Genomic DNA, 130,016 nt, shown 5'->3' with positions numbered 1-130,016 from the left:
TTTTTCAGCCTACACATTGCTTTGGCAGTCCAATGCCAACTGGAGCTTTAGGCTTTGTCCCGTTCCCAACCACTAATGTTACTGTAACCTGAATTTTAACTTTAACCCTATCCCTAATGGACTATTCAAGTGATAACTGGGTTATTCCAGTGCAGAGATGTTGACAATCTCTAGCCTTCCTTCTAGCTATAGTCACTCTCTTTTACTCTCTAAGGCCTGTGTTCCTTTTGACTCTTTTTTAGTGCCACAGCTAGGCACAGCACAATTGAAGGTTATTAACGGAACCATGTGTTGCTAGTGTGTTTGTGAGCACTATTTAGGGTTCTTCCTCTCTAATTAAAAAAAAATAAAATCCTCTGCCAGGCAGCACTGTTGTGTCTGTGATTAATTATGGGGAGGATGGAAGACCAGACGACATCCTCGTGAAATGGGTGCATTTGTCCACTAACCTGTGTGGACTCGTACGGCTGCGTGATGCAGTAGTGATAACATGGACTCCAGACACCAAGTATGTTCCTGCCTGTTCTGGTGCAGGCCAAGCACCATTTTCCCCCCCCTCAAAGGCTCTCCCCTGGCATCCAGCTGGGCAGAACAGAAGGATCCTGGTACAACATGTTCCAACATGCTCAAGTCACAGGAGTCCAACTGGGGGCCTCTAGATCTCCTCTATTGTGCTTCAATGCTGGGAAGATTGGGGCGTCCACCCCCAGGGCACGTACAGAAACCTCAGCACCCATCTGCCTGAGAACTATAGCCACCATGTCCACATGGGAGGGTTCATAGCACGTGACACTAGTGGGTCATTCTTAAACACATACCAAAATCACCCCTGTGCCTATAGGTAACTGGGCTATGGAGGAGTTTGGGCCTTTTTGAGGTGGAGCACGCTGGTAGGCAGGAGCTGTCAGCTGCAGCAGGTCTGCTTATGAGTTGTAATCCCTGCCAGCTCGTGAGGCTGCTGCTCTCCTCCACGCTGTCCCCCACAACCAGAGAGCTCGTCTCCTGTGCAAGCAAATGGTAAAATCTTATGCACCTCTGCAAGCAATGTCATATATTCCCAGCCTCAAACTCTGGGGCCGTGAGGGCATACCTATCATCCTGAATAAAGAGACCCAGAGAGATTGTGTTGGGTAGCCAGAAGGAGAAAGCAAGCAGTAAGAGAAATATTTTCCATCAGGAAAAAGAATGAGCCATGTGTCTGGAAAATGGAACAGTGAATGTTAACAGATCCCTCGCCCTGTGGTGTGCCCTCTGGTGATTAGTATTTCAGATGGTCCTGAATGAGGGTTTTCTCCTGTAGCTTCTCAGATCCTTAGCAAAACAAGGAAACCTGCTTCTTGAGCTCAGCCCAGCTGCATCTAAGGCTGTGAGTCCCTAATCTGAACCACAACTCAAAGCTTTAGGATCGAATTTAGACTGGTGTGATGGAAATCAAGGTAAACCTGCAGCACGTGCAATTGGTTTTTCAGAAAGCTTGAGGGTATGAGGCCAGGAAGGGAGGATGACTCTGAAAGTTGGAGGGAAAATGGAAAGAGTCACTGATTGATATGAAAGAAAATTGCTGTATTAAGGATTTCCATAGGCGAATACCAGGTCAAGTGCTGATGAATGTTAACTGCCCAAGCCTCACTCGTGGGTTATTTTGGGGTGGAAAGTAATAGACTACATTGAGCATTCTCATTCAGCAGGGAGAGCCCTGCTGTACTTTCACGTGATGCACAAGGGCTTACCTAAATGGTTTTGGTAGTGCTTTAGCTCCATCTATAACAATTAAATCAGGACAGCCCTCTGGCATGGATGCAGTTACACCGACGGGACCTGATTCCCACACATCTAGCAGAGAAGGCTGCATGGATGTGAACAACTCCAAGCTGATACAGCCACGACCTGCACAAAAGTTTGTACCGTTGTGATGACACTGGCGGTAAATCACAACTTTCTACCCAAAGGTAGAGTAAATCACTAAAAAAACCAAAACCAATCCATGTTTCGTAATTAAAAAAAGACAAGCTTTGTTTCACTGCATGTTCATCTTTCCAGCTCCTTGAAGCCAAGAGCCAGAGGGATATGTGGATCTGCAGGTAGCAGAAGAGGGGAAAGGCAGGATGAGCTAAGGGTGGAAGAGCTGCCCTTGGTACAGCACACCGAAGCCGTGCCATGCCCGCCGCGGGGCTGTTGTTGCACAGTTTAACTGGCAGTGCAAAAGGAGCAGGGTCCAAGGGAGGGTTTGATGAGGCTGGAGTTGCCACAGGGCTCTCCAGCTGTAGGAGACGGGGAAGGTGCCGAGGGGAAGAATGAATGGTGGAGCGGGCGCACGGGTAAAGCTGTTGGCAGGGTATTGGAAAGCCGTAAATCTTCAGCCCTGGCGCATAGCTGACCATTTCATTTGCTTGCTAGGTCAATGGCGGAAGGCTTATTCATCAAAATGTTGTATCCTGAAACGTGCTGCATTTTAGTAGAAATAACACTTTGGAGCAAGATATATTATTTATTCTCGATCCTTTCACCACAGCCAGAACACTTTCTCATGTGATTTAAGTGAATTAACAAGTAGGCCGTGATCTGATGAAGCAGTGAATTCTGCAGCCGTGCTACAGGACAGAGTTCCCCTGTCCCTGGGGATGGGGCTGTGCCACCAGATCAGAGCTTGAAAGAAGCAGCTAGGGGAAAAAATAAAAAATAAAAAGAGCTAAAAAGAGCATTTTTTTAAATGGGTGTTAAGGTGGAATGAATGGGCAGGCTGGGGTGAGGGCTTCAGCTGATCTTGCCACGATGTCGTCAAACCTGAGTCAGCGGTCATGCAGAGCAGAGAGAAATAGATGAGGAAGTAGCAGAAACAACAGTTTGCCAATAATTGTTGTGACGTATTTTGGTTAACAGCATTTGCAAAACCTTACGAAAGATCACAACCTGCTCACAGGACCAAAGTAAGCTGAGGAACGTTTTTTCTAGAATAGAAAAGTGGCTGAGTTTATTGGATTATGTATCCACAACAAGCAACATGCCCATTCTCAGTACAGAAATCAGGTGTATGTCCAGAGGTCCTGTTGTCCTGCTGCATTACATTTAATTGTTAGGAAGCTTCTGAAGTGCACTTTCAGCAGGAGGCATGAAGGACCTGTACGACCACCATTCACACAACAAGCTGAAAACATGCTTTTAAATGATGGTCCTCTCTGGCCCCAGCATTTGGGGTGACATTCAGAAGGCCCACAGAAAACTCATAAGCATGGGAAATGGCTGGCTCCGTAGAAGTATATTTTATTCTTCGAGAAGTAAGTGACCATTGCTTCCCATGGCTTCTCTGAGTGGTATTTACGCTCGGTGTATGGGCAGCACCTTTTTGTGCGCCCTGTTTCCCAGCAGGGCTGGGCACTGGGTGCTCAGGGTCCCTTTGTGATGCCTGAGGGGGATGCACTGGATGAAATGCATTTCCCAAGCCTTTCTCAGAAAGTACAGCCAGCGGAAGATGAGGGCCGCCTCCCCTCAGAAAGCACCAGCATTAATGCAGGATGTGGTAGATACGGGTTAGCTTCCTCCTCTCTCCCTCGGGCTCCCTGGGTACGTCTCTGACACCTTCCTGTTGAAGCTGCTGCACTTCACTTCAGTAGTCACTTGGCTAGAGAAAAAAAGAGCAAACATAAGGCAATTGCAATAATAACAATAATAATAGTAATAATAATAATAATAATGATGATTTACTGTCAACAGCTGCATGGATCACATTGGGATCTGACCACTTTTCTGATCAGTTTTTCTTCTTGCATCTCTGAGAGGGCAGGAGATTTGCTGGCCCTGCTCTCCACAGGTGAGGCAGAAGGACACTGAGGAAGCAAATCTGGATCACCGGAGTTGCAGCTTGCTGTCTCTGCAAGACCCTTCTTCTTCCTCTCCATCAGAATCAGGAATGAAGGGTTACAGCCTGTTCAGCTCTGCCTGGGAGAAGACGCGGCTGATGCTCAGAAATCAGGGTGAATAATTCCTTTTGCACAAAATCAATTTAAAATGTAGGGAAATGACCAGAAGGAAAGAATATGCAAAAGGTGCTGAAAATGATTAGTATTTGCAGATGCAGAATTTGCCTAATCAGGAAGGTAAATGGCTGGGGCAATGCAGAGGCTGAGCTGGGAAAGTGAATGTTTTTCCAGCTTTGCACTTTGCCACTCTGGATTTAAGGAGGCAGCAGATGGGGAAGAACTGGCAGTAGTGACTGTCATGTCCAAAAGCAAAACCAAAAGAAACCTCTTTCTTACAAAAGCTAAATCTTGATCCCCATCTCCCCTTCGCCCCTGCTGTCAGATCACTAACCATCGGTCGCAGCTACTCCAGGCTCAAAGGGCAAAACGCTGAACTAGGGCAACTCTTCTTCCTCCACGAGATTTATTAAACTAACGCCTTTATTATTCAAAATATTTGAACAAGTGGTAGTGCGGTTACCTCCCTCTTTCAGAGGTCTGCTGACGCCGGCCGTAACACAGAAGAACAAAGCAGAGACTTTTGCTCAGCACACCATTTCTCCTCTCTCCTGTTCCCCCCATGCAAAGTGACCCCTGATGAAGGGCAGGCGGAGGCCTAAGCTTTAGAACAGATTATTTTGTTCAGCCTTGGAATTGAAAGCAAACACTCCTGAGTCTCCTTTGATGCCAGCTGACCTGAATCAAAGCTCGCAGACCCCTAGCTGATAATGTTTACCAGATGCGGCAGTGAAGAAGGGTTTCCAATCTAGCTTCTTGCTTGCTAGGCATCCATACCGAAAATTAAGTGCACGGGTAGGTGTTTGGCATCTGACTGCTGTGACAGAAAGCTTGCAGAAGAGAAAAAGCAAATAGAAAACCAAGCGATGATCTTTCTGCATAGCCCAATACGTTCAGGTACTTGACTAATAGCTTGTAATAATCCGGGTAAGTGCAAAAGGCCCCGTTACAGGTTCTGCAGCGCTGCAGTTTGCTTGCAGCTGGATCTGTACTAACATAGTTTGCCATTTGGGGGAGCGGGGGGAGTCCTGTGCGGCAAATACACATTGGCAGAAAGGCAGAGCTGAATGAAGGGAAGGAGCAGCAAAAGAAACGTTAATGTTTTTGCTGACAGAAGCAGAAGAGAATGGAAAGTGTCACCTGAGGGACTCTCAGTGGCGGATACAGGCACTGGCAGGGCCTGACGGCGCTGGGGACGCCGATACCTCTGTCATCTGCCGCAGGGAGAGCGAGAGAGATGGTGACAGCTACCCGATCACCACATGTCGAATGAAACAATGATGCGATGCAGATATTACTTCATAACCTGCAATCATTGTCTCAGAGAGTCCAATTTTGCCTGCAGCTCTGGGACGACAAAGCAGAGGCGCCTCAGTACGGGGAGGCGGGGAGGAATGAAGTTGACTTAGGAGAAAAGCAAAGAAAGGCGCACAAACGCCCGACTTCCAGAGGCGCAATCTGTTACGCCGAGCACTTCAGCTGAGCCTATTGAGAAGGGGAGAAGGAGAAGGAAGGGGGGAAAATACATGCATTCATATTTCAGAGGCCCAGCTGCCCCAAGCAAACCCAGACAAAAGGCACTGTTGTCCCGTTGCTGGAAATAGTGGCAAGATCAGGCTTTTGGGGCAGCAGGAGAGAGCTAAGCATCGCATGACGGGACATGTCCACCCTTGCGAGGGCTGTAGTGCTGTATGCACAGCTTCATATAAGATACGGAAAAATACTAAACAAAAGAAAAAAATCCAGGCCCCACAACTCGCCATGTGTCCTTGCGCCGTGGGGTTGTGCCCATACCCCCAGGACATGGCAGCTCGCCAGCCAAGCAGTCACATCAGTTCTCCCGGGCTCCTGGGAATGAGCCGGCCATCCTCGGTGACGGACCCTCCTTTCAGAAACTGCCTTAAAAAGCAGCAGCGTGCTGGGGGCAGGGAAAGCAGCCAAAAGATGGAAGGCTGCGCCAAAATCCTCCGGGCTCCTGCAGCGAGCAGGGGAGCAGGGGGGAGCTGCTCCCGTGAAACAAAGGCTGGCGAGTGCGGCCGGTGCAGGGGAGCGCAGCCCCCAGCTTGTCCAGGGCTCAGGGCAGCGGCAGGAGATCTGGCACGGCTGCAAGTCCTGCATCTGGGGAAGGGAAACATGAAACAGGGCTAGATCTGAGTCTGCAGGGATGCTCTCCCATCCCCCTCCTCCTCTGGCCTTTTTTTTGTGTCTGTGTGCCAATTACTGATTAATTGCCATCCCCAAGAGACCGCGTTAGGATAGTTTGACCCGGGCTAAGACCTCTCATCTATCTTTGCTTTTTAAAGAATTGGGGCATAACCACATCGTGTGGCCAGAGGGCTTCATGCTGCTCTCCTTCACCCCAGGCTTCGCTGTCTTTTGAAAAATCATTAGCTTGCTCTCAGCTCTCTGAGCCTCTCTAGGCGTGACAGCCAGAAGGCCAAAGAGCACTTCGACCTTGCAGAGGTTGAAGCAGCTACTGCACGGTAGCTGGTCTCTCCATCAACTGCCAGACCTGCATCGGCTGCATTACAGCTGCTGGGGTGCTCCTGCACCCCTCCCTGTGTATCACTGACATACAGGGGCCATAGCCTCTTCCCCAGCACTGGTCCCAGGTAAGTCCTCCAGCCTTCTCCCAAAGGTGTTTTTCCCTCTATTATTCTACAGTCCCTTTGCCTGAGCAGGACCCTGACACTTCAGGATTCAAGCAATAAAGGGCACATAATTAAAAAGCATATGTGACCTTGTCTGTTGCATGCTGTTAACCTGATCTTTGCAAGGAGTGAGTGGCAGAACCCATCTCTCCTCAGCAGGTCTCATCCCTTGTCTCCCAGGAGCCTGCCTTCTCCGCTCCCCACCTCATCGCGGAGCTGATAAAGCATGAGTGTGGTCTGGGCCAAAACCCCATACAGCTCCGAGTTGTTGTTCCTCCCAGCTCCCTTGGTGCGTCCTGCTGCAGCCCTCCACATCCAAGATGCAAGCCAAAGGATGGAGTAAAAGGGACCCTCTGCACTCAGTCTACTGCCTGATCCCCAATGTGCAGGTGAGAGAGAAGGTCGAGGCTCTCCCTGTCTGATCATGAATCCTGGGATGGAGCCTGCCTGGCCTGCCTGTGTTTTACCGTAAGAATTTCAGTCTCAAGCTCACTACAATCCTGGCCCAAATCCCCCCACCCCTTCTCAGTCTGCCCAGTGCCTTTGGTTCGGTCTCGGACTGGAGTCCGAAGTGAGGCAGCGGCTCTCCCAGCCAGGAAACTCGGGCTCGGGGCTGGCGCAGGTTTTAGGTTTGGGCAGCGCCGGCTGCACCCGCCTGGCCCTCCCTCCGTGCCCGAGTGGTGCCGGCGGTGCGGTGCCCGCAGCCTTTCTTTCCCTCTTTCCTCCCAAAGCACCTCGGGGAGGTCACCCTGGCACAGAGCTGCCTCCCGACAACAGGGGTGCTAAAGAGGACACGCCTTTAAATATTATTTGGCACGTGGTTTGCATGCTGTCCCGTCTTTGCTTGAAAGAGAGGGAGAGAACCAACGAGTCACGTTTTTTTCAAGTCCTTGAAGAGCTATAAACCCGACTGCTCAAAAGTAAACCAAATCGCTGATGAAAGGAAGAGCCATGTGTCGTTGCCACAGGTAAGCAGCCAGGCATCTGCTTTAACAAGGAGTGTTTAAAGGCCCCCAGTGAGCACACCCTTGCTCAAGTTCCCATCAAAAGGAAATTCAGTCTCAGGAGGATTTTTTTTTTTTCCCTGAGAAGTTTTCCAGCCATATGGTGCAAGTCTCAAAAATTCATGTCTGAATCATTTATTTTTAATAGGTAAATATCTTCCTTCTGTCTCTCCCTTATTCAGGCTTCCTTAGTGGGACCAGAACAAAATGATAATGATTTTTTTTTTTTTAAATAGAGAACGGGCCTCCCTGTCTTGCTCCCTTGGATTTGTGGAATTTTTTCCTTGAGAAGTCTCCCCAGAAGGGGAAGGCGGCCGCTCTTGTCCCATCCCATGGGGCGGCTTGAGGAAGCACTGCTCTTCACTGCCTCGTATGCAGCACAGGGCTGCTGGCAAACTTCCCTGCTGAAGTGGGGGGAAGTCCCTCAGAAATTTCATTCATGCAATAATATACTTATGTTACAATATAGGTGTCTAGCTCCTCTTACAAAGCTCAGTGTGGTTTTCTTTCTGCTGGCTGTATTGCAGCATCTTTGGAAAATACGCTTCATCACTTCAGCGGTCCTGTTGTTCTCCGAGTTGTCTGCAATCATCTCTTGCAAGCTGGAAATTAAACCATGCTTTTTCCTCTCTCCTTTTATCTCATGGAAGCCAATAACACAGACGTGTGTGTGCCTGGATGGGTGTGGTTGCTTTAAATGTGTCGCCTGTTTGGTTGCTATATACTCGGCAGCTGAGCAAGAAAACCAGCACTGTGGCTGTCCTCCCCTTGCTCCTCTAACTGGGCTCTGCCATTTTAGTGCCAAAATGTCCTTCCAGCAGGGGACTGAAAGCAACAGTGGAAAAGTGCTTCGCGTTCAACCTGATGTACTCAATCTGGGCTGCAAAAGTGTCTGAATTACGTACTGCCATTGGGTTGTTATCTGCAGCGATTAGGTGTGAGCTAGCATATGTAAGCAGGTGGATGCATCCAACCTTGGGAAAGATTTTAAACAGGCAGCTTAGGCAATCCTCTCGATTTCTCTCAGCATGAGGATTTTCTGCTTTACTGGTTTATTTTTGGACACGCAGACTGCAGAAAAAGGAATTTTGTTAATAGAGGCATGCAGTCTCATTTGTGAAAGTAACTTTTCAGAAGTACAAGAGAACATTGTGCTGTTATACTTAAATCTATACATGTTTTGCTGACTTGGAAGTTGGTACTGCATTTCAAAGACTAACTCGCTAAGCCTGATTCGTGTCCTTTATCTTTTGATATTTAAGAAGCTTTTCTTTCCAAAGTCTCCTTTTCTTTCAAGGCACTTCAGTGAAAGTCTTCTCTTGCCCACCTTCAGAACTGCACGTAGCATCCTTCTATTCTCCCTGATTTATCTTATGTATTCTCTTGACTAGAGGCAGATCATAAATTTGCCCTAATTTATGATCTGATGTTTTTCTTTTTCCTTTTCTTTCAATTCTGCCATTTTCTGAGACATTTATTTCACCCTGATGAAATGATGTATCTACTGGGGTATGCTAATCCCTCTGAAAGTAAACTATGGTGGTCTGCCACTGCAGTAAGGACATTAAATGCATTAACTGGAAGCAGAATCAACTGATTCCTTGCTGACATTTCATCAAGCATCTGGACCTTTTTTTTTTTCTTAAACTACTACTATTTTCATATTCAAATGCAAAAAAGTGTGTTTAAAAATAAAGCGAAGGGTCAAACTCTGACCTTGTCTTCTGTGGGAACTGCACTGATGTGGTGCTTAAGACCATGTTCTGGTCAGAACTCCACAGTAGAAAGACGAGCATTTTTATTTTGTTTTGGCTTTTTTGGGGGCAGCAATAGCTACAGGGTAAAAGACCCACTTATGTCTTGTTTGGAGGCTTTAAAACAAACCATAGTCTTCAGTGACAGTTCTGGGACTTGTATACATCACTTCATTTTTGTATTTCTCTCTTCTAGCTTTTTGTCACCAAAGGTGTTTGCAGGAAAAGAGGATTATTATTGTTAATTTTAAAGAGGTCTTCTGCTCCTGCTTCATATCTCTCTCCTGGAATCATTATTTTCTGTTTGTGACATCAAAATTGTTGCTGTGGAAGTGTTTATCATCTCAAAAATAGAAGAACATGACATCATGCACGAAAATAACAGCGGAAGCTGAGGAACTTTTAAAGGTGCCCTGATTTTTATTTTTTATTTTCTTAAACTCTGATTTGAACTGTGTTTTCCTGAATAAGTTAATTTGGCAGGCAATAGGCCTCTTACCTACTGTGTCCCTTGCTGTCATGTGTGACTTCCCAGAGCTTTCATGTTTCAATATGAGATGATCAGCAATGGCTCAAGATTTAAACTTCCAAATCAGGGTTAATCACAAAAATGCAACTAGATCCTCAGCCACAGATTCCCTGGCAAAATGCTCCGTTTATTGTGACTCCTGCCAAGTAGAGATAAAGATTAATTAATTCCATGCTCCTGATGGTCCTTTGTAGGACCCAGGGCACATCGTGTCTTCCCCTGATGCTCAGTTTAGCTGTGGGGAATAGGGAAGGTTTGGACAAGATGCTATGCTTGATGTTCCTCCTCCTTCTGGAGGTCAGAGACTGGCTACAGCAGGAGGGAAGAAGGTGGGCAAGAGGCAAAGCTTCTCTGTGTAGGACCGAGCAACGTCGTGAGTGGCGGGGTCATCTTTCTGGTCCTCAGACTCAGAACTGAGATGATGACCAGGTTAGAAATAAGAATCAAATCAAGAACCAATGGGGATTTTGCCTCCCGAGGTAACACTGGGTGCAGTCCACCTTGGAAGATCATCTGGGCTTTTTCCCCTGACAGACTTCTTACTCTGGCATGGTCCTAGGACCTTAGGACCCTTTTTGCTACCTTTCTGTGGTCCTTTGAGGTAGCTGTTGTGTGCTTCATTTCTGCACCAAAGATATTAAGTTTGTCATGGATTAATGAAGTGTTTTGTGGCAAAGCAAAGAAGGAGTGTGGATCCTTCCATTATATGGTTGCCTGTAACTGCCAAAGACTGGATTTAATGACTCAACAGGCTTCTTCCAGTTGCATTACTGATACTAGTTGTTCAGGCTGAGCTCATAGGAGAATCTGGACTATTGCCCTGACATCGCTTTACTTGCATTCAGGCCTGGGTTGCGAGTAGGACTCTTGTAATGAGCTCTGAAAGTCGCGAGTTACCCAGCGGAGGGGAGCAGTCTACTGCCTGAAGTCCTCAGCCTTCATTGATTTGAAGCCTTTTGATTTCGAATCCCGTACTCTTCTTCTGAATTTGCTTTTTTAGAGAAAGGCTTTCTCATTCTCCATGCAGCAATGGAGTCTTTTTGCATATCACAGTCCTAAACTTGCCTGAGGCCTCTGGATGCTTTAATCATGAAACAATAGTTCAAGAACCAACAGGAAAGACTTTTGACAGCCACTGCAATTGTGCAGACCCACTCCCCTCCTTATTCAGTGTACCGGTTTGCTGCAGAATTTGGCTGAACTTGTTGTGGGACGACTCCTTCATGCCTTCTTCTGGGGTTTTGGAGGCCTCTGCACAGTTCTTCTTATCTCCACCTCCTTGCTCCTGCTCATCTGTTTGTCATGTCTCTTTCATCGGGTGGGATCATGCAGTCTCTCAGACAGTGGACGTGTAGAGGGTATGGGAGTAGCATCCTCACCCCACAGACGTTTAATGAGTTTGCATGGCTGCATTACCATCCTGGCCAGGAGGCATTACCCTGGCACGGGAACTGGAGAGCAAACGATCAGGGTACACGCAGGGGCTGAGGCGGAGGTACCCAAGTGGCTCTTCAAGGCTTTGTCATGGATTCACATGGCCAAACGGTCTGAATGCAGCATTAACTGTGACAGACCAGACGTACCTCCCGCACTGCACCCCCAGTGCCTCTGAGTATCTTGGTGGCTTTTCTGAAATGGGGACTGTGGTGCGGGCTTCTCAAGGTAGCTCCATGGAGGGTCTGGGGGAGACGGAAAGATCCACACTGGTCCCATGGTAATGAGCCCTGCTTGGCTTCTGGAATGAGTTATAAGCAAGGAAGCCACCCCTGTCTACCAAACAAGAGAAGAAAATATGAGGTAAAATGTTGCCACAGCAATTTTAGAAGCCTCCCTTAGAGAGATCTTGATAGAAAAAGCAGCAACTAAATGCACATAAGATAATGGGGAATAGAAGATTTAGAAAATAACAATAGTTATGTGGAGATAAGGAGATGCCAGTAGACGTGATTTAACAACGAGAACTTTATCCCCATCTTTTTATTTAATAGAAAAGCTGATTACATTCTCTTTCATATGAAAAATAAACAACTGAAAAGGAGGGAATGGTAAATTGTTAGCTGCCTATTTAAAAACACAGGAGCTGCAAAGAGTTATTCCAAAGGCATTTTCTTTGTCTTGCTCACTAAGTCATAACTCAAGTGGAATAGCTAATGAATTTGAGACATTCTGAAACATGCATGTGCGTTTCCCAGCATCTCCTGTAATCGATCACTCTACAGGGAGACGATTAATTTATCAAAATTAGAAATTCTTGATAGGGCTGTTTCACAGTTCCTCTACCTTTAGAGAGGAAAACAAAACAATGAATTAAACAAAAAGGAGAATTTCTCCAAAACAATGACTCCCCATCCAAATAAGATTGAACCTATTGTCATAATGGATTTATTGTGGGCTTGGTGAGGAAGTTAGTGAGCTCAGAAGGTAAGCAGCATACAGAGACAGCAGTGCCCAGAAACTACATGAGCTGTCAATCTGGAGCATTGCTAAATTATCGGTGCCAGGTCTCAGCACTTCCTCCTAAGCCAGTCAGCAACACTTTGAAGCACCAGCTTAATTTTAAACTTGTTGGCTCACTGATTAACTGCCGAGGTGCAGTTTCACCGAACACGTGGCCGCAGGTATTGGACATCTGACCAGCTGCCCCCTCTGCAGGTTGGTGTCACCCTCAGGAGGTGCTGGTGGTCATGGTCCCCGCAGCAGCCCCTGGCAGGAGACGTGACTGTTCTCCTCGGCCCCCAGCCCCTGGCAGAGTAGAAGCCACCAGGCCTGAGGCCACTGAGGATGGCTGCAGGGCTCTGCCATTTCACAAGCTTGAGCAGCCATTAGGTGCACATTCACTTACAAAACCGCATGTCTTCATAGATGCTTATCTGGAGCTTGGGGCTTTTGAGTGCTCGTACAATGCAAATATTAGATAGTAATTCATAAAAGTAAGAACAGGAAAATAAACTAAACAAAAGCTTGGTTCAAACTGTTGAAATCAGTGAGGCCTTCCTTTTGAGCCTATTAGGACTTAACGTTTGTTGTTCCTGTGTTCAAGTAGGGGACTCTTCCATGTTTTCTCTGCATAATGAAGAATTATAGACTTATTCCTAATCAGTTAACAGCAAGGAGTGAAGAACAGATCCTACACACTAGGCGTTATCAGAGAGATAATGAAACTCAGATGACATTTCAGGAAGAACTTTGAAATCCTTTTTCCTTAGATGATAAGCTATCATCTGCTCTGTAAGCAAAATTGTTGTGACTTTCTTTTTTTCCCCTTGGTTTTCATCAACACAATCATTTGCATAAAAAACAAGATTCTTGTTTCTGAAAAGTTCATATTCTCCTGCTGCTTGTTCCCCCCTCCAAGTTTTCGTTCTCTGTTAGCAACCTGATAAATCACTTCCACTAAACTCAATTATGGTATCACCAACATGGCTTTATCGCTTCGGGTGATAAGGAATAAGCAGCAAGCACAGCCACAAAACCTGCAGGAATACAGATTATGTTTCCATGTCATTTGCTCCATTAACAGCTTGTATGGCGTGTTTGAAAAAAAGGAACAAAAAGAAGACATGATAGAAAGAGATTATATTCTTTACGTACCTCAGATGCTTACAGCCAAGGTAATGCATGGATTATGAGCCTCAGGTTGGGGCTTCTTCTGAGGCTCCTTCTGAGACCAATGGAAGGACTTTCATCAGCTTCAGTGAGTTTCAGATAGAACTAAGGATTTGGAGTGAAGCAGAGTACCACTATGTAATCAAAACTGACAAAAACTGGAGAGGAAAAAAAAAAAAGCAGCAAGTGAGAAGAGAAAAAAGGTTGCAGGCATTTTTGCTGACTTGGATGTGAAGGTTCACAGCAGACTCCATTGAAGCCGAAACAGATCCATATCTAAATGGAAATAAGGAAACCACTACATGTGAATGAGATTTTGCTGATCCTGTCTAATTAACCTGGTAAATGTTCAGGTACTTTAGTAATTAAACTTTAACTTTAGAAGCTAAATTGCTTCTAAATAAGCTTCTGGGATTTGCCTTTGGCATGGAGATCAACAGTCGTCTTGTTCTGCACTACAAGAGCCTGGAGCATCATTATGACAGCCGCATTGTAGTCCAAGCCACCACCAGAAACAGATTTGAAGAGGAAGAGACCCATATTTAACTATAGTCAAGAAGACCTGTGGGGAAAAAAAAAAAAAAAGTCAAATATTTTAACCAGCAAAATTTCATCTAATATTTAAATCATTAAGTGTTATGATCAACCTGTGCTGTAAAATAAAATGCACTGTGGGAAAGTTAGTGGACGAAACTACGGTGATAATGACAGGTTACCGAGAAAGGATAATGTCTGATTAATAATCACCATCCAAAACATGTTTAAATATTCCTAAAATAGAGGCAAATTGCAGCTTGGAAAATATAAGGAGTACCTGTAAGACGGGAAAGTCTGTCTCAGGAAGGCTGTGAGAGTGGTTATGAATAACCTCCTCGACACGACTTCCCAGGGCAATGCTGCACAAGAAGAGGGGCATCAAACAGAAGCAGGCACATTGCTGTGCCTCTGTGCAGCACGCGCGAGACCGCTTCTGGAATGAGATGCCCAGTTATGGGGTCCACGCTGCAGGCCAGATGAAGAAATACTGGGGAGAGTCCACAGGAGGACAGTCAGGGTGACCCTCAGCCCGGAGACCAAGCCTTCCCAAGGTATGACTTCAGGTAGACAGGCTGGCTTTCTTACCGAGGAGGAAGCTGAGTGGTGACTTATGTTCTTACACACAGAAAAATCTGTCTGATAAGGGAATAGTGGGGTGGTTCAAAGTTGCAGACAAGGGGATAACAAGATCCGGTGGGTAGAAATTGAAGTCAGATGAATTCAACCTTGGCACAAGATGTAATTTCCCACTGCTGAAGTTAATGGGACGTCGGAGTGCCTGAACAGGGGAGGACATGGGCTCCATTCACGACTACACTAGGCACCTCTGTCAGTTTATGATAACATGTGCCCTTTACAAAATGCTGCTCTCTTAAAATCAACTGCACATAATCTGTACAAAGTAAGTCATGGAGGGGCAAGTTGGCGAGAAGGAGCAAGCTACAGGGGATCAGGTGCAGAGGGGAAACTGGGGCAGAGGAGATTCTGGCACAGACACGTGCATATTATTTGCACTGCTGCGGATGGCTGTACAGATGAAAATACGATGATTCTCCTGTTTGTCGTCTCCTTGCTCCACGGAGAGGCTGGGGAGCGCTCTGTGGCTGGGTAGCACTAGCATGTGCTGCTAAGGCCATTAGTGCAACAAAGCTCCCTGCATTCAGGCTTCATGCCGTTGCCCAAGGGATATTTTTGTCCTGTCAATGTATGACTACTAGATATGTATTTCAGACGAAGGCAGAAAGAAGAAATTTAACTCCAGCTGGGCACAATAAATCCGAACAGGACAGATCACAGCACACCAAGGCAATCATTTGGCGCTGGGAGATAGCATCGAGACCTCTTTTACATTTTATTTAGCCCATTACCAGATACGGAATTAGGCCAGAAGAAACCTTTGGGTAACATCTGCTGGCGTCCACCACGCCGAGCACAGACCACCTGCTAGCACGGTGTCCCGCAGGCCCCGGGACGTGCTGCCTGCTGCTGCCCACCCCTGCCTGGCACCAGCACAGCCTCCTCAGCTGCTGGAACCCAGGCTTTGCTCGTGTCTCCAAAGAGGAGAGGGCCAACACGATGTGGTGCCACGGAGGGGGTCAATGTGGGCTTCCTGGCCTTCGGCTGCCTGAACGCTAAGCAGAAATGAAAAGCTGTTGGTTGAAGACTGAGCTCCTCCAGCTTCCTGCTGAGCCTGGCTGCAGCCCTTTAATTAGGGGAAGCTAATTACATTTGACAGAGGAAAAGAAGCTGTCGAGTAGTATGGGAGAAATTCTTTTTGATTCAGCAGAAAACATTTTAACCTGAGGTGTCCTGTAGGCAGTAGGCGCAGATAGGAAGCCGGCGTGTCTGAGAGAGGGATGCGTTGTCTTTTCAGCAACATTTCCCCTTCGCTGGGGACATGTCCTATTTGGACAGTGGCCGAAAGACAGGAGATGAAAGGCTGCTGAGGCTGAGGTTTCACACCAGCCAGCAGCACTCCACCTTCCTGCTCCATCGGAGGGGCGGCAGCAGCCAGTGGGGTGAGGGCTGCTGGGGCACGTTTAGGCTGGCGTTGGACCTGAAGAAGGCCTAGGACGTGCAAAACCTCTTGACTTATTTGCTTATCAAAGGATTTAGGCTGAGCTTTCTAGAAGAAGCTGGCACGGGCTGAGCACAGCTCAGCCCCACTGACATCCAGGAGGAGCTGGGCTCCTTAGTTCCCAGACCTCTTTGAAAATCCCAAACTTCCTCTCCCCTCCTGCCCCTGGGGGGCCAGCATCGGCTCGGGGTGCTTGCTTGTGACTTATTTCATAAGGTAGTTAAATAATCGCGATATCGCAGAACTTAAACTCGCTAAACTCCAACAACTAGCGTAATGTGGAGTTTGAAGAGCTGGCGATCGCAAATGGTTAACTAACAAGTGTTTACAGCACCTCATGATAGTTGCTGGCACTAAGACAAGGGCAGTAAAAAGTGGATTAGATGAAGATAAATGTGAGACACAGGCAGAAACAAGTACTCCAGCAGATGTGTGTGGAAATTAATGGGGTGGTGATAATAACAAATTCTGATTCGCCGCACAGTAAATGTGTCTCTTGATAATTGGTTTCCAGTAGGATACCAACCGGGCATGCATGAGACAGAAACATAAATGGGGTGACATCTCCGCATTGGCAATGCATTGGATAGACACTGAATAGCTCAAAAAAGATAGCTGGAAAAGTTGAGTTTGTTTTGTCCCCTGCAGTCTCCCCCCCTCAAAATTTTATTTTCTGGATCTGTCACCCAGTCTCTTGACAAATGAATCTGCAGGGCTACCAGTGAAAGATATCTCCCAACTCGAGCATAAGGCTGGTGGTCAGGAGATCTTGGTCACGTTCCAACTGCTGCCGCAGATATCCTGTCTGACGTGGGGCGGGGGGTCACTACCAACCCCACATGTCTGCTCATCTACTGAACTGGGATGTGAAAGCTCCCACACAGCACAATACTTCGCCAGATGTGTTGTTGAACTTCATGTGTTTATGTTTGTGAAGAGAACATAGGATGAAAGGCATTACAGAAATGCAGGATATGATTTGTTATGATTTAAAAGCCATTCTGGTTTAGCAGTGCTACTTTCAAATATTTGCACCCTGCAGGCATTTCCAGATAAGGACTCAAGCCCAGCTTTTCTTTTCCGGTCCCATTTTTTAAAGAAGCAGAGTGGTTTCCAAACCCTTTGGAAACGGGTCTTTGAGCTTGCCCGCTGCGGCCTGTGTGACCGCAGGGGCCAGGCTGTGGCTCCACAGACATGGAGGCATGAAAAGCAGTCCCTGCGCTCGCCTCTCTCCCCCGTACCTACGGACGCGCTTCCTCCCCCGGCTTCATCCTGCACATCCATCCTTGCGGATGCGTGCAATGAAGGAAGCGCAAACCCGGCCAGGGCTTCAGCTGCGTCCATTCCCTGGTGCTTGGGAAGAACCAAGACAGAAGGGATGAGTGGCAGGGGAAGTCGAGGGGAGGGGGCTGTTTTGCGTTGCCCGTGCTAGAAGCATAAGCTGTGTGCCTGGAGTGCAGTGTCAGGGTGTAGGTCTGCAATGCAATTTTCTTGGCAGGGAAATCGTTCAGAAGAGCCCCATTTCTCCATCCTCTGCATCACAGTTTGCTGCTGCCTGAATTGTGCAGATAGAACTGGGAGACAGCTCTGTCCACCGAGGCCTTGGGAAGCTCCAGCTTAACAATAGCAAATGGAGGTTTTTCTTTGCTTGCTTTGCTTTGAGGAAGGGTTGTTTTTTTTTAGTTGGGGTCATTTTGGTGAAGCTGTTCACAGAGCAGTGCTGTAAACACATTTCCCAGCACAGTGGAGGTTGGGGAGATGAAATTCAGCTTGCAAAGGACGTGACCGGCCAAGCCAGCACTGCCCTGATGCCAATTTTGCCAATGTGCGTGGAGCTCAGGCTGTAGCAGGGGAGGGAGGGGAGGAGGACGGGAAGCCCTGAGGCTGGCGTCACCACGGGGGTAGCTGTAAGAAGGACCCACCTCATCACTGGTACTTGATATTTCTGCCCAGGTGCCTGGAGTGATGGTGAGAATAAATCCCGTGGGACCTCTCTGAGCACCTGTTAAAATCCAGTAATTTGAAGAAGCAGACTAAAGACAAAGAAAATGGAATTTATAGATTTCTGTCTTACACCCTAAAATAAATATGACATTTTCCACTCCAGGAGAAGGCAGCAAGTGCCTCCCTGCTTGAAGGATGGTTTTCCCTGCTGAACGCTCCGGCCGCGTGTGACGGCACTGCTCAGATACTCTGCCCCCTGGCCCCTCTTTCCCGGCCTCCCCATGTTCAGCCACATCAGTCCTGGGCTCCCTTGCCTCGAGCTCGGGCAGCGAGGGGTCAGCAGCTGAGCACAGCAGCGGAAGCCCCCGAAAGCAGCGAGCGGGGACCTGCCAGCTCCAGACTACCGACGATGTAGACCAACCGAACGCGTCTAATTTCCCAGTCACTGCTTCTTGCGCGCATGACCTGTTAAAAGGATTAAATTAAAAGAATTCCCAGAGCTAATCTAGTGATGATATGATGAGAGACAGGAGCTCAAGCATATCCCAGAGGTGGCTGATCGGGTTTCCTAGGTTGCATTATTTATGGGGCCATCTGCTTTAGACAAGTATTGAAGTCTGAAGGAGAAGAGGATTTTGATGGAATTCACTCATTTAACTGGGATGGGGGGTGCTGTGGGTTCCCCCCCCCCCAAAAAAAAATGCTGCTGTAGTTATTTATGGAATAAAGCTGGCGGCAGGATACCTGTGTGCCGATGCCTTCAACAAAATGCTGCTCAGCTCTGAGAGCTCGCGCGTGTCCTCACAGAAGGGGCCATTCATAGCGTGGTCCATTAGCATAAGGGAGAGAGGTACAAATGTGTTCCAGTCTGAGTTACTGGTACTGTGAAATACAGGCATATAAACAGAGCCGTGGCTGGAATGTGAGGAGGCAGGGGGAGCAGCCAAAAGAGGCAGAGTCCACAGAACAGGAAAAATTTCCCCAAAATAGCTGATTTAGTTACTGTATAGCTCAGTAACTGCAGGATTTGTTTACTGTTATTATAGGCAACACGAAGCAAAATTGCAAATGTAAAAAAAGAAACTGTCTCTCATTCTGATTTGGGCTGACATGCTATTTAAATAATATGGGTCAAGAAATCTGAAATAAAATATCTTCGTGAACAGGATTTGTGTTCCTTCCCTTCTTGTCTGTCTCCCGTGGTGCTAAAAGCAGCCACCTTCTGCTGACATTTCCCCATCACAGTTGCATCATCACATTTCTAAATATCAAAGCTTCCTCAGGCTAATGTCTAAGCCTTTCTTAGTGATCAGGAATGAAATTCCTCTCAAAGGTTTGGTTGGGAAGGTTCTACTAAACCTTTATGTAGAAATTTGCTGGAAGCTACCTGTCAGTTTGCTGCCTGTTCTCCAGTAATTCAGACTAATGACTCGTCAACCCCCTTTTTTTTTTTTTCTTCCTTTTGCATCTGTCTAGAAGTAGCTTTCTGCTCCAGTTACTAGCTTAATAACACAGGGCTATCTACCGAGGTGAAATTCTCACCCAGTCTTACTTGATTTGTCTCATGATTGGTTTTATAATCCTTATTTTGTTAGTTATTAAAAAAAAAAAAAAATCTGAGCAACTGGTTGTAGCATTCAAAGATTTGTACCTCTGAATTGGGGTATTGCTTAAGAGCTGTTCTCCTGGACACTGGACCTATGCAGGAAACTTCTGATTACAAAAAACACAGACTTATAGTCACAGACTATAAGAAAGCGGCTGTGTACAAAATCAGAAATCCTTTTATGCAGAGTTTTCGCTTAGCTGAAATTTCAGTTTCTGTATTACGGAAGGTTTCTCCCAGAGTTGCTACTTATGAGCGTTTTATCCGGACAGGCAGGGAATTAGATTTCTTGTCTGATAGGCGACTTGTTGTAGCATCCACGAGCCAAATGTTCAGGCTGGGAAACGCAGCCCACAGAAGGAGCCTGGATCAGGCCATACGCCGGGATTGTTCTCGCTTGCGAGCTTCGCTGCGGTGTCTTTCCGATGTAGCTGCCCCCTCCCCGCAAGCCGTCCCACCGCCCCCCTGGCCGTGGCACGCCGAGGCGCCGTCGGGCTCTTGTGGCTGGGGGACAGTGCCGTGGGACGCGGCAGCCGGGAGGAGGGAGCAGCGAAGCTCCCCCACGAGTGGCCTTCAGCCACATCAGCGTAACCAGCTATCCGTGAGGGCCTATGGCAAAGGGCTGGGTGCCCTCAGCACCCCCTGCTCTGTGGTATCTGGACGATAAGGGTCAGGGCGCTACGAGCGGGATACATACAGCAGAGGAGAGTCACATGAAGCCCCAGCTGTGGGGCCACACAGGCGGGCGTCTCTTGCGTGCTGCCGTAAGGTACCACGGGGGCAACCCCTTGGCACATGCTTCAGTCTCTAAATACCCAGCAAAGTGCGTGCAGACAGAGACCGCATGAAGATTAGTGCTTGGGGACACGGAGGGACATGCACTATCTTCTTGCTGCAAAAGTCGGAGTTAGCAAGATAATAAAAAGCAACCAAGCCACTGGAGTCCCTTTTTGTTCCCGTTGCTGTTAAGACTGATACCTGTGGCAGATTTGTCTCTCCTCCTCCCAGCCCAAAAGCCTCCCGAGGACTGGATTTCTCTCCCGAAACCGCTCTGGTTGGCAGCCCATCACCTACTGCAGGGAAATGACTCACAAGGGACAAGACCTTTCAGCAGGACAGAGGGCCAGGGATTTTAAAGCCCTTGCAGGACAAAACACTGGAGGAGCTGACATCAAGTGGCTTTTAAGCAGGTATCTCTGCAGAGGCTTCTTCATTTTCCAGCAAACCAGGCAGAAGAGTCATGAGCCCTTCTTAAGGAATAACTATGAGCAAGAGGCATCGTGCCTCCCTCTGTGTTTGTACGGCCCTTATCATGAAGCGTCTGGCTGCTGCCACCGCACAATTAAATCAGGGATGAATCCAGTCTGCCTGATTTTGCCATTGTTAGCTGCCGCCGTGGCTACACCGCCACGCTGGGTGGCAATGCTTCCTTGGTCGCCTCTTTTGCTCAGGATAATGTTCTGCCAGGCAGCTGGAACAATCTCACCTCTCGCTGCTGTTCAAAGGAGAGCCCCGTCGCTTGAGTTCAGCTGCCCATTTCCACGTCCTCCCTGGTCTCGTGTCACACGCTTGTTGGTCACGCCACTGCGCTTGGCTCACGAAGCCAGCTAGGAGAGCAGCCCGCCTCTGTTGCTGCTGGGTTAGTCTTCTGCTGGATTATTCTTCTGCCAGCTTAGTGAGCTAAACTGGCTGGGTGAAGAGACGCACTGTTGGAGCCAAGGTGGCGTAAGCCGTGAGAGCAGCTCCTGGAAGGGAGAAGAGGTGTTCGTGGTGGTGAGACATCAGGATGGCTCAGTCTCATCTAACTTGGTCCTCATCCCTGTCTGGTGCCCTCCTGTCCGCTGTGCTGTGGCTCATTCAGTCAGTGACAGGGTGGATCAGGAGACCAGGTGAAGTGATGGGCCGGTTGTTTCTCTTTTTTCCCTTGGGGTACTTGGAGCCAGAGCCATTTCCCTGACCTGGATCACTGCGTGGCTGTATGAAGAGCTGTGTGGGCAGACACAACAGTGTGGAAAAAGGCAGGGCAGTGTTTGCTTAACCCATCTCTGCTGTTAAAAAAATGTTCACTGCATCGGAGCCTCAGGGACCAGATCTGAACCTAAAGTTTCGTTTTCTAAGAGGGCATCTCTTCGAGTAAGCGCTGATGTTTCCTGTGGAGTCAGCAAAGAAAAAAAAAGATTTTGGAGGCTTCCAGGTCCTGTTCCTTTAGGTTTAAATGCCTACACTAGGTGGACTGGGTTTTGCACAGTAAATAGCAAGCCTCAGTAGCGGTATTTTTGAGGTCTGCATGATCATGTTACTTCCAAGTGACGGCAGTAAATACAGCCTCACTTCTCAGTACTCCTACGTGAATGTGGATGTGTAGCTGGTTGCCTGTAGGTGAGCCACGTGTGGAGTATCTGGGCCCTTATGGACATCATACATACGACCACTGTATGTCCAGATAAATGCCATGGCCATGAATATTCACCCTCATGTGGCCAGACATCCTGAGGTATGATCCAAAGGGTGCATCCATTTCCACTGAATGCCTGGATATGTATCTTGTCTTAGCTGTTCTGGTGCTAAAAATACATAATGTGCCTCCAAAATACAGCTGTAACTCCATCAAAAGTTTCTTTAAACTGATTGTGATTTCCTTGGGCCATTTGCAACATTACTGGGATGTCCCACTGAAAACCAGAGCTTTTTAATACACAGATGCCACGCTCGTTGTCTGTCCCTGACTAGTTACAGATTCAGAGAAATTACTTTGATATTACTGATGTCCATCCTGCTTATTCCTCCTGGATTATCCATAACAACAGGTAAAAAACACTGCGCCTGGAGTAAAACATAGTTTTGCTGCTGCTGCAGCCTTGCAAGGTTTTGAGCTCAGCTGGCATTTCCCAGGAGCGTGGGTCTTTACAAAAAGGAGCCTTGTTTCCTGCGGTAAGGTGAGTCTGCCGGTCATGCCTTCTCCCTCTGGCCCTCCTGCTGACCCTAGGTGTGCCATCCCTCCACGCACCTCCTGGATGCCGGGTCTCAGCTCTGCTGCACCGGCGCATACTGGCTCCCAGCACCTGTAAGAAATTAAAGAGCACTAAAATACTCCCCGGAGCCGGTCGCTCATCGTGCAGCTGACACAAAAGCCCAAATTCCTTTCACATGAGAACATGGGTACATCTGCTTGCAATCATCTTTCTCCGGGCAGCCGGCCTCATTAAGCAGAAATGTGATTCTCCACACTTGGTCCAAGGAGCGCTGGGCAGATGCCTGCAGCTGAGGGGCTGGGATTCGGGAGAGGCAGAATAAACACGCCTTTCACGCCCGGCAACCCCGGCAGTCCTGTGGCTCCCGCGCTCGCAGCCTTGGTCGCTTCTTGCCCTGCTTGCAGGAGGCAAGACGTGCTGAAATAAAGAGAAACTTGTTCTGTGGCAGGAAAGGTCATTTCTGCTGGCCAGGCATTTGGGAAGGAGACAGGAAGCGTATTATTTTAAAGGTAAACTGATAAAATATTTGTTTGCTGGAGGAAGGGGAGGAATGTCAAAAGCATGTCAGCGTTCTTTCAGCAAAAATTATTGTGGTGTCTTACTCCTGCCCTGACAACAACTGCGGGCTGTTGTAAAGAAATGTTTTAGCCTTCAGCGGTCTGTAGGCTCATGCAGGGTATTTTCCTTGCTGGAAAGGATGCTCTTTGTCCATCTATGCACGCGTGTGTGTGTGCACACGGGGGTGTGAATGCACACTCCGTAGCAGAGGAAATGGCTGAAAATATTAGAAGTGAGTGGACATACAGGGATATTAGCAGAGTCTCTGGTAACGCTATTGTTTGTTTCTTAGTATTTTCTTTATTGCAGCTGACCAATGAGGAAACAACTAAAAATCACTACTTTAATGAAAGCTGCAGTTTGTAGCACAGATGCGTTATGGTTTACATACTTTTGTAGATTTGTCAGATTCCATTTCAAAACTTGCCTTTCATGCTGCTACACAAGAGGACTGAAGAAGTAATTTATAGGTGCAATCAAGAATGCCATGTTTGGGAAATAAAGGGAAAGTATTTTTAACAAAAGCAAGCTTGACAATTGAGTAGCTCAGCTTCACCATGATTCCTGAAAGCAAGCTGAAGGCAGCAGCCACAGTATACTTTTAATCCTCAGATCTGATCATCAGATAATATGTTTGTAAAGGCTGGGTTGCCTCCCCTCCCAAGACTAGGTTTTTTACCGGCTTGTAGTCCAGATACCCTGAGGACTTAAGCCAGGCCCGCAGAAGGCGTACTGTGCCGGCACAGCAATGCGGTTGTAGCTGCAGTGCCCCCAGGGCACGCGTGCCCCAGCCCAGCCGCAGCATCCCGCCGGCTGGACTGATTAAACTGGTCAGAAGTGACAATTCACCACATCCCTGACTAACAACACAGCCGCGCAGGAAAATGCTGTGCTGGCAGGCTGGGCAGGGGGACCTGGGGCAAGGCAGCCTGCTTTGTGTTTGCTGTTTGGAGGCACACGGTTAAATCAGGCACGGACTTCTCCTAAACTCTTTGAACTGAGATCTTGCCAGGACCTACCAAGGTCTTGTTTTAGGCCAAGCTATATTCTTGGCCTCAAACAAATGCCTAATAGAGAGGAGAGCTCTCCTGAATAAGTCTGACTCTGGGCATTTTTAGGAATCTAGCTGGTTTAGGGAAGTTCTTAATATAATAGTAGGGCAGAAGAACATTGTCCCTTAACAAGTGCAGGGACAAGCGAGGGACAGAGAGTATTTTAAAAAAATTTGGCATGGAGGGGTCTATTCACTTGTCTGTGTGTCTGACCATTGCAGTTTATTCACCTGCATTCATGTACACATGCAGAATTCTAAGGTGACAGCAGAATGACCTATGCTAGTGCATGAAGATTCAAAGGGAAACATCTGTCATTAAAAACAATAGGAAAAAACATTTATTTAGCACAGGCTGAAATACAGAAATGTTTGCATGCTGTGTTTGGCTTGACTTACTATAGGCAAGACTTAATGATGTACAGAAGGATTGTCTGAAAGAAACTGCGGGGTCTGATATTTTCTGGGACTTCTCTCCTGAATGTTCATTTGGATGTTGCAACACACTGACACTCTGTAATAACACAAATAATAAAAGACTCAAAGTCTTTTTTTAATACGGCTTCATTCCCTGTGAATGCTAATGTGGATACAGGGAGATGAGAAGCTCCCCGATGATAGACACTGATGGGATGCCTTTAAGGCTGTGTCAACAGCTTCTGAAAATATTGATTGCCAAGTGTGGTTGCTGAGAAAAGATGCTGAAGCCTTTGGAACCGAACAGTTAACAGAGCGTGGATCAAACCTGGATTTTCATTTATAGGAAGGATAAGCCCTTATGTCAGTCCGTCCCTATGGCAGTCAGCCAGTCTGATGGTTGGGTCTCAACGTAGCGATGGGAAAATGCACATCTTTCTTTGTTACTCTGCTTTGTGAAGGCTGTGCTTGCAGAGAATATTCTTACCACTTGCCACGCAGCTTTCATCCTCAGCAGGAGGCACAAGCACAAGTCTTTAACTTCTGGGAGTAAATGTAACTTGTCAAGGCCTTGCAGAATCGGGTCCCGCTCTTACCCCTTGGTCTTTCCGATCTGTTACGCTACCACCCTTTGCCCGCTCTGCTGCTTGCCTGCAGCCTCTCTGCTCCTCATAGCACTGTCATCAGCTGTCATCCTTTTTCAGATATTGCCTGAAGCCACTGCCCTGCAATTGATGGGAAAATGGTAATGGTTAGGTTGAAGGAAAGTTGGCTTTGGCTGACATTTTTGTATAAATTTGGAGCAATCAATTTCATAGGTGATTTGTAAATGTACAAACTCTACACTACCACCTGTCTTTTCCTTCCTTTCACATCTGAGAGAGATGCATTCATTTTAAGGCTAGAAGACATCACTCTGGGCTGACCACCTGCATAATTCAGATCCTCTGACATCCCTGTATAAACTCATGTTTCAGGATCAAGAAGAGTACTTGTGACAGAGACTGTCTTTTAGCAAGAAAAAACCCCCTCCCCTTGATTAAGAAAGATCCACATATAGTCCAAGACAGTCCTTCTGAAGTTGTTCCAGCATTGTCCAAGAAAAATGTCTTATGCCTTCCACATGCTTGTTAACATCCATCTGATATTTTCCCTCAGAAGTTAGACTCTAAGCCCATTATACATCCAATTAGGTTATAAGCGCTCCAGAAGGGAGGCTGCTCCGCTACCTGCACATGCATCGCCTGTGCATGGAATTCAAATATTAGTAAACAAAATATACATGTTTCATAACTGTAATTAATTGTTCTTGTCACAAACTCGGCCTCAGATCATTTTGGATAATTTATTCCTGAAGCTGCTCACATAGTCTGGGAAGGGAAGAGGCAGATGATACATTTTCCAATATATTGCTATGCAGAGAATGTGCTTAGATCTTTGAATAATATTCCTGGTTTGTATTGTTTATTTACATATAAGCGTTTAGTTCTCTGTGTGTGAGAGCTTATTTTTAAATGAAAATACGTGATGTTTAAGGGGAAACCAGAGATGAATATGGGAGAGAAACCTCTGATGAAATAAGAAGAGGTGGAATTTGTCCATAATGAAACCAAAACGAAGGCATTCTGTCAGCCTTTGTTTTACTTTGTTTCTTTTTTTAGCCTAGCCTGGAGTTGTCTGTGCACTTGCAGGGAAATCAATCTATGCCTTGGGCAGCGGGATCTCTCCATGGCTAGGGGAGACTGATTGATTGTTTCACATATTGAGACTGTAGGTTTGATAGGAACTGTATAGGACTGGTGACAGTAGTGGAGATTTGAGGGTTTGGCTTCTTTACTAAAATATATACCTTACAACATATGCTCCTTTTTTTCAGATAAAAAGCCCTCTCTCTGCTAGGTATTTCTCTCTTCTTTCTGCTGTGTATTTCTCTCCTTCCTCTCTAAACATTTCAGTAGGGCTTGTTTTAAATAAATACAAAATAAATTAGTAAGTCATGTAAGATTAGTACGATGGAAAAGCTTTTCCATAGGCATATTTAGTGGCTTTGTAATGATTCAGTGATTTGGTTATATTGGGCTTTTTTTTTTCCCCCCCGGTGTAAAACTATTTCTTATGAAATGGCCAACCAAACCCCATGACAAAAATTTCATATGAAAAGATCAAGGGTAAAGTGTTGACTTTACTAAACCCAAGGACAAGTGTTGCATCTGAATCAACAGGACCGGGATTCTTCTTGTCCAGGTGCCTAAAATTTGCTTAGCAGCAGAGCAGGCTAGGTCTCTGAAAAATGTGCTCCCACGTCGGGTACTGCATGCTTCAAAGTATGACTGATCTGTGCTCCTCCAGTTTTCTCTTCATTGGAAAAAAAAAGGCAGCAAGCCTCCTATCTGCTCCTATCTTCTCCCTGCTGCCCAGGGAAGCGGCTGAGTCACCATCCCTGGAGGTATTTAAAAGACGTGTAGATGTGGGGCTTAGGGACACGGTTTAGTGGTGGACTTGGCAGTGTTAGGTTAACGGTTGGACTCAATGATCTTAAAGGTCTTTTCCAACTTAAATGATTCTATGATCTTACTGTCTCTGATTGATTAACAAGTGATTACCAACAGCAAAGTTATATTGCATGTTGCATGCTGTCCCTGCATCTACATTAATCAACATGAAAAATAAAAGTTTAAATGACCATCTTTAAGAAGATGTTCCTAACCCAGTTTTAGTACTTGAGTGAAAATAATATCTAATACCACTGCGCAGCCTCTCCTGATCTATCGTATAGTCATTACCGTGCTCATGCCATTTCTGTAAGGTACAAGAAGCCCTCAAAGGTTTGCCTGTGTGTTTACTCTCTCCTGTATGGCTAAACACTAACCTGGACACAGATGGGAGAGAAAGAGATCAGTGTCACCAGAGCATCGCTGTGCAATTACCCTGCTCAGCTCCTCCCCAGCTCCAAATAATATTCAGCTAATATGTATTAGACTTACAGCCACTGCATCGTTACTAATAATTACCAGGTGAAGGCATCTTTCCATTGTGGCCATTAGGTGGTAACATGACCTAATAGAAAGGCAGTCACCGTCCTTTGCTTAGGAAGAATACTACAGATCTGCAGTGCAGGGTGTGAAGAGAAGTTGAACCAGGAAAATGTTCTTTAAAGCAAAAATCACTGTAGTCTTCTTTAAAAAAACAGGAGTTGGACACAAAGGTTTATAACGGCAGAGCTTGAGAAAGGGGGAGGCGAAAGACTTTTGCGTTGGTTTCGGTAGAAGCAAGCGATTAAATTGCTCACCCCACTTTGAAGAATTACAGCCTCAGAATTCCTATTTCTGAAGCAGATTAGCTTTCTGGTTAATGTGTATATCTGGTCTGGCCCAAAACTGAGTGATCTGACCCAAAACGGGGCTGTCTTGCCCATCAGGACATTTTTGATGGAGAGGAGACAACATGCTGCAGATGGATGGCAGTGTATATTAGCTCCTCTGTGCCACAGCCATTCCCCATGGCAAGAGCTCCAGGGCGTAAAAGCAATTATGCCAATGCCTAGAGGAGCTAGGAGGGACTTCAGAGGCCTGTCTACAGCAGCAAAGGCGGGCAGGTTCTTCTGCTTGGGTGAAGGAGAGCCAGCCTGAGTTCAGAAGTTGTGCAGCCCTATTAGCACAGACAGAGCCAATGGGCCCTTCTGTGAGCTGGGTCAGGCCCCATGCCGGGCTTCGGGATCAGAGCCCGGTGGCGTTCCCCTCCGCCACCCACCGAACACAACCCCAGGAGAGCAAAGAGCCAGGGATGAAACGCCTGCCTTTCCAGGAGAGCCACGTTTCTGTATGACGGCATTTTGCGAGATCCAGGCATAGCAGCAGCAGACTGGGATTTAATATTTCTGAGATAAATGGGATTCCCTAGGGGTCTTATGATTAAAAATACGTGTGCGCATGAATACTTGCAGGACGGACACCTAAATGATCACAACAGGCAAAAAAATCTCCCCTCAAATTTCCATACCCCGCGGCCGTTGTACTGCCAGGTTGGCACAGATGCCCTTTGAAGTTGCTGGCATCCAAGCACAGCCGGGTGCAGTGAGGCTTCACACGGCAAGATTAAAGATGTCACGATCTCTTACTCGGCAGCAGCACGGAGAGACTACAGAAAGTGCATTCGCCTGGAAACAAACCGAACCGTAAATCCAAAAGGTAATCCAACATCAGATGAACACGGGCTTGTTCACAGGCAGGGCTTAGGCAGGGCATTGGTGAAACTGGAAGGCACAAGGTATAAAGCAGAGCCAGCGAGAGCGGCCACAAAGCAGATCAAGAGAGGTGTGAGGTCACACGTGATAACGTCAGGAAGACAAGTGAGGTTTCTGCTCTGATAACCTGAGAATCATGCTCTGAGCTGGGACATGCGGCCTGTTGTTAAGGCTCCCAATGGCTCGTGTTCGACCCGAGGAGAGAGCAATCACCTGCCCGCCGTTGCAGATGACTTTGCCGTATTTCGACTGTTTGGGCAGACATTTTGTGTGCCGGGGGCCTGCCTCAGGCAGGCTGGCGGTGCTGCTGAAAATTTCAGCCCATGTGACTCCTACCTGCCTCAGAAGGCAGGCAGGAGAAAGCAGGTTGTTTTGTTTATGCTAAAAATTCCTGGCAGGCTTCAGGCGATGTTCCAGCTCCCGTGCTTTGAAACAGGGGCTTCAAACTGAGCAAGGGGTGGCAGCAGCTGTCTGGGATGCGCCCCTTTTCCTTCCCCAGGAAAATGCACCCACTTTTTCCCATTCCAAATTAAAAAAAAACAGTTTTAAAGCATATGCTCAGTAGGCGTGCGCTGTGTCCCTGCAGGTCTCTGAGGCTTATGTCCATGCTGGTGAGGTTGCAGTGGAGATGCGTAGGGCTTGCCCTGCCACCCAGGCTGTCGTGCATCGCTGCAGGCTGCTGGGGCTGAGGGGACTGAGGCACAGGGAAGAAAACCTTGAGTAGAGCTAACCCATCACTGTCTCAAGCCCTTTGCTCCTCAGCGAGCAAACTTGTTCTGCTAGCAAACTTCCCTGCACAGGCAGAAATCCACTCTGGAGCACACCCAAATTTAACAGGCATCTGAGTCATTGCTAAGGGGTCATGAAGACACCGATTTGGCCTGCAGGGACCAGTTTTAGGCATTGCTAAAGCCTCAAACGCAAGACAGGAGGAGGAAGTGATCCGACCAGGGCGCTCAGGCAGGATGGGATCAGTGTGGATTCAGATCGTCCCTCTCTCCGCAGTGATCTGCTCCGGCGACAGCGCTTACCGAGCATCGAGTGAGCCTGATCCCCAGCTATTCCTCAGGGTGTGGTAGACATAATACCCTCCTCCAGCAAAAAGGAGAAGTTCTGTTTCACCCGTTTCACCCCATTCCCACTTCTGGCCATACTCTCCCACCGCCTTCTTACTTGGCCCCAGCTCTTGCAAACCACCTACCTGAGCCATCACAACTCACTAGTCCTGAAGATAACTAGCCCAGCAAAAGTAAACTGGGTCTGCTTTTTTAGCAAACTGAATTGGCTCCAAAAAGTACAGGCAGTGCTGGTAAGAGAGGGGAGGGTGAAGCAGCAGGGGGCAGAAAGTCTTCCCCATCTTGGTGGTAGCAAGCCACCACATTGACTTAAGCTCTTACAGGTAAAAGGCAGCTGCCTCGGGAAGAACAACCTGGTTTCCAGCCATCCTCCAGTTTGTGCTGGATTCATCATAAGGTACTGAACTGTGTGTTGGAAAGGCTGGCTCCTCTGGTGATGCTCTTTACAAAGGAAGAGACTCATGTGCGCTGTTCTGCAAAGAGGTTTAGGTCTGCAGGTGCGAGGGGAGGCATATTCCTCCAGCCGTGATGAAGGTGCCCAAGTGTTTGAAGGTGGCTGGGCTTGCAAGAAACTCCTCTTCTCGCAGCTTGCCCTGGTCTTGCAGTTGATGACGTGATGGTGCTGTGTCCCCAAACCAGCTTTCTGGTGAAGAACGAGGGAGGAAATAACGCTCTCATGATGAGGATTTGGTTGGGGGCCTGGGAAGATGGGAAAACCGTGGCAGCCGGGACAGGGCAGCTGGCAGTGGTATGGGACACTCTTCAGGGAAGGGCTTGATCACCATGAATAGTGCGTGGTCACTGATGACACGATGTAGCACAAGGTCAGATAGATAGCTTTTTTTTATTATATCAATAACACCCCCCCCCATGAGTAAGCCGGAGTTTTGGGGAAAGAACAGAAATGTGTACAAACCATTAAGACTGCAATGATGTGTAGGAAGAGGGATGCTAAAACCAAATTGCTAAATTTAAGATTTTTAAGACTTTGCATTTACTAATCTTTGAGTAGTTGCAGCCTGTTTGTTGGGTGGGGGTTTTGTGGGTTTTTGGGTTTTTTTTTTTAAAGAGTGTGCATGCATTCTGGATGTGAATAATAAAATAAGGGAATGAAAACAAGTAGAAAATAGCTCAGAAATAAGAGTTCAGAAAAAATGTTTTGAAGCACAAACAGAAGAGTCCCGAGAGACAGCAGTAAAAGAATGATTCGAATGAAATCAGGCTGTGGTAAAAAGACATGTTGTAATGTACTGCAGTCCCTCTCCATCTCCCTTCCTGTTAGATCTGGCTTGCAGACTTCCTATATACTTCCAGATTTATCCTAAAAATATACTGGAGGCAGTGGAAGAGAAAAAGGAGAAGGATTTCTTAGAGAGAGAATTTTTTGTATCCCTCTGCAGAAAGGAAGCAGCCGTGATCAGATCACGTTGCCAAACTAATGTGCTTCTCACTGTGCTTATCACGAGAGCAGTAAGGTTAATTCTGTAGTGAGGGCAGCAAAGTACTGTCAGTTAGTGAAAGGAGGAGGATGGACAGACCAACAGACACCATTTCTTATCTGACAGGCTGTCGTGGTTTAACCCCAGCCAGCAGCTAAGCACCACGCAGCCGCTTCCCCCTCCCCCCTCCCAGTGGGGTGGGGAGGAGGGAAAAAAGTAAAACTCGTGGGTTGAGATAAGAACAGTTTAATAACTAAAGCAAAATAAAATACACTACTAACTAAGAATAATAATAATATAATAATAATTGTAATGAAAAGGAATATAACAAAAAAAAAAAAAAAAATAACACCCAAGAAAAGACAAGTGATGCACAATGCAATTGCTCACCACCCGCTGACTGATGCCCAAGCAGCGATCCGCCCCTCCTGACCAACTCTCCCCAGTTTATATACTGGCATGATGTTCCGTAGTATGGAATACCCCTTTGGCTAGTTCAGCTCAGCTGCCCCGGCTCTGCTCCTTCCCAGCTTCTTGCACACCTGCTTGCTGGCAGAGCATGGGAAACTGAAAAGTCCTTGGCTTAAGATAAGCGCTACTTAGCAACAACTAAAACATCAGCGTGTTATCAACATCATTCTCACACTAAATCCAAAACACAGCACTGTACCAGCTACTAAGAAGAAAATTAACTTTATCCCAGCCGAAACCAGAACACAGGATCAGCTAGAAGCTGCAAAAAATATCAGCAGTAGCCAAGCACAGGGGGAAAAAAAGAAAGACTGTATTTTAAGCTATTTTCTGTGGCAAATCTAAACACTAATATTTATTAATAACATGGACCAAAGTAATAGTGCAACCAGTTGAGACACAATGGATGAAATGTGTCCCAAACCATGCGTCGAGGCCAATGAGACTCACAGCCAGCAACAAATAAGCTTTCCCTAAAGCAAAGGCGTTTATCCTGGGACTTGGGGCTGGTCCTGTCACTATCAGGAGGACTCTGCAGCAGTGGAAGAAATAGCGTGAAACTCAAAATGTTTTGGAAAGAACTGACTGATGACTTACATGTTCTTCCTTCTGTTTGGAAGGAAAACAGGACTCCTGTGGTTTTCTTGGAACAGGCTGCAGAAAACAATCTGGAGTGCCAAGTGCCTCTGTCCTAAGGCTAGCAACCAGGCCAATATGGCTGGGAGATTTTGTAAAAACCTCATTAACAGAATATAATCATTTTCCGGGTGTTGGGAACACTGTTCAATGCTGTCATGTTCTTGATCAAATGGGTCATTTTAGTGGATCCTTAAAATCTTCATGGTGCTTCTTTGCAAAGGATGAAGTGTCATCTCATGCAATCCCTGGCCAATTTCCAACTTATCTAGTTGCCTACTAAATAAGCTGATGCCAGGTCTCAGCATTTTATCATAAGTCTTGTTATATTTGGTGGGTTTTTTCCTTGAAAATCCAGCTTTGGGAGTCCTGTGATTATATAAGCATTTAATCTACACTATATTTAAAAACATTATTGTGCTGAAATGCTTGAAAACATGAAGCTTAATAAAGGAAGAAGGAAAGAAACCAAGACCAATCTTTTTAACATGATTTTTTGTGCTTTGAATTTCTGAATATCCTTGAATGGCCATTACTGATGCTATCTCTTACAGTTTAATGAATACCAAACAGTTCGCTCAACAGCTACTGTGATGAGATGCAAAAGCAGAGATGTCTCTCTGCTATTCAGGAATCTCTCTGTACTTAATTTTAGGCAAAATGTACAATAATAATAAAGGAATTCAGACACTTAAAAATTCAGTGATGCTTTGGGGCCGAGATTTTTCCCTGGTTTAGTTCAGATCAGTTAAACAGCCACACATGCCCACACCACTTTAGGTAGTTTTAGAAGCCACTGGGCTTAAAACCACTACGCATAAACTTGGAGATCATACAGGGGAAGCGGGGTCGCCCGAGCAGTCGCCAAACCTGCAGCGAGTTGCAGAAGTGTTTAAAAAAATCAGCTAGAATCTTATCTGCTTACCCCCAAAAACATATACACAAAGTCCTGCAGGCTCCGAAGACAACGCTGGCCGGCAGCAGGCTCAGCGATCGGGATTTCTCCGGCTCCAGCGAGCTCCTTGCCTGGCTCCTGCCCGTTGTTTCTCAAGGTCGGGCTCAGAGCGGCTTTCTGTTGGATTGCTCCCAATTTTCTGCCTCAACGCGCAGGCTTGCAAGACCACAGCCCAGCCCCATGCTGGCGAAACGGCGAAACCCGCCAGCCCCTTTGCCATCCTGCCGCAGGCATCCCTCCCATTGGCGGTCCCCAGTACGCGAAGGGCCTTGATGGAGTTTTACACCGTGCGTGAAAGGGGCTCACCGCTCCTCATCCCGGAGCTGTCTGGGGAACAGTCCTGCTGACAACATTAATTAACATCTTTCAACAAAGTTTTGACACTGAGAGTCTACCATTGTCACCAGTGGTGATGAAAGACATTTAACCAAATGACATCACTAGTGCAGACTTGCTTACTTAGAGCCTTTGGGGATGCTGCGCAGCCGTGCTGGCAGAGAGCTCCCAGCACTGGCGTGCCAGCAGAGGCAAACCAAGCCCTAAGACAAGCCTTAAACTCCTCCGTGCTGAAGAAAGGGATGTTTTAAAGAGGGTGATGTCACTGCTGATGGAGAGAACACAGGAAAACACCGCAGTACCAGTTGCACACACAGCAGCTGTGTTTTTACATGGCAAATAGCAGAAAGGGGTACCGCAGGCATGTCAATAAACACAGATACTCATTTGAAGGTAAATACTTCTAGTAGTGATGCAGTAGTCACAAGCTCAGCAGAAAAAAAAATGTGTCTTCTTACTACAACACCAGGGCAACACTGCCTTAGTCTTTAAAACAACCTGGAACAGAAATAAAGATTGCTACTGGGAAAATAACAGTCACCTTTCACCACTGTTTTGAAAAGAATTGGTGTTATATTTTTACACAACTTTTTTACTTTATGTCAAAAACTTCTGTCCCTTGAACTGAGAAAGTGACCTCTTCTGGGAAGATACTGCACTCAGTTTAACCCTGAGCATTATATTCTTCTGTCAATCACTTCTTCCACCACTAGAGCAATTATTTTCTACAATAACCTTGTACTCGAGTCGATCCATTCTCTGGGTTTCACCAGATGATAGCATTTTATCTCAGCAGTTTCTTGAGTCATCGTGATATATTTGGTATCCGGAGGAGGTTTTGTGCTTTGTATTGCCTTGGTCCAGAGGCACCAAGTACCTGAAGTTCTGCAGAGCCCCAGCTCCCATGCAAGGCTTGTTATAAACTGACCAGCTGAACAAAACACCCTTTGCCATTACCGATATAGCAGTAGACCATAAATATTCATGAGTTATCGCCCTGGTTTTATAAATTATCTACATGGTTGTTTCATGTAGCCTTACATGTGTGCTCTTCACTGCTGTCCCTTCTAGCTATATTCTGCAACTAGCTATCCAAAAACCTCAGGTGGTTTTAGTAAAGAGGCTGTCAACGTTAAGCTGATGAAAGAGTGCCTTGATTCAGAAGAAGGGGCGTTTGCTCCAACACACGGTGTTAAGTCTGCTGACACTTGAAACGTGGGGCTATAGGGAAAAACCACTCAAAAGCAGTGACAGAAAGGACAAACTAATTTTGGTTCCCAGTTGCATGGGAGTTGAGCTGGGACACCAGCCTCCTATGGGCGTGCTTCCATCACAGGGGTCTGGAAGGTGCTGCTCCGTCCCGCTGTGCCCCCCCGAAGCCGTGGCTCCTGCAAAGAGCCAGGGGCACTTTGGCTGGAGCGACCACATATTGCTTTTTCAAGCTGTTGCCGCTGCCGCTTCAACTGGGATGAGCAGAGAGGCCTGAGCGTTAGCTTGAGGGTGCTGGGGGGGCGGAGGGAGGCAGGGGAAAAGCTTTGGGTGCAGCTCCAAGTACTTTTTCACAAGGGGATAGATGCGTGGGGCAATCAGGGTCGGTCACCTGAAGTGACAATTCAGACTGGGGCTGGGGAACCGCTGAAGGACCAGCCCGTGCTGGTGCTGCTTCTGCGTTTTACAGTGAGTGGTAGAGCCAGCCATAGAGTCTTGTCCAACCCTCACAATTAGCTGTGCCTGAAACAGCATTGATGGGCTCCACATCTCGTCACAGGGAGTCGCCACACCACTGCACTGCTCCCTCGCCATACACACGCATCTATGTATATATACACATATGTATTCAATATACATATTTATATACAATTACAATATATACAGTATATACAGTGTGTGTGTATATATTCATCTGCAACCAATGTGGAAACAATCCTTGGATCAGGGAGCCGAGGCCCTGGCGCTTGCCAGATTTCTCACAAGTAGGTTACAGAGAGAGCCCGGCTCTCCCTCGCTCACCCTCGCCTCCCCCGAAATCCCTCCCGCGCTCCTCGCTGTACCCTGGCACAGCTTCAGCAGGAGGCGAGACGCCCGTAACCGTCTCCTGAGTGTTGTGGATCTCTGCTGCGAGGGAAGAGAGAGGTTTGTGTCCGGGGACGGGCAAGGATTTCACTAGGCTTCATCTGGGGTGTTTGCAGGGGAAGGAGCTGAGAGAAGCCGAACTCGCTGAGGGAAGCTTAAGTCCGAATTAGGAAAAGGCAGCGCAAGTTTAGGCACCATTACAGTTACGATCCTGCTGAGCAAGGGCTTTTAGTTTGTGAGCTTGGCTTTTGGTCCCTGAGTTCTTACTATAAGCTAAACCTGTCTATATGTAAAAAAAGAAATCGGAATTACTTTTTAAAGCTGATCAGTTAAAATGCATTGCGGTTTTCTGTGGACTTGGGGGGTGGAAGGGAGGGAGAGGGAGAAAAAAAACCCTGAACTAAGCCACCTTTGGTTGATTCTGATTTCATTTTCCCACCAAGACAAGCTCTCAATTTTCATCTGCTGTTACAGGCAACTGACAAACCGCCTTTATATGCAGAGAAACGTTAAATGACATGCTGCAGCTATTTCTTTTTTTGAATTCAAGTGGCTGAAATTTTTTTGAATTTGAGTGGCTGAAAGGTCTTTGCCTGTTGCCCTTATTATTAAGTAATAATATGCGTAACCCCCCAAAAACCCCGCGCTGCTGGGAACTGGCAAACCGTGCCGTGCCAAACAAAAGGGTGGATGCCTCGTCCTACCGAAACGCAGCTCGCTCCACGTTCGAGCGCAAAGGGCACAAGCCCACGGAAGCCCACGGAAGCCCACGGCTGCCGATGCCGGGGCGGCACAGGGGCTGCCGGGGTCGGGAGCGCTCCCCGCTCATGCCGCTGCCTGCGGGGGTGCTCCCAGACCCGCACCGCACCGCGGCTGCCCTCGCCCCCCCCCCCCCGCCACCCGGGCGCCTCCCCGCCCCTCCCCGTGGCGTCGGGCCGGGCCGAGCCGGGCGGGCTGGGGCGCCCCTTCCCTTCCCTTCCCTTCCCTTCCCTTCGTCGCCATCTCCGTCTCCATCCTCTCCGTCTCCTCCCGCCCAGGTGGGTCGCCGCGCCGCGCCGCACCGCCCGCCGCCCCTTGCCGCCATGCCGCCGCCGTGGCCCCGCGGGGCCCTGCCCGGGGCCGCTCTCCTCCTCCTCCTCTTCCTCCTCCTCCTCCTCCCGCTGCTCTGCGCGGCCCCCGGTGAGTGAGCAACCGGGCCGGCGTGCGGGGTGCGGGGTGCGGGGAGGGAAAACATAGCCCGGCACGTCCTGGGGAGTGGGAAGAAGCCTTCCCCTGGCGTCCCGCGTGGACGCGTGGGTGGACGCTTTCGGGCACTCCAAAACTTGTGCAAGTTGAGCATCTTTTTTAAAGAGCTTGTTGTTGAGTAAAGCATTTCGGAGCAGCCGAGCCCTTGCGGGTCTCCCGCTGCACTGCCCGGCCGTGGGCTAAAGCCTCGGATCCCTTCTGGGAAAGGGTGTCAGCAGGACGACAGCTCTGATGGGCTTTGGGACAGGCGGCGAGGGAAAATTTTGAAGCAGTCCGGTTGTTAGCATGCCCCTTGCTCAGTGACAAGGGTTTTCCAGGGTTATCGTGCCGCCCTGGATGCTGGGTCACGCTACTGGTACCGGCTGCGGTCTTCTGCTGAAAAACACAATAATTTAATTGGCAAAGGTGGCCAGTATCAGGGTTCCCTTGCCAAGAAGAGCTGGAGTGTCAGAAGCTTCCCTGCAGCGTATGTTGCGCTCGAGCGTGGAAACGGGAGCAAAGGGAGGCACTGGGAGAAACTTGCTGCGGAGTTTTGCCTGTTGGGCTGGAGCTATGACAAAAATGCTTTCAGTATTTTTTGAGATATGATCTTTTTTTTTGTTGTTACGTCCTTCTCAGTAAATGTATGTGTTTTATTTTTACTTGTCTAGATGTTTCAAGGGGAAATAAGCTTAAACTGTTGCTTCAGAAACGAGAAGGTAAGTAAAGAGACAGCAAAGTGCTTTCCCTTATTTTTCCTTTGAGTCAGTTGCTATCGGTCAAAGCTGCCGATGTGTTGTCACTCTATCTATCTCCAGCTGAAAGAGGGCAGTCAGAGGAGCAGTGTACAAGCACCCAGTTCAAAGCTGGTAGCGTGCAGCCGCTCTCGCTACATACCGTACCAAAACCTCCTGCGCATACGGAGCCTGTGCCTGCATGTCTGTTTGGAACTTGGTACTGGCAAGGCTGGAGGCTCTGCTTATCGCAGCCCCCTCTGAAAACCGGGGTTCCCAGCCTCAGGCAGTACGCCTGCGTTTTGCTCTGCGCAGTGTCTAGCACCTACCTTTTCCAGTGCATGGCAGACGTGGCGTTTATCTATCTGGTTTATTCTGGGAAGTCACAAGCTTTTCCAAAGAATTATAAGGCATGGAAATACTGCTGGCTCAGGTGCAGAGAAGAAAAGGTGCAAACTGGGCTTGCTTGCAATGCCTTGACTTGTTCCCTTTGTCCTCTTAGCCCCACGTGTGCGTCCTTCTTGGAAGACTGCTCTCTCTATGGGAGAGATGATGGCCAAGGGCTCAGCGGGCAGATGCACGGAATGGCTCACTGGTTGAGGGAAGGGGATGGAAACAGAGCTCGCTGGGGACAAGCAGCACTGCAGCAGATGGGGGGGCAGGCCGAAACACCCCAGAAGTTTTGGTTGCCGCCCCTCAGCCTGCTGTACGGCTGAGGCAAAGAATTTACACCTCCGCAGAGGGCACTCCCGCTTTCTGCAAGCCTGCCTAACTTCTCCCTGGGTTTTTCCTGGCATTGCCCACCACCTCTTGCCAGCCCTAAAATGCACGCCCCACCCACGGCTGTTTTCCTTGTGTGTGGGTTCCCTGCCTCACCATTCTGCAGTGCTTGCATGCGGATAGGAGTGACCGCTTGCAACAGGCGCCCTCCCTGCGCCCCAGCAGCATCCACTTGTTTGTTCAGGTCCCCTGGTGAGAGGGACCGCCCCAGGGGAGGCTTTTGGAGTGTGCAGGCAACACGGCCCAGACCAGGAAGAACTGCAAAGCCTTGACTTGATGATGGAGGGAATATGCAGCCCCTTAATTCCAGCCTCACTCCCCTTTTCCAGTTGTGCGCTAAAGCGAGCAGGCTAAGTACACAGTACTGGTTCCCTTGCTGGCAGTGTCCCTTGTGCGAGGCTCATTCACATGGCGTTTGTTCAGCTGTCCCGCTTCCCAGTAATAATACCCAGCTCAAGTGCACGGCGAGTTATCAGTTTACAGCTCATCACCACAGGGCAGCCTGCTGTTTCCCACTCTTCCTGTGACAACTCATCTATCAATCGCTTTTACCTCTTGAATCTCCTTCCCGCTGCAGTCCTTTGCCTCCCCCGTGAGTCTGCCTGGGTCCTGCTTCAATGGTTTTCACATCTCCACCTGACTTCCCTGTCTGCCCCAGCCTCTTGCCTCCCATCCTCCGAAAATCCCCATCCACACCCGTGTTCCTGGTCTCTCCCTCATTGCAATGAACTGTCTGAAGCCAAGACATTCCTCCTACTCCTACGCATGCTTCTTGTTTCATGGGAAGACCAAACATCATACCACGTCTTATCATTTCCATGCGTGGCAGGGGGCTAGCCAGTCCTCGCATCCATACCTTTTGGAGGTACATAAATTCCTCTAGCAGCCACAGCAAACTGCCTGCCTCTTAGGCATGGGGCAAGCCAGATGGCACGTCTGGGTCTGGCAGGTTGAGGGCATTCCCATGCATCCACCAAGCGCTGTGCTATGAAAGCCTGATGGGCTTTTATTATCAGGCATACAGGGCATTTAGTAGCACTCATTATTTAAAAACTACATTTTTACACAACAGATTCAAAAATTACAGCCTAATCAGTTAGCAGTGTTTCTCCAGTTTCTTCATACCTTTTAACTTCACCTCTCATCTTCATTCCCATTTCTGCAACAGCAGCACGCAGAGGCTAGTCTCCTGCTCTCTCCTCAAAGCACAAACACATTGTGTATATGCTCTTTGAGTTTGGGTTTATTTATTTACATTCCTCACTTAGCTTCTGTCCTTGAGCTCAGAACAGCTTTTCGAAAATCCAAGAGAATGAAGGTAGCTGAGAAATCCTATTACATCGATGATTCCTGGATTTATTACTGTTACTGCTGCTACGCCCATGTGCGCTGCCAGCACAAAGGTGATGGCACGATGCGAGAAGCATTTTCTTACTTGCTGCAAGCGGTACGCTGCAGGCTGACTAAAAATTTCCTGGCATGCCTTTTGGGGGGGAATTAATTTCAGCCCCTGTTGCCACGAAGCCCGAGGTGTCAGTGAAAGAAGCGGCGGCCAAGGAGTTCCTAAGCAGCCTGAGACGCCAGAGGCGTCAGCTGTGGGACAGAAGCCAGCCCGACGTCCAGCAGTGGTACCAGCAGTTCCTGTACCTGGGATTCGATGAGGCGGTGAGTAGAAGGCTTTCAAGGGTCGGTAGGGCTTCAAGAGCGAGCGGCTGCGAGCGCGGATGCAAAGCCACGGGGGCACCCAGGGAGAAGCTGCCCTGCTTCTGTTCACAGATACTGCGGTTTCTTTTTTTAAAGTAGCAAACGTTGCACAGAAATATAAGCTCCGTTATTTGTTGGAGATTTCTGCGTTACTTTGTTAATAGAAAAAAATTACATTAAAATCTTGCGTGGAGCTCTTGCCTGCTACTGAACTTGAGCTTAATAAATTGCAACCAGGCAAAGTTTGCTTTGAGAAATAGGCGGCCAGACCCAAAGCAATCAATCGTATTTCAGGAAATTAATTTGGCAGCCTCAACCTAATCAATTTGCTTTTTAACATGCTGAGAAATCCACACCAAGCTGGCTGTGATTGGCATTCCTCAATGAAATTGCGCTAACATTACGTACCTAACGCACGCGTGTGCCTCCATGGTGCGGGCAGCCCCTGACCGTCGCGAGCACCGGCAGCTGTGCCTCGACTCTAAATGTGAAAGGAAAACCATCTGATCATGTGCAGCCAACCTCCCTTCAAATGAGAAGGACACATTTTTTAAAAACAGTTAATCAGTAAAAACACTGGAGTGGAATCAAGAGTTCCCAGCTCTGCACAAAGCTCTACTAAACAGATGCTGAAATAGGGCGAAAAATGTGCATTTAGTTGCAGTCCCACATGTAGAATAATTTCTACGTTAATAAGAGGTAAAAATAGTTATAGATGTTGAATTCTTGGCTTCTGTCAGCTGCGTGAATACGTTTAATGAGATTGCATTGGCACAGGCAAGCTGGAGTACGTTTTGGACCTTCATGCTATGTGGATTGCTTAGAAGATGAATGCACTCATTTTCAAAGCTGGAACAATTAGAAAAATAATCCTTTGCTTGGACTGAAATAATGAAGGATACATTTTTTTGTATCCTCCTGGACATTATGCAGACAAAAGTGACTTTTTAACAGCATGACTATATCCCCCTCCCCCAATAGGAATAGGAAAAATAGGAAAAGTGGTTTTATGCATCAGAAACTGAAGACTGGGGGCAAATACCAAGAAGTAAGTAATAAGGACAAACCATGCACATAAGATGAATTCTCCTCTGAGTTACTGCATGCATTTAAAAAACTGAAATGAGGCCTGTTGTGGGATACAATGAATCCACTTAGTAGGTTTTCTTGAGTATTAAGACAGTTTTAACAATGAAATAACTGTTTGTTCCAGCAAAGGACTTGGGCCGTACTTACCCATTGTGTATTTTGCAAAACTTTTTTTTCAAATCTCAGCCAAAAATATTTCCAAAGAGTCATTCAGAGGGAAGGCTTTGGCTTGGCAAGTATTTGATATCCTTGCACACTGTTTTTCCTCTGCTGTTGTGAGCAGAATTGACCTGCTTATTGCATTTCCATAGCTAGAAGGCTGCACTGTACCTTCGTTTTTACCCATGCAAAATGGGAGTGAAAGATCACAGGCATAAAGCAAAAGCCTGTTGCACCCACTTTGCAGTCAGGGACATCGTGACTAAAGGCATGGGGCAACGGAGGACCAAACCTTTAGATTTTTAAGTGCAAAAGATTGAAATATTTTTATAGTCCACCACTGAAAAGGTAATAGAAATATTAAAGGCGCTCAGTGCACGTTTCAGTTGCAGGCGCTCTCAGTTTAAGCCCTTTGCAGTGGGCAGAGGGTGTGGGGGTCCCAGGTGGGGCTGGGCAGGACAATTCCTGCACTCGGGACCCTGATAATCCCACAGAGAAGGTAGGTACAAGTCACAAACCCTCTTAGATCTAAAGATTTCGTTTTGACAAATACGCAAAGGATCTGAATTTCTGAAAGAGACAAAAGGAACCTCTTGCCCCACTTCTGTTTCACTCTCTTCGTTGTAAAGTTTCAGGCTTGGAAAGCAAGTATTTTCTTCTTTCGGCAGAAATTTGAAGATGACATCTCCTACTGGACAAGCTTAGGGCGTGCTCGTAATGAATACTATGGTGGATACTACCAACACCACTATGATGAAGATTCACCAATTGGCCCACGAAATCCACACACCTTCAGGCACGGAGCCGGTGTCAACTATGATGATTACTAATGCCATTTATCCTACTATAGCTGGTGCCTATAGGGCTGCGTTAGGCGAGGCCAAGTCCTGCCTCAGTCAGAATGACCCTGCTTTCCTTCTATTCGTGTAGAACAGCAAGAGTAAAGGAACTGCCAGACTTTGAAGAAAGCAATATGACTTTTTTTTAATTATCGTTACTTAGTAGTACACTATATATAAAGTGTTATAGAAATAAAGCTTTTTTTGATAAAATAAACAGGTTGCCATTATTTAGTAGAGTTTGTAACAGCAAGTTTCATTCCAACTGTATTACTACAGATTCCTTTTTAAAGGGCTTTTTCATTTGCTTTCCTACAATCAATTGCAAAATTGCATTATATCATCTAGTTTGGCATATCGAATACGAAATATAAGCCAATACATTTCAGATGTGCCTGCTCATTCAGATTTGTGTCAACAAATAAATCCAATTATTCTTGGGGGGAAAGAAAAAAAATCCAACCACGTTGCTCTCAATTGAAGCGCTGCCTTGTTGCCTTCTCTGCTGTTTCCATACCTACTGCACACAGCCCTCCAAACTCGTGTGACATGGCGCTTCTACAGTTCCTGTTGGGGCAAGGACACAGATGTTCACAAAAGCTAAATTCACTGCAGAGTGACTCGCCTACCTGCAAAGCCTGTGAAAGGAAAGGATTCTCTGGGGAAAGGGCTCAATGCAGGAACCTGACTTCAGAAGTAATTGCTGAGACACAGAGCATCTAACCTGAGTGGCCCCAACCCCTCCCAGGCACGATAACCCAAAGGTTATCTTTGATGAATACTCCCCTTTGTGTCCTTTCCACTTAGCTGCAAGCTTTCAGTCTAGCTTGAAACAGGGAATTAAATAACAAACTAAGCTACTTAAAAGGAAGTTAGTATCAGATAGCAACCAACACAGTCCCCAGATGTAATTTCCTACCGTGAAGTTCCCTCTATCCCCAGTTCAAACTGGAATCTATACACATTAGGCTGAGCACCAAAATATATCGGAGACCGGGTGTTTGTTAATGAAGTACAGTGGATTAAAGGGGGGTTGGTTGGTGGGGTTGTGTGTGTTAAGAACCCTGAAATACGACCAACTTTTCTACCACAGCAACATCAGCCACGTTGCTGCTTCTCTCTCGTTACTGTAGAGAAAGTCCTCACACAGACCTAAGCCTCGGAGGGAGATGTCAGCTGTCAGGGGCTTCAGGGGGAGCTTGGTGGGGGAAAGTACTGCTGGAGCTTGACAAGCGTAGAGGACCAGGCAGGGGCAGGTGAGGAAGGCTGGCTGCTCCATGACTTCTGGAGCTGAAGAATCAGGATAAAGAGAGATGAAATGTCTACTGCAAACTATAGCAGTCAGAGAAGACAGCATGGATGCTTTAGCTGTCTGTCATCTAAAGCTTACAAGAAATTTCCAAAGCATGGATCATGGTAACACCATTCTTCACACTTCACTTACTTCTTTCTTAACTGTATTTCCTAATCTTTCACTTAAAGCCCCCGTTGTGTGATGGACTGGTGTCCAGGAGAGGCAGCCCAGCACTATCCCGCTCCCTGCAGGAACGCTTCCAGGGAGACAGCTTTTTGCCGAGGGAGCCAAATTGAACAAACATGTTAGTCACTTCTCCTCTGCACGCACAAATACGCGCTAGCCTAACATGCTCCAAAAACTCAGCTTTCCCCTAGGTTTTGGAGCGCTTGCTCTTAGCAGAATCCTTGCCAGTTTAATCGGTTGAAACTGGCGTATTTCCTCAGTAGAAGACCCTTTATTCCAAACACGGAATAATCATATTCTGAGTCAAGCACACTCTTTTGCATAGTTGGAAAACACCTATTCCTAGAAGAATACTTCCATTTTTGTGTCCTATCAAAAAAGTGCACCAAATTTGGCAACATTTGAACCATGCTGATAATTTCCATCATTTCCCAGAATTTACAACTGGGAATTCAGAGCTGCTGATAAGGAAGAATAAAAAAAAAAGTGCTGTAAATAAATACCATCCCTCCCTAGGCCACAGTAAACTCCATCCATTCCTGCAGGCTGACTCAGTCCAGCAGCTTTCTGTGCCTTGCAGGCTCACAACAAAGCCTACGATCTCTCTCTTCTGGATTGTCTTAAGAGGAAAAAAGAGAAAGAAATTTTTCCATTACTTTGTGCTGCATGCTGAAATTTCCCACCACATACTGGGTCTGGCTGGGATAGAGTTAACTTTCTTCATAACAACACATAGGGTGCCGTGTTTTAGATTTGTGACTAAACCAGTGTTGATAACACAACACTGTTTTAGTTATTGCTGAGCAGCGCCTGCACAGCGTCCATGCCTTCTCCGTTTCCCACCCCGTCCCCCAGCAGGTAGGCTAGGGGTGGGTGAGAGGCTGGGAGGGGACACAGGTGGGACAGCTGACCCAAACTGACCGATTCCATGCCGTGTATGCTCAGCAATAAAAGCTGGGAAGAGGAAAAAGGGGGTGAGGGTTTTGTCTTCCAGGGTAGCCATCGCTCAGAGAGTGGCGGGGCATCAGTCTGCCGGTCAGTGGCCTTTGCATCACTTTTTTTTTTCCCCTTCTTTCCTCCACTTATTAAACTGCTCTTATCTCCAACCCTCAAGTTTGCTCACTTTTGCTCTTCCTGTTTTCTCCCCTGTCCCACTGGGGTGGGGGGGAGTGAGCGGCTGTGCGGGTACTTAGCTGCTGGCTGGGGTCAACCCACCACAAAGCAATAGCTCTGAGGGGAGGGCACCTTCCTTCTTGCAGAGGGGTCCGCCTGATTTGAAGTGCAGCAGTGGCAATGATGCAAAAGTACAAGCTGCAAAGAATGCAAGCAGGTATGAGCCATCGCCGGTTTGGGCAAAAGGAGGGAAACTATTAAAAAAAAAAAATTGTTTGTCAAATATGCACAGAGTGCTTCAAACTTAACTACATTAACAAAAGTTAATTTCCTTTGACTATTTCTGTCCCAAAACACAGACAAAACTGCGCGCCCCCTCCCAGCCTTTCTATTCTGCTGTGCAGACAGCCCAGGGCGCTTCACATCATCATCATCCCCAGCCATCCCGGCATTGACATCACGTAACCTCTCCACCAAGACAGAAGAGCAGCCATTGTTCATTGTGACTCCCTACGGAACAGGAACGGTTTGGCCGTGGTCCAGCGCTTCATGTTTCAAGACCCGATGCTGCCACATCCCCCAGTTTGCGGGCATCAGCCAGGCAAGTCCGTCAGTCGGACTGGTAGGGCAGTCCTGCCTCCTTTGCTGATAATGCCTGCCAGGTAACCCTTCTGTCAAAGCATGGAAGTACTACTGCCGTGCCCCCACAGCCGCTCTCATATACTCCCCCCAAGTCTAGACAGAGGTCTTTCTCTCCAAATCCAGTGTCTTCATCAGCAGCCTTAAGTATGTATTTTCTTTTTTTTTTTGGAGGGGCCTTCATTCCCTTTACGTTCTTACTTGTAACACAAACACGTTGGGGATGGGGGATTGGGCGCTTTTATCCCAGGACTGTTTCCCAGGTGGAAGATGCAGGTTTCCTTGCTCAAAACAGCTTTCTCTGCAGTGGGGTGGACAGAGCCCAGACTGCTGTGCTTGGCTTTGATAGCACTTAAGGCCACCCCACACTTCCCTGTGGCTTCATGTTTTGGACTTTCCAGCTGCTTCAGCCATGGCATGGACCAAGGTATTCGGAGGATCCCCCTCCTTGCTGAAGAGCATGTCAGAAACTAGGGAAAACACAGCAAGAATGAACCAGCTGTTGCTTGTTCCAGGCTGTAAAGGGCAACAGAACAAGGTGGACAAAAAGTTGTTGCCACGTTTGCTATTATGGAATAGGCAAGCGAGAGAAGGAAAGGGACTGGGAAAAGGAATAGAGAACCAGAGTCTGTGTTTTGCAAGAAATATGAATTGTTATTTCAGCAAAACCTCCCTGTTGATATGGAATCGCATTCAGACACCTCCTGCCATACAAAAGGAGCCCTGCTTTTCTCCAGAGCTATTGCTGCTGTTCCTGGGAGCTCTGAGTCAGAGCCGCAAATAAGGCATTCCCTTTCTCCTGCCACTTGTGATCAAAGCACAGGGAAATGTTCACAACAGAGCAACTACGGATTTGTGGTGGCTACGTTCCCACTGATTTCAGGGAGGGGATGTATGGATGTCAGGGCTAGCAATGTGAAGTACATACTTCCCTTGCAATTAACAAAGCATCTTCTTCCTGTGGACAAGTCTTCTCTGATCAGCTTCTAACAACCTTCAAGGACTTCTTGGCCTCAAGTAGCATTAAACTCAATACTAATAAGACTGGGGACTAGCTCAATCCATCACACTAATCAAAGCCCTGTTTTGCCCTCTGTAGCCTGTTCTCTAAGGCTAACAAATTTATGCAATCGTGTTTTGTGTCTCCCCCCTCCTCCCTTGCCTCTCTCTCTCAACTTTGAAACTCAATTCCAACCCTATCTGACAAAAGTGAAAGTTTTTTCAAATATATTACATTTCTAAAAATGTATTGAAAAAAATAGATGACCGAGAGACACTGATAAATGCCCAGAGGGCGGTAAGCTCACTGGCTACTAAACCCGCCAGAGTCTATATACATTAAGAGAAGCTGCAAACACCCTAGACACAGGAAGACTGTTAGATCATGATTTCCCCACATAGCAAAAACTCTAACCTAAAGATAGACATGAGGCTTCTCTAGACTATGCATTCATGGAACTACTTAAAATAAATGAGGTCTGCAAGCCCCCACCGTAGCTTGTCTGTAGACCAGCAGTGTGGTTTACAGTGCTTCTGAGCAGCCTATATATAGAAATAAAGCAAAAGTACATTATGATTAAAAAAAAAAAAAAAATCCAACTGCGGATCTCGCACTGCAATAGCTTCCAGCAGCAAGAGTGGTCCTCCTTGTGAGGTTCAAGGAATCCACAGCAGTGGATGCCTTGCACACCTCTGCTTCTAGAAGGCTGATCTCGCTCGCCAGCACCAAGCTGGCCAGTTCACCACAGACCTCTGCTACATTGCATACTCCCTACTGAGAGAGGAGGACTTGCATCCAACACCGGCTGAGCTGCCCGTTCGTGCAGATCACTGTGATAGGCACCGCAAATCTGGTCATGTAGTTTTACCTTGCCTGCCTGACCAGGTAACAGCAGAAAATGCCAACTCTCAAATCTCCTGGGAAAAAAAAAAAAAGAGAATTACAATACATTGTGTTCAGGCATGGAAATGAGAACACGTCTCGGCTTCGTTTACTCCTCCCAAGTCCTATGTTTCCAAGCTTTCAGCGCTGTATTCCACTGCCCTCCATCAAAAGTGGCTCTTCTGGAGAGGCAGCAGCTGTTTCTTACCTGCGGTTCCCTGCAAACTTGATGCCTCTTTCTCCTACCAGGATGTTTAACCCCAGATGGGAGCAGACATGCAAACCCTCATCTGCCTTCTCGAAGACCCAGTTCAGACCAGACCAAACTTGAAATTACCCCAGACTTTCAATCTTAAGCACCAGCAGACACTGTTTTAACACCCACGATTCATGGCCTTTGAATCAGGTAGAAGGCCAGTCACCAGCTTCAAACACAAAGGGCAACAGCTGCCTCAGCTGCTGTTTCCGGAAGACACTATTTAGAAAGAATACGGGAACTGAACCAGGAACCTCTGAAGCAAAAGCCAGAAACAGTACAAGGAAAGCAGCAAATCAATACAGTCTGTCACTCAGGCCCAGTGGGAGGCATGCCACACACTCACAGATGGGTTGTATTGGTACCAGCCATTTGCCCTCTCTTCCATTTGCTCCTTTTATGAAGGAGGTCAGGCTGTGAAGTAACCTAAAAAGCTTTTAAATTCGTATCTGTAGTATCCGAACGTTCAGACCTCCTGAGGGATTTTTTTTTTTTTTGGGGGGGTGGGGGGGAAACACACATTTTGTGCTAGTCTCCAGAAGCACGCTTGTTCCAGTACAGTTCACGTATTTTGCACTGAAGTCACTGGATTAAATGAAAACCAGCCCTGGAAGTAACAGCTGGCACCCACAGCTCCCATTTATTCTCAATGGCTGCTCTAAACGCTGGACTAGGGTTGCACCCTTGCGCACCACCTCTTCACAGGTGCTTTGGCATCCAGTGGCACAATTTGCATGAGGAGTAAAATACAAAGGAGAAAGAGCACCTTCCCCCAAACATAATCCTGAGCTCAAGGGTTAAAAACACCGTGCTGGGAGCTGATTAATAGTTCTCACCACAGAACTATTAAAGCAGTGGGCACTACTTTCACGTACATCCAGCTGTGGTTTTGAGTATAGAGAGAGGCTGTGCTTTGTGAGTGTATCAGTAATGACAGGTTACAGGCACATTTGGAGCACGTACACCATGGTGTACTTTTCAGGCAATTTAATATGGAATAAATGCCCAGCCCGAGCACCTAGAAAAAGGCTTCAAACAAAAAGCAGACCTCAAGCTGCTCAGCTGTGAAAAGATGGAGGCAATGTGTAATACCTAAATTCTACCTCTGAGTCCAGACAGGAAAATGCTCCCTGGCTCCCCATCTTAGTTGCATGGCAGATTTCCACCAGAAGAAAACCTGCGCACGTGAGCAGGGAAGAAACCGTTTTGTCTTAAAAGGATCACTGCAGACCCGGTCCAGACAGGGCACGCAAACAAACACAGCAGCCCCATCATTGCTGGAGTCCTAGGGAACTTTTACCAGACAGAATGGATGGGACTCCAAGACTTGCAAGCACTGGGAGGCTCCGGCGGACGGCATGCTCAGACAAGGGGGCCTAAATACCACACTGCTCCCAGAGTCTTCCCCGGGTCCCGGGCATTGAGTCATCACTACAGGTAACTCCCGCTTCGACCATCAACCGAAAGATATGCGAAAGCTAATAAAACATCAAACTTTAATGAGATAAAGTCAAGTCACTTTGCTTGATGAGATTTAGGATTTTCAATTTTGAGTGGCACTAAGCCAAAATACCTTTTAAAAACCCACTGCCCATCTCCCCTCCTAGGTATCCAGTCTTAGGTATTAAAAATAAAGGGGAACTATTAAAAATAAGGGGAATTGGATTTTTTGTGGTTTTTTTTTTTTTTTTTTTTTGTTAAGATGACAGGCATAGTTATCAAAGTTGAAAGCATTTACTGACAATTCAATAACTGCTTAAAATAGAAACATTTCCTCAGTTAGGGAGGGTGAAGTTAGACTCTATGGTTTAAAGAAAATCTTACACTCCTGCATCACTATCAACTACCTGAATTGGAATAAATCATGATGTTTTTATCCGATCTATTTCAACAGACATCCTGCAGCCCTTCCTATACATCTATTAAGAGACAAGCAATGAAAGACCAAAGTTATTAACTTTGAGCCGATTATTTACAGACTGTTACTTTCTAATTAATATACAATAAATGCACAGATGGGTAATGCCAGAGAAGTGCCCACAGTGAAACCCTGCAACTAGCAAATAGAAGTTTCAATATTTTATTAAAATAGCATATTCAACCACTGTAACCAATAATACATTAACTTTATTCCCAGAGTACGCACAACACAGTAGTGATTCAAAATATCCTTATCCATGGTAATCAATGAAAATATCTCAAATTCAAGTGTACAACTAAAACTAAACCTTTGAAAAAATCTCTCCTTTAAAGAATACATAAAGCTCTCATACAGAATTCTTTTAAACTCCTTTATACTTAGATGTCAGTATCTCTCACCTGACAATACCACTAGCTTTTTTCTTATGCATAGTAGAACATCTCCTATTTTATAGTACCCATTTTATAAATAAATTGGCATTTTCCATCCCGTTTGTGTTTATCTTCAGCTTCACAAAGAAACCAGTAAATAAAACTGTCAAGGACAGTCACAACAAAATGATCTCACAGCAAGATATAAAACTTGAAGATACTAAAAGATGCTTCTACTCTATTTTACATAAAAAGACAGATTTAAAAAGTGCAAGGCAAGATTTGCAGGGGAAGGGGAATATTTGTTTGTTATTTTTAGGCACATCCACTTCTTTAAAGCAAGCTTCAGAATGAAATTCCAGTTTGTTCTTCATGATACCTGTTTCAAAGTCTCTCTCAAAAAAAAACAAGAAGAAAAAAAAATTACATCCGTCAAATGTCAAGCAGGGAGTTTCCTGTCCAACTAACAGTCTTCAGTTATGTCTTGTTCTTCCTTTTTTCATCCTTGCAGGTTTTGGTTTGGGAATATACTGATTGTTCGCCTGATACTCAAGTTCTTTACGGAAGTAATGAATTGCTTTATTCAAGCCTTCTTCCAATGGGACCTGTTCCCAAAAGCGAGGAGAGAATCATATCACTCTAAGTTCACATCAGCTCTTTTCACAACAGTATCTTTTTTAATACAGCTATCAAAAGACTGCTAGGAAGTCTCATTCTTAGCCAATATAAGTATTAACAGCACCACATACTGGTTACATCTCTGCACTGCTAATGCATGTTAGCTTTTAAACATCAGATATATTTTCTGACATAGTAAGTCAAAAACCCCAACAAATTTAACTCTCATCAGATGGTTATGATTGGTCTGTTTAGTGTCAAAACAGACTTACATAATTCTACTTTCAATTCCTAATATATTGAAAGAGATAAGCACACAGAAATTTAAGCCCCTTCTGTTTTTAATGATTAAAGATCCTCTTTCGCAGAATCTCACAGAATGGTATATACCACAGAAAGGTATAAAGGTGGTGGGTTTTTCTTTTAAGTTTTTATTTCTTCAGTGCTCCGTTGATATACAGAAAAAGGGATACAAATTATCATCCAGTATCTCATTTGATATTCTTAAATCACATACAAATAATTGCCATCGTCCTTGTGCTTTCAGGCATATTCTATTAATATCCGGTGCCTCTGTGAATCCTTTCAGAAGGGTCTGGAGCTACCTTTTGCTATTAATAGGCTTACAATTACTAGATAGGTTCACAGTTTCCTGGAAAGATTTTTGTCTGCAAATCTAAAAAAGCCTACAAACCACTGTGCTAGCTAGAACGGGGAGCTGGCTAAGAAAGTCACACCCTTTCTGGGGATTAAAGTAGACCTTACCTCCCCAAACAAACCAGCTCTTATCATCAGCTATGCCTAGTTATACACAGTTAACTTCACCAAAAAGGTTGAGAAAGGAAAAAACAACAACCATGGGCATTTTGCATTTCTCGCATATTAGCTGTGCAGAACAACCACAATCTCGACATCACCTCAGATGGCTGGTAACTAAGCTTTAGAGGTGGACAGACATTAGTGTGGGTGGTGAGATGTTAGACTAACCCTGAGCATGTTTCAAGCTTATCACCACACAGAACAAGCCCTGAACACCTCTACATATGATACCTGTAGTCCAAAATAAGGGCTTCCTATTCTGGTTTACTCCAGTCCACCAGAATAAAAAAAATAGAAGTGTGTCATCTCTCTCTGGCTAGCTTCTGTTTTGCCTGAGTTTCACATATTTCCCTTTAAACAAACTCTAAAAACCAGAACTTCTTTCTGGTGCTCATATTTCTCCCTATTAAACCAAACAAACTTTTTGTTTACAATGATGTTACAGATAATCTTAAAAATAGTCTTGCTCCAAAGATTTTCTAAAAATATTTTAATTAAATAAAAGCAATTTTTTCCTTCCATAATGCATGTTACCACAGCAAAACAGGAATGAGGACTGCAGCAACAACAGCAAACTCATTAGCTCCCATAACTATGTATCATGTATTTCAAAAGATTCATCGGGCTTACAGAAAGGCAGACACTTCATAATACACATGTGAAAAAGTTAAAATGTCTATCCTATATTTTTTTTCTACTTAAGTCTGTTACAAATGCTAACGCTAATCTGCTCTTCTGCATGGCACAGGCCATACAATCTTACCCAGCAGTTCTTGAATTGTGAGCTAGGGCAACACACAAGAGACGGCCTTTTAAACAACTGTCCTGGAGATTGTGTTAAGCAGATACTATGGTAACTGAAATGTATTGTTATCATGTATGTAGTCCTCCCCCATCCCCCTCTGCCTCCCTGTGTTTTTGCACACAACAGTAATACAGCTGTACATACCACAGGTTCCCAGCCAAGCAATAACTTGGCTTTTCTGATGTCAGGTTTTCGTTTCTGAGGGTCATCCTGTGCTTCTGAGAGAAACTGGATTTCACTCCCACTGCCTATTAAACAAGAGACTGTGCGTTATCATCCATAATTCACTATGCTTTGCATTTACATCTTTCCTACCTATTGGAGCATCAGGTCTTTCTGCAGCTTTCTGCTTCATAATTCTACCACTGAAATGCTTTCCACAGACAGAGCTGCACTGCATGCAACAGCTGGGTGAACCAGCTGTCCCACAGCAACATGGATTCACAAAGCATTTCACAAAGATTTCAGCATGGATTCACAAAAAGGAAGTTATGCTTGACCAGTCTAATAACCTTCTACGATGAAATGACTGCTTCAGTAGCCAAGGGCAGAGCAGTGGATATCATCTACCCTGACTTCAGTGAGGCTTTTGACACTGTCTCCCATAACATCCTTATTGTGGGCTGGACGATCAGACAGTGAGGTGGATTGAAAACAGGCTGCACAGCCGGGCCCAGAGGGTGGTGATCAGTGGCACGAAGTCTAGCTGGAGGCCGGTAACTACTGGTGTACTCCAGGGGTCAATACTGGGTCAATACTGAGTTGTTGATACACCAGAGGGTTGTGCTGCCATCCAGAGGGACCTCGAGAAAGGAGGCTGGAGAAAAGGGCTGACAGGAACCTCATGAAGTTCGACAAGAAGTGCAAAGTCCTGCACCTGGGGAGGAACAACCCCAGGCAGCAGTACAGGCTGGGGGGCCAACCAGCTGGAAAGAGGCTTGGCAGGAAAGGACCTGGGGGTCTGGGGGGATGCCAAGTTGAATATGAGCCAGCAATGTGCCCTTGCCACAAAGAAAGCAAATGGTATCCTGGGCTGCAGCAGGAGGATGCTGCCAGCACATCGAGGGAGATGATCTTTCGCCTCTACTCAGCACTGGTGAGATACATCTGGAGAGCTGGGTCCAGTTCTGGGCTCCCCAGTACAAGGGAGACGTGGGCATACTGGAGAGAGTAATGGTTACTGAGATGATGAAGGGACTGGAGCACCTCTCCTATGAGGAGACACTGAGAGAACTGGGACTGTTCAGCCTAGAGAAGAGAAGGCTCAGGGGGAATTTATCCATCTGTACAAATACCTGATGGGGGAGTAAAGAGGATGGAGCCAGGCTCTTTTCAGTGGTGCCCAGTGGCAGGACCAGAGGCAGTGGGCACAAACTGAAACACAGGAGGTTCCCTCTGAACATCAGGAAACACTTTCTCCCTGTGAGCGTGACCCAGCACTGGCACAGGTTGCCTGGAGAGGTTGTGGAGTCTCCATCCTTGGAGATACTCAAAAGCTGTCCGATATGGTCCTGGGCCACTGTCGGCTGTAGGTAGCTCTGCTTGAGCAGAAGGCTTGGACCAGATGACCTCCAGAGGTCCCTTCCAACCTCAACCATTCTGTGATTCTCTTAGCACTTTTGCATTGTAGAAGGACTTCACTTCCTCTTTGCCCATACTCTCCAGTCTGATTTAAATAGCCAACATAGTACTTGCCTTTCCTCATGACAATACACAGAAACAGGACAATTTCTCTAACCAAATCTAGCAAATAGTTTACATGCCATGTTACTGCGGGATTTTATGGATGTAGAGCTAAACCGCCTTTCCGGGCAGACTGAAACAGATCAAGTTGTTTGTGAACAGACAGACACACGGAGGTAACAATTATTCTATGTGCCTGATGGGTTTGGTGCTGTGATTTTCAATTTCCTTCCGATATGTGCATTCACAGAAGTTTTCCAGAGGTGATAGTCCTGTATTAGAAACATCACATGCATCAGCTTCTGTACTGTATGTTTGAACTTGTCTTTTTCAGATCCCTCAGAAGCACTTCTGGAATCTACAGACTAAAAAGCCTTGGCTAATGGCATCAGTGTATTTCACCTCATTAGGAAGCCGCACCAGAAGACTAAGCACAGCCCTTCGCTTCCATTCTTGAGAGCTCTGATTTGCTACAGGTATCAGAGCAAGAACGAAGAGAAAGCCACAGTGTCTTCTTCCCAGCCACATACAAGGGAGGTGCTGACAGCCCTTGCGAGAGTCACTGGTAGGTAGTGAAAAGCACAGAAAGACTGTCACCACAGCATGAGATTTTTAATGGCAGCTGAAGGAGAACAGCCTGCATAACTGTGAAGAACCACCTTGCTGAAGTATCCATATTTCAGCTAAGATGTTATGCAAGATGTTTTTATTCATGTGTTTTACATTTATGTATCGTCCTTGTGCCAAAACAAAGCTAAAAAAATGCACAAATGTTATACAAAATAATGGGTATAGATTGCACAGATACACAGAATGTATTCGTTCTACTGTTCATGCAGTATTTTACATACAATTGAGAGGATTTGGATTATCTTATTAATATTTAATTATATGATCAGGATACAATTAAATGCCTTTGATAAAGTTATTAAGAAATCCAAAGACAAATTATCCATATATTACACACACTAATCAAGTAATAATCATCTAATGACAATACGTACTTCCTAAGCTTTACTAAGAACTACTTATCATACTCACCAACAAGTTTTTTAATTAACTGGGCAAATTCTAGGATAGTGTGCTCTTCTGGGTTTCCCTAGAAATAGAAGGGATATTCATTACAATAACAATTAAACACCTTATGACATGCTAGCTTTCTGACATGAGACGATTCTAACAGCGTCATGTTAAACTCTGAAAAAGCTACACATTATGCCTTATTCCTACTTTGATGAAAAAAATGTAACTTTGACAAGCTCCATACTCATTACAAAAGTTGCCCTCCATTACATTTGCCTTGGTAATTCAATGTATGTAGGGGGGTGCCCAAAAAAAATCAGTCTGTAAAGAATGGACAAATGCACGTCAATCACAGTAAAGGCATATGCCACTCAGCAGCCCACGCAACCACATCATCAGTTTGAAATCTGGATTCAAGGACTTTGCTGAGTTGAGGACAGACAATGTGATGAAGTATGCTAAATTCTCAGTTCATCCAAGGTTAGGAAACCAAACTAATTTAGCTGCAAACAACTGCTTCCGTATTTACTACAGCTTACATATCAATATGTATAAGGGCTACTTGCTTTCCTATACAATATTCCTTTTCTTAACTCTTTTTTTTTTAAACCAACTTGCACGTGAACTCCGATCAACATTTCAGGACAAAATGCTGAAAGCTTCCTGTTAGCATTAGCTCATCTTCATCAGACTCAATTCCCTCCATCCCTAGCTTTCCTGGTTGCAAAACTCTTTTTTATTACATCCTGTTTGAGCTAGAGCTGAACATTTAGGTACATATAGATTCAAACATTGAGTTTTCTGGAAACAAAACATGTGATGGGGTTTAAAAATACCAGCATTTGGACAGAAACATAGAAATGAATTCATGGCCACAGTAAAAAAGGACAATCTAGTGAACAACTGCCCTGCAGAGTTGAATATCTGATTTGGTAAAAGTTGGCATACACAGAAATGACCTGGCATATGCATCCTTTTTCTATTCTTATATCCACTGCTGAGAATAAGGTGACAACAAATGGGACAGAACAAAAATCTTATTAGAAAAGTTAAGTTCTAAGCAGCCTTAATCAATATTAGAAAATTATACCATCAAATACTATCCCATTTTCCTCTAATCAAGGCTAGTATGAAGTTATTTCTAATTATTTTAGAGCTAAGTATTCCTTCAGTGTTTCTTTTCATTAAAACCAGACTTCAGTTATTTCCTTGGTGTATTTTGTGTGTCCCCCCTGCTCATATTTTGTTCAGTTTTTTTAATATTCTGATTACATAAATCTTTTTGCTAAAACAAATGAAAAACTCTAGAAAATTTATCCTGTTCTTGGAACTACAAGATCTCAACATCTAGGGGCTTAATCATCTTATTGATAAAGAAAAAACATGGAAGAATGCATTATTCATAATGGAAAGAGCTTTTTTCCTCCATTTATTTCTTCTACAAATCAGCACCAGTGACGACAAGGAAAACAGGGGTGATGTTGGCCCCTGCAAAGTAAACACAACAGAGTGGAGCTCTCATACTCACCAAGTTGACAGGACTGCTGACATTGCTGTTCATTAACGCCACCAACCCATTCACAAGATCACTATAAAAAGGGAAGAACAGATTGAGGCAATTTCCACTTCCCTATAAATAAAATTCTTGTCTAAAAAGAAAGCTGCCTCCTCAGAGCTCCAGTAAAGCAGATCAGGCAGCTGAGGAATGCTGAAATCAGATTTACAGTGTACACTTCAATGGGTGCATGTTTTCCTTGGCTGTTTGTTCCACAGTCCCTATTCTAAGATATACTGAACCGGAGGTTAGTTTGAAAGGGCGATTATCTTTGGGATACACTGGCTACAGTTCATCTGAGCATATGAAAGAATATAAAAAACATATCAAGTTACTAAAAAACAATTAATACTTCCTCTTCCCTCTAGTACCCAAGCATATTTAAAGGTCCATTTCCAACACATTTCAAACGGAATAGAGTAAGTTGTAATACAGAGGCACGTGACACCACCACTTGCTTTGCAGTTTGTTGTTTGAGAGTTGCTTTCAGAAATTCTTAAACCAAGTTTGTTAAAAAACAATATTTTGGTGCTACCTCCCCCCAGCAAAATAATCCAACGTTATTTTGGATTATCAGCAACAAACTTAGCAGCTTGCCCCTGGACATACAAATCCAGATCCCTTTCATTATGACTTATAATCAGGAAAGGAGTGGCTACTTTGAACTGATGGGGTTTCCGTAACGTTTGTCACCGCTGTTATTACTTTGAGCAGAGGGAAAGAAAATTTCCAAGCTGAGAATGCTTAAAACAACCCAGAAGCCTGGCACGGAAGTTTAGCTAGCACGACAGAACAAAAGATTCTGACAACTGATTCACTTTTTCGTAGTGAAAGTACATTTTGGCCTTGCTTACACTGCAAATATTAGCTACAGCAATACCCCCTCAACCGGTTCCTTCCCCCGGCAGGGGACACGTGCATGTACGGCACACGCACTGACCACAGCAGCCCCAACGACACAAGATGGCAGTATTGCATTAAAATGCAAGGAGCGACAAACTGTTCAGCGTTAAAAACTTACCTACCCATTACTTGCTGTCCCTTGGAGGGAAGAACATGTTAATATTTCAATTCAAAGTTCTAAACCAACTAACGTTTTGTTTCTTGGTACTTTTAAAAACTTCAGTGTCTCCCTGTCCTGGTTTCATCTGGGACAGAGTTAACTCTCTTCTTAGTAGCTGGTACAGTGCTGGGTTTTGGATTTAGTGTGAGAATGATGTTGATAACACTCTGATGTTTTAGTTGTTGCTAAGTAGCGCTTATCTTAAGCCAAGGACTTTTCAGTTTCCCATGCTCTGTCAGCAAGCAGGTGTGCAAGAAGCTGGGAGGGAGCAGAGCCGGGGCAGCTGACCAGACCTAGCCAAAGGGGTATTCCATACCATAGAGCGTCATGCCCAGTATATAAACAGGAGGGGTTGGCCGGGAGGGGGGATCGTGGCTCTGGCATCGGTCAGCGGGTGGTGAGCAATTGCATTGTGCATCACTGGTCTTTTCTTCTTTTTTTTTTTTTTTTTTTGGTTGTTGTTGTATTCTTTTTCATCACAATTATTATTATTCTTAGTTAGTAGTGTATTTTTATTTTTACTTTAGTTATTAAACTGTTCTTATCTCACGAGTTTTACTTTTTTTCCTTTCCTCCTCCCCACCCCACTGGGAGGGGGAAGGGGGAAGCGGCTGCGTGGTGCTTAGTTGCTGGCTGGGGTTAAACCACGACACTCCCTTCTGAACGTAAAGCTGGCCTAAGAATGAACATAATTTCTTTGACTAAAATGCACATGCATACAAAGTTGGCCAAGCATAAAGAACCATCAAGTGAAGTAAATATTGGACAGTACGAACAAGGCTTACCTGACATACTGGAAAGCTCTCGTCTGAGTTCCAGGTCCATAGACCTAAAACCAGATGAAAATTAGAAAAGTTACATACATATAAAAGTCCTCTCTAGCCCAATTATCTTTTCCTCACCATTCTAGAAAAACGTCCCAAGGAGAAACACCTGAGACACAAGCTCAATGTTACAGGAATGGAAAAAGACGTGCTTGCAGAGCCTCTGGCAAAGTATCAGTTCTTTGAAGGTCGCCTTCCTCTTGGACGTGTCTCCAGTAAACATATCCTTAGGCATTTTGTTAACCAGACTCTACATGTAGGAAACATTCTCAGGGATGTAGGACAGAGTGATGCTTTGTCCTCTCCTGGAACACTGAAAGATGCTGCAGCATGCACTCAGCCAGAAAAGAGTGCCAAATATTTAAAGCAAACCTCAGACTACTAAGATGTGGTTATGACAAGCAATTTTTATTCACCCATTAACAACAGTCAACTTCAAAGAGACCACCAAATGTTAGTGGTCTCTCAAAAAATTGTCAAGAAAAATAGCACTGTAAGCATTTAAAGCAATGAGGACAAAAAAAAAAAATCATATGGCTCTAAATATTACTATCTGGGGAAATGGGAGGTAGAATAATTTCTAGAGGATATGACTCCCAAAGTCACCTCTAGTCACAGATTTGTATCAAAATCTTAAGGAGGGAAAAATAAAAAGTTTTCTCAGGTTATGCTGGCACTTTGGAGCAAGCAAGTTGTTTAAGTTCAAACAGACATTAAAGTATACTTAAAGTGTACATAATGGTATCAGATAACATTATTTTTTTCACAGTTTAATTGCATGCAGTACTGAAGTCCCTAGAACATGAATACTTAAATTCTGAAAGCTATCAGTAGGCCTATTTAAGTGGTGAAAACACTCAAGTTTAACTGTGGACGCACAAATCTTACCATCAACCTGCTACAACAGAAAAGCTTTTTGGAAGGACAGAATAGAAAGCGTGTTTGTTTTCCTAGGGGACAGGAAAGACAATACAATTGGTATACATGCCATTGTCTGTCACTTGGTAGGCCTGCTGCTCTCTGAGGCCGATTCAGAACCAAGAGAGTTCACATTTCAGTAGGCATTGGGTAAGACCAGGGGTTTAAGAGTTTACCCAATAACTAACTGATTCTGAGAGGAACGCACCAGGAGAGCACTCTGACAGCCTGATGGACTCCCAAAGCAAACAGGAAGCAGATTTTATGTATGTATATAGAGCTTTCTGCTTGTTTTCTTTTAGCTTGTGGGATAAGCTTTACAGAACTAAGTCATTTGTGCGTGATTTCTGCAAAGTCATCCGTTTGGCTACCTTTCCTACATGCAGGCAGTGGCTGGAAAATACAATGTAGTTTCCTCCTCCCAATTTCTCCCAATACGTCCCAATTTCTCTTAATAAAACCTTCCTTTATGATAACACAAAACAACAATGGTCACGTCTGCATAGGCTATAATTTCTTCAAATTAAAGATTGTTTTCTCAAGACTATTTACTCCATTTGAACAACTACTTTGAACAAAGAGACTGAATACATTCAGTTTCTAAAAAGGTCAACACTTGGTATTCCTGTCAGCCAAATTCTGTGATGATACAAGGCTGAAATTTTTTTTGGTCTCAACTACTGCTTATTGCTGATAATTCATTTTATTTGACCTGGTCAGCTAAACAACTCTCCCCTTAGTTCTTTTCTCATATTCAGTAATTTTCAGTGTCAGACAGTTGCTTCCTGCAGAACAGTGTTGTTGGGCAAAATGTTCTATTTTATCCTCTATTACATTCTTGATAAAGTCTAGACAGCATGGCAGTTACAAAAAAATTAAAAAAAGCTTTCAATATTCTCTCCCACAGAACAGCACTGACTCCAGACTTCTCTTACTGATGCTCTGAAATATCCCATGGATTGTATGTTTTAAAACAAGATAACTGCTTCATGTTCAGTAAGGCTTCACAAAACTTCCAGTTAGTGTATTTCAATAAAACCTGAGAAACTAAGCATGAATGAAAAAAACGTTTCAGAGGCCAAATATGGTAAAAGCTCACTTCATGCACTGGGGAACAAACTCGAAAAATGGAAGTACCTTCTGACGCTCTGTAGGCTAGCTAAGCTTTCTAAACAGCATTTAGAGGCTCAGACTTTATGCCCCCGGATGCCATCCTGGGAACATACAATACTGACAAACCAGTATATGGTTACAGTCATATTTTGATACAAGCAAGTTCTACAAGGATCAAAAGTGTCAAAGCAAGAAGCTCCATCTTCTTGTCTCCTTCTACTTGCTTAGTGTCTTGCAACAAACACAACCAGCCTCAATCTGCAGCTTTGGGAAGATGCCTGGGTAAGAAAATGAAACTCCTTCTGCAGGAATTTGAATGCTTTTTTTTTTTTTTTGATATTTTGAAAGGAAGAAGTACTGAACCCACGTGGTTGTGCAATTAGCCTATTCAGTGCGAAGAGACTCCTATCAGTAGAGACTAGGCAAGCTGGGTTCACTGGTTTTGTCAGCTACCCAAGACTAAGCCCTGACATTTGCAGTCTTCATGCTGACTTATATGACACATTAAATGTCGTATGTCCTAGTAAACGCTGGCCATTAAGTCACAGTCAGCATCATATAATTGCTACCATACTCTGAGCACTGACAGTAATTTGTAGGAAAAAAGTAAATCCCCGGGGAAAAAGCAAACCTTTAGGAGATGCAGTGAACACAGCACTGAAATTACTACAGGCTTGTTACTCTGAAATAACCACAAGCGTAAATCAGAAATTTAGCAATGGTTAGGAACAACAGAGTAGCCAAGATGCATCACTGATGACATTAAAAAATAATAATAAATTGCCTAAGTTAACAATTACTGATAAACAGCAAGCAAGTAAGCAAATGCTGACCTCCAGAGAAGACCGATCTGTCAAAAATTATCAGTGTACTTAAGTCAGGTGATGTGTACTGCTTTGCAGAATATACACAATTTGAGCTTTTTTAATTTTATTTTTTATAAAGAGTTCTAGATTTCACCTTGTCAGTAGGCTAGTGCCTACTACCCAAGTTTCGCAGAGGGTAGCCATATTTTGGCATATTATTTGAAAAAGATTAAAGTTATGGGAGATCTATCACAGGACACCAAGCTTCATCTTGCCTGGGCATGACTTATTCCCTGATCTATACTCATCAATGCTCTGTCCAGTTTCAGATTTTACTCTACAAGAATCACGGTAGTGGAAGCTGCCACAAAACTTTCAACCTTTTTCTCCTTGGATTGTCTGCTCCTTCCTAGAGGAATTCCTGGCTGAACTCCAGATTTTACAGTCTCCAATATTAGGAAGGCTGTCTCAATCTCAAGATAGCTGCCCCATGGAGGTACTTAGCAACGTTTTTAGTTATTTAGCAGAACCCATTGAGTGATTTCCTGGCACTTCACTCCTCTAATCTAGGCAATATTAACAAATATTTGTATGAAATTTCTGTTTTATGTCACATAAACTGTAAACGTTTCCATGAGCTCACAACTGATCTCAGATTCCAAACTACTTCTCCCCGTTTCAGGATGTCTCCTCATGTATTTTACATATCCTCATTTATAACAGTAAACTAAACAGGATCAGGGCATAGGTCAGGCACTGTCTGTATTGCTAAATTAACAGCAGCATCTTTGGCAGAGTATTGGCCTTTGCCAGCTCTTGCTCTCCCAGAAAATGTTGTGACATTGCTTAAGCATTATCAAGAGCCAAACACCATTCACAGCAAACAGTTCGGATGTGGCAACTTGTTTCAGCAGGAAAATTTAGCTGTATAGATGTGGGTCATGCCACACCAGTTTGTCAATGGTAACAAAAACCAGTCCTGGCCGGCTTTATTTACTAATACATAATGTAGCCTGAAGCCCTTTAACATTATGTTATACATGGAAAATTTAGGCTGATCTCCAAGCTTGCAAAAAGACATTTAGATGCCTAACTTCCAAAAAGGGTTCAGAGAAAGTTCCTCAACAGGAATAAGTACCAAAACATGATTCTGTAAGCCTTGTCATGCCGTGTCCCCATAGAAGAGTTGTGACAGACAGAGATTCAAGCTCAGGATGACTAAAACACTTTCTCAGCTTGCAACTAGCAGCCTTGTTTTTCTCTGGGAAAGGAACACCAATACCATCACCAGAGCACATCTTTGCATATGTAATTCTAAACATTTGAGCTTGATATACTGAAAGACTAGATTTTTAGAGGGGGGAGAAACCTCAGTGTTTTCTAAAATCCATCCTCTTTCATAGCACTTGAGGATAGGATATAAAGGCGAACGGTTCTTCACGTCACTGAGAGGTCATTACTTACTGTTAGTGGTTCTCCCTGGAGAGCTTGTAGGATAAAATTACTGACAACTCTACCATCGTTCATATGCATTCGAGGACCAAAGGTATTGAATATTCTGGCAACCCTCACTTCAACTCCTTCCTGTAGGCAAAGAAAAGAGAATTGTTACTACCTTAATAAGAGTGTCTTTCTTCCTAAAAGTGCGAATTAACTCTCCCCTGTCCCCTTTCTTAAGAATCCCTCTCACAGCTTTAACAAGCATTGTTTTCTCACCATGCTATACTTCCAACCTCTTCTCAACACTACTGGAAATTGTAGTGCATACAGCAATGTAATTTATACTAGTTCTCAGTATTTGTAATGCAAATTCTAAATCAGTGCTAGAACAGCTGATGATTTCAGCACATGCATTTTCTTCCAACAAGAACTAGGATTTTTCAATAGTACCCTTCCAACAACTTACTTCACCTGGGACTTACCTACATTTTTTGCATATCAGTGAAGTCTCACAATCACCAGACATAGTACCAAGGTAGTATTTCCACAGATTAGAAAAGCTGAACACTTCAGATAAGTATCTTGCTGAATGCTATAAAGTAAGTGGCGTAACCACAGCCACAATGTTTCTTAGTGCCCTGCTACTTATTAGGCTGTGTAAATGCATGCACTACAATCCAGGTCTCTTCAATGGCTTAGCTTTTTCCAAGAAACATTTCTATCATTCCCAGAAGTCCTTTCTGCAGGATATTTTGCAAATCTTCAAAGCAAAATGCAACAAATATGTGAAATGGAAACTGTCTGGACAAAACATTTTAACACTGGGAGACTGCAGACTGAAGTAATCTCTCCCTAGGTATTTTCTGTTTATTGACACTTACTCATTTGGACAAGCCACAGTTGGATAAAGCCTACAAGAAGGATGTTTGACCTTTGTGAGCTGAAGCATGCACTTGGCTCCTGATGAGTTCAGAGCAGCGTGGTATGCTGCAAATAGATAGATGCTACCATGTGAGAGTGATAGCCACCATGCAGGGAGGAAGGTGTCAACTTCAGCCCAGGGCTATGCATCCTCCTCATGCTCCCTGGTCCTACGTCCTCCCAGAAAAAGCCATCCTTGTATCAGTCACAGGGAACACTCTTTGTCTGAAGCAAATCTTGTGCTGCTGATTCAACTAAAGCAACTGAAGTCACAAGCATAATGTTCTGGAGTTGCAAACATTCAGTTATTCCTTCAGAGGATACACAGAACATCTTGTATTTTCAATGCCTTTTACTAAGGCTTAGACCAATGCTTGCCATTTTCTTGGAAGACACGAGTGTGTGTGGAAGAAATGTACTGTTGGTACATCTGTGGCTGAAGGCTGCAGCTCACACACACTTCACTCAAGAGAGACCTGGAAACACGTTTTTCTTAGAAATAAATGAATCCTCAAAGAAGTTTTGTGAAACCAATAGCATTAGATTTTTACAGATGAGAGAGTGAAAGAGGCAAAAGGCACATTTAACACTTCAGCTATTACTTGGTGCTGAGAAATAGGAAACACCAAGTAATACAGGTAAAGCTCAACACTTCCTAGTATGGAGATGGCCAAACAACATTCAGTTCTGTTCAACTGCAGGTAAGGTTTCAGTTGCCATGATCAAACGTTGTTTATATTTGCAACTAAATTGTAAGCTAACAGTAACCAGGGAGGTAACTATTGTGCCATAGGAAAAGCTACAGTCTCGAGTCTTTGTCACACAACAAGCTAGCATCCGCAACAGAGCCAAAAAAATAACCTCACAACATCCAGTTGGCCCTGCTGAGAGACCCTGGAAAAAGCAGAAGTCCCTTCCATGCAAAATGCATGTGTTGGGAACATATTCTTTATTTCCTGTTAGCTAAAAAAGCACATCAGTGTAACATGTCAAACATATACTTCCAGCAGCGTATCACAGAGCCATTCCCAATGCCTTCACTGTATCTGGAAATATATACTCTGATACAGTTGCTTGTTCTTTCGTTTTGCCCAGCACTCTATCTTAAAAAGGACTCTGACTCCTTCAGGGAGGGATTGTATTTCATGTGGGCTTTCCAGATACTGCCATTAATAACAAGTACAGAAAATGAGGCACTTGGAAGCTAGTACTCAAGATAAAAATAACTCATTAAACAATGCTGACCAAAAAGCCTCTCTTGTACTGCACAAGCTACAGCAGCAGCCTTGTTTTCCAGTATTGTCTGGAAACTAGCAAGGGATCTAGAAAAGAAAAACAACACTTTCTTTATAGGCACTTACTCATAGCCACAGTGAATCCAGTATTTCTTCTCCCTTCTATTTATTCCCCTCCCCCCACTGTAATGTTGTCTTTTAAAATGAGTAACTTTTTATTTATAGTGTCATCTAGCAAAGCATTTCCCTGCAGCCTACTGCTTTGAAAAATCTATTTTCTATGCAGCTGAATTTTCATTTGTGCCTGTAAAACTGCGATCTATCTTCTCAGAAGAAACTCTTCCACAGATAAAGAGATTTTGGAGCCAGTAACTTAAAAATTGTCCTAAGTTTCCTTTCGTCATTTCATGAACATCTCCTTTGAAGTTATCCTTTTTGCATGTTGAGTAACTCTACTCCTTTTTGTATTAACTGCCTATGAATACTTATGGTACACTCTTACCTGTGTCCTGTTACTCTGAATATCAACAACAACATGTTAATTATGACTAACTACCTCCACCATATTCCCACTAACAAAGCCAATTACTTCCCCAGATTTGTGGCAGTAAGTCATGTACAATGTTCTATTATATCCTAGAGAAAGGAGAAACATTTTTTTGGCCCACATTTATACTGCTAAACAAAAGAGAGCTTGAGACTAATCCCTGACGCTGAGATCAAATGTGATCAACTGGCTTCTGTCCTCATGGTTTAAGACTATGCCTTCCTATAGCAGATTAATCGGAGAGAAAGTTCCCTGAGCAATCCAAAAAAGAGCCCGGAAGCAAGCTAATAAAATGCAGCATTGTGGGCTATCAAAACACTTCAGCTCACTCTATTATTTACCAGTATAGACACGTTCACAGAGACCATGTCTGTACAGATGGAGAGGGAAGACAGAAAAGATGCAAGAAAGATTGTTATGGCTTACAGAGATACCTCCTCTGAATAAATACTCAGACTATTCTATAGCTGTCAGTCAAAAAGTAGCATTAGTTATCCAGTTTCCCCTGCAAAACAAACTTGTCCATGGTCTTCAGCATGAGTCTTTGCCACTTAGTTCTAGAGGTCCCTGCTCCAGAAAGTATCAAGGTATCAAGGATGCTATGACAACATCTTAATTTAAAAAGACATACTTTAATTTTATAAGCCTTTTAAGAAAAGATATCTCCTTGTGTTGACTGTCTTAGAAAATAGATCAATACGCAATACAACTCAAACATGAAGAGGTTCTTTTAACTGAAACAGCTTGAACATATGCTGTGGCTGTAATTCATAAGGATATCAGGCAAGCTTCTCTCACTAATTAACAGTGCTTCCTTCTTTGTAAAGTCTGTGGATCTATCTGAACAGCGAGCATGAATTAGACCTCCCTGCATACAAAAACAAGAAAGGGAAAGCTGCAATTGTCTGTTCTCCAGCAGAAAACTGGATTCAAAAAATCTATCAGGCAAAGCCCAGATAGTTGCATGGATATCACTGTGACCTGATACAAGTCTTTATCAATGTTTCAGCTAAAATTACTAAGATTGTTGCCTGCATCCCTTGCTTTATTAGTCACTAACTGATTCATATTTGTTCCCGTGTGTTTCAGAGATCATTAACTAACTCTCAAAATTGTTCCCCAAACCCTGAATTGTAATCACAGCAGAATTACTAGCACAGTGTTCACCAGGATCCATCTGTGACGCATTTAAGCTACAATACTCTACACTGAGGCTTGGTCCAAGGTATTTTATATATATGTACTGCCTATTGTGTAAGCAAAATGAGATTAATTCCTGGTTACTAACAGCTTTTTAAAACTGTTATGCAAAAATAGTGACACTGAGATCTGAATTTCATAAACAGTAAAGCTCCTAAACAAGCTAGGAAGGACAATCACAGTCATCTTACTCTACTTTCGGCATAATGCAGGTCCCTGAACACAACCAAGGCACACCTCCAGTACTCTTATCTTATGGTTGAAATATTACCATGCTTACAGTTCAACACCTCCCAGACTAGAGAAGCTACAACTTCTCTTCAAGGTCTCTTTGTACCATTATTTATATCTCCCTGCTAAAAGTATGTCCTATTTCTAGCACTTGCCTCAGCTTGTATACCTCTTGTACGTACTGTACACGGCCAATGCAAACAGCCACAGGCCTGTTCCACCAACACTTTGACAGGAGACATTGCCATTGGGAAGGGATGTGTACCCACTTAAGTGCATCTATGCCTGAATTACTAGGATATTCCCTTCAGACAGGTCTTTTAACTTCAGTATTTTACTGCACAACATGGCTTCTGAACATGAGGCGGCAGATAACATAACCAGTGCAATAATACCCAGTAAGTGAGAGCTGTATCACAGCTTCCAGTAAGTTTCCAGTAAGGGAATACATGCAAACAAACAACAATATATACTCCAAACAATTTTAGTCATCTGCATAATGGAGAACTCTGCAGAGTTATAGTCATGAATTAGTGTAACAATGACAGTTGCAGGTGAAAGAAAATGCCTTACCAATGCTTTTAGAGCAATGGTGGCTCTATGAAGAGGACGCATCTTATAGCCAAAAATAAGAGGTGTACCAAATTGAAAAGAACATTAGAAACAACACACACTTTGCATCAAAAGACGAATGCTGCTATGGATATATTCTTATTCAAACACTGACTGAACTTACTGAAGTGAATCAACCTCCAAAAAAAGTTTAAAGTCTTCATGACTTCAAAATTCAATTTGCACAACAGTGCAGCAATATCAAAACCAAAGAACTAAGTTCTCAAATTACCTGAGGGAAATCAGAAGATGGGCTTTCTTACAGCACAGCAACGCAAGAAAAAAACCACACTAGAGCACAGAGACTATGGAAAGTATTCAGACTTTTCTTGGGAAACTGCCTGTATTTGTTTAGTCCACGGCTTTGATAATCGTTGCAATACAGTCTTCTAACCTTGTCTATGGTACAAGGTTATTTTGCAATTGTGAACAGCACAGAGCATGTAGAAACAGTAAAGATACTAGAGCATTAGCAAAACCATTGTGTCTGAATATGGGCCAGAAGACCTAACAGTTTTTTCCTGCTTTATTTTCATATAATTTGGAAAAAGTGTTGCTCCACTGACAGAAAAAAACCTCCTATTATATCCACGCTATGTTTGTATCAGGAAGTGCTGACAACTCAGATAAAACAATACAATTTAGAAACAGACTTAAATAATGAAACTCTCCACTTAACAGAGGCAATCCTATTAGTAATGACCCAGTGAAACAACAGGTTACATTTTTATAATACTGCCTCAGTTACTGCAGTGTTCTCCTCCCCTTTCACCTCACTTCCTCCAACTGAATGTTAGAAACAGATCGCTTTGGAAAACTATATGCCACTTCTGCATTTGTACAGGACCAAACACAATGTTTTGGTTCACGTGCAGAGCTCCCACACAGCAAAAAAAATTATTACAGACAGCTCTAACAACTCATTAGAAAAGGTGCAGATCCATTAATCCAATAGCGCAGAGAATACATACCAGCAGGTTTTCAAAAATGGCAGGACTACCAGAAGGACTGTACGAGGATAACTGGGACAAATCAGTTTCAAAAGCTTAGCATTATTTAATCTCTAAATGATTACAGTTTGCAGGACTTAACTTTATTGAACTATGGGACACGATTTTTATCTGTGGTTTCTTTTTTCCAAAGTATAAAACCCTATTTGAGAACCATGCAGTTACAATGGTTGAAAGCAGCACTGTTTCCTTTTTCGAAGTGGAGCCAGTTAATCACGAAGATAAAAGTGACTAACAACAAACAGTACTTGAAATTTTCAATGGAACTGCCACATTTATTGAGAATGTTAATATAACTGTGAGTGTGTAACCTCTCAGACTTCGCAGAGGAAAGGCATTGTGGACAATTTTTTTCTTTTCTTTCTGAATTTCACTGACTTGGTGTATAATAACTCAGATGGGACTAGTTGCGGTGCTGACACCTGCCCTTCAGGGGTGTCAACGCCCCCTTCAGTCAGCAGTGAGAGGGGCTGTAGCATCTCAACCCTACCTTACAGGTAGTGCCCAAGGTGGCTGACTGCCTGTAGCACCTTACAGACTCCCCTCTCCAACCTTCGCCTCACTAATACTCCTGGATGTGAAACTCCTCTGCATGGCTTCTAAAAAGCTAAAGGGATCCATGATAGCTCTTATCACTACGATTTATCTTTGGCCTGGTATACGTCCAACAGTAACCCCCATCTGTGTCATTAAATGACTGTCGTCTGGGCTTTTGACTACCGCCCTGAGGAAATGCCATGCTTCCTCTTCTCCCCCTGTGCTGTCAGAACCACAAACAATTCAATTCCATTCTTCCATAAAAAACATCAATTCTGCATCTTTTTCTTAAGCAAACTGCTAGCAAACTTCATGTGACAACACCAAAAAAGAATGCTGCATGCTTAAAAATAACCTATATTGAATATCAAGGAAAGAAAACAACAAGAAAAAATTAGAGAATACAGGATAAACTCCCAAAAGACATTAAAGCAAACTGCTTTAATTCAACATAGCTATTTGTTTTCTATCTAATTACTCAATAACTACCTGGTTATTCACTATTCAATGCCTTTTCAGTTGCAATTCAATCAACGGTTTTCATTACCCCTACATTTTACATGAAGGCTTTTTATGATTACTGAAACCAACTCAATTTGTGAATTAAAGATTAGGGGGAAAGTACAACTCAATATAAAACAGAAAATCACCCTTGTGTTGCAATTGCAATGCACTTCTATATTTAACAAATTTCAACATCAGTTTGCATGTGTTATTCTCTCACATTAATATAATAAAGTTCACCTCTAACATGTCTTTCCTTTCTTCTGTTACCTATTAAGATTTTTTGGCACCTTGAGTCTTCACAGTCCTGATTATAGAATATTCTATAATGCAGAGCATAACACTGGTCCGAAGGTTATACTTAGTATTCGATTATGATAACTCAGTTCACTCCTATATGCTTAGAAATGCATCCAGTGGAATTCTTAACTAGAAGATCTAAGCTATTCTAAGGCAATTTGAAAACTATCACATCACGTCATGTATAACTAAGCCCATTTGCTACCACTGAAGCTTGCAGAGTCACACAGTTGATATGAAAAAAAAGGATGAAGAAAGTGGACGGAGATGAAAAATTTCCCTGCAACATTCCATGGTGACCTGAAGTGTTGCTTCAGCTCTGGAGAATTTCCTTACAGAAATGGTGTAAGAAGAGAAATTAAATCTAGTTCACAAAACACCCTTAATATGCTAAGCATTTAAAATGCTGTGTATTTGTATTTATGACATGCCTATGCAAACATACCAGATCCCTGCCATGAAGGTAGTGTCAGATTCTGACTAGTATTTAAATTAAGCCAGAGTTGGAGCGTACATGAATATTTGGATTTCTAGGTAGCTTCATAATTCCAACTGCAATTTTTTAAAAAGTCAAATGCGTACTGAATGGCAACTCCTGAACAAAGCACAAAATTCACATTGCAGTACTATGTGCTGAAACTCCCCTCCCACCTCTTTATCCCCCCCGCACCTGTATGTTTTCTCCACCTATATATGTCCAGGAAGACCTTACTTGCATTTGGAAAATGCTGTCCATTTTGGAAGATGGTGGTATTACCTTATCTAGTAAAACAGAAGGTCTGTGGAGGAGAAAAATTACTAGCTGTGCAATCATATCACTTCTATAGCAAGTCACACACCTGTATACGAAGTTTATGCAAAAAAGCACTTCAGAAGGACAGGGAAGGATGGGCAGAATAGTAACAAAGATAAGAGTACAGAATGGAGAAAGCAAACAGATCGACAAGCTGCTATTATAAGAGAGTTTCAAAACTATGCCTTGCATCTTCTTAAGGCAATTGAGTGAACTGAAAAAGGCTTTCCAGCAGGGAGTGCTAGCAAGCACTGAAAAAGAGATGAAGAGAAGGGAATTCCAAAGAAGTCTGAATCAGAGGATGCAACTTAGTTCCCAGATGAACAGGGCAAGGAACTAAAGCTTCCTGTGGCTTGAGAAAAGTTCCAGAAGCAGGTACTTCCACTCACACTAAGGAGCATGGCTGACCTACACTTCCACATGAATTTATGGAGGGAGAGCTGCTCCCAGAAGCCTACAGCAAATATCCTCTCAAACCACACACTCAGGTGCCTCACATGGGATGAGATGGACTTGTGTACGTGCTTTGAATTTGTGAGCCCTGCATTTCTCCAGCAAATACTTCACTCCCCACCTCTCCTTTCAAGCAGATGCTTATATATTACTGAATGCTACTACTGCCCTTGGACTCTTTGATAAGGAAGTACTGCTGGGCTTGTTTAAAGACAGCAGCTGTAAAAAGGAGATAAAGTCAAGAAACGCTTAATTCATAGGGTCAAAATAAGTGAACAAAACAATGTTGCTAGCAGAAAAGAGTGCACCAAAAGGGTCTTGGTCTGGACAGGCTGAGGAACTCTGACAAATGTGAATAAAGAGTCGTCTTTGACTACATTCAAGAACTGTTCTGATTCAAACAGCCTGTCTGGAAGTATAATGTAGAAGTTAATTTTTATTTTATATTTTTTGGAAACACAATTAGGTATTTAAGGTACCTAACAATGTGCATGATGACAGAAATCTTTGGAAGAAATGACAAAAAAATGCAGAAATAAGTTTGCTTGTTTCTTCTTTTTATTGAAGCTGAGAAGATTCTGGAAATATTTTAGCCTGAAATCCTGTAAATCCAATTGTTTTGGGCTAGGTTACTCCTATCTGAAAACCCTCCTAAAAGCACAATACTTATTTTCATAGTAGAAGTCAGACCTTTCCACTAGCAAAAGATAATGTTTCCTCCACTAATAACAGCGTATCATCTAACCTCTGAAAAAACCCAGCTCAACAGTGTTTCAGAATATACCTGAATGCGGGACAAGCTTGGGCAGACTTCACTAACCCATAATAAAGTACAAGAAATATCTCATAGAGCTGTCCCTAGGACAGAGAGCTCATTTCCATCATGAGTTTTCACTTAATGTATGTGTGCACTGCAGTTCCACCTTACAAACCTTTACTATCCTTTGTAAATCCTGCATAAAATTTATGGGATAGTATCATGACTCACCCTGTGGCTTTAAGATACAGCCCATGACTTTCAAAATGACCTACAGTCTTGCCCTTCTAAAAGAATACTGCAGTGTGTACCACAAACTTGCAAAAAATTCAATACCCTACAGCACAAGAATTTCTTATAAGAACTACAATATTCAACTGCGAATGGATTTCCAGACCCACGAGGAATATTTTGCTACAGTGAAGTACAGAAGACATCATCCTGAACAAGAGCAGTACCACCATGTTGGACCTTAAATGATTTAAAAGAGAACAAAGGAGACATGAACCTCTGCCTTCTCTCTCTGGCAGAAGAGATAAGAGAAAATTACTACAATTTTGTATGTATGGTACTAAAATACCATCCCCAAAGTCTTACCGCTTAAGTTTAACTCTGTTGTCAAGGTTTTAAGAGCACTTAGTATTTTATCATTTAAAGGTTTAAAATTTTACAGAATATACTACATTTGATTTATACTTTTGTATATTAAGGCTGCAAACACCAAGAAACAGTGATATGATTTTCTTTAGTGTGCCACATTTTCTAATTGAATAGTCTCCCTGAGACTAGCTGAACAGCAATTAAATAAGACTCACATACAGGTAAAGAGTTGATGCTGGGTTAGTTAATGATGAGTTTCTACTTGTTGATTATGAAACCCAGGGAAACTGGCACATATCATTTCACAAACATGTTTTAAATTGCATTTTTATCCTCATGTTACTGTATTTGTCTGAAAAAGTGCATTACATAGCTAAGTATTCATATGTTCCGTTAAGGTCTGTATTTATACCTATATAGTTTTAAGACATTTCTAAAGTGATTTAAAATACATTGCTCCTATATAGTTACTCATTATAGAACTTCCTCATTTTTACCTGTTTATTCACATTTCAGTTATGCTCATCAAACATTCCACATTTATCAGTAATGGCCCTATTCAGCAAAGCACTTCGCAGCACAGGACCAACCTAAACCAACTCTTATCTAGCCCTCAAATCAGTAAGGTCACCTCAGTTTAATCTGTCTAAAAACAATTTACGATACTGGAAGACATATTATGTCTATTAAGAAGATTAAAGCACATTTTCTTGAAGAACACTGCTCATCTGAAAAAACACAACAGATGGGACCAATAAAACTTTTGCATTAAAGAAAACAGATTTTGCAGCTACAGTATGAGCGCTCCTACTCAAGACATTCTCTTTTGCCCTCCTACCCCAAAATATACATATTCCAGTTTTGCCACCCATTTGGCCTTCATTAAATACAGAAAATCCATTGAATCTGATACAAGTTTAATACCTGCTTCATGTATGCATAGCACATGGTCTCTGCAACCCGCTTTCCTTCATCATAGCAGGCTCTTGGACCTATTGGATTCACATGGCCCCAGTAATCCTCATTTTGAGGGTGAACTTCAGGATCTATGGGGGGAAAAAAAAAAAAACCTTAAATGATCTTCTATCAAAAAGGTGACTATATATAATGAATCTTTCAGTAGATCATTGGTGTTATACAATTCAACAGCTTCTCTCTGAAGTATGCATTGAAAACATACTAAGTTCCAACACCATTCCTTAAAAGTGTGTTCACTGGAACCATGAAAATGACAGTTACGGAAGATGTGAGACTAGTAAGATAACTGAGTACAAGCAAACAACAGCCATCATCTGCTTTCCCCTAAAAGAGTGTGCAAACAGAGGGTTAAATTCAGCTTTTCTCTGCAAAGACAGACTATCTTAAGGGCACAAATACGACTCTTATCTAATGTAATTCAGACGAAGTATTATAGGCAGCACTTTTTACTGAAAGAAAAAAAGAAAGTAAAGCATCTTCAAGTTTTATAAAATAAGAAACAAGGAAAGAAAAATGGACAAAATGGAGAACTGCATTTTTTAAAGAAAAAAGAGTAGAGCAATGTACCACAATGTACTTGCTATGTTTCTTCTCTTTTATCCTAAGTATTTTTACTAGCTATCACTGGGCACAGACAATCAGGTTAGACAGTCCTTTCGTTTGATCCAGTACAGAAGTTCTTGATCACAAAAAAACCCCGACAAACCAAAAATCTCCTAGGAATCTCTGTGTGTGCATGTGCTCTATAGGCTTGAAACAATACAATCACTTTGCTACATTTCCCCACTTTTCTATCTGTGCTGCCCTATCCTTCTTACTGGGTTTGAAGTTTGCACACGTTACTGCAAACCTTTCAAGTCTTACCGGCTAATTTTTGAAACAACTTTGACAGTCAGTTCTGATTAACCCTTCCAGTTTTTATGCTGCTCACAGACATAATTACAGATGAATTCCTGCCATATGAGAGCCACAGAGCAATGGTAAATGCAGAGAGGTTTTACATGATTATAAAAAGCCTGTAGCATTCTTAAAAGGGCCCCAGAAGGTGCTGTGATCTGGAAGGCTGCTTCAGTTTCTGTTTCCTTTCTGACAGAGGCAGCCCTACGAAGCACTTCAAAATTCTATACAACACTGCTTTGAGAACTCCTGTGGAAACAGCTAACAGATATTTTCTGACTTTATTTTCCAGCAAAATTACTTTGCCTGTTTTGTCAGAGTATAATGTGAGTAGACTCTCCCTGCTACATTGGATTTACTGACACAACAAAGCCTGATAATGGGAGTTTCAAGTTTTCCACTTCAGCAGGCAGATTGCAGCAGAGCAGTGAGGCCCCAAAACTTGGGGTCTTTTTTGCCTGTTGGTCCCCTGTTCCAGAAGGGAGTTTGCTCAATTACAGAAGAATCCTTGGGGCTACCATTTTTCTCTGTGGAGCCTGACGATGGACAATCAAAGGCAAGGGAGGCAGTAGGAATGCTGCACATGCTCAAGCTGCTTATTTGCTTGGCTGGTCATCTTAGTGATCTCTTGCTTGGGTATTTGCTTTGAATCTTCTTGACTGAAGTTATTCCACCAAAAGTGTACTCCTTGATGTATGTTCTTTGTCCTTCCTCACAAAGCTTTGTATCCTGTTACACAGATGAGTATTTTTTGTTTGCTTGTTTGTTCTTTAAAGCCTAGACTCTCACAACTACTGATGTTGAGCAGATGACTCTGCCTGCATATCGCCGTTAATCTTGCAACACTGTTATTATCAATTAGGCAAGAGTTCACAACAGGAGGAAGTTTCTCTAGCAGGCACACGGTCTGTTACACACCCCAGGGAAGTACTAAAGCTTCTCGCTGCATCCAGCTAGCAGTTCTATCAGTCATTCTCTCACAACTTCACTTCTTAGTAACAGTAAAAGGAAGATGGAGAGATATGGCACTATTGCTGAATATTACATTTTAAGAGACACCACAAGAGCCTGCATGCACAATCACTATTTTCTTAGCTTGGAGGTTATGTCCTTGTCTCCTACACACCAGGGTGATTGCTAAATCGTAACAATACAATTCATAAGTGACTGGGAAAAGAGATGCAGATTTACTACTGAAATTATCTTTCTTCACAGGTTTTCATTATGGCATCTGGATTTTAATTAAGAGTTCAACACTCAAAATTCCCCCACAAGCCCTTTGGAAAAAAAGACATAAACTAAGACATAGGAAAGTTACAGACAACAGTCCGAGCCTCCTTCCACCTCTCTGACTAGAGATTTAAAGCAAGTACTAATGCTCACATTTTAAACTGTGAGAAGTACATCTGATAAAGAAATCAAGCTAAGACAGTGATGAAAATCTATCATTCTATCATCTGACAACAGGTTTGTAAATACCCTTTTACATAGTCACATCTCAAGAGCTCTGAACACTGTTTTATCCTTCTTACCTCCATATACCTCTGACGTAGAGGCCAGCAGCAGCCGTGCTCCAACACGTTTTGCTAACCCTAAATTTTGGGCAACAGGGAAAGAACATAATTAGAGCAAGTGCAAGAATCTTTCAGTCACGTTAACTGCTTTAGTGTGATCCTGTTCTACATTTTAAAGAGAATTTGATTTCTCTCACTAGACAAATCTAGCCGTAAATCACATCCATAGCTCCCACTCCCAAGCTAGAAAACTTGAGAAACAGCAGAGCAGCACCCACATGTGATGTGTTTGCTTCTGAGACTAAAAGTTACACTGAACCAAGATCCAAGGACTTAACATATTACACTCTATATAAAGGCCAAGGAAGCATAAACCATTCCAGTTATGAAATCAGGATCTTAAAACAACACACTATATTATGATTACCAAAACTTAAAGATAAGCTACATAAAGAAACTGATACAGAATAACATGTTATAGGACAAAATCAATCATTTTCCCTTTATTATGCCCCTTTAAACTGCCTGGATGATCCCACTCATCAGTCAAGACTATTCTGCACTCCATTTCAATGACTTTCTGGCCTTCAAGTTTGTATGGCCAATCAAAGAAATCTCTCACCTATGCCGTACAACTGTCTGGTACCTCAATAGCTTCTAAATCACTTAATTCTCTGAATTGTACTCACTAGCGTATCACTCAAATGAGAAACTCAGCTGAGCTAATGCCCAGGAGTTTTTTTGCCTCATAATAACTCTTAGGATCACTGACACCCAGTTCAAGCTGCAGAATATGCCAAATGGATCAAAGATGGGAGGAAAAAGTAGTGAAGGCTTGAGGCCTTCTTTTCATAGGCCCATTCCCAGAATCAAAACCAATACACAAAGCTGAAAATGTTGCCTTGTAATTACCTAGCATGAAGCTAGACATTAAACATTCTTGCAGAATTTGCTAGCCAAGGCATGCACAAGAAGCTGCAGGACTCTTGATGTTCGGGGTTTACAGAGCCAATGCAGTTCCACCTAGTTCAACATTTGCTGTGCTGGAAAGGAACAGTCACTCATGGCAAACGTGGGAATGTTCCATGGTCACCAAAGTGAGAAGTGCACTTTCCTATAAAAATCCCATGCTCTTAATTGTTCCTATGACTTCTATAGTTACTGCACACTCCATAGCCAAGTTACAGGCATGAAGTTCTTGTGCTTTGACAGCCGAGCTTGCATGTTGTAGGAGTTCATCTGCAGACATATTTAAAGGAAAAGTACAAAAATCTTCAAAGAGGGAAAAAAATACCCCTTATTTTTCTTAAAGAAACAACTTTTAAAAATGTACAACTCATCTGCTCCATCCTCCCCTCTCCCCAATAACTCTGTCCAGGTTACATTATGTCTAACCAAGTACGAAAAAAGATTTCCACTTACCCAGCATGTTTAATGTCCCAATAGTGTTGGTCTTTAATGTTTTTATAGGATTATACATGTAATTTGGAGGAGAAGCAGGAGACGCTAGATGATAGATCTGGTCCACTACAGAAAACCGGAGCGAGGGGAAAAAAGTATTATTATTTTCCCATGTAACATATTAAATGAGAAAGCATTAGAGTCAAGAAACAAGTACTTCTTTCTGCATTTCCTAGCATTGGAACTCAGCACTTCCTATATTGCTACCTACAGACGATATGTACACAAACCTGTTGTAACCCAAAGAAAGACTTAATTTTTAGTAAAACAAAAACCAAAGCATAATATATATCAACACTGTTGACACAGATACAGAAGTCTGTGTGTCCACTTGTAAAAATTTTAGTTATGAGTACTTCAGAGATGTTTAGAAGCTGCAAAAGTATATGCAACATTCTATTACCCTCAAGTTTTTAAATGACTACCAGCTTCAGAGTATTTTTCTCAAATAGAATCCCAAGCAAAGATGGTAGAAACATTTTTTAATACGAGGAGGAACCTTTTGGGAAAAATAAATACTGTATTTTTATTTGTAAGCCACTTGTCAATGAAATATTAATGGGATTAGTATCATATTTATATTTTAAATATATATGCCAAGGTATGAGCATGCAACTTGCTTCCTTCTTCCCCTATCTATTGCCTTTGTTCAATGCTATACTTTGGATAACACAGCATTGTAGCTTTAAAAAAAAAAAAATCCCAAATACAGAGATTCCAGCCCCCCCCCCGGCCCCCAGCTATGAAATATAATTAAACAACACACTAGACAGTACCTTACAGTCAATGAAGGTATGCTGATGCCTAACGTAATTTAAAATAAGGTAGCTTGGGTATTGGCAACAGATTGCCCAGGTAGTACAAGCCCCAGTCTTAACTAATTATATTTGCTGCATTTCTGTGACTGCAGTGTAAACAAACCTAAAGAATCAAATCACCCACAGGAAATACATATTCAACACAACAGCAAAATAGAGACTAGCACAACAAAACTAAACAGTTACACCATTTTTATGAGTGTAGACTAGATCAAAACCCAGGATTCTTAATGTAACAATTATTCCTAGCACAAGAATACAGAGAGAGAGAGGAGAACTAAAGCTGTAGCAGATTTTAAGTTCAAAGGCCAAACGTATCGTCAATCAGGGCTTCTTTTTCTCTCCACCTTTTTCTACTTTGGTTTATTTCTGTCTTAAGCTAAATGAACTGTGGTTTGCTGTCTATTCATCCAGTAGTCAGGCTTACTTGTTTATTTTCAGCTATTTACCCGTTTTCATAAAAAGGCCTATTTCCAGAACAAGTGTGGCAGTCATTTCTATCAAGGTAGTTCAGAAGACACGTATAGGTATGATAAATAGTATTTGATACAAGGAACACAAGCACACAGGACTTCACTCAACTTTGGTTTTGTAACGGGCCATCAGGAAAGTTGCTATCTCTGTAGTTCTGAACTTCAGAGCTCAGCTCATCCCAGCAAATTTAAAGAACTGAAAAAACCCCTCATTAAGCTGTGCAGTACACCATAATCAGTCTTAAATATGACACCTAAAAGAATCCCAAGATAGTAGTTGATTAACATCAGTAATCATGAAAATCTTAGGCAAATGCTAATTTGAGACCAGCTTCAGCATATCAGAGTTGCAAAATTCATTGCATGAGACAAGAATGCAAAGGTTGGAGATACCTACAAGAAAAAAGATTTTTTTGTTAAATTATAATAAAAACAAACCAATGAAAACCGGACTCATTTTCACAAACAGTATCCAATGCTCAACAAACCTCAATCTGCATGCCTTTTATAACACAACTATAGTAAATATAAATATGTCTCTGTCTTCTATGTAACCTGAATCACAGTTAGCCAGAACTACTTTAAAAAACCCCCACGGACAAGCAAACGTCAAAAAAAATTGAACATAAGATCAAACGAGAGATAGTGATACTTAAGAAAGAAAAAGAACAAATTCCCTACATCAAGGTCATCCAAGAAAAGTAGTCAAAAGATGATGTAAGAATTAGAATGGGAGGATGGAAGAAAGGGAAAGTAATTCCTTCTTTGTGTTACAAAAGGAAAGTTTGTTTTTTTAAGAAGACTCAGCACTGAAACCTGAAAGAACCTGGAAAAGTCAAGGCTAGCTGCTATTCTGACAGAAGACAATGTTGCGTGGCATAAGGCAATACTGAGTGGCATAAGGCCGTCTTGCCCTAGAACAGAACACTATTGGTCAAATGGCACACTCAAACATTTTTCTTTTAACTACCTTCTCAGATGTTTTACAATTAACAAGCAGTAGCAAATGACAGCAATACAAAATAAAGCTGTATTTTGACAATGTATTGATTACTGTTAGCCCTCTGTTGGGTTTAACTTTCACAGTATCTGTGACATAATGAACTTTTTTTCTCTAGTTTTAAATTAATTCTCCTGACAAAAACAGCGAAGTAAAAAAAAAAAAAAAAAATCCAAACTTGCCCAAATTTTGGTTTTTAGATATAACTATACTTGCTTAAACAGCACAAGCTGTATGAGTTACAACTAGTAGGAAAAAAATATCAACTATGAAGTTATCACCTGCTCTCAACCAGCTGAGAACACTGAAATCTTAGAGGAATGTGTTTCCTGTTGAAGACTTCCCTTCTTCCCTGATTCCCAAATTTCATTTGACAAAGCAAGCACACAATCCTTTGCTTCCTGACCGCTCTCTAATATAAAAAAAGCAGAGTGGTTAGGGTGACAGTGTATATAAGTGGCTTGATTTATCCATGTGGAATGTACCTATTACTTTTCAACTATCTTAATCAATGAAAAAATCGAAAGTAGTTAAAAGCCTTCAAAACACAAGCATCTCCTTCGTATTAAAACATTACGTCCTTGTTAAGATAAACACGTGTTCTGATACTAAAGCTTTGAAAGTACTGGCAAGATTGGCAAGGTAAATTATTTAACCTACTTTCTTTCTGAATCCTTAGTCAAGTGTGCTTGCACATATAGTCACGTTTTTCTAGATTAATTGTTGTTTTTAAGTCTACTCGGCAAGCTCATAGCTCCTGTGAGTGCATACTGGCTCATCTGTAGGAGGCATGTCAATGTTTACCCCATGCTGCATCTTTGCGTTACTGCCCCAGCACAAGAAATCCTGCAAAAACAATTTATGATTAAATTTTATTCACTGCTTAAGCTTACAATGTCAACAGTGACCAAAATAAGGAGAAATTATTTCAAGTCAAACCTCATCACACAGAACAATTAACTATCAGCATAAACACAGGATCAGCTTCTAAGGCAATCTGCTTGACTCCATCACCCCAAGTTTTACTGTCGATAGAGTAATGATATTTGACAGTTAGTATGCTCACGCAGATGCCACAAAATATATCTACTACTTCTATGTTGCCATGCTCTGTTTGGTCTACAGCTGTTTATCTCTAGAGCAGAGATGAGCAGCTGCCTACAAGATGTCAAAACAGCCCAGAAAGCTAGAGAGAGAGAGTTTTGGCAGATGTGTAACATTGGTAAGGATTTATTCTCACACAAAAAGGTGTAGAGAAATACAATTTCATGTAGCAGATTCTCTATTTGTTCTCGAATCAACAGAAATTGTTATTTCCATTTGCTATCAACTCTGGTGCAGTATCAAAAGAAAGCTTTCCACAGAAGGCAATCTATAGTAGCAATGCAAATAGCATCCAAAGGTGGCCTGACACAGCGAGTGCTGGAGGAAGCAAGCTCCTAGCTCAGTCTCGATTCAAAGCCCTGCCCGCGTTGCTAATGCAACTGAAACTTTTAGGATTCTGTCTGCAGCATGAAGATAGTTAATTGTTTTGTGTGACATGGAATAATTTCTCCTTACTTTGGTCACTGTTGACACTGTAAGCTTAAGCACTGAATAAAATTTAATCAAATTATTTTGCAGGATTTCTTATGTTGGGGCAGTAATGCAAAGATGTAGCATGGGGTAAAGTTTAATTGGTCTGTTGAACTTTGACATGTCTCCTACAGATGAGCCCCGAGTATGAATAAAATATATGACTGCCTCAAGTTATGGCTCTGAATGTAAGCATCCCCTTCCCACACCACGGTTCTGTCATGAAACCAAAGAAAAGGGGTAAACTGGAAGCTGACGAAAGAAATGTTCAGAGAAGCCGCTGAGTGCTGCTTGCAGGCAGCAGGTAATTCAAGCACAGTGGCTCAGAAAAATGAACAAAGCAATAGCTAAAGTCACCTGCAGCCAACTCAGAGCTGAACTCTGACCTGACTTCTATGCTGCCTATTCCTTCTCAACCCTTTCTAAATCTAATTTTCAAAAAGCTGCAGCGGAATTTTTGCAGAGTGAAAATGTCACTTCAAAAGCATTGTGGTCCGTAAGTAATTTACTGCCCAATTCTAGTCTGTCAAAGCAGAAGTGAACACTTTCCTGCCTGCCTCTCCGTCCACTTCACTTTTGCTGTTTTTTAAATACCTGCTGAACTTTTGACACACAGCAGCTCCTATAGCAGCAGTTCCTTTAATGGCACGTGGCGATTCAGATGAACAGGGCCAAAAACTACCTTTCCTTTTGCTGCATCAGGATACAGCTAGGCCTGTGATTATCCAAGTGGTCATATAATTGTTATCTAGAAACAAATGCAAACAAAATACAAAACCCCCAAGGTTCCTTATAATCTTCAAATTTAATTATTTATTTTTAAACAAGAAGCTAAGTGTAATGGACAGTGCTCAAAAAAAAAAAAAGGAAAAAAAAGAGACAGCACTCTCCTCGTCCTAGTCCTTCTTCCTCCTTTTGTTTCCCAGTTGGCTATTGCTTTAAATGAAACAAAGAGAAGGAGCTGGGGAAAAAGAAGGTTTTCCTTGCCAGAGATACAGTCTTGCCTGTCTGAGTCTGGTTTGCCTCAACGTACTTTTTCCCATATGCACAAAGGCAAAAATAGACCCCTGTGATGAAAAGGTTCAGCAAGAGCAGAACTAGCAGATAGATGGAAGATAGGGCATTTGCCAAGTGCCAGATGGCCATCTTCTAGATCAAAGGGACAGGCAGCCAGGCAGCTGCAGGACCCTTCCCTCTTGCCCAGGAAGGAATCTTAGTATTGAGTATTGAGCCTTAGACCAATTAAAAACATCACTGGTTTTCCAAAACATTTAGAGAATGTTGGACATTTCAGAATGGTGGAAAGACAAGTTTCTACTCCAAACTGGTCACATTTGAGCCATCAAGCTGAGGATGTTGAGACAAGTATAATTATTTCTCCTTCCACCTTCCCTCTTTCAACTGTCAGGTTTAAAAAATGCATACTTTTTTGTCTCAGAATTTCAGCAGGCCAGCCAGACATGCCAGACAAAGCCATCTACCTAGCTTGGCTGACAACCTTGTGTACTCTAGCACAAAGTTGGCAGTTATTTAAGACGGCAGGCAACTTAAACTCTCCTCAAGTGAGAACTGTGGAAAGCTATCCTAGCTACAACTTTTCAGAGGATTAACTGTTTGGGTGCCTGGGACAGCATCTACTGGAGGATAGGAACAAATGCATCTTGTAATTGACCTTCATGCCTCTTCCTTTTTTATGAGGTAAAGAAAAAAAGTTTTACAACATTTAATTGTGCCCACTAAGAAGCCTTGAGCTAGCTTTGCAATTAAGCCATTGTGCAATAAATTGAAAATAACTATGTGAAAGGTTGTGCAAAGCTTCACATAGATAGGTAAGGACCATAAAAGAACATATGATAACAAAATTCTGCAAGTTTTGTATGTAACTCACATCAGGGGCTAGAACTCTATAAGCCACTGTGAACACAGCAGGAAGAAGCAGTTTACCAAGCACAGGATGGTAGACTAGTGATAAAATAAAGAAACATCAAACATATTTTTCTTGTTACAGTTTTGCTGAAGAAAAGCAAAAAATTAAATCCATTTCAAAATAGCACAGACATAGCAGCTGGCATAAACATTCAAGCCATCAGGTACACAGTGACAAATATAGAAATCTATGATCAACATAAATAAAGTTTTAGTAACATATTGCAAGATCAACAGCAACTAAAATTTGTCAGTTGTGCCCTTTTCTATGTGAAAAGCTCGAAAAATCCCTATAATTTAGTATACATGGAATCTGTAATATCTGAATCCGGACACAAACGTTCGGTCTTGCGTTTTCCTTAATGCTAAACAAGTATGATCAATATAACGACTCACTTGTACAAAATATTGCAATAAAACTACCTTCCTTCATATCATCTATCTTTATTTTCCAGCTGTATCACTGTATGTGTTCTGCATGCTTCCTAAGTGAATAGTAAGGGTAGAATCTACCACCTTTCCTATGACAGGAAATGACATTCCTTCCTATGAAGGAATGACCTTCATCTTCAATTTCTGCCTTCAACATGTGTCATGGTACCAGAAAGGACTAAACGGGTCATTAAGTCCACTAAGCACCTGCATCCATCACTACTTGCTAGTCAGGAAGTACTAAGCAGAAAAGCTTTGATCAGAAGCGTACAAACAAGTTTCTACAGCTTAAACATGGACTTTTCTTCTAAAGAACAGCTATGCTAATTCCATTACTGTAGGTCAGGCCAGACAAGCTGACACAGTGAAGCGAAACACTTCTACTACACTCAACTAAAAAGGACTACAAATACAAGTTCATTTCCCTGATGTTAAAAATGTTGCCTGTAACTTAAGGAAAATTAGAATAACTTTAGAAAGGTTTACCATGTTGCTCATACTGGAGCAGTTTTGGAGAGCTTCACCAGAGACCCAGGCACCACTGCACTTAGCTCTGGACAAATAAAATTAAGTAGCATATGTTATCTTCTGCCTTGCCATGATTTTCCCTAATCGTACAATTTAAAACCATCAGGTTGAATGTGTTAAGTATCTGGCAGAGGGAATGAAGACTACGGGCAGAAAAATCTGGGATGAAAGTACTGAAGCAAAAAAAAGAGCAATGTATTGAAGGCACACATAAAAAATTAGAAGCTGTATTTGTATGTGCCTTAAGTTACCTGTGAAATGACCTGAAGACTGAACAATTCTGGGATACTGTAGAACAGTGTTTAGTAAAATGTTATCATCTTGATTTCTGGAAGGCTGTTATTCACAAGAAAGTTATAGCCTACTCTTTTGGCCATTTTTGTGAGACTATTGGTTTTAGCCTTAAAGTCAACTCAGACCCACAAGCCAGCAAAGTCCTTAAGAATAAAACCATTTTTAGTCCCAGTCAAGCCAATGATCTATTAAAGTTCTATAAATAACTTTATTTTATATACCTACGTGCCGGTTACTAACAACTTCACACCTTCTGAAAACTCTGAAAGCCAATCTCCTTGTCACTATGTATGCCACGTCCTTACAGCACTTCTCTCAACTTGCAAAATGTGTTTTTACTCTATTATTTTGAAAGCTTTTCAATGAAAGTCAGAAGAGCCCAAACTACCTTTGTATTCACAACAGTCACTGAAAATAGAGCCAACATTTAAGAAATGTTTTGCCAGAAACCAGACTGCTAGTATTAAGAATAAAAATAAAAAACCAAACCAAGACCAAAACCAAACAGCTTTATTTAACTGATCTTCACATCAATTATTTCAATTAATCTCAGGACAAAGATGATGAAATAGTTCATCCTTACCTACCACTTACAAACACTTTTCTTCTCTGTCACCTCATATTATATTAGCTAGGCAGTGCATCTGCATGTTTTAAAAAGTCTGTCTTTGAGCGTCAGAACAGAACTACTCTTCACTACTCTGCCCAAAACCAAATAACCTATTTTGCCTTCAGCTGCCACAGACTGCAATTTTAGAAGTATTGTACTGATATTTTACCAAGAGCTCCTGTTTAAGCAGTGAAATGTTGGAGGCCATCAACAAAATTCCTAATCTGCAACTGTGCTCCTTTGGTTCAAAACCAAAGTGGGCAGTGCAACCTAACTAAGTTGGAAAGAAAAAGAAAAATCTCTAAGTGAAGCCTTATGACTAAAAGCAAAACCCTTGAGGACTACTGTGAACATCTTTCCAAGAGAAGAGGATCTTTAAGCTACATAATTTTCTTATATAATGATAAAGCATTCAAAACATACTGTGCATTTGTGATTAGGGAAATTAAATCAGTTCAACTGAGTCAACTGTTTCCACTGTTGATTTGAAATTTGTGGCATTTTCAGGCGTGTTTTTGTTTCATATTTGTGAAAGGAGTGGTAAAACCAAAACACAACACAAAAAACACACCCCACAACCAACCAAAAAGAAACCAAAGGCCTAAACACGTTCATGTGGACTGTGAAACAGTTCAGCTGAGGAGGACATCTTTCAGATGCAAGAGATGGCTGGGGGTAAAGGGAATGTGCATATATCACCTTATAAAAGATTGTTTTAAGGCTTCCAAAGGTTGCTAAGGAAGCAGAAAGAAGAAACACCAGTGGGAGAAAGATAGGGGCTGTGCATACTTGTCTGATGTTTTCTTCCAGTTTTATTCAACTGCTGTAGCTATTGTACACAGGAAGGTGTGTGTACCTAATGGCAATCGATAACCAGACCTCACGACTGAAGACTGAGAAGTATTACTTGCTTTTTAGGAGCCCAGTTTGTGGTATGACTGCCATCTTATGACATCATCTTGAAATTGGCTTATATTTTTGTGTGTGTGGTTTTTTTGGGGTTTGGTGGGGTGTATGGTTTGGGGGTTTTTTTTAGAGTTTTTTGGGGGCGTTGGTTTTTTGTGTTGGTTTTTTTTTTGTTTGGTGGGGTTTTTTGTTGTGTGTGTTGTGTTTTGTTTTTTTTTTTTTACATATGTATTCAAGTCTAAATATTTCACAGTAGAAATATAGACTTCAGTGGCTTAAAATTATTTAGAAGTAAAAACTTATTTTTTTACTACAAACACAGTCATCTCTAATGCAAAAGTGGGTATAAACAAGACAGCACTAATCCTCAAGTCCCTATATAAACTAAGTACATTACTTCTGACCTACATTTATTTAATCTAAAATTTCATTTGGTAGTTTTTAATGCAATTCTATCTATTACCCTGAAGTGGGGCAGACCACAGTAACACCAGATCAAGCATTCATTCTCATTTGTTCTCCAACTAATATCTGTGTCTTTACACTACAATTTGCAGGAACATGAGCCACAGTGCTCTCAAGTAACCATCTTAGGGAGCTTGTAATCTTAAATAATGTAGAGAATGAGAGGCAGAAAATAAGCAAAGGTGGATCTCTATACTTTTTTGCTGATAATACAGAAAAGAGTAATAAGAGATTCTTTTCTTTATACATTACCCTTCAGAAAAGAAAATTGTCTACCTGTACCAAAAAAAACCCGCTTATTAGTAGATTAAACCTCAACATAAAGGTTAGGATGAAGAGAAAATATCTTTAAAAATCCCAAGTACTTTAAAAACACAGAACTCAACCACAATAGAAAAAAAAGGTTAATACAACTATTATGCTAAGTTTTGAAAATTTTCTTTTCAGACCTTTTTTTCCTTTATTTTTTTTTTTTTTACTATTTTCTGTCTTTCAAGATTCCTAAACTACTTTCATTCCATTAAAGAATTCAGGGCCTTTGTTTTTTTGCTTGAAAAAGCCTACGTGAAAGCTATGTTCTTGTGCATTTTCTACTGACATCTTCTCCACATGCTAAAGCAAAGGAAATCCTAGTGGAGGAGGAGAAAGTCATTCACCATTACAGTTAACTATACTTATGTATTGGGTTTGTGTGGCAAGGTGTGGGTAGTGGAGGGGCTACAGGCGTGGCTTCTGTCACAAGCTGCTAGAAGCTTCCCCTATGTCCGATAAAGCCAATGCCAGCCGGCTCCAAGTCGGACCTGCCACTGGCCAACGCTGAGCCCATCAGCGATGGTGGTAGCACCTCTGGGATAACATAGTTAAGATGGGGGAAAATGTTACCACACAGCAGCAACTGCAGCTGGAGAGAGGAGTGAGAATATGTGAGAGAAACAACTCTGCAGACACCAAGGTCAGTGAAAGAGAAGGGGGAGGAGGTGCTCCAGGCGCCGGAGCAGAGATTCCCCTGCAGCCCGTGGTGGTGAAGACCATGGTGAGGCAGGCTGTTCCCCTGCAGCCCATGGAGGTCCATGGCATAGCAGATATCCACCTGCAGCCTGTGGAGGACCCCATGCCAGAGCATGTGTATGCACCCGAAGGAGGCTGTGACCCCGTGGGAAGCCCGTGCTGGAGCAGGCTCCTGGCAGGACCTGTGGACCCATGGAGAGAGGAGCCCATGCTGGAGCAGGTTTGCTGGCAGGACTTGTGACCCTGTGGGGGACCCACGCTGGAGCAGTCTGTTCCTGAAGGACTGCACCCCATGGAAGGGACCCACGCTGGAGCAGTTCATGAAGAACTGCAGCCCATGGGAAGGACTCATGTTGGAGAAGTTCGTGGAGGACTGTCTCCCATGGGAGGGACCCCATGCTGGAGCAGGGGAAGAGTGTGAGGAGTCCTCCCCCTGAGGAGGAAGGAGCGGCAGAAACAACGTGTGATGAACTGACCAAAACCCCCATTCCCCATCCCCCTGTGCTGCTCAGCAGGAGGAGGTAGAGAAAACTGGGAGTAAAGTTAAGCCTGGGAAGATGGGAGGGGTGGTGGGAAGGTGTTTTTAAGATTTGGTTTTATTTCTCATTATCCTACTCTGCTTTGATTGGTAAGAAATTAAATTAATTTTTTCCCCAAGTCGAGTCTGTTTTGCCCGTGACGGTAATTGGTGAGCGATCTCCCTGTCCTTATCTCGACCCACGAGCCTTTTGTTATATTTTCTCTCCCCTGTCCAGTTGAGGAGAGGAGTGATAGAGCAGCTTTGGTGGGCACCTGGCATCCAGCCAGGGTCAACCCACCACAAGTTATCACAGGGCTAAGAAATAAAATGTGTGTTTAGGTCATTTATTACTGTCTGTGGCCAATCAAGATCAAGATCCAAAAATGCTGAGTGCCACTTCATGTCATGAATCAAAGATAATGACTCAGACAAGGCAGATTGTGTGTAGGCATCACTGTGAAGCTAAAAAAAAAAAATGCATCAAGAAATTTAGTGAAAGGTTCACATCTTGAGACTAAACTCACTTTCCATATCAAAAGTGCAAACACTGTTCTTTCTAGATCAGAAATGAGGTCTCTTTCAGAAATAAAGCACTGATTACTATCTGTGGAATTCAAGTGTCAAACAAGCTTATATGACCTTGTTTAAACAGGACAGCAAATAAACAGAAATTCTTCAGATATAAACCTTCTTTTGTCATGACTTCAGAGTCATTCCAACTTCTATTTACAAATAAAAAGGAGAAACTGGGACTAAGAAGTATTGATCCATATGTCAACTTGTTAATCTGTTACAATAACTATCCCTCATTGCCTCATCTCCCCCCCTTTCCTATGTTGAACTATAAACTCTGCACTGAAATGAAATTTTATCATGTTCCTATAGTAGTATATCAAAGTTAATTTTAACATTAAGCCATGCCAGCTTTAATTTACACTGTTGGAGAATGAGAAGACATTCAATAAAATACCCACGGAATAACATGTTATAATTTGTTGTCAGTACAAAACGGGGAATTGGTGTCTTAATTACATAGAACATGGGAGAGGTAGCTGAAGGATCTCAGAATTCCCATTCATTAGTGCCTAGTAACTGGGCAACAGTATTAGCAATGATGATACTGTTCTGAGAAGGTCTCAAGTGTAATTAGTCAGAAAAAAGGTAACACAGGGGAAAGATTAGGAAAGCTGACAAACTGAACTGGATGAGGCATAAGCTACCAGCACCTGGAGCTAATAAATAAGATCCTAGTCCCATTATCCTGTCAGTGGAAGCAGAAGTTTGAAGCAAAATAACAGGCAGTAACTGAACCAGCACATTGTCAGAGCAGAGAAGGAGCATGTGTTTGCAGGACTGTTTCAGTAGTCTTGTCAGGAATTCACACAAGCAATAATACAAGACGATGCAATTGCTAGAGATTTTCCCTGTGAAATTCCATCCCTTAGAATTCAGCAAGAATAAAAAAATACAACCTCAGATTCATTTTTTTGTTTAAATGAAACAACTACATTGCTACAAAGTTTTAAAGGGATGGAGCAAACCCACCAGAACTGCAGTGTAATTTGAGTAATGTTTTCATTGATTCACAATATACTTATATACTCCCAAAGAAGTCTATAAATGCATCTCTCTCTCAAATACGGCTATGTTAATGCTGTCTTACAATTTGGCATAATAGTTTGAGGTTTATGATAGTTTAGATGTTGAGTTACTTCTACTTCTTCGAAGCAGAATGTTTTTTTGTTTAGGGGTTTTTTTTGTTTGTTTGTTTTGTTGGAAACTGCGGAAATTCAGTGCTGCCATTTTCCTATTCTACAGGTTGTGGAATGCTTGTACCTAAAGTAGGAGCAATGTTTTCCACAGAAGACACTTAAGGCAACTAAGGGAAGTGAGCTGACTTGCCCTCTGAAAGAGCTCAGTCTCCTCTCAACTGACCATACACAGTTGCAGGATGCACGTGACCTAGTGTAACTGCAGCCCTGAATTAAACTTCTCAGTTCATGACATATCTAGACCATAGACTCTGTGTGCGGAAGCCCGTGCAGGCACACAGGGACGTGGGACAATGGATAGGACAGACACACTGACCCACTGCCATCTTGCCTTCTCACAAAATCAGTCACATTAGGAAGTTTTTAAGATTTCCTCCCTCCCGTCCACTCAGAAAGGAAGATCTGATTTCGAAGACAAAAGCGCTCTGAACCTCTCACTCCACACTGGTCACAGAAAATAAGCTAATAATAAACAAAGCATACAGGTATTATACAGATCAATCCAGAAGTCAGTCCATAAATTTCATTTCTTTACAGGCATACATACTTACGAGGGTAAAGCACAACAAAGTGCAGATACCAAAGCAGAGGCTACTCACCTTCAATGTACAGGGGCTCAACGACATCGTGATTTATCAGTTCGAAGTTCTCATGACCAATCCAGTGCTCCACATTTCTTTTCCTGCCCGTAAAGAAGTTGTCCACAACTGTAACCTCATGGCCATCCATCATTAGTTTGTCAGTAAGATGAGAACCCACAAACCCTGCTCCTCCAGTTATCTGCGTTAGGACAGTTGGTATAAATTTCTTTTTCTTTTTACAGAAACACCAGACAAAGTCTACAAACACGAAGACAGAAGAACAGTAGCTTTCAGATCTTTGCTTACTCCAGGGGAAACAACTCCATTTCCACGCTTAATTTTTTTTCCAATATTTACAGCATTAAAATTTCAAGAGACATGCTTGACATGTTTCATCACTGTCAGGCTAGAAGTTCAGCTAACCATTCACATCAACAAAATCTCTTTTTCAGATTAGATTACTTTCCTTTTTTCCTTCAAATTGGATTGTGCCCTTTTATGCGACAGCAAGGCCTAAAAAGACCCAAAAAGGTAAGAGGAGAATTCTCTGCAATTCTCGTTTCTCAGAAAAAAGGTGACAGAATGCCAGGTTATTTTTGTGTAAGATTTATAATATCAGACACGTCAAACCCAGCTTTTGTCTGGTTTAAATGGAAGACATGTTGGGTGTTCTAAGTAAGTACTACAAATTCTTTCACCCTTCAGAGAAGGGAGGAAGGAAGGGTATTCTTAGATGAGAGTAAGTCTTTGAAGACCTCTCATTTGAAATATCTGCTAAAATCAAAACTATTCCTTTTGTGTTTTAATGCATCCATAGCCCACATCATTCTGGCCTGAAGTGGTCAGGCAGTTTGACTAGATGATCGTCGCAGGTCCCTTCCAACTGAAAATATTCTATTCTATACCATTAGCTCCAACATCTAGCATTTGCCTGTCTTGGAACTTCATGATGTTTTACTGCAAAGAAATAAACGGAAATAAAATATTTAAAACCTTGTACTCTTGTTCCATTGCAGATGTAGAAGAAGCAAGGAAGTTTGTTATTTTTTCCCTTTCTGCACCTCTGTCTTTAACAGCAAACAAACAAACAAAAAATCACTAACTCAGTATCGAAGCAGTCAACACAATAAGTAGTAGAACTGCAAGTCGCATGACACATCCAGACAGACATATCTATGGAAGCAATTATTTTCTCTGCACTTCATAAGCTGTTTTGAAGAACACACAAAGACATGACAGATCACCACTCTCAGAGAATGAAAGGACTTGTAAAAGCCCCATGTGGCATCAGCTATATTATATGACTGCATGATCAAATTCACATTTTGAAAGTGATTCAGCTGTTGATTTCCATTCTTCAGCTGCAGTGACAACCAAACAACAAAAGGACATGGTGTAATTGTCAAGCAGGAATCTAATGAATGGATAGTGTGCTACAATGACAAACTGCTGCGGGGAGAAGGATGTAGATGCCTGAAGTTCTTTCACTTTGGGCTAGTCAAAGCCTAAACATTTATCCTGTCCACTCCCCCGCCATCCACTATTGAAAAAAGCCAGATTAGCAGAAGTTTTCTTCTTTTTTTTAAAGCTAGGAAAGACACAAAGGCAAAGAGAAAGCTATCAAAAACTGAAAAGGAAAAAAAGATAGCTTCATCTGTTTTCTTCTGTGAAAACTTGAATGTCCACTTCTTGTATTCTCACACTTGTTTTTCTTATTAAAAATTCAGGGCCACTAGTGTGTCAAAGACATTGTAAGTACCAGTTAATAAAAGAATCATTTAGTTGGTCTATCAGGGCTGTGAGGGCTTCCTTGTAGCAGACTCAATATGCGATTCAGTTCCCTGACAAACCTGAAGGAGAAAGAGGGTTTAGGAGAAGCCCTCTTTGAAAGAAAGAAATAATCTCAAGGCTCCCACTACCCCAGAATAGACAGGGGGGAAGAACAGGTTTCTGGCAGGATGCTGTGAACAAGGAAAGAAGAGGAGTAGTAACTGAGGGGAGAACAGCCCTCTGCCAGGTGCCACCACTTACCAAGGGAAAAATAATATGCATAGAAAACCTACTGCCATAAGCTTATCCTGACTTGGAAGTGAGCTGCAGCCTAGCAGAATGTTCCAAGTGTTTTGCCTTTTTGTGGTGACCAGGACAAAAGTTTTCTGTAGATGACCCGAACCTATTCCTTCAGCTGAGGCCAAGGAAACCCCTCTGCTGCTGCTTCTATTTCCAGGATTCCAGAGAAGACAAAATCCATGCTTGCAATATATCTTTGGTGCAGTCTTCCCCATCTCCCTTTTGGAAAAAAACATAACCGAACCAAGCACTGCTTACAGCAGTCTTCTATGCTATATGCAAGCAAAAAAAGAAAAAAAAAAAAGCACAAACCAATTTTGTCTGGAAAGAAGTTTCCAATTACTTTAAATCTGTAAGTAGTTTTTATGACAAATCTATGTTAGCTTTATTAACATATCACTTCCATAGGTATTAGATAAAGAACTACTTGGAAAAGGAGCTGAATTTCCCCTGGAAAAGTAAACAACTGTGTAAACTATTTTTTTTTTATCATTACTTGAGACTACATTAAAAAAGAAAAGGTGATTTATCACTGAAGGTCTCCATATAATCTTCCTGTAATCACTCATAAAAGCAAGGTCAATATACTTCATTTCTAAATATGACTTCCTGCAAATCACAATGACGTATTAATCTACAAAACCATATACTGTACATGAATCATTCCATATCAGAATTGGGGCTTAGAGAGGCACCTGGGGCTTAGATAGGCATTCTTTAATAAGACATCATTAATAACAATATTTGATTACTTAGTAGGGCCAATATTCTTGGTAACTTCAGCATCTACTAAAAGGCACAAATATTATTGATAATTTCCTCCACTAGAGGCACTTAAAAGTTTGTGTATTTGTTACATGCGTTCATTTCTGCTGTCTGCAGCCAGATTCAAAACATCTAACATCCCACATGGAAATTACATTAATTTTTTATTTTATGCTTTAATCGGTCTACCATATTCAATTCAGAAAAAAACCACACAACAGATTGAACCAATGTCAACACTATTCCATAATATTAACATAATTCCTTCTCTTGCATACAAAACCCTGTGGCCTAGTCACTTCTGAGAACTGAGGAAATAGATAAATCATGCACAACAGGATGAAGACCTGAGCTCTCTTGGATGAAAGTGCCAGAGTGTCTAGTCTCAGCTGAAATACCACCCCTACTAGCAATCATCTCCAAATAGATGCAGTATAATAAAAAATAACTGCTAGAACTGTTGTCTGGTCAGGTCAGTGCTGTGGGTATCCCCAGGTTGCAGCTGGAGATGGCATTCAGAGGAAAAAAAAATCAGAATTTAGAATGGATTCTAGGAAAAGATGCAGTATCAACAAAACACGAAGCAAATCATCTACCAAAATTCACTTGGCTCGCCAATTCTTGAGAAATTTCCAAGTGTCGTGCAAGGTCTACACGAGTCCTTTGCACGCTGACTTCAGCTACTCAAAAGAACACGGATTATTATTTCCTGTAGGATTATGACAGCAACATTGTAACAGAATGAAAGTGCCCACGTGGGAATGCCCATCCGAGTTCACACTGAACTAGTCCCCGACCGAACAACTCGCTCATCCTTTTAGCCAACTTTCTCTTTAGTAACTTAAGCTCTACAAAATACGTGGACACCAAAAAGCTATTCACCTCCAGGTCAGCAGAACACACTCCTATTCCAACTACTTGCCATCTCTGTTGAAGCAATAGATTTCAACAAAATATCCAGTATCTTTCAGTGGCAAAGCCTAAAAGTTAACATTAAGAGCTCCATAACCTATTAACAGCTTGCACTGATACTTTTCTTGAAAGCACCTTCTCACTTACACAGAAAACATTACATTAAGGTAACTTTATTACCCTTGCACACATGAGCACACGATTTCGGAATTTTCAGAATTAAGCCCCTCTCTGCTATATTCCTCAGCATATCATAGAATCACAGAATGGTTTGGGTTGGAAGGGACCTTAAAGATCATTTAGTTCCAACCCCCCTGCCATGGGCAGGGACACCTTCCACTAGACCAGGTTGCTCAAAGCCCCATCCAACCTGACCTTGAACACCTCCAGGGAGGGGGCATCCACAACTTCTCTGGGCAACCTGTTCCAGTGCTTCACCACCCTCACAGTGAAGAACTTCTTCCTTACATCTAATCTAAATCTACCCTCTTCCAGTTTAAAGCCATTACCCCTTGTCCTATGACTACATGCCCTTGTAAAAGGTCCCTCTCCAGCTCTTTTGTAGGCCCCCTTTAAGTACTTGAAGGCTGCTATAAGGTCTCCCTGGAACCTTCTCTTCTCCACTCTAAACAGCCCCAACTCTCTCAGCCTGTCCTCATAGGAGAGGTGCTCCAGCCCTCTGATCATCTTCTTGGCCCTCCTCTGGACTCACTCCAACAGGTCCATGTCCTACTTATGCTGGGGGCCCCAGAGCTGGATGCAGTACTCCAGGTGGGATCTCACAAGAGCAGAGCAGAGCAGAGGCAGAGAATCACCTCCCTCGACCTGCTGGCCACACTTCTTTTGATGCAGCCCAGGATACGGTTGGCTTTCTGGACTGCAAACGCACATTGCTGGGTCATGTTGAGCTTCTTGTCAACCAACACCCCCAAGTCCTTCTCCGCAGGGCTGCTCTCAATCCAGTCTCCGCCCAGCCTGTATTTGTGCTTGGGATTGCCCCGACCCATGTGCAGGACCTTGCACTTGGCCTTGTTGAACTTCACGAGGTTTACACAGGCCCACATCTCTAGCCTGTCAAGGTACCTCTGGGTGGCATCCCTTCCCTCCAGCATGTCGACTGCACCACACAGCTTGGTGGTGTCAGCAAACTTGCTGAGGGTGCACTCAATCCCGCTGTCCATGTCGCCGACAAAGATGTTAAACCATGCCGGTCCCAACGCCGACTCCTGAGGAACACCACTTGTCACTGGTCTCCATGTGGACACTGAGCCATTGACTGCAACTCTCTGAGTGCGACCATCCAGCCAATTCCTTACCCACCGAGTGGTCCACCTGTCAAATCCATGTTTCTCCAATTTAGAGACAAGGATGTCGTGTGGGACAGTGTCAAAGGCTTTGCACAAGTCCAGGTAGATGACGTCAGTTGCTCTTCCCTTATCCACCAAGGCTGTAACCCTGTCTTCCATATTCAACAAGGGAGCCTACAGGTCTGTCTCCTTCAGACGGTCATAAAAATGACAGAATAACATTGCAGAACGAAACTAATTTGATAACACTTATTCTTTATGAAGTTTTGCAACAGCAATAAAGACTATTGTCTATTAATGCAGTAAAAAGAAAATTTGTTTTTATTTGCATCTTTTCAGTGTTTTTCTTCAAAATTTTGAAGTCAAAGCAAAAGAGACACCAGATAAGTTAGGCACTTTAGCAGGGATTTGTACCAGACTTTGCTCTCTACTAGAGGCAGAAGTTCATACTCTATATTTACACATCTCAAGTAGCTATGCTTTCTCTGCCTCTTCAAAATGCAGGGACAATTTTTTTTTCCCCAGGACAGAAACAAGGAAAAATTTAGGACACAGGTAACTTCAAAAGTGTTTGTAGACAAAAACGGAAAGCTGATGTTGCAGCACAATTCGCTGAGTTTAAGAATGCCTTGGACAACTACTTGTCCTGACTTAACCTGCCCTCCTCTTCCACCCTAAAACGCCTATGATGCTTCAAAATACCAGAAACAACAGAGAAGATAGAGATGAACATTCCCTCAATCTAATTAACTGGTCCTTCTTAACAGTGCTGCAGAGCAGCTGCTCTTCTAGCCTTATGACTAGATTTCGTCCAATTCGGTCACACAAGCTTTCTGTCAAGATGTGCCTAAAAAGTTTCCCAGTCTCTGCAAGTTTAAGCCATCTGGGAGCATACACAAAGACCCTTTGGGAATGCACTCCCTTAGATGTTACAAGCAGAGAACAGTCGCTTAATTGGCAAGTCAAACCTCCAAACTAGAGCCCAAGTCTACTATCCATATGCTGAGTTTGAGAACATCAACACAGAGTAAGTGAAGCACTACTTTTAAGCCTGTGCAGCACATATGACATCCAAGGTAATTTACTTTATTCCTGCTTATGTCTCTAATTAATCCTACAAGACAGATCACATTCCACAGAATTTTTTTATATTTCCCAAAACCAACCCCTGAGTAAATACCAACTTACCAGGATTCTTTTACGATCCTTTTCTGATAAAAATTTCACCGGTGGGTATTTCTGGGTGAAACTACAGAACATTTCAAAACAAAGAAGAGAAACTATGTAAGTTTCAGCCTTGCTTCTTCTTTCACTTATCTGTCTTTGAAATATGAAAAACTACTCTGACAACCTCCCATTCTTAAAGTTCTGCTAAGGGTATGTTTAGTCCTTTTTTCTAAAGAAGGATCTGGGCCAACATGAGAAAACGCCTATGCTTTGTAAAAGCACTGTGAGAAATATCAAAACTGATCTGCAAAAAGTGCTTTTAAAATTTCTGCTTAACTGATTTTCTAGAATGAATCACTTCTATCTTTTGAGAGCAAAACTGGTGCCAGGCATGACATCACAAGAGAATAAAACAATAAAACAGGAGCAGCGATTGGAGGTTTGTGGGGTTTTTTTAAAGTTTTAAAAAGCAAACAACCTTCTTAAAAGTTCTGGAAAATAAAGCAAGTTGTGTTGATTTACCGCATTGACTTCAAAAATTTCTCCTTAAAGTTTCAATGTGAACTTTACAATATAAAGTTTTAATGCTCCTTAAAGTTTCACAGTAATCAATGTAAAGTTTACAATCAGAATGTCAAAGAAACTCTTTTTAAGATACTTCAACAATTTTTACCAGAAAGCTTATTCAGGATGCAAGCCAATCTTAATTTTCTTCTCAAAAATAGCTAGACCGCCATTGTTTTGATGGTCTTCAAGCTGCTTTAATTTTTTTGCACCTTCTTCTTTACAGGAATTTAATCAAAACTAAAACATCCTAAAATAGAATTATGTGACATACGAATCAGGTGTGCCCTCAAGCTCTTAATGCTCAGAACCTTAGATGATTTCATGTACATGGAATTATATCACTTCTTTCTCCCCCCACTGGCATGCATTCTGCATACAGCAACAAAAACTCCGAAGGAAGGTGTGAAAGAAGGTGTGAATTTTATTTTATTTATTTCAGTAATCAGCATTGTAGTCTTGGCAATATTTTAACAGCTCAGGTTTTTCTTAACCAAATATCAATGTGACACTGGACAGAAATCAAACTATGGTTACTCTTCTCCTCCAGTAAGTCCACATGCTAGAGATGCAACTGGATGTAGCACGCAGGAGGCATGTATGCCAAGAGTTCACACTGAGATTACATTTTCATCTACTCACAAACAGACTCTGACTGAACTGACCCTACACCTCTGATCTTGAAGCACTTCCTCTGCTTCTAACCTGCAGTACTGGCTCAACAGGAATCCTTCAGAGGCAAAGCACAGATGCTTCTGTACTTGTGTCAACTTTTCATCCCGGAGTGAAAACCATTTTCAGTTTCCTGGATAGGGGAAATACAGCAGTGGAATCTTCCAATGTTACCCATACAGGAAGACTGAAATAAGAAGCTACCTACACTTGCCTTATATCACTACATGGGTCACTAACAGTAACCCTATTTCTTTGATTTGAGCTGAAGCAATGAGAAACAGCAGTGCATAACACAGACATGTAAAACACAGCCTTCCTGTGAGAGAAAGGCAAATCTGCCAATAACAACAAGAGGTTTATGGAGTTTAAAAAAAGGTTAAGTGCCAAATAACTTGATGTAAGGTAAAAGTCAGTCTCCTCCAATTTTAAGACCACTATTTTAAGGTCACATTAATCCAGCACGGAGTCATACCGCTGCCAAAGGGACCTCCCAACCATTTTTGCTCCTTCCATTACACCAGTACTAGCTTAGAGGCAGTGGGCAGGAGTCTGGAACTGATCCAGCTGAATGTTCATCTTTTGGCAACAACGTTGAGTTTATCTTGACCTAATGCTTGCTTTGATGACTACACAGCAATGGTTTTGCTGTGCAAATTATTAATAAAAACTTTCCAACTTTAGCTTCAGTTAAACAATCTCTTGTCATGAGACTAGCATTAAGGAATTCTTGTCTTTCCTGCTTCCCAAAAGCATGACGATGGCTTGCTTTCAGGTTTTATCAGCTTATGAGGTAAAAAAAAAAGTTGACACTAGCAAGTAAGCTTTGCAAGGAGGATCAGCCTTCAGGCATCTGACAGTGAATAGTTATTTACTGTCACTTTAGATAGATATAAAATTCAAAAATTATTAATTGCAACAGCCCACATGCAGTTGAACCAGCAGAGGTAAACAGCTACACTTTTTGAAAAACCCAACAACAATAACACCCCATATTTTCATATGGGCCATAAAAGCCCATAAGCCCACATTTTGTGAAAGTATAATTCCCAGATAGGCTCATACAGAGGTAAAAAAGTATTTTGATTTTTTTCTCTTTATTGCTAGACATTTGAAACAAGACTCATCAATACACTGCAAACATTACTCAACAAGAAAAGAGCATTTAGATGGTTCCTGGGAGAAGTTTTAACTTAATAGTTCCACCCAACAACTCATTGCTCATTCAGAAAGACCTAAAAATCATTAAAAAAAAGAGCAAATCGGGATACCCTCCCACAAAGGTCCTCTGCAAATATCTGAATTGCCAACAACTGAAGCTGAAGATATATTGGGCTATCAATAAAGATTAAATAAGCCAACCAAACAGAGGCAGGACATCAAAAATTTCATCTGAACATAAAATCTTTATTCTATAATTTGACTGTTATAATTGGTATGGTAGTATCACAGGTGACACTCTGCAATTTGTTTCATGTTGCCAATACATCACCTAGTTCGATCCATGAAGTTCATGACTATATTAAGAGATGAGCAATCAGATCAGCATTCTCACTGAAATAAACTGCATGTGGCGGGTCACTGAATCTTTCAAATCAATTGTAAAAAAACAGAACTGACAACTGGTTTTTTTTCTGGGGGTTTTTTTGGGGGTTTTTTTGTTTGTTTTTGTTTTTTTTTTTACAGCACAGGAGGAGTGGGAGGAGGAGGGGCAACTGCTCACTGGCAAGACAAAACTCAAAACACCAAAACACTGTGGGTGTCGAGCATACCCCTGGCCAAGAGCAATGGGATTCTGCCCCCCTCTCCAGAGGAACAGCACACAACCACCAGGATGCCATATGTAACCATCCAGGCTTACTGGTACTGCCTGGATAAGTCCACTTGGCCCTTTGTAAAGCAGCATTCTTGGCTAGCTGTTTGCTTGGGACATCAACTGTGCCACCTGTGAAACAGTATCACTGTCAAAAGCAGCAGTGTCTTTGTCAGAGCTGACAATTCTCACCCCTATTCCAGACCTTGTTTTGTGATGAAAAGCATCTGCCCATGAGAACACTCAGATGGGACAACTGATCTGGCGGAAAGGCAACCAGGTTGGGGAGCAAGGGAGTTATCTGCAAAGAGAGACTGAAATGCCTAGTTTCCCCATCCAGTCTACTATCAGCACTCAAGTGGTTCTGCTGGCATAAAAGCGAGGAAACGACGTTGCACAGTGGACACAAGCAGCCAGGGAGAAATGGATCAGGCTTGGATTTATTTATTTATTTTTTTTAACAACTATGTCAATTTAAGGTGCTTGTGGAACTACAGCACATATTTAATATCTGCAGCTCATCAAAAATCTTGTCTGCTTTTCCTCTATCGCATCATCCAGTTTAATCCAAGATAATGCATTCCCTTACAAATCCTGAGAGGAGCGAGTCAGTCGGGCTCATCCAAAGCACATGCACAGACTAAGATTCACAAGCAAATCAGTGTACATTAGCTGAACCATGGTAACTGATTACAAGTGTGGGAAATGTGAGGTAAAACATATTTTCAGTCTCTTGAAGTTGAAACCAATATGTTTTAGCACACACCTGGGTTGGACTTACTGAACCATGCTAATCCATTCACCAGCTGGACTCAAAACAGCAAATTCCTCCACAGGATTTGAACTTTACAAAAATCCAGCACTCCCAGTTTACTTTAGTGGGATTAATCAACCTGAATACCTTAAGCATTAATGTCTTCCAGCATTCAAGGCCCTATCCTCACTTAGGTATGACAAAAATCCAAAGGTACTGAGGGTATACGCAAAACATTTATTTCAAGCCTACAACTACAGAATTGGTCGCTATATAACAGAAACTGTGCTTTTTAACTGCTTCCCAAATTTAGCAAAAGACATACCTTTTTTCTAGATCTTTGATTTTCTCCCTTAGAGGTGCAACAGCCTAAAATAAAGGAATAACATTTAATCTTTGAAGAATAGAACAAGATTCACATCACAAAACACGCATACAGGAAGTTATTTTACAGAAAAAATCATGGCAAACAGCCTCCTATGAAGAGCTTCACTGAAGACACTCCAAGAAACTTGCATCTTAAAGCATCCTTTATGTCAAAAAATCCTTGAACCTTTTTCACCAAAAATCAAATCACCTAGTACAGTGTGAAATCCCTTAGCTTACCACTGAAAACAAAACACCTCAAGGCTATGAGTACCATAGCCTTGTCGGTAAGAACATCCAATGTTATGATTCCTATTTGGCAAAGTGAAGTCACAAGTGACTTGTCTGAGGTTGTCAAAGGCAAGCTATATTGAGCAACAGCACAGTAGGACAGTCAGTAAAACCTCAACTATTTAAATGGACAGCAGATACACATACTCAAGAGTACACAAACACAGAAACAGAGGCATTAGCTCCAGCGCAAAGGCTATAATTCTCTCAGAACATGGTATGTGAATTTAAAGAAACACCATGTTTAAAAATCTAAGGTACGTTTTACATCATGATTTGAGGGTATATCTAGGCTTTTAAAAAAGTATTAAAAGGAAATTTGTTAGAAAATATAGTTCACCTACAAACACTTCTGTTTGCATTTTCACTGCTTTGAAAGAGAAAATCACTTAAGTCAGCATCAGTTTCAGGTTCTTTATCAGAGGACCCAAATTTCTAACAGTCCTGCCAAATTTCAACAAGTTCCTGAACTCCTGTTTTTAAGATTACTAAAACCTTGTCACAAAATTTACCATCTAGGGCCACACATAAGTTGAAAGCTATCAGAGGGTTATCACTTGAAATGGTACTATATAGCAACACGTCACCAAACACCATCGATTTGTTTTGTACAAATATTGCTGGTTAGAGCTAGACAATTCAGGAACTTCATAAACTGAAATAAGCTGCATATTCATGTTAAGAGGAAATACAGTATTGTCATTTATATTTGTTAAATATCTAGCTCTGTGGAGCAGCAAATAGTTCATGAAACAGTTATTCTGATGGTTCAAGATACTGTACAACTAAAGCTTTAAAAACAAGATCCAGAAATGCTCAACTTCTCAGTCCTTACAGTAACTCTGATCTACCCATTTAATTTCAAGCATTTGACCATTCTTAAACAACTGGGATTTTTAAAATCCTTGTTGCAATGTTTACCAGAATTTAAAAAAAAAAAAAAAAAAAAAAAAGAGAGAGAGAGAGGAATGCAAAAGACATAAACTAAGAACACAATCTGTCCACTGATTTTAAGCAACTTCAGTGGGCTTCTCGCTGTGTCGAGAGGAACGATTGCTATATAAGCCTGTTGGAATACAAGACACCAGGCAGACCAGACTACACTAGTATGGTCACACACACCCACACAAAGGGTAGGGGGTACTGATATCAAACACTTTTGTATCTATTAAATTCTTTGTTTTATTGTTATTAGACTGGAAGTCTAAAAACATCTGGAGAAAGATCTGTTGCACACATTCTTAATATTTCACAACAAACTGAGGCTGAAATGGAAATTCAGAGGTATTGGTACAGAAGTTCAGAACCACCGGTGTGTTCAATACCTATGTCTACTCCAGAAATTGCCAGGACTTGTGCTTAAAGCATTGGTACTGCACACCATCCCTGACCACAAACACTGCTACCTTTGTTCATTAGTTAAGAACAAAGGAAAGCATTTTTGAGAGGTTTCAAATTTCTAATGAAATTTATATATACTTAGCATTTTGTAAGGATGACAGAAGAAAGAATCTGTGTATATCCTTCATTCAGTAACAAAAACATTTCTCAGGAGGACTCTACCTGTCTCTGCAGCAAATGAGACAATAAAGCTATTACTTTCAAAAAAGGTTTAGAGGAAAAAAAAAGATGAGTCACAGATCTATGTTAGAAACTCCACTATAGTGAAGAACAGTTAAAAAACTTATGTACAGACACAAATCCAATGCTTTGAGTGGTTTTAGTGGAATGGAGAGTAATGAGACAGAACTAAATACAGTCTTTCAATATGAAATGAGTGAAATGGAGTCCTCAAAACAAAACAGACTACAACTATTAGCAAACTAACCTCCTCTATTTTACTTTCCACCTTCTGATCCCCATTTTCTTGAAGAGACCTGTTGGCAACAAAAGAGAAAACATAAACCATATGTAAGCAACAGTTGCTCCACTGCACCTGCATCATGCTTTTCCTGTTAAAACAGCACCTACAAAGCATCCCAAGTTAGTATTATTTCAAAGACATACTCAGAGCAAATGAAAGCGAATGGTCCAATTCCCATTGTCACCAAGTTTGGCAGAAACCGAACCAAGCCCACAGGAAAGAGTAATAAAAATGACATTCATTTTACAGAGAAAATTAACTTCATTGTAGAAAAGTGTCTAATCACTGCACTAAGGTAGGGTCAGCAGAAATGTTTTTGAGTGTAGCTTTACTATGCAAATGCCTAAGATGTCTCTGAGGGTCTGTGTTTACCGCATGCTACAAGTATGCTAACAAAACATTTTCCCTTAATGCCACAACTGTAACTGTGATATCAATCAAAAAGAGAGAAGGGCAAATGTATCTAGCTTTGACTTTGAACTTTTCCAAACACAAGGGAAAAAAACCCCTATACTAAAACCTGTTGTAAGTGACCATCTGATGGGCAATACTGACTTCTCTCACAAATGTTACTTATTTGAAATGAAGCCAAGGATGAAGGATGTCAAGGTAACTTGTGAAAACAGAGTACTGTCTAAGAAGTTGGTGTCTTGCACAAATCTGTGTGGTCTTATTTAGCATCTCATTGTGTAAAGTATCTCAATTAGTTGCGTTCATTCTTTGAGTAAACTTCTACAAGTGTAGAATATGCATTTTTAAATTTTACCTCTTGCATCTATTCTACACAATTTTCCTTAAGTTTGCGTAATTCTTTTTTTCAATTAAACCTTCCAAAAGGGGAATTATTTATCTTACAGTATTGAGTTTTTGCATACTAGAGGATTCATGGGTATCCAACATAAAATGGAGTTCTTTCAAATAAAACAGAGCTCCTTCACTTGGGACCTGAAGCCATTACACCTAGGGAAACAGAAGATCCTTTGTTAAGCAGATACACATATGCCACACTGTTAGAAGTTAGAGCAATGATTCCCTTCATATCCTTCTGTAAAACTCTCTTACTAAAAAGTCAGTTCAGTCTATTACTGAGGCAAAAATCTTATTGACCAGATTAATTTTGTCATATCAGTAAAGAGTGCAGTAAACTCCTACACTAAGACACACAGACCCTGAACCATCTTTTCAAAACAAATTGTAATTTATTGTAATAGTGGCAAATAAAAACCCTCCAGTTAACATAGTATGAATTTACTACAAGGAAGCAATATTAAGTAATTTTTGTGAATTTTTCAAATGTTTTCCCACATAACAGAAATTCACAAAAAGCTATGCAAACAATCTGTGGAATACATAGCCTTTCCTCTCTGCTAAATGTGCAAGGAAAATTTGGAAAACCCCTCAGAATATTAAAAGGCCCCCTCAAAAATGGTTCCTACTACTGTTTATTCAAAAATCTTGGAACTTAAGGACTGGCACTCTGCAGTTTAGTTTTTAGTGAGCTCTTCCTCCTAACAAAGACAATCTTATTGGCCAAGGACCAACATCAGACCTTCAGAAATAAAGTTTTCCCCCTCAATAGCTCTTTAAGGGACATCTCAAATAAGAAGTCAGATGCAGCTAATGGTAGAATTCGTAAGGACAGCTTATCTGGGAATGAACACGCTGGATCCCACGTCCACCTGTCCTCCTCAAACCCTTGTCTGAGGTTCTTGTCCTTCCTTCGGAAATGCTCAGCTGCTCATGTAACAGCTGCTAAGCTGCCATAGTTTGCTGGTCATGATAACATGGTAATCTAAATGATATCTCCATCTGCAAGCTGCAGCAGCTCAGCAGCTGTTTGCTTAACAGCTGAACACTCTTTGCAGCAAGGGTGGGAAACTCCGAGAGGAGTAAAGTGGACAGCCTGGGACAGGAACAGATCCCAGGGTAAGCTGTCCTGGGTGAATCAGAGCCCACAGAAAATTCATTACTTTTCTTACTTTGCTTCAAACTTTCTTTACTTTGCGCTGCTAAGCATGGCAACAGAGTACCAAAACCCTTTACCAGCAAAACAACATGGTGAAATATTTTGTCCTCTATGCACAAAGACTTTGTTGTAGGGAACAGGCTGTCCCCATATTCTCTTCACTTTCTTTTTCAGTTCTGTCTTCCTGCTGAATTTTCCCAGAAGACACATACTCACATGCAAGCAGAAATGCTGTGAAAATCTGCATGTTCTGCATGCGTACGCTATGCCTTCCTATTTCAAGGGCAAAAATTCTAGGGGACAGTGCAGGATTTTTTTGCTTTTCAGCAGTTAAACCATCAGATTCTCTCCCAGTTGTGGAGGAGGAAAAACTCTCAAAACCACGTTTCTAATTCTAGGTACAGAAACATAATTATGGCAAGCAGTGGAGGATCTACTGCTCTTCAATGTTTAAGCCTGTATTGTCACTGAGATATGGTCAGATCTGTGCTGAGGAAAAGCAGAATCCAAGCCTATGCGCCCAACTATGCCAACCAACTTACCTGAAAAATCCAAAATCAGAAGATGAATTTGTGTAAAGAAAGGCAGATGCTGAAGTGTAAGATCCTGGGCAAGATTTGCAGCACATATACAACCCTTTTTGAGACTGAACACCTTGTATTTAAAAAAATTGTATCAGCTGCTTAACAACAACCCCAACAGTGTCAGCTGCTGTTCTGTTTTCTCCCTACTTGATATACAGTGATACATGTTGATGGGAAAGGTAAGTTAATTTTATTTCAGATAAGAATATTCAATACAAAAATGATATACTTTACCTCATATTGACAAAGTTTCCCCATACAGCTGGAAAACAAGAAGAGAGAGAATGTTAGTGTCATGTAACAGTACATGAGGTCATTCCTATATCCTATTATTCCTATTTCCTATTATCATCAGAAGGAATTTAAAACAATATTAAGTATGTTAATCACAAGTTATCTAAATAAGTTACATACATGATATATACACACACACCCCCCAAGTGACTAGAACACAATTTAAGAGTACTGGAGGAATTCTGATGAAATTACATGAGACCATAAAAAAGTAGGAAAATACAATAATTCAATAAAAAAAGGACTAGACTATTCCAGTGCACACCTGGAATTATCTTACCAGTAAATCAGCAGATACACTTATCTGATCATTATCCCCACACTATATTACATAAACAAAATGTACAAGAATTCTCTGAACTATAATTTGTCACCGCAAACGGATTAAACAAGTTCTGAACTCTGGACTTGTTTATCAGGGATATTGAAAAACATGGCAAGAGCAAGAAAGGAGTCCTGTAGACGTGAACAACAGAAATTGGAAACTGCAGACTGACAAGAGTAAAAAGACCGGCCACTACAGACGATAGCTGAACCAGTCCAAAGAGGTGCCACAAGAGTCCTGCATTAAAGGTAGCAAGTGCTTGTGCGCTCGTGCGTTCTCTCTCTAAATACGTACATATTGTGATGCAGGCACAAGAGGTATCCAAGCAATATAACCTAACACCTCACTAAGCAAAGATCATTTATTACACTGTTTGTATGGAAAAAAGTTTTAAGGAAGACAAACTGCAGTATAAAGTAGCACAGCAAACATGTATCAGCTGCTTCTCTGTGTTCACAAAAAGATTCATTTGCCCAATTTATTTTTTACTAGAAAAAAAATCTCCAGAAACTGTTCAGGGTTTAAGTGATTACACTAAGACTATCAGAACACTGATTTCCCTTTTAACTAGGACACACAATGTAGTTTAAAGCAAAAAAACAAGAAGCCATAAACCAGGCTACACTACAGAGTGGACAACTTCAGATCAAGACAAACAAGGTTAATACAGAACAGTTACGTAAGGGACTCTGCAACAATAAGCAACACAGGAAATATGCCCCAAACATCTCCAGAAAATCATTCTGCAATTGCTCTTTAAGAGACAAGGCTCAACCTAAGGATCCAAATTACACTGGCTCTTAAGAAGGAGTAGCCTTTATGCAGTATTAACATACATATAGAAAGCTTCTGAAGCGTCCTCAGTTTTCGTAAGCTGTGCTTCAGGTCTCAAGTAGCAGCTAATGAAGTATTTTGCCTAGATTCAGGCTTTGCACAGACATTTTCATGATTACTACTTATTGATCTCAAGCAGGTGATGAGATGTTACAGAAACAAGAAAACAAAAAACGCTGCTACAGTCACAGGCACCTCCCAGGCAAGAGAAGAAAGGAAACGTACCTAGGAAAGAGGAGCAGGGAGGACAGGAGTGAGGATACAGTAATGCAGTTGCTGTTCCACCCTTTACGGGATGGCAAAGCTACTGAACTGTTTTTAACTACTGAGTGCTGCTGAGTAATTCAAAGAGTAACTCAATGACAGACTATCAAACAAACTGTAGGAGGGCACTGTGATATCTGTGGTGGAATCATAAAACCTCTGTCGTCTTCTGGGGAAAAGATACGGAAGCTTTATATTAGAACAGATGATCAATAAAATCCAACTGAATTTAAAAAACACTGTGGATTTTACGTTAATTAGATAAAGTAAATTCTCTGTGGGAAAAAGGGATACAGTGTTGAGCACCAAGTTAAATTCAAGTTATTTACCCTCTGGCTGGGATTTTAGAATTATTTATAACATTAATGGAGAAACTCTTTTTTTTTTTTTTTTTTTTTTTTTGCAGTGAATGATGACAACTGGCAACTACAGGTACAGAATTCTCAAGTTACATATTACTCAGCTATACTTACAATCAGTTATTTTTCTGGGCTACAGAAACCCGTACAAACAACATAACGCATTGTTTACGCAGTGGCAGGAAACATCTGGGCTTTGTTGGTGAAGCAGGAATTGATGAAAAAATGAGTTGCCAGCTGCACCACAAATACCACCCTGCCAGTTTTGTTGCAAAGACAGTGCAGCTACATTGCATACAAGAAAGTGGCTTCCTAAAGAAAACATGTTAATTGTGTGTGCTCAGTGTCCACAGCAGGGAAGGGGAGCTCAGAAAGGCATTTGTGCACTTCCAGAAACACTACGCTTGATATCCCAGTTCTGTAGGAGTAAGTGACCTTCCATTAAGCTTCTAGGAAGCATATTTTTGTACCATTGCAAAAAAAGAATGAAACTGCAAAATGAATCACATAGGAAATACCATATGGAGGGATTTGAAGAACCCTGAAGTCTCTCTCACAAGCAGAGAGATGCCACAGAAACTCGCTTGAACATACTGCCCTCACAAAGGATTCTGAATGCATAATTCTAAGGAGGATCTCTTCAGCTACCACGTGTTCACATACAGCTTATGTCAAGGTTGAAGGGATCAGAGGTAAGATTTTGCACTGCAGTGGAATTAAGGTTTTGTTGGGTTTTTTCTAAATGCACATCACAATTGTTTATATAACGGGCTTACACAGCTGCAGAACGAGCAGTATGAGTATGCCTTACAGAAGATTTCCTTGACTTGTCACTTCCTTGCCCTAAAGGTTACGCCAAGGCCAGTCTGACATTCAGGCAAGAATGGTGGAAACACGTTAAGGCAAGTGGGCCCAAATCCACAAGCAGAATGATGCAGAATTAGAAGCCTAAATCCAAGACAAAATCCCTCATAGGCACCATAAAACCCGTTAACAGGCCCACCAAGCTGCAGACATGTGGATGGTTAAAAAAGCTTCCATACCAGTAAGGTCATGAATCAGGCACTACACAAACCCAGTTTTCAAAAGCATCAGACTCCTAATGGACCCAATTTGAGCAAACGTTAACATAACTGAGCACCTCACTGTAAAAGCCAGTCTTGAAAAAAATACAATTAAAAAAAATTCCAACTCTAAAGCCAAATCTTTTAAGCCAAGAGGTATTCATCCAGGATAATAGTCCTATGCCAATTCTCAAACCTTAGAGATTTAACACCCTCAACCCCCCCCAGCCACACGCAAGTACGTACTCTATGAACTTCCTATTCATCCAACTAGAGAGCATTCATGGACAGAGTCTTCCTGCCATCTACTGAAACTCTGTGCAAGGGAAGAATTCATGATTAATTGGACTAGGCAGACAGAAGCATGACTTGTAACCAAACAATTAAGATGCTCACCTACAAGAGAGAAGAAATAGAGGTTCTGCTTATTCTCTCAAAGACTATTTGTAAACCTTACCCAATGACTGATTACGGTGGTAATAAGTTGCCATTAGGGAAGAGATCAGAATATCTGGATTGTTCTGAGACACATGAAAGCCTGGTTTAATGGCCTGTAGGAGAAAGGTGTAGTCCTATTTTGACTCTATCTGTTCTGGGATGTTTTTTCCCCTCTGTATCCCTTCCATAAAATAATGAGAACAATCATTTTTATCGTAGCGTTTTTGCAAGGATTAATTGCAAGTACCATGAAGATTAAAAATACATCAGAGGCATTAATCACTCCCACAGACATTACACTTTAAAGTAACAGCTTCCAGAGAAGAAGAATGACATGCCTTGGATGAAGGGATAAAGAGCTGTACTTTTAGAAAAGAGGAGATTTGTTTCTTAAAGCATTAATCACAGTATTGTTATTAAAGAGGTATTTACATTTTGCCAACTAAACATTAATCACTCACAGTTTTCAGAAAACCCCAATCCTCTTTTTTGGTTTGTTGTTTGTTTTTTTTCCCCTCCAGCCTCTGAGAGATAAAGCTATAACTATTTGGCAAGCACAGCCGTATGGTAAAATTGTTGTAGATTTCCAAGACTTCTCAAAACCATCTTAAACAAAAGCCAGTCACAGACAAGTAAAGAATGGTTTTCTTTCTACTGAATACATTTATATTCCTGGAAATTTAAAGGTTTGTTTAGTTTTTCTAGAGAAGACCCTTTCTGAAATTATGCCGGATGCAGAGCAGTGCGATGACTGGGTTACTTTCAGCAAAGGAATATTCCAAGAGCTATCCTTTGGATACAAGCCAACCCTGTCTGCATGAAGCAAAAAAAAAAAAAAAAAAAAAAAAAAAAAACAAACAAACACAAAATCTGTTAAGTCACACTCGAAAAGTATAAGAGAAATCCCAAGCAATTTGCTGTTGAGCATCCACTATTAAATGGTCACTTCCCTATCTATCATAGTCAGACTTTTAGCTCTGACCAGCTGCACTTCATAGCAGGCAAGAGCTATTCTTCTAGATACTCAGAATATAGGAACAGGATGCATGTCTTCAGCTGAATGTCCTTGAGTCTGTCATCTGCAATAATACTTACCGTATAGGTTTCTATAAAACACAGATTACTACTCTGAGAACCTTGCATGCCTTAATTAACTCATCCACAACAGGCTGGGGAACCAGAAAAATAACACTATCACAATCTGAAGGTGGGAAAAAAAACAGAATCTCAAAGGAAGCCTGTGCCTTTACCCCAGGATGATCCCTCTTCTCTGAGTCTCTTTAAATGACACTAAAATCAAGTCATAGACTATCACAAGGCACTGACGGTAATAAACACTCATAATCTGAAATTATTAGTGGCAATATTAGTTTCAGCATCACATACATTTTAAAACAGATGTTTTAAAAAGCGAGACCATTTGCCCAATTGTACCAAAAACGGATGCAATCTCTTTTACAACCATTTTCTTTCCCAAAGGCTTTGTTGTTTGCAATTTCAAGACACACAGTTAAAGAAACTTTTACACAAACATTTGTCTAAGTAGATTTAGCTGAAAACACAGGAATTTTTCCCTGTATCGCCCTCCTTACAACCTCTGCTCCTCAGAATAAAGAGTACAAGATGATGTTCATTTCAAATGGATCTCACTATCAACGGAAACAGCATGCAGGAACAATATGAATTGATATACGGTCGTAACCTGAATTTCTAGAGCAAAATCGTAAGCTCTGAAAGTTCAGAGTGAATCACTTCAGCCAAACTTTCTATTTCAGACAGATGCAATGTCATTCAAAAGAGGGTTTTTTTTTTTTTCCTTAAATCTGACTCTCCGTAGTCACTCAGCAGCTTCAGTCTCCTGGTAGAAATAAGCTTTTTGTCTTCAGAGAAAAACTTGACAAAAATGAAAAGTTGGCAAAGAGAGCTCATAAAATGCTTATTATTACAGATGCATTAAAGTCTTAATTTAATTCTTTTGCAGATCTCAGTTAGATATGTAATAATGTAAAGAAAACTATTATTTCCTTTAGGAACCTATTATTTCCCACACAACATCCTGGTTGCTAAATTGGAGGGATATGGGTTTGATGGATAGACTACCCAATGGATAAGGAATTGGCTGGGTGGCTGCATCCAAAGAGTTGCGGTCAACGGCTCAACGTCCAAAGGGAGATCAGTAACAAGTGGTGTCCCTTGGGGGTCTGCACTGTGACCGCTACTGTTCAGTATCTTCATTAATGACACAAACAGTGGGACTGAGCGCACCGTCAGCAAGTCTACAGATCATACCGACCTCAGTAGTGCCATTGAGGGAACGGCTGCCATCCAGAGGGACTTTGACAAGCTTAAGGAATGTGCAAATATGAACCTCATGAAGTTTAACAAGGCCAAGTGCAAGGTCCTGCACATGGGTCAGGGCAATCATCAGTATCAATACAGACTGGGTTACGCATGGACTGAGAGCAGCCCTGCAGGGAAGGACTTGGGGATACTGGTGGATGAAAAGCTGGACATGAGCCGGCAATGTGCGCTTGCAGCCCAGAAAGCCAACCATATCCTGGGCTGCATAAAAAGAAGCATGGCCAGCAGGTCGAGGGCAGTGATTCTCCCCCTCTACTCCGCTATCGTGAGATCCCACCTGGAATACTGGGTCCAGCTCTAGGGTCCCCAGTACGAGAAAAACATGGACCTGTTGGAGCAGGTCCAGAGGAGGGCCATGACAATCATCAGAGGACTGGAACACCCCTTCTATGAAGAAAGGCTGAGAGAGTTGGGGTTGTTCAGGCTGGAGAAGAGAAGGCTCTGCAGAGACCTTACTGTGGCCTTTCAGTACTTAAAGCAGGCTTATAAGAACTATGAAGCGAAACTTTTTACCAGGGCCTATAGTGATAGGACAAGGGGCAACGGTGTTAACCTGAAAGACAGTAGGTTTAAATTAGATACAAGGAAGCAATTCTTTACTATGACACTGGAACAGGTTGCCCAGAGAGGCTGTGGATGCCCCCTCCCTGGAAGCGTTCAAGGTCAGGTTGGATGGGGCTCTGAGCAACCTGATCTAGTGCAAGGTGTCCCTGCCCATGGCAGGAGGGCTGGACTAGATGATCTTTAAAGGTCCCTTCCAACACAAACCATTCTATGATTTGGCCAATGCACTTCAAAGTGCATTTTATAGTCTAGCTTCCATAACAATAAAACCCCCCCTCAACTGTATCCTATCTGTAATTCCAGTAGTTTGTTAGTTTGCTTTAGAAAATTATTATACTGATGAGAGTATGTTGCAATATTAGTGGAGACAACAACATACAATTACTAATCATAACTTTGTATTACAGAACATCACCTTCCTGGGTGAAGTTTATGATTATGCCTTTGGAGAATGTACAATAATTTGAATATTTAAAAAAATAAAAAACCCTACTCCTCTGGTAGGTCTATAGAGATTTCTGCATGGCAAGTAGTTCTCCCTGTTATATTTCCTGAACTGATGTCCTGTTCAACAGTAAAGTTCCTGCCCCAAATCAAAGACAGCAGATAGGAACTGTAGCTTTTCCCACATGAGAAGTACCCTAGACACCAGGATACAGGGTTTTCTGAAGGGGAAGATGCTCTCTCTTCAACTTAGATAACACCACCACTCTATGTCAATCCCTCAGCTAGTCATCACCTAGCAAAACAAAGACAACATAGCCACCAGGACAACGTTTTTGTACCTTCTCTTAAGAACGAATACTTAAACTCTGGCAAACCAATACACTCCCACAGCTATGAGATGTAACATTATGCAAATTTTCTTTCTTTACAAGAGCTTAATGGAGCTTCATACTGGATGGGAAGCTAACCATGAATACTTATTCTAACATTTCAGTTAGCATCATCACTTTATGACTGAATTCTGTTCTTAGTTTCCCAGACGGCAAATTCTTTCCAACTCTTCTGTTAAGTCTTTTTTTCCAGTTCTCTGTTCAGGGTTTCTGTTCTTTCCTATCTCGTATCTTTAGCATATCATTCTTTACTACTACTCATCCATTTTTGTCTATCCTTTGTATTTTGCCACAAGTAAGGTAGTGTACTCCAACTGTTAGTTACTACAAACAGAAAAAAACATCCAATATTTACAACAAAAAACCAGAATGCATATAACTCATCACAGCTATGAAGTTCCAAACAGGATCTTCAGTTTTCATCACCACGTATACTTGAGTGTGTCTGGACATCATAAAACTTTCTAGCTTTGAATTTACTGGCTTGAAACAACAAAGTGGTTTGCAAATATGTTGACTGCCTACAAAAAGTTTGAATTCCCAAGGGAGATAACAGAGGGACTTTGACCTATATCTAACTGGAGTACTATGTAATAATTACATTCTGAATCGGGTCAAAATTATTTTGGCAATGTGAAAGCTAAGCAATCTAAATTGCTAACATCCCTGTCTCCCCTTTTCACTTAGTAATAGAGAAAGAACTGAAAACCCTAAGTGTCTTTCTTTAAACAGCAGCAGATGATGAAAAAAACCTATGAAATGACATCTATTTCCAGATAAATCTGATCTACGCAATTCAAATACACAAAATGTGTTGAGAAAAGCATTTTTTCCCTTTGCTTTAAAGCAATACAGCAGGTTCAAGAAACCAACAGAAACCTTCTGAGCCAACAGTATGTGCTGCCGTTAGGGCCACACATCTCCCTATTTCAAGTGAAGGAAAGAGAAAGCAGCAGAACTATTATCCCAACAACTGGAATATATCATATGCAGTTTTACACAAATCATGCTTTTCCCAATCTAGACAGCAGCCCTGATTTTTCAAATGCCTTAAAAAAAAAAAGAGGGGGGCACTGTCTTCTTTAATTTAGCCCTTGACCTTCCCTTTGTTTCCCAGACATGACTAGCAGAACTGTAGGACATTTTTCAAGAAAGTCAAAGAGGCAGAGAATATTCCACACTCCCAAGATAAGGATGATGCACCAGCATGCATGTCAAACCCCAGAAACTGAGCAGCCACCCAAGCTAACATCACTCAAATTAGAGTAGCAATCAAATGAGGGGTCATGACTCAAATTGATTATTTTCAGCATTTTAAGTTTGTCGTCTGCCAAGATTGTTTTCGGCAGACTCACAGCATGCTGCAATGGTCAGCACTGTAACTGAAACAAACTCACTTTTCCCAGTTACCTTTTACAAACCCTTCAGGTAAGTTGGTGCAGTAACTCCCACCTCTCCCTCCTTAGGGTCCACGAAGGAGCAGTTGAAAACTACCAGTTTCAACTAAACTCTGCTTTGGTCAACCAACCTTACAGAAAAGAAACAAGCAATATAAATTACAGGGAAACATTTCCCCTTTGCAAAAACACAGAGGGGAAAGAAGATGAAAGCTCTAAGAGTGTTTGTCCTTGAGTAGAATGATGACAGCACCACTTCCTGCACATGCCACAGAAAAGACAAATACTAAGTGGACATAAAATATTAAAGACAAATACTAAAGCCAAATATTAAATGGAGATAAGCTGGGAACTGTAAGGGTGAATTTCTCCAGGATGCCAAAAAATTGGTTTAAAACATGATGGCTAGCAAAGCAAAGTTGGAGTCCATCTATTCCTGACAAACTCAACTGAATTGTGAACAAATTTTCATAAGCTACATGGCTATGGCTAGTTGGAAGCCTAATGAGCAGGGAACGGGAAGCTGATGAAGACAGTAAACTTATTTGCATAAACCCACAGATGAAAAGCAGCTCTGCAGGATATGAAGCCAGCAAGCAAATGTTTTTGGTTTGGGTTTTTTGGTGGAGAATCCATGGCATGCTGACACAAAAAGCAGGCAAGCCTCATGTCACATCAGACCATTTCTAACTCTTCCATGGACAGTCAATCCTGCTGTCTAGTTGTAAAACAGCTGGGGAAGGAAGATTTCTGGTATTCTCCACAGCAGTGCTGAATAACTTTCAGACAGCTAACCCGAAGCAATAAGACAGGACCAAATTCGCAGCTACTCTTCTATTATGAAGTAGCATTTAACCTTTGTTTTGAACACAAGGAAGACAAGCAACATGCAAGGGGCTGGTAAGATTCAAACCGAAAAGCTTACTTGTACCTTGATATTCTGAGAAGAGCACATCACATTCTTCCTAGCTGATGGAAATCTGACAAAAACAAATGGCTAACCTTGTAAAACAAAGGATAACAACCATGGAAACTAACAATGCTGGGAGAAGTCAAGCCACTACACTGCAGGATGTACTTCCCTCACATTATTTTGACATTTTGTTTTTAAGTTGTTTCAGCAGCTGTGCTGTAATTTATCTTATAAAGGTAACAAGGTCTTAATCTTGGATCTCATGACAGCACCCTACTATTCATTCTTTTTTTCCTTGGAAAAGGAACAAGACTACTGACATACTTCCTGAGAACTATTTGATTTACAAATGAGCAAAGAGAACTGTTCTACTTTACCAGAAATAGAGCTCTTACTTTATTTTCATTAAGAACATGCAACTCCCTTGTTATACCAAGACATCAATAGATTATTTACAGTAGCACCAAGATTAAAGCAAACCATGCAGATTGACGAGCTCTGGTCTTTAAATTCTGGCTACAAGCTTTTACAGTGTTATTTCCAACAACTTAAATAAGGTCCTGATTCTACAAAGATAGCCTCACTAAAGCATCTCAGCATGCCTATATAAAGCTGAATAAACATTTCAAACTTCAAAGGGAATGAATTTAAGGTGTCTATCTATTGACATACCAACCCCTAAACAGGTGGGCTTTTTAAAAAAAAAAAACCACAAACTCTCAGCCTGCACCCAAGTTACTCATATTGTGATGACACTGGACTTTTTATTTTTTTACAATATATATTTAATTGGTTGCTGGTTTATGATCTGTCTACATTCCTTGTTACAGAAAACAAAAATCAATTAAATCTACTTCACTTGCGTTTATAATCATCTCATGTTCTTAAGCTGTGTTTTCACCAACAGCTTCAAGATGATGCAAGTGCAGCCCGTGACTGAAAGGATTTGTTTCAGTCCACCTCCACATTCCCCTTCCTCTCCTTTGGTTAGCACTAGCACTCCTGCAGTGTCTTGCTGGGGGTTAAATCAGAGAAAAGCTGCAGCAGAAGACTTTGTCCCTTTAAAAGGGCAATGTAAATTCAACCTTTGGACAAGGCTTCCCATTATATGTAGCACAGTATGGCCATGAAACGTTCACAGAAGGAGATAGCACTGCAAGTGAGTCAACTAAGCTAATTCTGAAAAATATTTAAAAACAAAACAAACAAACAAAAAAAAAGTGTAGCATTCTACCAGATTACAGAGTGATGCAGACAGCTCGCTAGCTGCACTATCTCCAGATTGATCACTTGGGCAATGGGCAGCAAACCCACCCCTTTCACCTAGGGCCTACAGATAAGGTAAATGTAACTTCGTTAAACTCTGTTCACTTCAGTTTTGCCAGGGAACAGTTGCTTAAGTTACAACAGCTTTTAACTGCCTGCTGCATAGAAATGCTCCTTTTGGGTTCTATTTTTATATACACAAACTATGCATAGGATGCTGTTTCAAGTGAACAACGATTTTTTAAAATTAATAGAAATTAGATTTACAGAAATGAGACATCAAATATTACTTCAATTCAAACTCAGATGTAAAGTAAGGATCCTTCTTCCTCTAAGTGCCACTAGGAAAACCAGTGAAGTCCATAAAAAGAGTTCTAGGTATCTTTAACATGAGCCTGACTGTGCACCTCACATCATGGTGGTACTTCAACCAATGTCAACAAGATTCCTTAGAGGGGACACTAATTGTAGACCCGCAAAGCGCATGATGGCAATGCTGCCAACAGCACTCCCAGCTGCCCATTTCACCACTGCAGGGACTCCTCATTTGGGCCAAAACAGCTGTCTGAATACCTGCACTGCCAAATGGTTATAACCTGAAAAGGTGATCTTAGTCCAGACCAGTTCCTTTACCTGGTGCTCAGCACAGAAATTTAAGTCCTTGTACATGGTGGATGTTAGTGGGAAATGGGAGATGTGGAGCAGGGATACCTAAGCCAGCCTAGCCATCCAACACCTTGCGCTGTGAAACTACCAAGAGAGCCACTCAATGACTCTTGAGAGTGAGATAGCCAAGAGCCTTTCAACCGCCTGTAATAAGCTCTTCCTCTAGTTTGCAAACTCTCACAGAGTTCTTCAGGCACGTTTGTAAAAAATTTGCATGCAAAGGCAGAAGCTTTTTATGAAATAAGACACTTTTAGAAAAGATACTCCCTAAACATTCTCTCAGGGTTTCACACACAAACTGACAAAATGGCACTATCAAAAAAGTCCTATCTCCTAGTTCATAAAAAAAAATGTACTTGCCAAGTATTTCATTCCCTGTAACACAATGTGCTCCAAATCTGATTCCCCATGCACTAACACTGAATCGAAATTCATGGAAAGGAGGTGCACAGCCTGAAAACACTTAGTCATTTGGAGAGTACTTGAGAAAGAAGGAATGCAAGAAGTGCCAGCACATACACCTACACCAGCAGCTCAGTTTTCTCAGATTCTATGCTATTTTAGTCTGGCATTATCTGACTGCAACCAGAGCACAGTGATGATTCAGTAATATTGCAAGGAGTACACTTTTAGGATAGAGGGATGGGATCATAATCACTTCCACAGAAAAGAAAGCAAAAAATAGTCTCTCTAGAATCTATTAGACCAATGCCATCTGCTAGCATATCATACTACATTGAAGACACCAGAGCCATAACTAATGATTCCACTACTTTTGACCACTAGTCGAAAGATTGAAAAGCGTAGCAATCTGACATGTTACAGTTGCAAAAAACATACTGCCATCAGACACCAACCTATTCCCTTTTCGAGCTACTTTTTTCCACATTGATCTGCAGTCCCTCTCTTCCTCCATTTTTTCTGAATCCCAAAGAACAACGAGAAACAAGTGGTGAGAAGACTTCTATGACTTACAGCCCATACAGCAAAAATCATATGGCAGTTTTTCCCTTCCTTAAGGCTTTTACCCACAAAGCTAGAAAGCAAACACCAACTACTGTCCATAGAACCTAATCAATAGCCAAGTCCCAAAGACCATGTCAACTGCCACTCAATTCCAGTATTTTCACAGCAGCCTATTAACTTTGCTTTCAAAATTAAGTATCATTTTTGGCAAAACATCAAACCCTTTCAAAGTAAGAGCAGACTGTCCCTGCTTCAGTATGCATGGGACCCGAAGTCACTTGGACAAACAAACTGTCCTAAGAGTCAGAGCTGGCACACAACTTCAACGACAACAGCAGTATCTAAATAATGAGGTCCTGCAAACACAGTAACATATGGTAGTAAAAGGAATTCCTATGTTGCTTCTGGGGTAGGAAACACCACCCCTTCTGCCAAATGAATTGCACCTCTCCACCCTCCCAAATGCAAAAGGGAGAATCCTAGATCTGATGCACACAGCCATCCCCAGAGCTAGCTTCCCTACATGTGTTCTGAAGCATCGAGAGAATCACTTGTCCCTAGCTAAGCTGACAAGGCTTCAAAGATCCTTCCGCATGGTGTTCCATCCACATAAAATCTACCTACATCTAAAAACAAAACAGGCTAACGTAAAATAAACTGAATACAAAAAATCCAACAGAAAAATCTGGACAAGAAAAGGAAGCGAGCTGACAGGACGACATTATAAATCCAAGACTCTATTTGACTCACGCCTAATAACTGAAGTCATAAACATCCCTGTCAGTGGTTATTCTAAGATTTTCCCAAATACCTTTGTGCCTCTCTCCAGGCTCTTAAGACTCCAGCTACGTGCTGAGCTAATAAACAAACAAACAAACATTTATTTACCCCCCAAAAGGACATCGGAGGATTTTACAAAAACCAGACACGAGGCCTGCCCTGGAAAACTTCCTTGCAGGCTCACCCCACACTACTGCCAGGTTAGGACCAACGCGGACAAAGAGCGGTCTGAGGAGCGGCTGCGGAAATACTTACTCCTTCAGCCACGTCTCGCTCACACCGCTCCCCTCAGACTCTCTGCCCAGGCAGCCCACCCCACCGCCCAGGCGCCTCCGCAGCACGCCCGCCCCACCTCACGCCTGGGGCTCGGCCCGAAGGCCGGCTGCCTGCCGCACGGCGCCGGCGAGCTCCCCCCCCTCCCCGAGAGCCCCTTCCCGCGGGGCACCGAGGGGAAGCGCGGCCGCCTGCCCCCGGAGGAAGCCGCCCGCAGCGCGAACGCCGCCCCCAGCGGTCGCCCCCAGCGGCCGCCGAGGGGGCACGGGGAGGTCCTCCCCGCGCAAGCCCCCGGGACGGGGCAGGGGAACGATGCCTGACGGGGACCCCCGGCACGGCACCGCCGGCACGGCACGCCCGGCCCGAGCGGCGGCCCCGCGGGCGCCCTCCGCCACGGCCTCGCCGGCTGCCCGCCGGACTTGGGAAAGTTTCAGCAGGGCGGGGAAAGGGAGGAAGCCCTCAGCCCCGCTGCCCAGATACGCGGGGGACCGCGGGGAGCCCCCTTCCCCGCCAGGGCCGGTGCAGCCGCGCTGCGGCGCCTCGCACGACCGGGCAGCGCAACGGGGCGCGGAAGGAGCCCCCACCTCCTCCCCCCCCTCACCCCCCCACCCCCCGGCGGTGGACGGCACGGGAGGCCGGGGGCGCCCGGCCAGCGGGCAACGAATGGCCGGGCCAGACCCGCTCCCACCCCCGCTCACTCACAGGCGACATAGGCGACGAAGGCGAGCCCCATGAGCAGCTTCATCCTCCTCCGGTTGATGGCGGTCAGCAGGCGCAGCAGCGGCCCCTTGCTCACCATGCCCAGCGGCACGCAGCGCTGGGCGCCTGCACGGCCGGCCACGCCACCGGGCTCGCGCGCGCGCGCGCGCGGGGCCGGCCACCCACCGCTCCGCTCCGCTCGGCTCCCCCCGCCCCGAGCTGCCCGGGAGCCGCCCGCGCAGGCGCAGCGGCACGCGCCCGCTCTCCCTCCCCTCCCCCGCGGTGGATGTGGTCGGCGGCCGGAGCGGTGGCGGCGCCGCGCGGCGCATGCGCGGGCCGCTACCGCCGGGCTGCCTGAGGCTCTCCCGGCGCCTGGGCCCGGCGGTGAGGGGCGGCGCGGCGGTGTTGCCGCGGGGCCCGTCCGTCCTTCCTCCGTAACAAGCGACGGGCTCTTGGCTGGAGGCGGCCTGGAGGGCGCCCGCCTCCCACGGAGCGTGCCTGAGGGAAAGGAAGGGCGCCCGCAGCCTCTCCGTGCCCCTGGCCTGGTCTTTCAGGGTGCTTCAGCGTCGGCGGTCTTGGTCACCTGTCGCTTCCAACCGTGGTGGCCCTTGGCTGGTCACCTGCCGGGACGGACGGACAGACATGGGCATACATGTAGACAAAATGTGTGTCACGCTGTCTCCTTCAGTGCCTGGTATTTTGAAAGCACCATTTGCCTCATCCCAAATGTTCTTTCCATATCTGCACACATCTCTTTGCTATGGTAAATGAAAAATTTGGGGGGGGTTCCCCCAAAGTAATAGTTTACGGATTTGCCTCTATTTTGGATGACGAGATTGTAGTTACTTTAAAATGGTTTACATTTCTACTGCAGCTTCCACCTGAAGTCTTTGTGGCCTGTTGCAAACTGCAGATTTGCATTTGCCTGGAACGGTAGGCACCTTCCTCACGTGTCAAAACATGTTGTCCTGCCAGTAAAATACACCCACTTAATCTGAAGAGAAATCTCCCTCAACAACCCAACCTTCGCCCTGAGTAGTATGGCCTTCACACAGTTTCTAAGGGATGTTCTTTCTCACACCTGTCTCCCCCAGAAGACTGAGAACAAGTGTTCTTGAATTAAATGACTAGATTCGATCCTTTAATTTCAGTATAGAAATACAGCTTGTTTACACCAAAGAAACTATGACCTCAGTCAAACAGAGACCCACGCAGTTCACGAGTTAACCTCTCCTTATTACGAGGAGTGAAGTCAGTCAAATGTGTGAGTCTCAGAAGGGTAAGTACAGGAAGGTGCTGTTCAGAGTGATTAAGAATATCCCCCTGCGGCCCAGAGAGGCGAAGTGACTTTATTCCGGAGGCCTTGAGAATTGAAATCTCCTAACTCCTAACCCTGTGCTTTGATTATAAGGCCACTCCTTTCCTCTTGACTTTTGTTTCCTTTGATTTGTATTTGATATACTTTACTTGCCTGTTACTTCCACTGCTTGTAGCTGTGTGGAGAAAAGGGAATAAAAATGTCACCATTTAAAACACAGTCTAGCACCAAATTTGTCTGCGTAGTAATCGCTCAAATAGTAACAGAGTTTTATACCAGGAGTAAATCTGGCCATCAAAAAGCTATAGCTGAACAGTGCTGCATGAAAGCTAGAGAATATTACAGGAGTATTATTACCTCCCTGCACCTCAAACTCCCATTGTTTTCAGTCAGGATTTCCCATAATGGTATCCACATGCACAATACCAATTCCACAAGCCTTTAGGGGTAGGCAAGACGCTTCTAACAGTTGCCCTGCCCTAAGCTGGGCTGCACAATCTGTGACTCAATCAAGCTGCCTGCGTAAGGCACCTTGCTTGGCACCGTGCTCAGTGTTCAGGCCAATTTTGCTGCAGAAACATGTTGAGACAGGCTGCAATCTGTGAAGATGGGAAAAGGAGAGCAAAAGAGCAGGATGCTTTGTGGAACTTCATGGTGGAGGAGACTCGAACCCCGTGGGAGGCAGCCTGACCGTGCTCTCTACAGGGCCAGCTGTTTGTCAGGCATGACACCAGGGCCAGCTGTGTCCGTGTCGCTCTCCAAGTGAGCCAGGACACGTCTAACTTAACTGCAGGGGGGTGAGCATAAGTCCGTCATATCTCAACTGTAACTATAGGCATGTACCTTGTAAGCACTATAAAGTTCCCCAGGCACATGATGGCCAGCAGCAGGGACGCTTATTTCAGGATACAGCTGGTCACATTCACGACCTTGTGCCAAGGACTGGCACCAACAGCAGAGGTTCTGGTATGTCGTGGCTGCTAAATGTGCCAAGGGAAAGACAGGATGATACGGTTTTGAGTGCTGACTCTTAGGAGTGCGCTGTAGCTCAGGAAGCAGGCATCCATCTGCCTTCAGGTCATTATCTTAATCAGGCTGATAGCGTGACCTCAGCTAATGGCAATCCTCTCTGGGCTGGTTTGCAGGCAATATACTTTGTCTCCCATACTGCAGTTTTCAACTCTAGTTCTCAAAGTGCATTATGAGAGCATTTTGATTTTTTTTCGCTAAATGATGGGGGTTTTTAAATGATGGAATTTTTTTTAAATGACTTTTTTTAATGATTAAAAATGTGAATGTGCAGGTGTATCTACCTGAACAACCAGTATGAACTTAGAATTCATAGCACCCCTGCAACGTACGTTTCCTTAATACCAGATCAGAACTGTGCAATTACCCAGCTGTCATTCCAGAATCAGGGAAAAAAAAACCCAACAACAACTGCCCCAATTTGCACAATTTCCACATGATGCCACATGAAGGAGACTCTTCTGCCATGTAGAAATACAGGGAAGATCTTGTCTTTCTATCCCAGTCATGTTTCTGCAAGAGGTGACATTCCACTGTACGATCCGGGAGACAGAAGTGGACGCCGGGCACCGAGACCCGAGCAGAGAGAACTACTGTTCGACAAGGAAATGAGTTGCAAAGCACTGAAAAAATGCAAAAATAAAACCAAGCCATTACCACCACACTACTATCATCTCTTGTAACTTCGGTCTCTAAGTTAAGGCCGAACGTAGCCCAGAGAGTAACACAGAGTTGCACAACTATCCGTGCCTTTCCTCACCATTCAGCTGCATCCTACAGCTAGTGATACTTACCTGGGAGGAATTGTTCTGGTACCTTGATCCTCGTCTAATAAATCTGCAGATGATTCTGTGGAGTAACACTGTTGTACTACATAGGCACGGCAATCCAGTCATAGATAATAGCCCTAGATAATCTTGAAAACCTAATGCCATTCATCTATGCACAGATAGGAAAAATGTGAAAATAGTTTTTTCAAAAAAGATTGGAATGTGAGTCTTTTTTTTGGTGAACTCTACATTCAACAGCAGATCATAGTGGGGAGGGGAACTCAGACAAAAAAGAAAGAGTTAAAATTAGCAGCATTTCTTTTCAGGGAAAGTTAGGGTTTCTGTGTTTTTTATATGACTAATGAAAAGAGAACATGCAGTTCTGGGAACAGAGTCAATTCTTTTAATATTAACATCTCAAAAGAGAAAGAAAGCTGCCAAGTGCCTCAGACAGTTATTATTTATTATTTGGATGGTGATGGCAATAAACAGTTTCAAATACAACTGGATCACAACTGTCCTAAGTATTACATGAATGCAGAATTGAGACAATCCCAGACCTTGAAAACATACAAATTAAGAGACACATCATCCAGTGAAAGTGAACAAACAAACAAGCAGGTGTCAAAGCGTAATATGAAAATGACTACTTAAATACAGGTTTGCAGAAATTAGGTGAATCATTTAATGATTTAGACAGCTATCTGCAAAGAATAAATTATAACATATAAGGAAATAATTGTATTTCAAACTACAGTGCAGTCCGTCTATTTTGTTAGCCAGTTTTGTTAGGTATCATGTGGGAGTAGTCCAAAGAGTTCATTCTGTAAAAGTTGAGGCTCCTTTTTATATCAAGCACGTAGAAACCCAACACACAATGCTACTCAGAAAAGTTGCTTCAGGCTCCAGGCTTGCAATTGATATACTGGCTAGATTAAAAAAAAGCCAAACAACATTTCTAAATTGACTTGTTCTTTGTGACGCATTTTTCCCCTGAGGTAACTGCAGACAGCCCTGTACATTTTCAAAGTTGGAAAAAGTTTTTAAGGTGCATATTCCAAAAGTGCAGAAGGCCACATGCAAGATTCTCTGGTAATTGGGTCAGAATGAAATAGCAGAGATAGTGGCTAAATTACTGATTATAAAAACTGGTGAGCAGTTAAAACCACTGTTCCTCAAAGTTCTTTTATCATCCATCAAAGAAGCTAGTTTATTAAGCTAGGTCAGCAAGTAAGTTATTCGTTCCCTGCTGTTTTACATTTCGTAATTTCCCCAAGCTCTTTGGAGCTTTTTAATTGGCATCGTTCTACCTACAGCACTTGAGAAGTAGTGACTTTGAAAGGATCTATTTGGGGTGGGATTCAGTCCACATCGTGCTGGAATTAGTACCAAAGAAGCCCATGGCTTCTTCGTATGATGATACAGAGCAGTTGTAACTATATGCCTCTGTTTCCCAGTATATCACTGGCCCAGAAAGTGATCCAGAATAAACCTATCTTGGGGTGGGCCAGGGATGTATATGCATGTAATATGCATGTGATGTAGTGGCTGAGGACTGCTCTTTGTTAAGGAAACCCACTTGGGGCTTATGCTGGAAGTCTGTGCTGGCCACTGCAGCACGAGGAACAGGGAACCCATTTTTCTTCTGCATCTTTACTTGCAGTAATGGTAGCTGGATGTGACTTTAGCCATTGTAGCAGTATGCTGTATAAAAGGTCTGCTTCTCCTTTCCTCATGCAAGCCCAAGGCAGATGGTTTACAAGCCACCTCAGTGATAGTGTTTCTGTGTTACACCAATGTGAGGATTATCGGCTTAATTGCAAATAAGGGGCTGATGCTGAGTAACTGGAGGAGCAGGACTGCAAGGTGCTGGAGAGCACACCTACTCTGCAGTCTAGATATATCTATTGGTGTTTTGTCCTTTGAGGCAGAAACGACTTAGTGCTGTTCAACTACTCTAATGCTGTCAATAAAGCAGAAAGTAAACAAGATCATTAAAGGTGTTAGAGAACTTGTACAGTTGAATTTATAGAAAGACACTACTGAGAAGTGTCTGTATCACAGCCCAGTTGAAATGTATTTGGAGTGCACAAATTCCTACTGATGTTTGATATTATTCCTCTTCCACAAATTTCCCTAGCTGTAGTGTCAGAGAAGTTAGATGGATGACAGAGAGAACAAATACAATCACACATTTCTGGAAATGTAACACAGAAGCATTATTAAGTTTATGTGGCCCATAGCTATGATGGTCCATGGCCTTGTAAAGAGGGATGTAGAACAGCTGCAAACAGAAGATCCTCATGTAGCAGGCTTATGTGAATGATGGGGCAGAGTGTACCCTCAGCAAGTTTGCAGATGACACCAGGCTGGCAGGAGCGGCTGATATGCCAGAGGGTTGTGCTGCCATCCAGAGGGACCTCGACAGGCTGGAGAAATGGGCTGACAGGAACCTCATGAAGTTCAACAAGGAGAAGTGCAAAGCCCTGCACCTGGGGAGGAACAACCCCAGGCACCAATACAGGCTGGGAGCCAACCAGCTGGAAAGGACTTGGAGGTCCTGGACACCAAGCTGAACAAAAGCCAGCCATGTGCCCATATGGCGAAAAAGGCTAATGGTATCTTGGGCTGCAGTAGGAGGAGTGCTGCCAGCAGGTCGAGGGAGCTGATTCTTCCCCTCTACTTAACACTGGTGAGGCCACACCAGGAGTGCTGGGCCCAGTTCCGGGCTCCCCAGTACAAGAGAGACATAGGCATACCGGAGAGAGTACAATGAATGGCTACTGAGATGATTAAGGGACCGGAGCATCTCTCCTATGAGGAAAAGCTGAAAGAGCTGGGACTGTTCTGCCTGGAGAAGAGAAGGCTCAGAAAGGATCTCATCCATGTGTATAAATACCTGAAGGGAGGGTGTAAAAAGGATGGAGCCAGGCTCTTTTCAGTGGTGCCCAGTGGCAGGACCAGAGGCAGTGGGCACAAACTGAAACACAGGATGTTCCCTCTGAACATCAGGAAACACTTTCTCCCCGTGAGGGTGACCCAGCACTGGCACAGGTTGCCTGGGGAGGTTGTGGAGTCTCCATCCTTGGAGATATTCAAAAGCTGTCTGGACATGGTCCTGGGCAACTGGCTCTTGGTGACCCTGCTTGAGCAGGGGGGTTGGACCAGATGACCTCCAGAGGTGCCTGCCAACCTCAACCATTCTCTGATTCAGTGTTTACAAAGTAAACAAAAGCACAGATCCACATATTTTACTTAGCTGTGGGTTTTTGTTCTTTTCCCGGATACAGCTGAATAGATACAAAACCAGGAGAGTGCCTGCCTTTGTATAAATTGGCTTTAGTTATCTCAATAGAAATATTCATGTGAGTAAAGACACTAATGAACAGCCTTCTGTGTAACCTTACTCTCTTTTGCAATTACAGGCTTTAGAATTATAGCCTATGGTCAAGGTAATTTACAGTATCAAATTTCTGTTTTGAAGTAAGGAGGATTAGGAATTTCCAGATAAGTTTTCCAGTAGCTAATAAGATTTAACGAAATAAACTTTCATTGCTGCCTTCCAAAGTTAAATTATGGTCTTACATAAACAGTAAATTCCCCTAGTGAATATCGGTTAAATGGATTTGGAAATTGTGTTGCAGCCCAACAACCAACCAACCAAACCTAACAAAAGAACCCTTGAATTTCTTGTTATACAGAGTATACAATCACTGCTGGTGAAAGCAATACCCTGTAGATTTCCAAATCATGTAAAAGCAATGTGAACTTTTGCGTTTGAAACTTATTAGTAGAAAAAATTATGACAATTCTTATGTGCACACTTTTACCGTGTGCCTCTCATTGGCACTGAAGATTTATTGCTGCAGTGCTTATTAAAAGCAACGAACAAAAGGCAGTGGAGGTCTAATGCGTACAGCCTTTGCATTATTAGATCAAAAGTAATTATCAGGAATGTATCTTTTCATGTTATGCCAGTGCTTCCATGGCAAGGTTTTATAAATGAGCAAGTTTACATTTATCATGGGCTTCACACTATGCAGCTAAGCGAAGTTGATTAGGCCAGGCCTGGACAATACCGTATGACCTTACTGGCTCATGCAACCTTCTCTTTTTAGCTATGGAAACAATATTGCAGGGTGAATGGTGAATTGAGGAAGGAATGCAATGAAGACAAAGCTGGAACATACACCTGAACTACATCTGGGAAGTATTCCTAGATCCTGAAGTTTCAACACAGGGACTACTTTGAAGCATTCTGCAAAAGGTTCTGAAAAAAGAGTAATCCTATTATCGGGAGACTTACATCTGAAGTCTGGGGGAGGCTGTAGATCAAAAAGTTTTGGAAACCTTTCTTCTATACACACATGATAGGCTGACTAGGTAGGAACAGGATCTCAAACTCTAGTGCCTGTTAAAAGGAAAATCATTATGTTGATTCAAGTTATTGGTAATTTCAACAAATACATCGCTCAGGAGCTTGTCTGCTGTACATAAGCATTTCCCAACCTAGTTGTACTGGATTCACTTGCAGATAGCGCAAATATGCCCACATAGATTATATTGGAAAAATTAGTCTCTTGCTAGGATAGCTTAAACTAGTACCCTGAAATGAATCAAGCAATATCAGTAAGATGAGCTGTTACTAGACATTTTCCCCTAATGTCTGTGCTGGTGATGGCTGTGATTTTTTTAGCCTGGGTACATGCCTGTATAAATGTATGTCACATTCCTGTGTCTCTTTATGTCTCTCTCCCTGCTCTTCTGTCTCTCTGGTCCCTCAGTAATTTTTTAATCACCAGCTTGTTTCATCTGAAATAACATAGGTCTCAGAGATGTTAATTTTCCTATACATTTATTGGTGGTAGGCGGATGGAAAATATATAGGTCATGCTTAAGTCTTATTAAGCAGCAGAGAGTCCATGCCGGAGAAAGACGTATGAACACTGTGACTAAGAAAATTTCAGTCAGAGCTCACAATTTCTTAGATATGAAACAATCCAACCACAAGACACAAATTCTTTGGAAACCAGGCTTAATTAGCTCTTCTGTTCCTGGAGTTACTAATTGTTGTAGCAAAACTTAAGAGCAAAGCCGCAGTGCCAGCTTCCTGGGAGAAATGAATGGGGCCCCAGGAGCAGAGAAATCTACAGGAGAAGGTGGAAAGTAGTATGGAAAGGGGAAAGGAAAAGAAAGTAGTCTGTTGAAACTAAGAAGCTGTGCCCAAATATCTTGAAGCAGAAGCTTTAATTATCCATGTTTCTCTCAAGAAGTTTGAGAACAATGCCAGGTGATAACAATCTAAAGTGGATTTCTGATCCCTTTTTCTCCCCACACCCAGTACTCCATGGTGTTTACAAAAAGAAGAGGTTGTTTGTATGAGGAGAGAAGAAGGAAGGGTGTCGTCCACCTGAATGGCACTTGGGTAGCGTGCCTTGGCTCAGCCCACACACTCTCACCCAAAATGAACTTGGCTGTAGAGACTCCAATTACTCATACATCTCATGCAGCCAATCTTCATTTGCTAAATCCAGCCAACTGGAGAGCAAGTGCAAGTAAAACCAGTTTTGTATTCCATCTGTCAGGCCATTCATTTGTCTTCTGTATGGTTTTGTCACACGTCAATGGACATTTCAAAAGAAAATGTGTTTGAAAGGCATTGTTTTCCATTTTTGTTTTTTAAAGAGAATGACCATACTGAAAGACTACATCAGCAAGCTTTCTCTAGAGATTAGTGTGCTCTTCTACAGAAGTTCCAACAAGACATTCCTGACTACCTTTATTATTTATTTCAATGTTTACAGCCATGTAGACTTATGGTTTATAGCACCTAAATTAATCTTGTGAGACTACAAAATCTGTAACACTCTTACAGGTGGCACCCTTCGTATTCGTCTAGCTTTAGTAAAGGCTATGCTCATACGTTTATGGGCTAAGGTACCCTCTGTGGTCACTGAACAGAAATAGCTATGCCTGAACAAAAACTGTATTAAAAACCCAGCTATTAAGGTCCTCTGATGCCCTTCAACATGGTCATGCACTTTGGGAAGTAGTTACAGTTTATTACCAGGGACAAAGAAACCTCTCTTTTTAGCAGTAGTTGCTATTTATATTGCATCCTGCAATTAGTTAAGATGCTATCTATAGGACCATTGTCCTTCACTGGGAGCTGAAGAACACCCTAATACCAAATTCCTGATGTTCCGCACTGTTTTGGTCTCAGACCACACCTAAAAGCACCATTAGAGTGCAACAGCTGACACAACAACATGAAAATCTTTGTATTTCCTAGCTTTCACGTGCCATCTAGTACGTGCCACTGCCAGTCTTGATGACTCCTATGGCTTACAATGCTCACAGCTCCAGCTGGGGGCTGCCAAGTGCAGGTCCTGGGGACACCATAGTCAAGCAGCAGGGAATGGCAATAGTCCAGAGATGTGGACACCTTGCCTAAATTTTCATCTTTCCCACATACAGCTAAGCTAAGATGTTGAGCAAAGTGAGTAAAAAGGAAGGCTCTTTATGTAAAGAGAGAGATACAGAGCTGGTGTTTTGTTGTGGATTAACCCCGGCAGGCAGATCAGCCCCACGCAGCCACTTGCTTACTCCCCCACCCCGCCCCGGTGGGAAGGGGGAGAGAACCAGAAAGGTAAAAGTGGGAAAACTCATAGGTTGAGATAAAGACACTTCAATAGGTAAAGCAAAAGCTGCGCGAAAGCAAAGCAAAACAAGGAATTCATTCACCGCTTCCCATGGGCAGGCAGGTGTTCAGCCATCTCCAGGAAAGCAGGGCTCCATCACGCGTAATGGTTACTTGGGAAGACAAACGCCATCACTCTGAACGTCCCCCGCTTCCTCCTTCTTCCCCCAGCTTTATATGCTGAGCATGATGTCGTACGGTATGGGACATACCTTTGGTCAGTTGGGGTCAGCTGTCCCAGCTGTGTCCCCTCCCAGCTTCCTGTGCACCCCCAGCCTACTCGCTGGTGGGGTGGGGTGAGAAGCAGAAAAGGCCTTGATGCTATGCAAGCACTGCTCAGCAATAACTCAAACATGGGTGTGTTATCAACACTGTTTTGGTCACAAATCCAAAACACAGCACCGTATGAGCTGCTATAAAGAAAATTAACTCTGTCCCAGCCAAAACCAGTACACGTGTGCAAACAAGTGAGGGGAGAAGGGCCCTGGAAAGGTGTGGGATATTGATTGGGTTTGTAGCGTAGGCATCATGGCCCAGCACGTTCCATGCTGTGTGTAGATATGACTAGACCACCGAGAGA

The 130,016-nt window shown here is 42.9% G+C and overlaps 2 protein-coding genes across 7 annotated transcripts; one reads left to right on the top strand and one right to left on the bottom strand.

Annotated features, from left to right (window-relative positions):
- Nucleotides 1-36,937: 36,937 nt before the first annotated feature.
- On the top strand, nt 36,938-42,826 carry ECRG4 (ECRG4 augurin precursor). Its single transcript, XM_050897152.1, has 4 exons — nt 36,938-37,088; nt 37,805-37,852; nt 40,134-40,312; nt 42,268-42,826. Exons 1-4 carry the CDS (start codon nt 36,992-36,994, stop codon nt 42,427-42,429), a joined length of 486 nt encoding a protein of 161 aa, XP_050753109.1. The 5' UTR covers nt 36,938-36,991; the 3' UTR covers nt 42,430-42,826.
- A 6,956-nt stretch (nt 42,827-49,782) lies between these two features.
- On the bottom strand, nt 49,783-119,739 carry UXS1 (UDP-glucuronate decarboxylase 1). Of its 6 annotated transcripts, none has more exons than XM_050897093.1 (15): nt 119,623-119,739; nt 105,555-105,582; nt 102,735-102,783; nt 100,575-100,618; nt 96,468-96,528; nt 90,244-90,424; nt 77,279-77,383; nt 75,875-75,934; nt 73,392-73,513; nt 62,792-62,911; nt 58,452-58,495; nt 56,577-56,637; nt 55,067-55,124; nt 52,487-52,590; nt 49,783-50,705 (listed from the first exon to the last, which is right to left on the bottom strand). In XM_050897093.1, exons 1-15 carry the CDS (start codon nt 119,717-119,719, stop codon nt 50,574-50,576), a joined length of 1,266 nt encoding a protein of 421 aa, XP_050753050.1. In that variant the 5' UTR covers nt 119,720-119,739; the 3' UTR covers nt 49,783-50,573. The 6 variants fall into 6 exon arrangements, with proteins under 6 accessions (XP_050753050.1, XP_050753058.1, XP_050753067.1 ...); XM_050897101.1 differs by having other exon boundaries at nt 102,735-102,800; nt 105,557-105,582; XM_050897129.1 differs by lacking the exon at nt 52,487-52,590 and having other exon boundaries at nt 50,607-50,705.
- Nucleotides 119,740-130,016: the final 10,277 nt, after the last annotated feature.

This window comes from Gymnogyps californianus, chromosome 1 (genome assembly GCF_018139145.2).
Source record: "Gymnogyps californianus isolate 813 chromosome 1, ASM1813914v2, whole genome shotgun sequence".
Lineage (NCBI taxonomy): Eukaryota > Metazoa > Chordata > Aves > Accipitriformes > Cathartidae > Gymnogyps > Gymnogyps californianus.
The sequence above is the reverse complement of the archived record's forward strand: the minus strand, read 5'-3'. Positions and strand labels throughout refer to the sequence as shown.

Bases quoted from the DNA above. Each gene is read 5' to 3' on its own strand.
- ECRG4 (XM_050897152.1), top strand. From the start codon at position 36,992: ATGCCGCCGCCGTGGCCCCGCGGGGCCCTGCCCGGGGCCGCTCTCCTC. The intron at 37,853-40,133 runs GTAAGTAAAGAG...CTGGCATGCCTT, and splicing joins GTTGCTTCAGAAACGAGAAG to TTGGGGGGGAATTAATTTCA. The intron at 40,313-42,267 runs GTGAGTAGAAGG...TTCTTTCGGCAG, and splicing joins ACCTGGGATTCGATGAGGCG to AAATTTGAAGATGACATCTC.
- UXS1 (XM_050897101.1), bottom strand. From the start codon at position 119,719: ATGGTGAGCAAGGGGCCGCTGCTGCGCCTGCTGACCGCCATCAACCGG. The intron at 90,425-96,467 runs GTAAGTTGGTAT...GTCCTAACGCAG, and splicing joins AGGATCGTAAAAGAATCCTG to ATAACTGGAGGAGCAGGGTT. The intron at 73,514-75,874 runs GTAAGAAGGATA...TTCCCCCCATAG, and splicing joins TACGTCAGAGGTATATGGAG to ATCCTGAAGTTCACCCTCAA.